The 122261-nt window shown below is 34.8% G+C and overlaps 7 protein-coding genes across 9 annotated transcripts in view; 6 read left to right on the top strand and 1 right to left on the bottom strand.

The window, feature by feature from the left end:
* The first annotated feature begins 2046 nt into the window (after positions 1–2046).
* Positions 2047–3560, top strand: LOC128891816 (nucleoside diphosphate kinase 6-like). Its single transcript, XM_054151639.1, has 3 exons — positions 2047–2372; positions 2512–2815; positions 2883–3560. Exons 1-3 carry the CDS (start codon positions 2295–2297, stop codon positions 3059–3061), a joined length of 561 nt encoding a protein of 186 aa, XP_054007614.1. The 5' UTR covers positions 2047–2294; the 3' UTR covers positions 3062–3560.
* A 2066-nt stretch (positions 3561–5626) lies between these two features.
* Positions 5627–8588, top strand: LOC128891814 (translocation protein SEC62). Its single transcript, XM_054151635.1, has 5 exons — positions 5627–5685; positions 6238–6684; positions 6799–7146; positions 7212–7315; positions 7410–8588. The coding sequence occupies exons 1-5, from the start codon at positions 5650–5652 to the stop codon at positions 7579–7581; spliced, it is 1107 nt and encodes a 368-aa protein (XP_054007610.1). The 5' UTR covers positions 5627–5649; the 3' UTR covers positions 7582–8588.
* A 14626-nt stretch (positions 8589–23214) lies between these two features.
* On the top strand, positions 23215–39726 carry LOC128891811 (uncharacterized). Its single transcript, XM_054151631.1, has 7 exons — positions 23215–23909; positions 25398–25952; positions 29678–29911; positions 32422–32579; positions 33119–33519; positions 34951–35028; positions 39309–39726. Exons 2-7 carry the CDS (start codon positions 25584–25586, stop codon positions 39449–39451), a joined length of 1383 nt encoding a protein of 460 aa, XP_054007606.1. The 5' UTR covers positions 23215–23909; positions 25398–25583; the 3' UTR covers positions 39452–39726.
* Positions 39569–43898, top strand: LOC128891812 (inositol polyphosphate 5-phosphatase K-like). Of its 3 annotated transcripts, none has more exons than XM_054151633.1 (10): positions 39569–39707; positions 40361–40751; positions 41002–41118; positions 41183–41260; positions 41373–41520; positions 41588–41763; positions 41846–42073; positions 42145–42298; positions 42387–42576; positions 42677–43898. In XM_054151633.1, exons 2-10 carry the CDS (start codon positions 40726–40728, stop codon positions 42850–42852), a joined length of 1293 nt encoding a protein of 430 aa, XP_054007608.1. In that variant the 5' UTR covers positions 39569–39707; positions 40361–40725; the 3' UTR covers positions 42853–43898. The 3 variants fall into 3 exon arrangements, with proteins under 3 accessions (XP_054007608.1, XP_054007607.1, XP_054007609.1); XM_054151632.1 differs by having other exon boundaries at positions 42142–42298; XM_054151634.1 differs by lacking the exons at positions 39569–39707; positions 40361–40751 and having other exon boundaries at positions 41035–41118; positions 41190–41260; positions 42142–42298.
* Positions 43899–44044: 146 nt separating this feature from the next.
* Positions 44045–57608, bottom strand: LOC128891809 (G-protein coupled receptor Mth2-like). Its single transcript, XM_054151629.1, has 7 exons — positions 57249–57608; positions 54674–55467; positions 50839–51083; positions 49850–50010; positions 48787–49017; positions 47967–48230; positions 44045–46243 (listed from the first exon to the last, which is right to left on the bottom strand). Exons 2-7 carry the CDS (start codon positions 54824–54826, stop codon positions 45771–45773), a joined length of 1527 nt encoding a protein of 508 aa, XP_054007604.1. The 5' UTR covers positions 54827–55467; positions 57249–57608; the 3' UTR covers positions 44045–45770.
* Positions 57609–74861: 17253 nt separating this feature from the next.
* Positions 74862–122261, top strand: part of LOC128891803 (uncharacterized) — a 54119-nt gene continuing 6719 nt past the window's right edge. Inside the window, exons 1-2 of the mRNA XM_054151617.1 lie at positions 74862–79317; positions 118850–122261. The exon at positions 118850–122261 is cut by the window's right edge and continues 6719 nt beyond it. Coding sequence (XP_054007592.1) covers positions 76076–79317; positions 118850–118967 — 3360 coding nt within the window. The 5' untranslated portion in view covers positions 74862–76075 and the 3' untranslated portion in view covers positions 118968–122261. The remainder of the gene's footprint in view (positions 79318–118849) is intronic.
* The window catches only part of LOC128891815 (uncharacterized), a 168423-nt gene continuing 134795 nt past the window's right edge, over positions 88634–122261 (top strand). Inside the window, exon 1 of the mRNA XM_054151636.1 lies at positions 88634–88638. The gene's annotated coding sequence lies outside the window, so the exon portion shown is untranslated. The remainder of the gene's footprint in view (positions 88639–122261) is intronic.

The raw sequence follows: 122261 nt of genomic DNA, 5'->3' as shown, positions 1-122261 counted from the left end.
AGAGACACTCTACTATAGAAACTGTAGTAATTCCCGATTTTAAGTGGCAATTCTCACACTGGATTCGAGCGACAGTAAAATTCCCCGGCAAACAGTTATAAAAATGATAAATTTACTCATTTGTTATATTTCCATGAGAATGTTATCAATGGACTGGTGAGATTTTTGCGACGAAAATGAATCCAAACACGACCTCGTTAAAACTATTTTTAATTATTATAATATAATAATAGTATAATTAAATATTAATATATAATTAAATATATAAAGTATAATTAAATACAGTCCAACTGAGATCGTATTTAGATTCATTTTAATCAATGAACACAACCATTCCGTCGATAACTATCGTCATAAAGATATAAAGAATACAAGTATTTATTCTGCATTAACGGTGAATGGTAAATACATTTATACCAGTGGAACACCGTTTTTAAAATTTCAATTATCGAGCGTCGAAAATGCAGGTCTCGGTGTGCCTCAGATGAAAATGAAACACGCCAAGTCGCCATCTATCCCTCTGTCGATAAAACTAACGGTCCCAATGTTGTCACTTGAAAACAGCAATGGCAGTACCGCAATTCATAATTAAATTTTGTTACTTTGTCTTAAAGTACAAAATGGTTCAATCGAGGAATGAGCCGATCCTTGGAAGATTAGATTAGCGATAACGAGAACAATAATGTTCGCAGTCCCTGATCTCCTAACTCCAATTTGTAAATCACTCCACATAATTGTACAAATCGAGCCACTTTAAGAATTGCAAAGACGGATAGTAAAAAAAACACGATAATAAGTATTTCCTTGAAACTTTGTGCCCATCGTTTGTCAAAGCAAAGTTTCCCATGCGACTGTGGCAAACCGGCCATGCTTAAGAAATTTATCATACTCCAAAGTTTTGCAATTTTGTTCGGTTCTAAAGATTACTCTACCCATGGGTTGCCTATGCACGTATCTCTCATACTTTCCACTTTTTCTCGGAAATAATCGCGCATGAGAAACTTGCTGAAACGTTTCCAGCATTTTTTCATTCAATTGCTTGTATCAACGCCCAATTTTTGTAATGACAATGTTTGCGTGCATGCGTGAGTGTGAAACAGAATGACAAGTCAGGTAGAGTGTATGAAAAAGAAAGAAAGATAGAAAGGACGAGAGAAAAAAGGAAGTCAGTCGAATTCCATGGACCTATGGTTCCAGTTGGTATAATGTAATAAACATAAACATCAATTAATACTTTGTAAATAGCTAAGAAAGTGAATGATGTGGGAGTACATTCGACATCACTGTAAATACACAAAAAACGAATTGCTGGGTATTGTATGTCTGTATTATCGTTTGTCGAACAATGTATCTTATATTACCGAATAATAAAACAAAAAAGACTTATCAGCATTGTTATCTTGTTCTTTGTACCGTTCTTTGAAAGTATTTTTTTTTTTTTTTTTATTGAAACGTTTTATTTATAATTCAATTATTTATGTGAAGGTATGCAGCTTATCCGCTTTAACTTGTAAAATGAAAAATACAATATCAGGCCAACATTTAGCAACAGTCTGAATAGTATGAGAAGATGAATAACAGTACGAGTATATACAAAATTTATAAAATGTAGAAAAATATCGAATAACAAATAAAATTGCTTGCCACTCTACCCAGAAACGTATAAAATTTGAAGTACTAAATTTAACAGGCCACGAGGATCAATTGATTATATTATTATATTATCAAAACATAGCTTCAATTTGCAAAATGGTATGACTTTCTGCTTTCTCTTAGTATGATAAATGTACACATTGCTGTCCATTATACAATTTTGAAACACTCTATATGAAGTGAAACAAAAGCATTTTTAATCATCACAAATGTATAATATTGACATCTATTTGAAAATGATATTGTTTCGATTTATTAAAATAAGTACTGTTCAATATAATTTGAAATAACCTTATAGGTTTCAATGTAATTCAAAATACTTTAAACAAGTTTTATATAAATAGTAATGTATCTTATAGATTACATAAATTACATAATTTATTGTAGAAAATACCTAATGAATCTTCAAATTGATTTTAAAAGTTTGACGCGTAAATAACGATCTTTCGTAACGATTTTAGTAACGAGTCATAAATAGACGAGATTCAATACACAAATTTAATTAATTATTATTATATATCTTGTTTGAAGAGTTATATTACAAAAATATATGATGGTTCTTAGCGAAGACTTTAAAATCATTCTCGTTGCATAATGACATTTTTCGAGTTCAATAAAAAGTGTAGTTAAGGAATGATAATATGCAATTGAAAAAGCATCTTCAACTAACGTTGGCAATAATCAAGCCTCATGTTGTTAAATCTCCCTTTGTTCTTCAAGTAAGGAAACTTAACCCAACTTTTGACCATAACCTGTCTCTAGACGTAATTTTTAAGTAGTAAGAAAGCTGTATTGAAACAAGGGTCAGTTTGATATAAAATCAGGATATTACAACTTAAGTATTGTTTAAATTTTCAGAAAATTCGAGATTTAATAATCGACAATAATTTCAAAATTGTCAGATCACGCAGAACAATAATTACACAAAAAGAAGCAGAACTATTTTATGCTGAACACAAGGAAAAATTTTTTTTTAATCGTCTCTTGACGTTTATGTGCAGTGGTCCATCTGACATTCACATCTTAGCTGATTATGATGCTATTGTCAAGTGGAGAAAACTAATGGGTCCCACAAAAGTTTATCAAGCACAATATATTGCACCAGACACAATTCGAGGAATGTTTGGTTTATCGGATACAAGAAATGCAACACATGGATCTGGTATGGTAACTTTTATATAAATTTCTGTAGAATTGTTTCTATGTCTAATCCAACATTATGTTTCTAGATTCAACAGAATCAGTAGAACGGGAAGTTGCAATATTTTTTAAAGACTTCGATGTTAGAAAATGGTACCAAAATGAAGAAAAATACTATAACTTAGGTCAACTTCATTTTGATCCAATAGCATTTCTACATACTATTGATATAAGTTCCACAAAATCTCCAACTGAACAAATTACATAATAAATAGTGCCAATCAAATTGTAATATCTTGTTGAATTTTTAAATGACGTGAACTTTATGTTCCTAGTATCTACAATGTAACTTATATATAATGTAATATAGTGTAATGTACTACATAAGATACATACTAAGGTATTCTCAAAACTGATCAAACTTCACCAGTATATTTTACTAATGATTCTAATGAAAAACTGTCACCTAAACATAGAACTGCAAATAGTTTCTTTATTTCATAGCATTTCAAAGTTTCTTGATAGAGGAAGCATTCAAACTAGGAAGGCAAACATCACTGTGTCCGATATAAAGAACAAATATTATCATTCTTATCACTAATTATCATACATATATAACTTTTTTATTAGTAGAATATTGGGGTAAAGAGTGATCACATAATTCAAGAATACTTTATACGTGTAAATTAAAATAATTGTTAAATATAATTAGTTGAATGTATATGAAGAAGAAAGAAAACTGATTAAGAGAAAATATTGAAACTACATTTATGACTAGAAAGATTTCCACTTCTAAACTAACTATGTTAGTATAGCCACTATATTAATAATATCATCTGGTAAATGTGCCTCCGTCGTATCAAAAAGTATGTATGAATATATTTACATATATCCATGTATATTCTTTCATGAGAAGTATTAAGCACATTTTTTTTTTATTCATTTATAGGTTTATATAAAAGTTTTATAGAATATTAAAACTAACGGATTTCTGAGTTTCAACTATATTTTAACGTTATTTAAATGTCATTTTAAATATAGACAGAAAAGGATTAAAATAATAATATAAATTACATATATTTCATAAACTCCTTGAAAACTGGAAATAAAACCATAAATCTTTCTATTACTTTTGATGATGAATTGAATAGTATATTTTTAATTCATTGTATGAGAATACTAAGTATGTTAACCAACTAGAGATTCTGTATTTCTTTATATTTTGAATGAATACATTAAAATGTTTTGCTTGTTGAAAGAGGTTACTAAAATTTGTCATATCCTGAATGTTTATATATAGAAAAAGAAGCCTCATTTACTTTGTATTGATAGTAAAGTTTTAGAATGACTTGTAATCGCGATTCTCATTTCCAAGCTATATTCTTTTGGAAATTTCCTTCTTGATTTATGTCTCAGTCTAACCATGATGATATTACAAAAATTTGGTAGTGCATGCATCCTCATAAAATGAGGGTGGTTGGGATGTGGCCATGTAACACATACCTTTCATCCTAAGGTGGGTCTCTATATGCAGCAACCTCCACTTGGTGAGACCTGGGTTCTCGATATTATTTGTAGTATGGAATTGCTAATTTCATCACCAGTAACATAGTGATAACATTATCAATTACATAACAAATAATATCAGCTAATTGGCTGTAATCTTCCTCGGTAACCAACCCTTTGACTGTAGAACAATTTTTGTTGGAAATTCTAAGAGGCGTTTAGTTTCAAATTAGGAATAAAAAATACTTCCTTCAGCACTGGATAATACATCCGCTTATATAGGAAGAAGCGAATTGTTTGTGTCGACTGATAAAATTGAAAACTGAATAATTTAATAATAGAATAAATCAAGCTTGAATGAATACTTGTTCCGAACCGTGATTGTAAGTAATATTTAAACAAATGCAAATACAAATTTGCGCGCGCTTTCACTTAGAACAATACATGGTGTGTCATTTAGCGACGAACTGGTCGAAGAATTTTAAAAGTTTCGGTCGGTAAATTGTTTCATCATCGGTAAAACGTCCAAGATACTTGCTAGATGGCAGTTCAGTTCAATGATAGTCTTCTTTGAATAAAATGTGGTCTGAGTACCAGCTCCCGTCAAATGACTTCCCACAAATCTATTCTATACCTCGTTTGTGACTGAAAGCCGGCAGTATGTATATACAGGTACTGACAAGTTACTCAGAAGCACATGCTACATACGTTTGTTGCTTCTGCTAATGCAGTGATTCTCAAACTGTAGTCCGTGACCTTTAAAGGCCATCAAGCTCTCAGAAAAAATTACATGTATCGTGTAATAAAATATTAAAATAAAATTCATTATCTTAGGAGTATTATCGTATGGTTTTAAATAAATTTCAGGGCAACCAACGTAACTCGACTACTTTATTCTTCATTTTTACTTTCGTGTATTGTTTTAGTAAACAACATATAAAAAGTTTGAGTTAAGAAACCATTTAAATTAGATAAGAATTGTTAAAATATAAATACATCTTTTCTTTAACAATTTTACTTTTTATTAATGGAATAAGAATTTAAGGAAATATATGTGAGTAGTACGATATAATCTAGGTGACTCTATCTCTATTATTAATTAGTCTTTTTTTCTTTCTTAATTTTTGCACGAATGTAGTGTTTTGATATATAGTTCTTCTTCGAGCCGTCTCTTAAGTTGCAAGTAGATTTATCATTCTATTCATATTTATTCTTTTAACTCTACTGTGAAGAAGTATTCGCGAAAAATTTTCTTTCATTGAGAAGGTCCCAAAGTAGGTGAAATTTGAGGAACACTGTGTTAATTAGTAGATAAGGTTGAGTGCGCAAGCGCAAAACGGAATTTACAACATGGCGGAACGCAGGAAAAGCAGGAAGCGCAAAGATGTAAGCATCGCATATGGCTGCAATTATTACGAAATTATTAAATCGTATATGTGTGTTGTTTTGTTTATTTGGTAACCGGAAGTATAACGCTCGTTTTTGTGTTAGGTTAATTTTATTTTATTTCTTTAAGACACGTGTCACTGTTAATAACTATTTCAACGGAGTCCATCGAATGACGTAGCAAACACATCACTTATACTATCTATTTAAAATTCTTGCATTGATCTTAATTATACAACTGATTTTATCATTGTAAATTGTTTACTTTCTTATTTATAAAAATTTAACAGCTGTGTCGAAGTATTTCCTGCATAAAGTCCCGTATTAGTTGCAATTATATTTCGTGTACACTTCAAGTCACCATCTGCATCGTCGAAATTTCTACTATTCTGAGTTCTTTCAACGCGGCAAATTTTACATAAACATTTGTATTACAATGCAAAATATGGAGTTAATTGACAGCCAATATCGCGGTCATAAGTTAAATAAGTGGAAATAGTATGTAAAACGTCATAAAAACGTCAAAAATAAAAGCTTTGTTTCCCACAACAGGAAGTGTCAAATATAGACAATGAAGTTATTCAAGACAACCCATCTAAAGACGAATATGTAGTGGCTAGATGGATTCGTAACAATGTACCATCGAAGAAAACAAAATTTTACAGGAGCCACAATGTTGAGTACTTCACTGGCACTCGTGCCGTGGATGCTCTGTTGGAAAACTCGCCATGGAGCAAAACTAAGTTTGAAACACGCGAACAGGTCACAGAATTCCTTGATTTGATGTTACAACATAAATTCTTTCATAGAGCAAAAAAAGTAGTGATTTCTGAAGAAGAGTTGTGTAAGATACGTGGAATAAAGAAAAAAGTTAAAGAGGTTAAAAAAGAAAAGAAACCTAATGAAAAAGAGAAGGATGAGTCGTCCAAAGAAAGTAAAGATGCAACAGGTGGAAAAGATACAGAAGACAAAAGTGAGGAGAAAAAGAAAAAACCAAAAGTAAGTTTAATAGGTTAAATAATTACAAATTTTCTTTGAGTGTTTATAAAATAATATAAGTGTTATGTAGAAAATGGAGTAGAATATGATTTAAGCGAGTCTTGGTTAATTCAGGTACGTTTGGAAATGCACATGGAACAGTATTTTGTTGACTGTAACGATGCTTATGTTTGGATATATGAGCCAATCCAAGTCTACTACTGGTTCTTTGGAACACTTGTAGTATTAGGTGCAATTGGTCTCTGTCTCTTTCCATTATGGCCATCAACAATCCGTCTTGGTGTATATTATATAAGTGTTGCAGCTGCTGGTTTACTCATATTCATTTTGGCATTAGCAATTATTAGATTAATTGTGTTCTGTCTTCTTTGGGTTCCAACACTCGGCAGATGTCACCTCTGGCTTTTCCCTAATTTGACAGCAGATGTTGGATTCTTCGCTTCGTTTTGGCCCCTTTATCAGGTTTATATCAATTTTTAATTGCTCACTGTTTATGTGGAACAAATTGTACATACATTTATTTTCAGTACGATTACTATGGTTCTACATCAGACTCTGATAAAAAACTTAATAAAAAGAAAAGAAAGAAGGAAAAAGATTTCGATTCTGACGAGGCAACATCGACTAATTCGTACGTCAAAAATCACAGTAACAAGTTTTCCATACTTTTTCTAATATGATTTTATTATAATCTCTATATATATTTGTTGCCTTTGTTTTTGCAGAGAAGACAAACTTAGTACAAAAGAATTACATACAGAATATACTCAAAATGAAGAAATTTCATCTACTGACGATAAAAAGCTTCCTTTGTCCGAGTCTGCAGACCGCGAAGAAGGTAGTGAAAGTTCAGAAAGTGAAAAGTCTAATACAGGTCGGGATTTTGTGATGCTTTAGAACAGGAACATTTGGCAATAAATAGATTTTCTTCATTTCGAATAACTACCGTGTCAATCAATGGTTAATTCTTGTCTATTCTGATAAAATATTATCTAGATTCGTACAGATAAGTTAAGCATTTATATGCTACTGTTAAACTCTTGAAACATGTACGATTTGTTTCGTGTAAAAATATGCAGGATTTTAATATCGCTCAATCATGACGGAAACGAGAAAGCGGTACATTAATTTAGCAAACTCTTGAAATTAAGCAAACTCTTTGCTTATTGCCAATACAAATATCTTTGCATTTCTTGCATTTAGAACGCTATAGTCAACTAAAAAAGATGGTATCTATATTTTACAGAAATGAAATCTTTGTAAACTGTGGTATAATGCTACCAACTTTGAGATTCCAGACGAACGTGTATTTTTATTTAACTGATTAATAATCAACGTTTACTTAGATATTTACACGATATTCATAAGAATTGTTTTGTGAAAACATAATTACGTTAATACAGGTGCCTGAGATTTTCCTGCATCAATTGCAAGCTGTTTTTAACGTTTTACATTGTATAATATTGTATTTCACCACAACTACTATGAAATTTCAGTAATATGGTTTTCTCAGGTTTCATAAATGTACAGAACTGGACAAATAGAATCTCCTTAAATAAGACTACAATTATTTCTACCAATTGTTATTTTGTCTACGAGTTTCTTTTTAGTAGGACTGAACTTGATATTTCACCGATCGAATACAACAAATTGTAATGTATATTTTTATGTAAACTTGTCAACGATAATAATTATCATTGTAATTATTATTTTTATATCGATATCATTATTACGCAATATTATTTTAATCTTTACAAGCACGTTAAATACTGAAAGACATTCGTATGATTTTTTACCATTTATCGAACGGTATGCATAAATATTTATAAAACTTGCAAATGTAGTTAAGAAGTTTATGACTGTAGGAAGTGCAGTACTGTTTAAGGTTATAAGTTACAATCAGACATATGATTATTTTCTATTAACACGGAGTTATAAGTATACATATAACAAGATTCGACTTAACTCGCTAATATTAAGCAAAATATTATTTTGTCGCATTCTATGGAACTTATTCTAAGTTCTTCCTTGCCTCCTGATTCGTGTTCATATAGGGCGTTGATTTGAAAACTTTTCAGCCAAATAACTCGAAATGTACGGAAGATATAAAAAAAAAGTGTAAAACATATTTTTAAGAATTCCGAAGGAGAAAAAGAGCGACAGTATCAGTTTTTTTTTATTTTGTTTGGAAGGTCAGTTAGATGTCAACTTTGTTTGTTTGTTTGTTTGTTTGTTTTTTTTTTATTTTTTTATTTTTTTTTTAAATGGGATATAAAATGATAAAAAAAACGAACCCTTTGACCTACGATTGACTGTAGGATCGTGAATGGCATAATGAGGTGTAAAATTCCTTGCGCCTTTTCATACGACGTGTCTGGCTCGTGTTTTTCATGTTCGACTCAAATTCTGAATAACTCTTCACAAGGTCACCTTAAGGTCAATATATTATACATGTTTGAGTTCGTCTTTTCATCTATCTTCTATATTATAAGAATGAAGCCCTGACTGATTACAATCAACGTCCAGACTAAACCCTTGAACCTAGAAAGCTGACATTTTGCACAGAGATTTCCTTTATGATGTATACAAGAAATAAGAAAGGATATTTCGAAATTCAACCCCTAAAGGAATAAAAAGGGGTTGCAGCGTTAGTATTCCACGCGGGTGAAACCGCGGACCACAGCTAGTCAGCTATAAGAAATACAGTAATGAAAATACCTTATCCCGTTAAAAAAAAAAAATAAAGTTGACCTCCAAGTGACCCTCCGTACGCCACCCAAATAAAAAACTGATACTGTCCTCCTCGAAATCCTTGAAAATGTGTTTTACACTTTTTTAATATCTTCCGTACTTTTCGAGTTATCGGCGGGAATGTTTTCAAATGAACAGCCTTATATTAATCGAGTATTCGACGCTGATAGAAATCCTGTATTCCTATTTTGTCTTCACCTTTACTTGGTATAATCTTTTCGGTACTATCGGTAATTTTAATCGACATTTTGAAATAATTCATAACGGCCGATTGACGTCAGAGATCATAGCGAATGCACGAGATCATTGACGTCTCGACCACTGGGATTACTTCGTGAACCAGTATCGAAAAGCTTAGACAAACATTTTTCAAAGCTTTTGTTCCTCTATTTTATAAAAAAAATAAAGCTTGGAAATATTTGGCTTATGTATCCGAAATATGGTTTTAGTATTTGAGTTTGAGCATTTATTGTTATTTATTGTATGTATTTCTTTTTGTATTTTTAGAACATTTATATTATAATTATATTTACATTGACTTACTATTTTATTCTACGCTATTATTACGATACATGCGCATTATGTTAACATCTGACTACTATTTTTAGTCTTCTTCCATAACCGCAAAAGACGATACGATGGTTTTATTAGCTTTGTCACCAGTCAACCGCAATGCTTGCGCTTCGTTATTTGAGATTTCAATACTCCCTTTCAGATGAAAATTATTTCTTTCTTTCTGGTTTAATCAAACTTTATTAGCATATTCGTAAAATAAAATGATAGAATCGTTAGCATTCCAAATGGAAGTCCTTGCAATCTTTTTCATATTTATTGCTGTTCTCTTCTTGTGTAAAGAAAAACACGCAGAGTTCAAATTCAAAAGTATAATGTTAATTAATTAAATAATAATCAGTTAATATATATATATATAGAAATTTTCAAAGAATCTATTTAAAAAAAAAATTAAGTATTTAATTCTACTCTAGGAAAGAAGATTCATCAGATATTTTCTTTTATTGAGGTGGACCAGGGGACACAGGAGTTTAAGAAACACTGTTGTCAAAATTTAAACCTGGATGACGAAGAAAAATTACATTATCATTATTACGCCAGTCACTGACACGGTCGTGAACTTTACTATTATTGTGTCGAAATGTTTTCAGTTCGTGCGTTTGATTAGCGGACGTAGAGATAATCATCTTGGCGGAAGAAATTAGAGTTTATTGTTCAGAATATGAAATTTCACCTCTCCTAACGTCAATGACAAGCAGATGTGTCTCAATCCTAAAAGATTCCAAAAGTTAAGATAGAAATTATTTCTCGGTGACTACTGGATATTGGGAAGTCCCCGAGTGGGAACCTGGAAGGAATTCCACATTGTTGCTAAACTTACATTGAACAAGTATTTCTCCAGATTTTTTTTTTTAATCGTACCGACCAGTTATATATGTATAGTAGATTTCAACATCTCAACTTAGTGTTCGAGGTCACATTCTCGACCCACAACACGACTTCTACTCGAAGATGGGCAAAATTTTATTGAAATAATCAATAACGAATCAAATGTACCATATAGCAATTTATTTGGGAGGTTTATTTAACGGATTTTAAAAAATAGAAAGATTTTAAAATTGACGATAAAATTTATCGAAGTTAACGATGCATCTAAGGATACTGTTATGAGGTAATGACAATGAGTCAAAGCGTGTCCCATTTGTGCTAGAGGATCGATATATTTTATATTTCCTTATATTTTATCTTTTCTCGCATTTTTATTTTTTATTTTTTTTTTTTTCGTTAATTGTATATTTATATTGTATCCTCCTTCGCGTTTTTTTTTCCTTTCGCGCAAACGGTACTATAAAGGGTGGTCCACGCAGAGTCATATCTTTTCCCTGATTGTATTTAGAAAAACGGGTTAATGGACAAACGTGAATAGTTCGAAGAGAGTTACATTATCAGGATAATTCATTTTAATAGCAATGTATGTTTTTATGATATAAGTCGATTCTTTGGATCACTTTGCGCGTACAACTATAAAATAAATCACCAGAACTTCACTATTTTAGCAAAGGTATCATTTTAAAAATTTGTCTTAAGCTTTACGCCATCTTCAAATTTCAGTCAATTCCTGATTGTTCTTTTAACTACACCCATTTTTCCCTCGTAAAAATAAAATACGTAATTAATAGTGAACATGGAGAAGTCCCGTAATAGTTTAATCAGAAATATTTTATGCGAAAGTTTAGTTTAATGAATATTGCTTCGTAATTTCTTGATTATTTTTTGTCGGAAACATCATCGTGCCCTAATACGGCACAAGATTTAGGGGAAAGATTTGGGGTCTATGGACCCCAAGTATTAGTCGCGTCACTGAGGACTCGCTGAATATTAGAACAGGAAAACCATAAAGGTTTCGTGTTATTCATTCGCAAACCGTGATCTTGATTTCGGCGAGTTCAAACACCTGTGTGTAATAAAAAATTGTCTTTACAACTATTTTACTGCGTTCATTCGCAAGCTTCCCATGGCGACGACTAATACTATCGTTGATCCTGTTCTTTAAACGTTGTTCAGGAAACTTGTTTGTATTTATCGTTTTGCCGCTGAGTTAATTGCGTTACATCATATACTTCTTTTGGAATGTCGCCGAACCGGCACTAGGTTTTCCTATTACGAGGGAGCATTCTGCGAGGATCCAGAGTTTTATTCGACGCTTCTGCCGTGTTTCCGAAATAATTATCCACGAAAGTTTCTCGAAATGAAAATTACTTGGCCATGAACACAATTAGTGATTTCGGAGTCATTAGATCTTTTCTAAAGTTCGTTACATTTTCCTAATAAATTAGGCTACGAAACTTTGGATACAGTAGTGCAGTGAGAGGGTGGTAAGGGATAATTAACCTCACTCCAGTTAAAGAATTTGTTGTTATTCTAGTTTTTAAAAGGAAACAAAATTTCTTACACTCGATCAAAGTATTAACCGAAGGCGATTAAGGAGCTATTCAAATGACAAAGAATCAATATCACTTTTCGTTTAAAAAATTTAGTGGGGCCTTCTTTTTCCACCTTTGAAAGGTTTCGTAAAGCTTGACTTATGACAATGATTTGGAGAATTCAATGTGGGTGTAATATATACGTTATGTTAGCTTTGCTCGTCTAACAAGCATAGAGAGAATAGTTCTCGAGGATTTAAAGTTGAAAATTGATCTAGGCAAGGATATTGAACGACCATTCCGTTTCCTGGCTGTAATGCTAATGAGCATTTATCTTGGTGCTTTTTGTCAAGACCCGTAAGTTTACCGTTAAAGCTGTTTAAGCGTTACGTTTGTAGCGTGTCTTTCCCACGAACGGTATATTAAAAAATTTCATTGCTCGCGTGGAGCTTCGACTGGCTAATCAAGTTACAGATGCGCAAGTAGGCGAAAAAAAGGCATGAATTTTAAGAACCTCTAACCGTTTCACTGATTCGAAAGGTTTGGGAACTCGATAATTGAGAAAACTTTGGAAATATTGTGTTCAATAAACTCGAAGACTCTTTTGAATAATTTTGTTTAAAGTTAACAAGGATTTTTAATTTTTTTAATTTTGAATAGATTATTATCCCGGTGTGTATGTATATGCTTGGCTCTATTGTACTAATAATTAAATCTTCATAGGTATTTGTATATTTATATTGTATCCTTTCGCGCATTATTTAATATTTTCTTTTCATTATTTGCATATTTATATATGCACGACCCTATTGTATTAATAATTTAAATATTCATAGGAATTTGTATACTTATATTGTATATATTTTCGTGTTTTTTTTTGTTTTTTTGTTTTTTTTTTTTTTGTTAATATTATATTTATATTGTGTCCTCCTTCGCGTTTTTTTATATTTTCTTTTCGGCACACATTATATTGTTTACATTCGTTTGCTTCAATTTCTACCTTTCACAAAATGTGCTCTTGAAACCGGAGGTCCATATTTTATGTTAAGAATAGTTTATCAAAATATCACGAAATTTCGTATCGTGACTTTTATGTACACAGCGTTGACGTCATTTAATTATCGAGGAAGTGGGGAGTGGGATATGGTCTCAACTGGGGTTTAAAATTGAAAAAAAAAGGTGATAATGAGGAAAATAGATTTTCTTGTCTAACGTAGTTACATTGAGGGAATACATTTCTCGATGTAATAGAATAAAATCTTAAATCAAAAAATTGTAAAAAGTACTTTAAAAATTGTACTACCAAGAAAGTTCTTGCAACACCATCAGCTTTCCCATTTCCAAGTAGACACTTGACGCCGATCTGACGTTTCCATTAAATGAAATTCAATTAATTGCACGCGCAAACAAGCCACTTAGTTAAACACGAACTTTTCGCCAAGGATGGAACACAAGCAGACATGGCGTGTATTTTTCAGCGAAGGCGGCGCAGGCGATTCGTTGGCTTGGCTGGTCGCGGAGCGAAGGGCCGCGTCACGAAGGCAAAGTTAACGGCCCATAATTCATAGCCGACATATAATAAATATCGTTACTCCATCGTGAGCGCACGCAGACGCGCGCGTCGCGGTTTCACACGCACGTACTCCTTTCGTGCGGTACGTGCGCAAGGATGTAAACGTTTCACGACTCCGTACAGACTTTCCCTGATATTACGTGGTGAGCTTTCGTCCTTGGTGGAGGTAATAAAAGTTCGCCTCTAACAATGCGCTCGCTTGCGCAGAATAAAATAATAGTTGCCCTTTTTGGAACGCTACATCAACCCCTTTGCGCCGTAAATACACCGATAATATTTCCAATCTAGAGGAGGATCGCGAAAAGTTCGTTAGGTTTTTCTTCCAACTTTTTACTAATTTCAACATTTGTTTAATGGATATTTTAACAGTAAAACTACGAAAGGTTAATACTTGTCTAATCAAAATACTGGAATATATTACAGATGAAAGGGTGGGAGGGCCAAATGAATTTATGAATGTAATTAATTCAAAGGGATTGTTAATAATTGAATAATTTTTTAAGGAAATTAAAAATGCGACAGGTAACATGATTGGTTTGGTAGGTTTAGTGTTAATTCGATTATTAAATATTTAGTAATTGGTGGAAACTTGAATGATTATTAATAAATTCCAGTGATGAATCTACATAGAAGAGTTTAAGAAAGGGTTGATACTATTTTCTTTTGTAACCAGAATTGAACAAAAGTTATCGCGAAATATTAGGGGAACCAGAAAGTAATATCGTTTCTGCGAATGTTTAACGTATACCAATTGATTTTATCGATCAGGTATTAAAAATTTGTACGCTAGATAGCAAAGGTTGTTGATGCCGAGTATGATTACATAATTTATTAAAAATAAGAACTTGTTATAAATTTATTTGTTTCAATTTAATGTAAAAAAAAAAACGACATTACTTTCTGGCCTCCTTAATAATTTGAAGTTTCGACGTTTTCAGCGTTACTAAGAATTTAGATAATGCCTTCCTTAAAGTCCTTAAGGAAGAAACTTTGTGGTAACATCACTAATCTCTTATTGACTATCGTATGAAATTTGCAAGATGTAGACTATGATAAAATTAATTCGCGTCACTCGATGAGATATTTAAGTAAGGTGTTTTCCATAGGAGGCTTTATAGAATTTTGTTGTTTAATATAACACTAATGGTATGAAATATACCCGATCTCCTTATTTTGAATTAAGGTATACATGATTACAATTAAAGGTGAAAGATGATGTCACTTAAGTATCGACCATGTTGTTATAACCTATTGTTATTAATAATACAAAATCCTAAAGCTTTCCTCATAAAGCTCTGTATCAAGCCCTCTGGTTTAACGTAGTCGATAATTTTCGAATGCATTCGAACATTAGGAGTGGATCTCGTATAGACTGCGAATAAGTTTGCAAATTCCATTCGCGCGCAACCGTTGAAACGGAATAAAAAAAAAAAATGAAGCACGGGGAGGAACCCAAAATAAGAGGTATAAAAAATATCCTGCACGGCTGACCACCGCGGTTTGCGGTTACAATGTGCAACGAAAAAAGAATTCTTCGTTTCGTCCTTCTCTCACCTTTCTTGCACGGAGTTTTTCGTTTCTCCTACCTGTGCCGCCGTCCTCTTCTACCTTCTCGGTTCGTGGGACTTCCAACGTGTGTACACAGCCGGATTTATATTCAAATGAATCGCCGTGGAAGGGTCGACTTATCAACGTATCAAACCCGACGAAGCGAAGGATAGACGAAGGGTGAGTCGCGAAAGAATGTTTGCTTCTTGATCGATCACAGGTATCGCTCGAGAGAATAGTTATTAATTATCTCGGGGCCGCTTGTTCCACGATAATTAATTCTTTCGTATGGAACACATGGTCACGCGGGGTCTATAATAAAATCCGTGAGGGACAATGTGACCGATCGTTGGTCGTTTGTCGTTTGGATGCTGATAGGGTATTCGAATCTTTGGCAGGGAAATACTCCAAATACTCGAGGGTATATTGAACTTTGGAAATTATTCTAAATCAGAAATTCGGAGTTTTGAAAATCCTTGAGGATATTGATTGTCCCTAAAAAATGTTAAGTGAATTGTGAGAAGTTGGAAAGAATCTATCTCAAATACATCTTTAATCCCTAAGGTTTCTAAAATTATTTTTCTTACAAGGATACCTCTGTGATTTTACCTATTTTCACCTTATCAAGTTGTATCCTTTCTCGCGTTTTTTTATATTTTCTTTTCGATAAACGTATATTTATATTGTATTCTTCCTCGCGTTTTTTTCTTCTTTTCTGTTCGGGATTTATTTTATTGCTTACATTCGTTTGCTTCAATTACTACCTTGTACATAATGGTATATTTAACTTACATAATAATACTAATTTACACAACTCCTTGAGCTCCTTGAATCGATTCATCCTCAGAATCTTTTTTAAATCACAATCTAATTTAATTTCAAGTTATTTGCACAAAGTTTGAATGACATTATTTCGAAGTAAAATAATAGCAGAAAAGATAATATAATTTTTAATATTGTCGTATAAAGGGAAGTTTTGATGATAATTTCTAAAATACACACACATACATATTTGATATTTATATTTTATATGTATGTAGTATGTACACGTAATATATAAAATATATTTAAAATATACATTTACATAGTGTAAGTAATGTTTGTATCGAAGGGCGTACCCTGTATAAAATGACATATCACGTACAAAATGATATGTCCCGAGCGCTCGTATTATGCGAGTTGTGTACACGAAAATGATGATTACTGTTTTTAAATATTACGCAGCGGGTAATGATCGTTTCACGAGCAGGGACCAAAAGTTTTTCAAGGGCGCAATTATCGACAGAACGATTTCCTTCGTTCACGCCGGTACATGACTTTATTTAGCTTTAGTTTGTCGAAACCGGTTGCAAGCGACTTCTCTCTTACTGCAACACCGAGAGTTCGGTACTCCGCATCATTTAGGGTTCCTCGGGTGGAGGAAGGAATTTCGCGCTCACCACGCTCTCCACGGCTCCCAACGCTTCAGAATAATCCTCGGTACAGAAAGTCTCGAACAATTAAATTTCACGTTCTTAAATTGAAGAAGTAATTATTATAGGGTTTTTCAAGGAATTTCACATAATTAAATAATGTTAGAATTGAACAGTTACCTATTCATAAGTAGTTATCCAATTCCAATTCGGTCAAACAATTCATTTATTTTGACTCTTAGACTATAATTTCGACCATTACAATTGTTAAATTAACATCGAAGTCGTACATGAAATTCGTATGTCGACAACTGGCGTATTCATGACTCGTTTTCTGAGAAATTAATTAATCTAAAATGTACTATTTTGATAAAAAAGTAAAAAACTAATATATTACGATCTATCTTCATACTACAACGTAGACAGAATTAACACCTAAAATGTTCTATCATCACTCTGGTAATTGTCAAAAAAGAAATATCTATAATTACCCTATTCACCTCATCTCAAGAATAAAAACAGCAAATCAGTCTTCAAAACGAGATAATGACCAATCACATGCCAATGAGCTGCTTCGAATGTTGCGTCACTTTGTTTACGAATGTTTGAAAGCTTAATGATTCGGAGATTGATCTCGAGGTGGTAAGAAATTCGGTCAGGGCCGTGATACGACTCGATCTTCCGCTTTTTGCCGTTAAAGAGTCACGTCATAATTAACTGTTTTTTTTTTTTCTTGCACGGTCGGGCTTGTAATTTACATTCCATCGTTGGTCGACGTACCAGGATGAAAGCGGTTCACCGTACTTTGCATTAGATTCGAGCGTGGGCAGCTTGCGTCATTAAGCGTAGTAACTTACAGTACAAGAATGACTTTGGCTTTGGCGGAGAAAGTGACCGGGTGTGGCCATTGCGAGACATTGTACTTTGTACGCATTTGCCTACACGAGCTTCGGGGAAGGATTTTCGCTGTTCGGCCTTTGGCAACGTCCATTGTTCCCTGAATTTTTTCTTCGATCGACTCTTTAATACGTTTCACGGTAGTAAAAGTACATATTTGCGAACGTCAGCCCGCAAGGCAAGGTACAATGCGGGACAAAATAGACCATCTAACGTTTTGTTTATATTTAGACTCGTACGTACGAATGTGTATATATTTCGTGCACCTTGTTCATCGAACGTTTCATTTTATGTAAACATACTGAAAATCGCGTTTGCCGTGAACCGTGTTTCGCGAAGGTTGTGGAAACCTGAAATGTAAAGTGAAGCTAAAATGCGCGAGACAAAATGATAGCGCACTAAATGTAAAATGTGACATTATTTTGTGACATTGTTTTGTAAACAGTTTGCACATGGCATCGTTTCTTAATTTTTACTTTTCTACCGTTCGAAAATGCTTTCCTCACTCTGAAACATCTTTAGATAAATAGATTCAAACATTCAGAAAGATACGAATGTGTTATAGTTGAAGTTGTTTCTAAAAATAGCTATGTCACAGCTGTTTATTTCTGAAAGTATTCATTTTTTAAGTGCACCTATTTCAAAAAGCACAAGTGCTGCAATTGAAGTCATTTCTGAAAGAATCAATATCAAAGTTGAAATCTTTTTTAATAGAAGTATTGACGATTCTCTGAAGGTAGAAATGTTGCGGTTGAAGGTATTTCCAAAAGTTTTAATTGGAACTTATCGAGAAACTTGTATAATTATGCCAACCGTTACCACTATTGATTTGCACGATTTGAATTTACATGTAATAAGTTTTAGGCGCACTTAAATTAATGAACAAAGCAGATAATATATATCAAAGTTGAAATCTTTTTTAATAGAAGTATTGAAAATTCTCTGAAGGTAGAAATGTTGCGGTTGAAGGTATTTCCAAAAGTTTTAATTGGAACTTATCGAGAAACTTGTATAATTATGCCAACCCTTACCACTATTGATTTGCACGATTTGAATTTACATGTAATAAGTTTTAGGTGCACTTAAATTAATCAACAAAGCAGATAACATATTAGTTGGAAGAAGTTGGATACTTAAATGCAAGTGTCCTCTGTATTTGAAATGAGACTGCAGTATACAGGTAAGAACCGTATACAGACATCTTTTTACGAGTATTGCCTTGAATTTATCGTCATTCCTTCTTCTACTTCACTGATCTTTGTTTCAGATAACGAGCCCATCCACACCGAAGAAAAAAGGAGAAATACTGTCTTCGTAAGCACACCGCGAAATTTCGTCCTGAATTCGGTAGGTTTAATATTTATGTCTTCTCCTCCAGCCTGTTTGTCGGTAACATTGTTACGGGACATGGGGATGTACACAACACATTGCGTTGGTACGCGTGGACCGTCGGAGAGCTTCAACGGGAATGAAAAAAAAATTTATTCATTGTATATACCGTACATAAGCTGCACAGGGACGCAATAAGAGCTTCAACTGAATAAAATCGAGCCAACTTGTTTCATTTCAAATTACCGTTCAATATACAGTCAGCGTAAGAAGTATTCGTACAGCAACCAATTTAAAATAAATGGTTCCTGTACGAATACTTATTACACCGACTGTATATTTATACGCGTCCCTTCGAATGTTTTTTAAACTTATCGTTTCAAGTGCATCTTATTACATAATTGTACGATAATTTAGAAAAATGGTTGCTCTAAAAATTGTTTAAATAGTGATATCAAATTTTTATCTACATAGTATGTAGGATTTAAAATGATTTTAAAGATTATTATTGGGGTAGTAAATTACTTTACTTGGTCAATCATTATTACTTGATTCATTTTCGTGATGAAAATTAATAATGGAGGTACAAATCATTTACATAGAATATTATTAAATAAATGAATTAAGTTATATCAATAAAGATATTAAAATTATAAATAATTTTAATAGGAGAATAATAGATGTATACAGAATATTATTAAATAAGTAAATTATACGTTGGTCTTATCAGCTAAGTTAGCTATTGATATTTTATAAAATGTGCCTATTTAGGAAATGTAGCTTCGTTCTTCTGGTATGTGAAGTTCAGGACGTATTTTCAGAAAAATCAAAATATTACATAATAGAAAATTATATTATAAGAAAAGGAATTCCCAGGGTGTAAAACGACCCATCGACGCAATGACAACCTACCGCTAAGGCCATTAAACTTCTGTGTGACTTCAAGTACGAATCAAAAATATAAATCGGGGAACACATCGGTATGCATTTAAATTTTATGCCTGCCATTCGACGGGCTTGGTCGGCGGAAACACTGTTACGGGAAGAGCCAGAAACGTAAGGCATGTTCGTTGTACTCGGTATTGAGGAAGCTGAGCCCCCGAACTGAACGTGCAAACGGTTTGTCCGGTTTTCGAGGCAAGGAGTTCATCGAACCTTGGTTGCAAGGGATCGATCGCGTACGGCTACCGAACGTGTCGTATGTGCGCAAACGATCATTGATCTGTGACGCGGGACCGCCTACACGTTATCTAGTTTGAACGCTAGAGCGTCGAATAAGACGCGCCTGCCTCGGATCTGGAATGAAAACCCTCTCTGTTATCACTTTCACCGGCGAGTATAATTTTACAGCCGATTTCTGGGCCAAGGTACATAATTCATACCTGTCGCGTTAATCATACGGGATGAATGGTCGCGCTGCATTCCTAAACGTTCAATCCCGCTTCCGTATAGCGAAATTCAATTGAGCCTTCGCTGCGCGATGAAACGCGTTGAAGGTGCGCCATTTTACATGACTCAAAATCGTGGAAAAATAATTGAAAATGTTCGTATTATTTGTTCATGTTGTTTAACGTTTATCTATGAGCAAAGGTATCATCTATTCCTAGAATGGCATTAATTACAGTGACGAAAATATAATATTCTAGTTTGATTACGAGAGCACTGTTTTGACTAAAAAATTATAAGAAGAAAGTGATAATAATGTCTTTGAGGAGAGCTGTCGAACGAACCTTTTTGAGAAAGACACGCTCGTCTTAATTATAACTAAATTTGTCAAGAATTATAATCCAAATAAAACAGTTTTACGATACAATAAAAATGTTTCTAGGACTTTGCAGTACACCATGTGTTCGTTGATGTTGTTGAACAGGAATAAAAATGTAGAGTTTCATTTTTCAGGAATGATTCCTCATATGAAAAGAAATTGAAAAGTCCTGTATCATTCTGCAATCTGAACCTTCGTTGCCTAGATATAAGCAAGCGAAGTTCACTGATGTACGCGCCATTTATATTCTCAGTCAGCTGATTGAGCGCACTCATACGCGAGAAACACGTGACCATAACGTTCACACCCGCACAAATTTTAACTTCTTATATTTCCATAATAAAGCCTTCAATCGCCAAATGGAAAAGGACTGTTTATTTAAATTAGGGCGAAGAATTGATCTTGAAACGATGCTACGCTTATATATTGTAAATTTTATATATTGGGCTAATAATAATATATAATTTCTGGCAAAGAAACAAACATATAATATTTCATGTAATTTCATTCTAGGTGGTATCTTTCGCTTGGCATCTAACATACAAGAACTGAAAACATACAAGATCTAATAAATTGTATCGATTTCGACACTTTTATTCATGAAACAGTCAAAGTTCTGATTTCCTTCGTTAAACGAATTGTTTTAGTTTTATCAAATATTATCTCTTGCCTTATCAAAATCAAAATTGTCCATGTTGGATCAGAATTCGAGTTATGGGAATGGTAGTGTAAAGGAAACAAAAACTTGGTTCGAATGGAATTATTGAGATGGTCATTGTCCACGTTTAAATTTCTTAGTTTATAGTCTTTTGTTGTCGGTGTTTCGCGAACTTCTCCACCTACAGAAAACAATTCCGCAAAAATGTTACCGATGTCTCGTTGCTGAAAAGTCCAAAGAAGCTTGTTAAACGTTTCTTCAATCGATCCTCATCCTAAGGTTTCAGGTTCTTTTCTCCCTTTTTCCTCGTTTTCGCAGCCGAGGCGAACCTCGGGCCATTGTTAAAACTTTTTCGATGTTATTACACGTACGATATGTAAATGCGTCGCCGGGTCCGGTCTTCGACGTCGGAGGACCAGCTCCTCTCTTTTTCTTTCTTTCATTCCGATCCTACTCTCTATTTCTCTTTTATTTCACTCTGTTCCTTCTCTCATCCTGCCAGGGGCGGATCGGATTGACGCCTCGACGAAACGGTCCTGTCTGGAGTTAATTGCAAATTAATTGGAATTCATAGGAATTGTCGTTGCTTAATTGATCGAAGTGATTTATCTATCACGGGCTAAATTTTATTCGAATGAATCATAACAGATGAGCGGAACATGTAACAATTTATTCCTGGTGTTTATTAGATTGAACAGTTCAATTCTTAAGTATCGTTCATCAATTATTTTATTCTGTAATTGAAATTTTTGTTTTTATTTAACAATTAATGAACGAATAGCCGTTTAACTTTTATTGATTATATATAAAATTCTTATTTAGCTAGAGATTTCGAACGAGGATTAGAAGATAAATACCTTTATTGTTTAATAATAAATAATTAAATTATGATCTGAATTATGCAACCAAATTATGTCTTTCATATCGATGGAATAGAGGTTTTCGAATTTTGATTAAATTTTTTAGGATACCTTTTGATTGTAACAGTCATCAGATTGACATCGTTAAATGTATTTGTAAAAATATTCTTTATTTCCTCTGCCAGTTACATAGAGGAAATTGTGTATATTTATTACTACTCGGAGTAAAAGTTGCTCCGATTTCTATCCAAACATTTCCATTCAGTATTTGATCTAAGATTTGAGCCTTATCTAGAAGCGCGCCTCAAACAAAAATAAATGAGCTTGAATCGAGCGAGAACATTGCAAAGAAACGAGAAAGTTATTAGCAGAGCAATTATGCAAAACAGAAAAAGAAAAAACATCGACTTAATAGTAACGATTAGAAAGTAGACTGTGTTAACAGAAATGTTTACAAGATCACAACAGAGTTTTTTTTTTGCACATACTGTGATTTGAGTTAGAAAAATATAAACGTTTTAATAAATCGATAGACAAGGTGTAAAATTAGTATCACAGATTGTGGAGTTACAGTTTTTTAATGAGAAATTCTTTTCGACATACATCGTATCATATTTTCAATTTTAATTTCAATTATAGCAACCCTGCTATATTATCCCCTATCGTACACTTGAATATTCTAAAATGCTGACAATACAAAACAGTTCAAACATCCGTTGAACACGATGCACGTGGCAATTACTGTTACGTGAATGTAAGATCATCAAACGAATTACTGGAGCTTCTACTAATTCTTAACATACAATAAAATTACAGAATCACTCAAAATTCAAGCCTGTGGCAAAATAAAATAATTTCCATTTCTTCTTGTATCAGAATGTATCCAGTGTCCAACAGGGGAGCCTCGATACATTTTCTAGAAAATGTACTCCAGCTCCGAATCCTTCCTTCATCGATAAATAGCCTCTTCTGGGAGTTGCGTGAATCCGCTCCTGTTGTATGCCACTACCACCTCGGCATCGTCATCACCATCTCCCTGGCTCCTTCGTAACGGATAGGCTTCACCTCCAGAACGGAACTCCAGTCTGCTTCCAGTTTCTCCCCGGAGAATGCTCGTCGGTTTAGTCGGAGTTCGGCTCTCCTAACACGCGCTTCGCAGCCACTCCGTCGACTTATCGCGCCGGGGAATCGACCCATGATCTGACAGAAAATATCTTTCAATAACGTCTATCCTCCATCATCGCGAGCAGTGCTGGTTGATTTTCGTTCGATTGCGTTATCCGGTCGCGATTTATCGTCCCCCAAGAACACGAAAAACACCTTCGAAGAGCATCCTGCGGTTAGTGCTCGATTATTTCGCGATATCGATAGTGTTTCCATCGATTCTGCGTCGAGGACCAAAGTACCAACACTCGGAGACCTCGATACCGAAAAGAGATGCGCTGGAAGCAGTGTCGTCGGGATATCAAAGGCAGAGGATGATCGACGTTTAAAAGGTCCATTTGTTATAGTGGTCAATACGGAGATTAATATTGAATCGTAGTTAATCCACGTTTAGTTCGATAGAAATTCGACTGTGATAGTGGCGCACACCGCGATACCCCTGTCTTCACGGTTTTACTCCGGTTTTACTCAGTTCATGCCTCACTCTACTTACGGCTGACCCTGTTCATAATAATTAATGGTGTTAGACTCCATGAATGCCTGCGGACTGGTCATGCTTGGCTCTCGCAGAGAATGGGCTGTAGTTTGTTTGCATTGGCTGCCAATGGAATTATTCTGGAAGGTTTTTTTGTGTTACTGTTGCAACTATGATGTTTCAATTATTACGTCGGTATGCACATTTTTATGTTTACAGTATGAACGTAACTGTTTTTACATGCGTCGAATTCAACAAGTGTTTCGTCAGCTACTCACGTGCAACATCAACATTAGTACGGATGATCTTAGTTTTTAATTCAACGTATTTTTAAAATGTAACGTTTGAATCGTTTGTAATGAAAATGTTCCATGTAACAGTTTTTACAGGAATCGTGTTCAACAAGTGTTTCCAACTGTTGCTCTTGCGCGTGGACACGATATGTAAACATTTTCATATATTAACTCTGCTAACGTATATATTAACAAATTTTGTATGCATGTATGCATCTAGGCTTTCGTATAGTAACTTCTATATATGCAAATACTTTTGTACGCGAGTATATCGAGTTATTCAAACTGTTTCAGACATTTTATTATCATTACATTACTGTTCGAATATTTATTTTACTTTTGATAGAATTATTCGTAGTATAAACAATGTAGAACAAAGCATTGAAGTTTTCCAAAATTTAGCTTTGACAATGAGTTTCAACATTTTATACGTGTCAATGTGCGTACGAAATGTACGAATGTTTGCATTTTGCGTTGTATTTTAGGAGTGGTTTTCCAGAAAATCGTGAAGTTTATCACGATGGCCTCTGTATATTTCAAATATTTAATGAGTATATTCAATAATTCAAATTATTTCTGGAATTTCATTATCATTTCGTTTAGCTCGTGTATTTATTACACTTACAATTATTAATAATATAAAGGATGTGAAATAGGGCATTGATACCATCCGAATGTTGACTTGTCAAGTAGGTTTAAAAATTCCACGTGTATGAATGTGTGCATGCTTCGTATTTCAGAGACAGTTCATCAGAAAATCATGAAATACATTATGGTCACCCTAACACAATTCATTTTATGGAAAAAAATGGACAATTACTCGGTCAATTTAACAATTTTGTGTTTCTTTACTTTCAAACTAGTATCCATATCCTTGCAACCACGTTTCCAGCCTCATCTGCGATAGTCTCTCGCTCGACTTTCGTTGTCCCGATTGCGAACGTTATTATCAAACAAACCGCCACCGGCGGCGATTTTCACTCTTACACGGCACTGAAATCTAGTCAAATGGGCCGACGAGTCTTAATTACCGAGGCGAATCGTGATTGCAGGTGCGCTATTCCTCCGAGCAAAGGGAAGCGGGCGCGTAAGGATGCGCTTACGCAGGAAACGGTGCATGTCCCGGTGACGCTGTAGCGACTTGGATAAAAAGGATAAGAGGAATAAAAAAGACAAAAAAAAAAAAGGAAAACATAAAGGCCATACACAGAGATAACCACGGAAGTACGGATGACGCGATGAGACTGAGTCCGATTATCCTGTCGTGGGCCACGGCAAGCTGGCTAGGTCCAACCGGAACTACGGCGATACGAGCCCAAGCATCGAGGGACTACGAGCTGTCGACGGAATTCTTCCTGGTGCCCAGCGATGTGGCGATGGACAAGAATGGTTTGGCAAGCGTGGCGAGTGTCATCAGCGTTCCAGCGCCGAACAGGACGGTTTCGGTGTTCAGGATGCCTGGGAAAAAGAGCCAGGAGATCGAGGCCGATACTCAACCGTACCCGAGGTCCTTGCTCAGACAACGACCCTGGGCTCTTCCTCTGGCGGCCCTTAGCGCGGCCACGATGCTCCTCATGGCTGGCTTCGAGGTTTTCGTACTGCTCAAGGTCGGTTCGTTTACCTTTACAACATTTTCCAAACTGATCTCATCGCACGTCGGACTCGACGCTGGGGGAATAGTCTAACAGTCGGTGATGATTTCACTTACGCCATTTTCAAATGAAAATAATCCCTTTATTACGACAGTATAATAACTGGTTATCGCGATAACCGTCGTCTAGCAAACAGTCGTTGAAACAACGACGCGTCATTTTGAAATGGCTGAATTTTGGTACAGCGATTAAGTCCATCTTAGTAAGTAACAAAAAAATATTGCCAAACGTTTTGCGCGGAACGTAAGGGGTGCCAGACGCGCACGAAGTTGCATTTTTTGCTCCTTTGTACACCTAATAATTGTCAAATGTATTTGTAATCCATTAGAGGAAAAGAAATAAGCGAATCACTTTGTTAGAAAATACGTGTTCCCGTAGCAAATGTAACATTTTCCAATTCCACGATTACAAAAGTACATAAAGTTGTTTCCAGAGGAAATTCTTGGAATAAGAATTCTTGAGAGTTTCTTTCGAAGGATATAAACCAGTTTTCGTCAACGCGTTGCGCAGCGCGGCGATAAATTGCAAACGAAATTACTTTGGAGTTAAACTAGAATGACCGTTGTAAAATGTAATTTATAACTATGCTACTTTATCGCTGGATATCTAGCGCAAAGGAAATTTCTTTGACACGTGTTGGGGAAAAATGTGGGAAAAAGGGGTCGAATCTGTCGCGTGCAATGATTCGAGACAAATTTTCGCTGTACTATAATCGTTGGCAATTGAGATTCGAGGAAGCGGAGAGTTAATAGAGCTTAGGACGTAATCTGCATCTATTTTTCTTCCTGTAGCACGTGGTAGAGCGTACAGCAGTGGTTCTTAACATTTTTGAGATTGACACAGTTTGAAGAAACATCCATATTACAAAATTAAAACTGTTGTAATTTGGTCAGGATTGTGATTAGATTAATCTAGTGGAAGTAAGGATACACATACACTGGGACTTTGAACAATTATTTGTTGTGTCAAATATGTTTTAATAACGACCTTTCGAAATAAAGCATGAAAGAAAGAAGAAAATTATCATAATACAAAATTGAGATAGGAAAGAAACGAGGAAAGCGAAGAAAGTACTTTTCAAAAATAAATATGTTGCAATTACTCAAAAGAGTCGAAGTTGCTTTTAAATAGTAGGTATATAAATAATCAGAGAATAATTTCTTTTTGAAAGATAAAGTAATATTCTTGCTTTTTTTCGAGTCAAATATTTTCCTCTACTGAATTACGTATTAATAATTTATGAGTGTACAAATAATCTACAAAGGAATAATTTCTTTTTTGAAGGTTAATATAGAATTCGTGCAACGAAGGATTAAATTGATGCCTTCTCTTTATGGAATCGTATTATAGTAAGAATTTTAAAAAATGACGAAGTACAGCTCATTGAATTTGTTGCCAAAGCACAAAGAAGATCGATTGACACAGACGGTTAAGAATCACTGACGTACAAGAATCCGTAGTAATTGTTTTCGTTCGTACTTCGACAAGCTCCAATAACCAGCACGCTCGCAATTTCGCCGAGACCTAGGCCTACTTTGCATGTCGATTACCTATTTCTTGTGCTCGTGTCGTCTGCTCGTATCGATACACTCCATTGAGCAGGAGTAGCCAGGAAAGTTTCCGATACCAAACTCGATATATTTATACCACCTCCGACGCTACCGTTACATTGCCGGCTATCTTCAAACTAATTACCTTCTGTTTCAATTTAGAATAGAACGATCAAGAAGATAATATGTTATCGTAAATGGAAAACAAGCCGGAAACCTAATTGTTACCAAGACCGTGTCTATGTACTTTCGTGCCCTTTACGGATATATGGAAGTTTTGTATCGTTATCGAAACAAATATTAATCTTAAATTTGTTTGATCGAAGCTGTTAGTGTGAACATAGTAATACAAATTTTAAAAGGCATGGATAATAGTCGGGCATCAAGAGGATGCAAAGTTGAGATTTTATTATAATAATTGTACTATAGCGTGTTGTTTTTGTTTTTTATGAAAAGGTTCTGGTATATTGCTCCTTTTCTTCTTAAGCATACTACAACTCTTTTTTGTTTTCTATCTGGTACTCGATTTAGTTTCTTACGTGAAATGGATCATTATTTACTTTTCATATATCAATTCGGTGAGTACATATTGTACAATCTTGTAAAATTTATATTCAAAAATATGGAGTCGAGTAAGAGGTCTACAAGTTTTACAAGAACTTGACTGTAAAAGAGTTAAAACGTTAAAATAAGTAATTGCTTGTTTAACGCTAGAAAATTATTCTTTACAAATGCTACATTAGCTAGTACCTGCACTTAAATTTTTATCTAGATGAAGATTCGTTCATGGCTCAAGAACAAAGCGTTGTTTGTAATTTTTACTGACCTGTAAGAGTTCATTGTTAGACATTCCACTTGGTGAAATTAATCCATGTAATTACCTTAACTTGTTTCTAATCGTACCGTGGCACGCAACAAACTAGGCGCTCTGCATATACTTAGGTGTACCGTATTCGTTATATGTTTCTAATTCGTCAGAAATTAATAAGGCAAAAAGGAGAGAAACGAGACTAAGAGTTAGCCTTGAAACATACCAAGAGGTTACTTTCTGATCGCCGTATTCAGGTTTTCCTCGCTAAAGGAGAAAAAATTAGAACACGCTGGTGTACTCCCATTGAGCATCCCGTGTACATCGTTTTTTCAGAGTTTCATTCTTAGAAAATCGTGAACATCTGAAAGTCTCTCTTTGGTAACAACGAATGCTACTCGAAACGCGTGTTATTTGAAAACTGTACCGACTGGAATGCCATTCGTGATACAATCGAAAAGAGTACGATTTCTTGCTTGGCAAGAAATTCATTTCTTTTCGATCGTATTTGAATTCTTGTCAAGCAAGACATCGATAATCGAAAATGAAATGTCATGTAAAATGTCTTGCTTGAACAAGTTGAACTACAAAATTCCTATGATATATTACATTTGATTACGCATTAACCCACTTATTTCTTTGTAAATCATTTCTTTTTCAATCATGCTTATATTCGTAAATGTTAACAGTGACATAATTTTCATTTTACCAGAACTGTTCTACTCGATTACCCAGTTCCTGTCGAGGTATTACAATTTTTTATTGAAGGTGCCTCTATGTAAAGGGTTTTCCTAAAAGAGGTTTTAGAATTTTATTTTTTAATAGAACATAAATATTATGGAATATATTCGATTCTTTTATTTTAAATGAAGAGAGACGTTCATAACTCTACTGCTAGAAATACTTTGTTATTAACCCTTTGCACTCGGATGTCCCCTCAGAGGGAACGTTGGAAGCCCAGTGAACTTTGGTAGAGATCAGACAAGATAAATTCTCTGGAGCACAACATTTTCAAAGGCGTACACTTTATCGGAGGTTTTCATTCAAGTAGCACGAACAAATAAATCAAAGTAGCGTTACAATAAATTTTATGCTACATTATTTAAGACGACGTGATTCCTCTTGGCATCTTCTGCAACAAAATGGTTTCGAGTGCAAAGGGTTAAAATCCTTAAATCGGTTTTGAAATATTTTTCATAAATAAAAAGAAAGTAAAATGTAAGGAAAGACTTACACAAACATGCAAATTTTATTCAACGACGAACGTGTCAACGAAAAAAAGTGTATAATTAACGAAAAACGGATTTGATGATATTTTTCAGGCAAGAGTAACCGCGCCGAACAGACGACATTTGTTTCTGGGCCAAGCACTTCTTTTAGGCCTCTTCCTCCTGGCAGGACTCTCAGCAGCCGCATCCCTCAGTCAAAATCCTCTATCCTGTGCAGCATTTCGACTAGTCGGTTTACCCGCCGCCCTTGTATTCGCGGCTCTTCTGGTTAAGTGCGTCTTCTTACTTTCGTTAAATAGTGGCATCTATCTACCAGCACCGTATCAAGTGAGTTTGATGATATTTCAGTACACGTATAAATCCAGGGAATGTTTCTATCAAAATTAACAACCGTAACTCGTGCTTATAGCCAGTTGTACATTCATTTCATGTGAAATATTCGATTGAAATGTAAATTTCCCTTGGTATAAATATTCTTTTAGGTTCTTTTGTAGTTGTGTATCATGTCAAACAGAGCACAAATTGACTGTTTTAATTATCGAGGTATAAACACATGAAATGTAAATGGGTGTCTGTGAATACTTTGACGCCCATTATGTTCTATATGTCTAAATATTAATAATTATAATTGTTAATTTAGTTTACTTTATAGATAGGATCGACTATCCCGATTCAATGATCTTTTTTACACACATCACTAAATTTCCACACGTACTATATACATATGTATGCTTTGCAAATGCACTACAGGTTTTGGTTATTTATTTTATTTTAAAAGATTGTTTCTGCACTTAATTTCTATTATTATTATTATTATATTTCAAAAGAAAAACCTCAAATATTATAACTAGTTATTCCTACATATTATTACCTATATTATAAACATGTACTCCATTCGACATGATATATAAATGAATGAAAACAATTCATGGGACTTATGAATGAAGCAGGTTCAGCAGTTTATTATTTAGGTTCAATCATACAACAAAGTATTAATCTGTTCCCAAAATTCCTAAAAATTAACTTGCTGTTCGTGCAATCACAATATAGCTACACGTTCTAAATTAACGGTATCCTCCTCTCTAAATTAACCTGTAGCAAAGCAATCAATTCAAGGTCTGAAGAAAGTTTCAAATCACTCGGATGGAAAAAGGGAACCGATCGATTCGAAACGTAATCGAAAGTTTCCGCGACGTCGGTGTGAATGGAACTTTATAAAACGTCCCGCAGAAACTCGTGGAACGACTCTGGCGGAGGATACAGGGGAGTTTTCTTATTTCGTTGCGTCGGAGATCCGGATGTCGATCTCGATCTATTTGTACGCGCTGGACGGGACTTGAATGAAGAGTAACGCAGTAGTAACGCCCGCTAGTAATAGCAGTAAGTGCAGCTGCCGTGGTCGTAAACTGCAGTAGGTCAAAAAAGTATTTGCACGCACAGTCTTTTTTTTTTTCGAGATAAATGCCTGTAAAAAAGTAGCACACTAATATAGTGTACGTCTATTAATGCTTTATACGCAGACACAAATATTAACTTAGAAATGCTAACAGTTTATTGATCGAAAATAGTAATACAAAGAAAATGAACATCTCACAGTGAAGAAGGTATTTGCGCACTATAGTTGGCTTAATAAATTTATAGTGCGTAAACAAAGTATTAGTACAATCATTTTCTTTGAATATTTCTAACTACATATTAACCCTTTACATTCTTAAAGTTAGCTGCAAAAAAAAAAGAAACTGTATCGGCATACCTACACTTTAATTTTAAAATACAAAACACATTTTTAATATCCCATTCATTTATCATTAATTATACCCTGTAGTTTCAAATTTAACATATTGTTTCTACGCAAGCACAAAATCACGTACAGTGAACTAATTCACTACACCTTCTAACAAGCATTCTCAAAAAACTGCGTGTAAATACTTTTCTGACTCCCCCCGGGTACATCTCGTATATACGATGAATAACGTGAATGTTTCTCGTACATCTTTTTGCCTCGCCTAACGGATTCACCAGGTGACTGTTTATCGCGCATTATTGATAGGTGTGATTGCACGCTTTAGAGGAAGCAATGATAAGAGTAAAAACCAGTTTGCACCGTGGAACAGCTTGTTAAAAAAAATATTCATCGAGCCCCTTCCGGTTTTATAATATTTTCTTATTATCTTGACGTGCGATTCAATGCTTTTTATGGCTACGTTAAGTAACCATTGGTTTATAGATAAATTGTAATGTGGAAGACGAGTGGTAATAGTGTGTCATTAATTACATACGTCGTGTTACTAATTACATTCTAACGTCGATCGAGACTTACCATTCAATTCCAATTAATCCTTTCGTTCCCACAGTAGTCATACGGCTACTTATAATTTCAAAGTAATATATTTCTGGCTTGAATTAGGTAGATTTGGTAGATTATATTCGACTTACAAATTAGGAAATTTCAATTACTTACAAAATTGGAATGGTTTTTCACGTATTATATTTTTCGAGTGTTTTTATAAATGTATTTTAAAAGTTGTTGCACAATCATTGTTACAATTTCGTTTCTTTTATAAAGATACTGTCCTTTTAATATCCTTAATCGTTTTCAAAATATTTTATTGAATTATTTCTCACCTAATATACACCAAACCAAAAGTAAATATTTCTTTGGGCAGCTTGTAAATAATTTGGGAATGAAAGAGATGATAAAAGATATCTATCAGACATTATCTATCTTAATAGTAAGTTGATGTAAATTTTTATTGCTTAAAATAATCAAATGTGGTTGTGATTATGAATATTTAAATCTATTTTAGACGTTAACCATTTTATTCTTCTCGTTGCAGGCGTTAGTATTGGGATTCGCAGTATTGGTGCAGGTAGCCATCGTTGGACAATGGTTTTACGGTGAACCACCGGCTGTGGTTCAGTTGCAAACTACAGGACAAAGCTCTTCAGCTTCCTGTTGCAAAACTCCTCTTGGGCAGATAGTGGCTTCCCTCGGGTAAACTTTTGAAATGTAAACCTTCCAGCGACACTAGTTTTTCAAACCTGAAAAATCGTTAATTTAGATGCAATTCAAAATTCAAAATTTATTCCTCTTTCTGTTAATTTGCATTTATAGTTACTCATTTTCCATTCTGAAAAAATCATACTTTTCGCGTAATAGATACTTATTATGAATTGATTATAAACATTACATTGATTCGTAATAAGATTTAGCATTAACTAATTTTGTGCACACAATGGAATTACAGCATTATACTTGCATTTACAGCAAGTGAAAATATGAGAAAATGTAGGAGGATGTTCGGTAATAAATCTAAAAATATATCAAATATCAACGATAGAATACATATTGTACTGTTTAGAGTATAAGACATACTTTCACTTCGTGAATTCTTTATCTGAATTCCCATAAATATCCGCAGTCCGATAATGTATTATAAATTTATGAGAAACATGTAGATCTGAATATCTCAATATCTGCGTGTCGGGTTCGTACGTAGCCAAAGTGTTAAGAGCATAGTCGCTTGGTTTCAGGTATCCTGGTGCACTGCTGGTTGCAGTAGCTTGTTTAGCAGTTCGAGCACGCGGTGTACGAGACAACAACCGGGAAGCAGCGTTTATTGGCCTCGCTGTTGGTTTGTCGCTGTCGATTTGGATATCCAGCGCTATCGGGTCGGTGGCTGCTTCCTCGGAGAGTGACAGAGAGGCCTGGTTAGCTTATGGTTTATTGACCACTTCCCTCCTCGTGTTCCTGACGATGTTCCTGCCGAAGGGACGGCAGTTGGCTGCCCTTGGTCGAGAAGCTCCTGATACGGTGATTCGTGATCGAGATGATGCTCTCAGCTCGCTTCCTGGCAGCGGTTACTCGCCCTCCTTCTTCCACTTCAAGCCAGCCGAAGCTTCTTTGAAGAGGAAGCTGCATTATCATAGTGCTGGTATTATATATTCATGTCACATTTGCTTATACAACCTATCTCATCTCCAGACTGAGGATCTTATACATTTATGGGATCGACTAACAGGACACTATGTCACTGTTAATCTTCTTTTATTTAATCATTTCTGCAGAGGGAAATGATCCAATAAAATATGGAGGATGTAACATTGCAAGAATATTAAAATATACCTCGCACTTGCGCAATGGTTATCGTTTTTGGCTGCTAGTTTATATAGTAATTAGTATATAAAATACAGTCTATATAAATCTTCTGTTATCTGTTTGTTTCTGTAAAGGGTAATCCTGTAATATATTTGTTAGTAATAACTTGTTAACGCGATCTTACAAACGATAGATTGAAACGATGTAGTAAATAATTAAACAAGTCTATAATTATTGCTATACAAAATCATCAGGTGACACATTCACCTGATAGGATCAGGTCATGATAGGACTGCATGGTTTAAGCTAGAACTATAACGTCGAAGTTCAAACAATTTCTGATGTGTCTAGTAGACACGTTAAAACATATTTTACTTAGCAAAGGAATTTGTCCATTCAAAAATTTGTTTAGAGACTTGAATCAACTACTACTTCTGTGACAAATAGACCAGTTGTTCAGAATTTATATCAACACTGATGGTCTGAATTCTGTCTATCCATAGCCTCGAACAGTTAGTGTCTGTAAATAATATTTTTTAAGATATGAAGCTCAACTTCATGCAACGGTGGTTTCATAATTTTCTTTTCTTTTTGTCGAACAAGTTAGTTTCACCTGCGTTTTCATGCACGCACTGTACGGTAATGGTTGCTATTATATCCTGCGTAGTATTCGTGATTCTCGTTCCATTTCGTTCATTCAGTACTCTATTAATAGACTCGCCATATCTTTTTTCATAAAGGCTAAGCAGAAAAATACAGAATCTGTTTCTACTGTTCAGTTATTATACATTTCAATTAATACAGCGAGCTACCAGAGATGGTGAAAATTGTATTGCAATAATTGATGACTTATTCATTCGATTGAACAATTATATACAGTTAATACTTTGATCTGGTCACTGTAAACTATCATATTCATTTCTATAATTCAAATTTAAATTCAAATTTTTATTTGACAAATGATAGTCTACTTTGTATTTGCTACCCGTACTGCTTATTTAGATAAGAATTTTGCCTGTCTCTTGCATCTACGCATACTACAGCGAAATATTGAAATAAAAAAGACAGTTACAAATTCAGATGTTTCATATATGTTGGATGTAATATTCACAATCAAATTGACGTTAAATTTATAGAATGAAGTTATTTAGTCGATATTCCTCGCGTATAATGCGAAGGAAATGTTTATGCAAATAGCTTGTAGCGTTATGGAAATATTACTATTTCTAATGTTGTGTTAACTGTATCGATGCTCTTTGAATTATAGATCGTGTGGCATTAGTTTCATCCGCTATACCTGGATGTACTGCCTGCAGGCACGGTGGAAGCCCCATATATTCCGACGGTGAGACTTTTCAGAAATTAGTTAGTTATTAAATACCGGTATTATCGATTACAATAACTTAAAGTGCACGCTGAAGTATTTATAGACACGCCAGGTTTAACGTTTCCTGAACCAATGGCGGAAATTCAATGAAGCATTCCATGGATTTAGATTTACTTAATAGCCGATCGCTCATTTTACGAGTTATTAACAAACATGAATATGTCGTAATCATTTTCTACGAATCACTTTAATAGTAGCCACAGTAAGAAAATAATTATTTCAATTGAACACTATTTCCATAAATATGATATAATATCGATTTATTGAAATTCGAAATTCATTAGTTAATATGTGTTATATAGTATAATATAAATTAATATATATTAATTATTATACATGAATTAGTACTTACGTAATACGTTGAAATTGTTACATCATTTATAGTATACAAATTATGATAATTACGTAATATAATATGAATGAATATATATTAATTATATTACATTAATTATTACGTTACTTCACTTGTATACTATAAACGATATACCAATTTCTACATATGTAAATACTATTTTTACGTCCCTACTTATACTAATCTCCCTTGTACTATCGTACAGTACAAAAGAGGTCTATTTATAGTCTTCTCATAATTAAAATAATCATTTCGTAAGACAGAAAACACAAATTAACCGATACTGCATAAACCAAATGATGAAAATATATTTAATCGTCATAAACAAAGAATCTGACAAGAATTCTTTCCTCCATTTGCATCCTTGAGTGATTATCTAGGAACTAGGAATATTTATTAATTGTTATAATTCGTAACAGAGGCAAACGAGTTTTTTTATTTAAAGAAAAAGAAATATTATGAAGAAAAAACATAAAGTAAACGTGGTAAAGAGGACAAGAGGGTGATGATCTTCGTTCGTAGAACTCACCCCGGTAATCAAACCGACACTTTGATCCAACCATAGTGTCGAAGGATAGATAAAAATGACACGCTTCGTAAAGTCGTCCAGGAAATTCTTGGGTTCGTTTACTCGGTGTATTCCCCTACCAAGTTTTTCCTCCGTTACGGCGTCGCCTCTGGCGACCTTCACCTCCAGGAACGAACGAAAGGGAGGAAAAACCTCGTGGTGGAAAGGTTGGAGAGGGAGAAAGTTTCGAGGCGGAGGTCAAGCGCTTCTTGGAGAATTAAACTGGAAGGGGAAATGAATCCCGTTAGATCAGACGACGCTAGTTAATCGGTGTCCTCTTGTCGGTGAATGATCGAACCCTTTTTACGAGCAGAGATATGAATTTTGTGTACCCTTTGAAACGAATATGGATACCCTATATTCTTCATATTTTCTGGTCCTTCTGTATCTTTGAAATATTTTATTTTTTTACAACAACTAGTTTTCTTTCTATTAACCTGTTACAAATAATTGCTGTGGCAAAACGAAATCGAAAATAACGAAAAAAATTGGAACTTGGTCGATAGACTTAGAAAATATTGGAAAAATGAGAATAGTTTACATAGGTTGTAACGTTGACAATATGCACAGAGCGATACGAAGTTTATTAATTTTACGCTTGGAGTGGGTATAATTTGAAACTTCGATTGAAACCATAACGAAAACCTGCTCCGTTTTTATTGGAAGATAACTGTAAAGTTTCACAACTTTACGATCGGTCAGTTCCAAATAATATAAGTACCGTTGCAGGTAAATACCTTCCATTCAGTTTTATTAGCACTGTAGATAGTTAATGATTAATTGATTATAAATGTGATAATATATTTTTTTTGTGAACTTGTAGATAAACTATAAAGAGACGATTTAGGAATTTGTAGTACACATTCAAAGAAATCGAAAGACTTAATAGACATGTTTAGAAAGTAATAATCTTTGAAGATACTCAGGTTTTCAATTTCTTTGATCTACTTTTTGAATGGCTACTCATGCTATGGGTCACGTAAAATATTGCTCATAAGAAATGCTCAAATGCACGCTATTTCTCACTGTTCATGTAAGTAGAATTTGGGTCACCTTCAGAATTGTATATCATACAATAAGACATGTGCAGCATAAAATATAATATAATATAATGTGAATTAATTTAGACAAGTTATATTTTTACTATTCAGCTGAACAGTATGAGCGTAATTTGTTTCAGTTATCAAAGAACTACCAATTTAATTCACACATACCTATTAAAAATGAAAAACAACAAAATTAATTCGTGAATTTTTAAATACAATATAAAATGATTAGACTCTCGTTTTATGAGAATAATTTAAAATTAAAGTAAATATAATGGGATAATGAAGACTAAGAAATCAGAATGTGTTACCTTCTTACATTATAATATACACATTAATTTTAAACTGTTCCTCACATTGTATAAATTTTACTTTAAGCTATATCCTATCGTGCGTTATACAATTCTGAAAGCAAACCAAACCAGTAAGTAGTCAGAAGCGTTGAATAAACATTTTCTTAATAAGTCTGTCAATCTTCATTTCTATTCACAAATTGGTTCTATGCAAATACAGTGACAATTACCTTTTTTTTTTAAATGCACAGTGCATCGAACAACCATGTTAACTTCGTATTATGTCTTCTTACCGTAATGTCCATTATTGCGAGTAGGGCGTGGAGTATACTACAAATTGCGAGGCAAAGGTCATCAGCCTGCCAGGCATAAACCATCCGCTCGTTTATGACACCGGTCGTGGTAATCATAATTTTCATCCACGTCACTTTAGGGCTATAACATCAACTACATAAATCAGATGTTTTTCTATCAAACGTTCTGTCGCAATCTTGTTTCAAATATCCAATTTCTTTTTAATTGTTCACGGTGTATATCGGTAATTATACCGCAACCAGGAAGCAGACGATTCTTCATGCAAAAACAAACTGAGAACGTAGAATAACATTTTTTCGTATGACTTTCATAATGGAAAAAAAACAATATTGATAGTCTGTAGGGTATGGGAACTAATTACAGGGCTCGTTAAATAACAAGCCTTGATCACTACTCTATTTGCTGTAGAGTGACCTCAATTTTGAAGAATTTTGTTAATAAAATTAATTTTAGATTAGCTAAGTCACTATGTGATTGGAAATTTTGCATAAATTTTTTTCTTTCTTTTATATATTTTTCTTGTAATTTATTTCTTTTCGATTAATTTACGTTACGTAATGATTGTTTTATTTGTTGGACTTGTTCATTAAACTATAACAGCACTAACACAGAATTCATGATTATGTACATTATGTATAGTATAGTAGTTCCATTTAGTTTCTCATCGGTTACGAGAATAAGCTTCCTCTTAGTGGAAGTTATTGGCCCGTTTCATCCAGTTTTTATCACCTCTTCCTAGCGAATCGATTTCAAAGATAATAAAATTACTCGTCCGTTGCAAGAAACTTTCGAATAATTATAAGGTTGTGAAAAGTGTGACAGGTGTGACCCACTTTAAATCGCGGCTAGGTTTGCCGAGTAATTGTGCTGCTCGTTAATGGGAACTTTGTCCTGATGTTTCATACACAATTTAACAATTATCTGTGAAGTTTTTAACTGTTATAAAACGCCAGGTCACAGATAAATTACCCATACATGTAATGTGAATATGTATATTTTCTGTGTTCATTCTAACTAAAATCCTATTTATTTTTATTAAGAGTAATCGTATTCATTCGTGTAAAAATTGATTAATACTTAATTAGTTTCTTTTTCTTTTTTTTTTTGTTAATTAGTTTCAACATGTAATAAATTGTTACTCATTTATCAATGTGCATTAATTCATTGCAGAAAAAAAAGTCATCGTGTACAAATAATGCATTTACAAATTATGTAACAGTTTAAGTATTGACGTTTATTACGTAAATTGCATTGTTTTTATTTACCAAGGACCATATCAATTTTCCAAATTATGAAGACTACTTTCCGCTACTGTTCTAGCTATGACAGCATATCAAACTATTTAACACGTTGACTGCCACACTAATACTCTTAAAAGTTTCTACTGCGATGAAATTTTATTTACTGACCATTGGAGACTACGTAATCAAACATTTGTTGTGGTATTTATTTTTGTAACATCACCGAAATTCAAATAATTCATATAAATTCATTTTCTTTGATATTTGACTTTCAAAATTAATTTTTTTATTTCTTCAGTAAAAAGCACTGTCACCCATATATGGGTGACATGGCGTTCAACGTGTTAATAGAGTCAACGACAATAATAAAGTACTAAGTTCCGCAACGAATGCGATTAATAATGAAACATGTGTCTTTTGCAGATGTTCATGGGCCGATGGAAACATTTGTTTTGCCACACGGCATGTACTTGAGGCCGGAAGACGCAGGAAACCTATACACAACACTATCAGCGAACCCGAATGTATTTTTCCAACGTGCGGCTCATCCAGGGATGATGTACTGATAACATCCCCGGAAACTCTTTCACGCAATCGTCTGCGGATTTGATTAGAGAACTCCCTATGTTCTTAGATTAGATAGCCACAACACAATGGACTACGTTTTCCCCGTTTGTTCACTTTGTTATTGTAAATAATAATACAAGCTGGTGTCGCTAGAGTGTCGTTAACGTTTCTTTGTAGAAGCGGTGCTCGGTTATTTTGATAAAAAATCAAACGATAGCAGCCGGATGCGAATTACGCGAACAATTTTTAATAAAGGTACGACATTTTTTTATAATCCTTATTTTTCTTTCCATCACTTGTATACATTCGTCTCTTTTTTTCACCGTATACTAAATTAAGATTTTAACAGAAATTGAGCAACATTTGTTAGAGGATATCCTATATTTTGCACAATTGAATGATAAGAATTGTTCGCCCCTTTTTGCGCCATTTATTTATTATCTGTATTGATAAATCCATTTAAATTCATTGATTGCGATTTCAGTTAAAGTGCATTCAGTTCTGAAACGTACACCATGGTATATACGTGATATATTTTAATCTTTGTGATTTCTGGTTAACATTGGTGGCACGAATATTATTAGAAGAAACAATAAGTGTTTATTTTTACAATAGTAAATTACAGTAAAATATTTCTGTTAAAATTGAATAGCAAAATTACATAAAACCCTTTCATTTTCATCTTATTAAAAATTAATTGAGAAAAATATTAGTTATAAGAAATTAATACATATTTTCAGATTTGAATATACGAATAATAGTAATAATTTATTTAATACTTTTAAATATGTAACTATATGGTTGCAAGTGGGAATGAAAGGCTTAGGAAATTGATTAGGGCGCTTTTCGTACCCACTACTTCACTATCTAGGAAATGATTACACATTCGTGTGGTGTTTGTTTGACAGCAAGCGACAAATTGCTCCGTTGACGTCACGTGGCGAACTTAGATGGTGGGGGAGATAAAATTTCTCCGCAGCTGTCAATAGTATGGTTCTTTAAATAGCTGGTTTGATGTACGGTAAAACGAGAAACCTCGTGGTTTTCGTGAATTACCCAGTGAATCAATTAAAAATAATTCTTCAATGAACATTTACGTCCGTCAAATCATTCAGCCACCCGTTGGCATTACGAACAATATTTCTTAACCTCAAAAATGTGTTGGCAAACACTTTGCACAGTCACCGTAATATAACCTGTCCTCAAATACTAATATAGTTGCGTAAATATTTGGGTGAAATTACTTTACAAAACACACGACAGTTACTTAAAAATGGCTGACAGATTGGAACATCTCAGGTAAGTAATAGTATTATTGTATTTCTTTTTTTCTTTCACCATATGTCCGTTTTAATCAATATTTTTTGAGTAATTTGAAACGAATTTTCATCTTGGTACTGTATGTTTTAAACATGAATGATGAATTAAAAGTTTACTGACAGGTAGAAAGTTCTATTCTGTTTGGTACTAATTTTAATTTTATTTGTCACTTATATTTCGTAGTTGATTGTATACCCTTTTATTAATAAATATTTATTATTTATTTTAGGATTTACTTTGTCACATGGAATGTGGCGACTAAATATCCGGAACAAAATTTATATCAACTTCTCGATGTTACTCATAGTAATTCATCGAGGACATTACCAGATTTATACTTCATTGGGTACTTATAAAATATTACCATTTTTAATTATGTGGGAAACTGTTGAACTTATCAGTAATGTTAGATTGCAGGAAGTGAAAGCTCAACCACAGAATATGGTTTTAGATATGTTCTTTGAAGATCCATGGACTAAGTCTTTTAGGTGAGCATATTAAACAGTTTAAAATGTTATGGAGACAAGTTTAATTCTATATGAAAATATGGATATAATTATTCTATATTGAAACAAATTATCATATATGAAATATTTGTAGAGAAATATTGAAACAGTATGATTATGTAAAAATACGTACGCAGCGTTTACAAGGCCTTGTTTTAAATGGTTTTTGCTTAAGGAAACACATTACACACTTAAGATCGATAGAAGCCCAGTATACAAAAACAGGGTTCAAAGGCATGTGGGTAAGAGGATATTTTAATTGTACGACGCAGTTGGTAATTTTTTAAATGAGAATCATGTTTTTTTCAGGGCAACAAAGGAGCAGTCAGTATAAGATTAAATATATATGGAGTCAGTATGTGTATCGTAAACACGCACTTAACACCTCATGATCATTTACTGGCAGACAGAATAATAGACTATAATACGATACTCACAAATCATAGCTTTACTTGTTCAGATACTTCAAAAATATTATATCACGAGTGCGTATATTAATTAAAATTAATTTTTATAATAAAAAGTGATATAGTTATAGGTATATTCTAATAATAACATTTTATGCAGCTATGTATTTTGGATTGGAGATTTAAATTTTCGATTAATTGAAAACGATTTATCTGCTACCGAAATCGATTTAATGGTTAAAAGAAATCAATTAAAATGCTTGCTGGAAAAAGATCAGCTGAAATCTGTGATGAAGAATGGCGAAGCGTTTGCCGAGTTGAATGAAAATGCTATTACATTTCCTCCAACTTACAAATATGAATTTGCATCGCAGGAATTTGATCTCAAGTATAATCTCTTTATTTGTATGATACTTTTTTTTTAACATTCGTTGTTTTTACTAAAAATTTGTCAAGCAGGCGTAGACCTTCTTGGACTGATAGAATTTTGTACAAAGTAAATGCAGATGTTTACGATGATGTAAAACTTAACGCTATTCAGCAGAATTATAAAAGTCATTCCAATTATATACAATCAGACCATAAACCTGTCACAGGAGAGTTTGATATTGTTGTAAGATACTTTTTGTAGAATTTAAAAAAAATTTTAATGCATTATAATACCTTCTTTCATTAAACAAATATAATGATACGATTTGTAGGTTAGGCCTGGAGTGCCGGATCATGGTGTAGAGTTCCAACCCGTATCACAATGGTTCATAGACGAAGAAAATTCTGTATCGTATAGATTGTTAGGAGATGCTAAACGTGCTAGTGGTGACTGGGTAGGCCTTTTTCATAATGAATTTTCTAGCTTGGATGAATATATCGTCTATGAGTATGTAGGTCGAGGTAAGAGTTTTTTCAGTACAACTTTATACATATTTATCGAGTTACATTTTAGATATGGCCCAATCATATTGGTGAGTGTATAATAAAAATTGTATCTTAGGTAAAGCGTCTCCGATTCCTTTTGAACCCCACGCGATCACGGAACGAATTTATTTTAGCGATACGGCTATTCGTGCACCCGGAATATATCGCTTGGTTTATGTTGCTCAAGAGGGGAATTTGGTTGGAATTTTAGGCGTTAGTCCACCATTCCCAGGATATCACAGACTTGGCTGATTAATTTTTTTTATTTATCGACTGTTAATGTATATGTTACAAATAAGCCGATGCACTTGCTATATGTGTTTAATTGTCAAATTCACATAAGAATTGAGACACTATGATGGAGTCGCTGTAAATTACTTTCGTTGAATTTTTTACTCTTTGAGGTCCAACATTTTTTAACACTTTATTGCGATGTTTATTCGCAAAGAGATGGGGCAATATTTTATATTTAGGTTTACAGTATATTTTACTTCGAAATTGGTAAAAGAATCTATTACGTGTCCTTAATGTTTCAAATTGTTACATTTCAGTAATGAAAATAAAATAATATGTATATGTATGTATATAGATATACATATATCATACATCAGAGGACCACAAAGGGATTAGATACGATACTGTTTAATAGCATAATGAGTTACCAAGATTGAAAACGTAAATGTAAGGGATTTGAAATTGCGACTACTAAACTGAAATAAGAATTGTAGTTGATACTGTATCGTTCGGTAAATAACGTACATTTCCCAAAATAGTTCATTTTTTTTTATATTAAAAAGATTTGCTAATTAATTAATTTAAACTAATATGCGAATAACAAGCTTCTTCGCATATACGAGATTGATCAAACTGATTACATTCCTCAATTCTGAAAGTGCAATATTTACTGAATCGTACAGTAACATTGTATTAGACAGGAGAAACAAACTAATTTACGAATGTCATGTAAGAACCAGTTTCTTTGTCAGTGCTCGAATGTTACTTTTGGTACCTGGTTTTTCCTGTCGGGCTATTGCCCAAAGGCACTAGTGCTTAAATGTCTTACGCTTCGGAGCTTATTAGAGAGTGCTGAAATAATTTTATGCACCTGACGTACGACTGCTATCGTAGATGAGAATCGTTACCTTAAATACCTTCGATTGGTTTAGCAAATCGTTACGACGGTTTGGTTGTACAAATCCGCGGCTATTTTATTTTTATAGTGCGATAGAAACGCAAAAAAACGAACAAATATACACTGTGGTATAAAAGGGTATGCAAATAAAGAATAATATTTTTTACTCGGTAGATGAATTATTTAATCCTGCGTCGAAAAAGAAAAATATTTACAAGAAAACGTTTATTCGATAAGTTAGTTTTATACAAATAACTTAGGAGCTTTACAATAAATAAAACGTACACTCTTCTTGTGATACTACAGGACACCATATCTTGTCTGTAATTGTGAGTAATAATTTATAAATAATATAAATAAATAATACAAAATTACTATAACATATGGCCGCTATACAATATTAGCGTACAAACAATATGGCTTTAAAACTAATATAAAGTTATTCGAACATTTTATTGAGTAAAATACGAAAATGTTTATATACAAGATAACATTCTGGTTTTTAGCCAAAATATTGTAGTATGCTATGTTATGTATTTTATTGGAAGTACGACTTTCGGTAAGTTATTATATATACATGACTTGTACATGCGACTTTATGTAAATTATGGATGAAAAATGAAGGAAGTAATACTACGTGATTTTTGAACTAATGATATCTCATGTACTCGAGAAGATAATTTTGTACATAGAAGTCGTGAAAAATGCTTTAATATTACTTGCAGGATTCGTAGAACGTAAATGTTCGATGTAAGGTCACAACACATCCTATCCTGTTTCTCACTATTACGCAATAGGTATACAGACATCACGACTTGCACATCCAATTGTAAAACGAGTTGCAGACATTTTTATGTAACAAGCATTTCCAAGAATTATGTTCTTTTTGTCCGAAAACACTAATGACTTTGTAAAACAGCATAGATTAATTTTAAACGCAGTTTCGAGTCTGGTAGACCAGTACCCTAAGTTGATTTACATAATCGAATTTGGGCTTTTATTGAAAAATAATGTTTTCAATATTTGTTTCAGTCTATGAGATCTAAATTGTGTCTCACTGCGAGTATAATTACAATACACGTTTGGCATGGCGTGTGACATTATCACAGCCAAAATAAATAAAATGTCAGCGATTGCAAACCTCTTGTATCGTTCGCGTGAAATCTACACATCGAACACGATGTAAGATTTTAAATATATTCGTATACATTAGAAACTTAGGTTTCGTTCGCTCGAATAGTATGCTAAGAAAATTGTTCGAATTATTTGCATTGAACAGTAACAATTTTCTTTAATAAATTATTTCAAATAATCCCCAATCGGAAATTAGAATTCCTATGATACGATTTCGCTTTTTTTTTTTTAAATAATAACAGTCAACATTGCGCATTTTGTACAATGGAATATAAATATTTATGAAATGTTAACTACCGTTCTACGATGACCGAAGACTTTCAAAATATTACAGGTATATATTTCTATTTCTATCCAAACACTAACAATTTTTTTTCATTAAAAAAATTTTTCATTAAAAAAATTGAATAAATAAAAATGTTATATTCCTAACAAATTACATTCGCTAATATTCTTTGAATTATAGAATGTGAAAAAAATCCAGATAAAAAGTACGTCATTGCGAAACATGCAAGCAGAATATCACAGTATTATTCTTCATTGATCAATTACTGAGAATAACTTTTCAAAATTAAGTTGTTATGTATATGTATATTGCAGCAGTTTATATATATATATGAAACTTATATACTTGAAGGTCTTGTAATATTGTCAGAATATTTTTAAAATATTTTCAGAATAATGTTGCGCAAACATGCTGCTGCAATATTGTGAATATACCTGCAATATTGCAGAGCAATAATTTTGTACCATCTTTGCGGATTAAAGCAGATTCATCGAAATTGTCGAGTTTTCATAACTCGTCACGATGCTTTAATGGCGAAGTCACACTGGAATTGTATGTCTCTTCGTAGGAACTTTGAAGCAACTTGAGGTAATAGCAACGTCTCTTCATCGTGCGCACTTAAACCGTTGAAATTGATTTCAATTCTTTTGGAAACAAATACGTCACCATGTCTTCCGTTTTTGGTTTCGCAGCATCGATGCCGCGTATCTGTTGTATCCTGTACCAAGCGTAGTGCCTCTGAGGTGTTCGTAGCACAAACAAGCCGAAGATAAGGACGCCTTGAAAAGCGTTCACGATGTCGAAACTCGTCCAGGCGAACGAATGTCTGATCACAAGCCAGTATATCAGCTCCGACATCCAATTGAAGGTCATCAAGAAGCAGATGAACGCGCTAATGCACGCCATTATCGACAGGCGTCTCAAATATTTCATATCTTGATGATCGGACTCATCATTTCTCGACAGGATACTTGCATCAACCTTCTGCTGGTGTTTCTTCAGTTTGATGAACATTTTAACGAAGAGAATTATATTCCCGAAAAGAAGCAGTCCGGTCAACAGGTAGAAGACTGTCAATACTTCGTCGTCGGCTGTAAGATGATCGAAAGAATTAACGATGATGATTATTGGTCAACGTGAAGGGTTAAAGGGAGGACGGGGTGGTATGCAATTGTAGCAAAAATCGAAGAATCTTTTCTCAAGATTTAAATACATATTTTAATTCCAAACAAAGCGTAATACAGTACAAGTATTGAATTTAATATATAATTTTCTGTTTGTTAAGAAGAAGTATTTAAAATTGGCCAAAGTCCGGCAGATCTTCAGGAATGTTCATAGATAAAAATCAAAATTCGCGTCTTCTAGCAGAATCATTTGTTTGTTGTATTTACACAGCCAAGAAAAAAGATACTTTCGGAGATTTGTTGTATTTTAAATAATTCTTTGTAAACTTACGCTTTGTTTTAGATTAAAGTATATATATTTAAATCTTGGAAACAAAAAATTTGCAAGGTATGATGGCAACATTCTTCATCCGCATTAAGATTCCTCAGTTTTGCTGTCTTATTACATAAAAATCTATGAAAGTCCCAGAATGCGTGAATTATTTAGTTTTGTTGAATATGTGAGGAAAGATAGAATCAGTAATCTCGAAGTTGGTGTTGTTGTACAGAATAATAGAAATTAAAAAATGTGAACATATTTGAATGTCTCTTTAAGCTTTAATTATTCGTAGAGCAATCATTTTATAATTGTTTCTATGAATCGCAAACAAATGGCATCTTCCGCGTACTATGCTCTTCGTCAACTAATGTTTACTTTTACTAACGGCGACACCTAGCAGTTTGAATCGTATAAAGAAAACACAAGAGCAGAGCAAACATTAGTTGGCGAAGAATAGCGTACGCAAATGCCAATCATGTTTGCGACTTGGAAAAACAAGTGTAAAATTATTCGATGGATTAAAACTTGCCGTGAATAAATAAACAAAATGTGAAATTACACTGTAAAATTAAAATTAAATAAATTTCTTCAACCTTCCTCGTTTACTCAATAAAACTAAATAATTATTGTCGCTCTGTCGTTCAAAACATAAAATAATATTATCAAATAAATACGAGTATTGAATTGCCAATAAGTTCGTTGGAAATAAATGAATAATACATGATCATTTGAAATTGCATAGATTTGTACCTAATAAGAGAGCAGAGCTAATGAGTTTTAACACGAGTGAAACATGATGTCACTAAATGTGTTTTAGGAAGCCATCTTCCTGTATCCAAGTAACGTTCTCCGAAATGTTGCGCTAATAATTTCTCGTTTGAGATTGTTAGTCACATCGATTGATAGCCATCATATTGTTTGTGTTGACGTAACAAGCCATAAACCATATCATAGTTCTGTATTATATGTTAATCTGAATAAATTAGAGATGTATTTAATAGTAGAAGCAGAACATTCTTCATAAAGTTGCAAACAATTTTCTGTCATTTTCTGCCACTATCAAATAAATCACGAATTTATTCTAACATACGTAGTCTTAGTCTCATAAGTATTCGTACTCTGTATGTCTATTGAAAAAAGTCTAAATTAAATGGTAAGATTGATGTTTTCAAATAAATGTTTCGTTATAAATATATGCAGATGTAAACTTTATACGTATATTTATAATGACAAATTTATTTGAAAATATCAATCTTATCGTTTAATTTATACAAATTTCTTCAATAGACGAAGGGGGCAGGAATAATTATGGGACTTCCTGTATAATTTTATCGGTGAAAGATTAAGAAAAGAAAATTCAATTTTACTTACATTTTAACCAGCAACTGTTTTTGACGATGTTAGGTCTCGTATACGTGTCAGGTATTGCCGGGGTAAGGTCCGCAATTATCAAAACGAAGGTAAATATCACCGAGGGACACCAACACCATAAAGAGTAATAAAGGAATATGGTTCTGGGCTGCATTCTCTTGTAGGTTTCACGATCCACGTGACTACGCACCAGTGACCACATTTCGATGCACATCGCATTTAGCCAGAAGAAACAGGCAACGAAGGAGAACTGGATGACGAACCCTGAAAAAGCAAATTGCTTTTTAATCGGTCCCACATGACCACTGGCCTATCTTCGAAAGGAATCACTCGTTGCATCGTGCCACTTTATAATATACCATAAAGTGTGCTAAACACAGTAAGAAGAAAAGGTTCTCTGTTCTGCGAAATTGTTGTCACAACATTAAAGTTAGAAAATGTTGCTTCGTAGAAGATACAAAACGTAATACATGCAATCGTTTACTTCTTCTAGCCTTCTTCATCTCTTAATAACAATGTTAAGTTATATTCTTTTACAATATTATTTACCCAGTATTTTTCACATACATGTAAGATTGTTTCTATCGTAGCCAAGAAGAACGAAGCGTTTACACATCGTACAAAAAATATTTTTTTATCCTACACGAAGCACTCTCTAACTTTTTTTGAAGTCAATTTTAATAATTTCTTGAAAATATTACAAGAGCACGTTACGCGAAAACATATGAGATTCGTTCACAATTTTTTTTTTTTTTTTTTTTTTTTTTTAATGAAAAATCGCTAGTAACGTAAGAGATGCATTTCATGAATGCGATCTTACCTAAACTGGTACACGCCATCTGCGACATATGCGAACCCCTTAGTTGTGTTATCGCTAATGTAGTAAACGCTACTGCTAGGCATCCGCAGTAACGGCACAATAGTCTTCCGTAGATGTTTCTTAACTTTGGAGTGATGGAGTAGACCACGACAGTGAGGACTAAGAATGGCACGGATATTAAAAGACCCACGGAGTAAATACTGTATTGCGGCGATGCGATGGTTGTAAGGTCTGAAACAGTTAGTATCGATGTTAATGCAAAAATCGACGATGCAGGACAAATTAATTTCATTGCACTTTCGATTTTTGAGACAATTATCTATGAGTTAAATCGGTGGTCTTTGAATTGCTAGCTCTGTTTAAAACGTTGAACATAAAAAGTACAAATGATCTTATCCTTGCTTTTACACGAAAAATGTGCTTATCTCAAGCATTACGTTTTAAGTGTTTCTTTAAATTGCCAATCCTCTTATTGCGATTGTACGCTATGGTTGAATTCGTAGTAACTATATTTCATAGAAGAGGGTCGTTGACAATTTCATCTTGTAAAAAAGTAGCAAGTGGAAAAGATTAACCAACTCTGACCTAACGAAGTTATTACTAGACATCGCGGATGTTTGTGCCTTTATGGCGAATGAAAACATCTGTGAATCTATAAAAATGCGTGCAAATGTAAAAATATATAAAATACCGACAATTATATAGATTTTATGCCGTTTGGAAGATGAGACAAACTTTCATTTAAAATACAATTCTTTTTCGATATTTCTGAAAATATGAATTTCGCATCAACATCCGCAGTTTAGTTATCGCGTTGAATACCGCGCAAGTTTACCATGGCTAGGAACGTCCTTGACATCCATCCAAACTATACCATGAAAACTAGAGGGATTCGATAGTTAATTGACTCATTGTTATTTAATAACATTTCTAGCATTGGTAACTAGATTTAGAAGTTACCAAGTGAAAAACTTTAGTAGTAAACATTTCAAGAATAAGTTCATAGTGGTGGCGAATGACCAACATAGCAGTCAATGTCACAATGGCAGATTTTTATGCTTACCTTCGTAGCATACGAAAGTCATGAGTCCAAATGATTCAACAATTTCCATGCAGTAATTAACTCCGGGCATCAACATTAACGGCTCTTCATCCGGTATAAACACAGATCCATTTATTAATAAATGATGGATATCGTTTTGATTCCACGGATTTAGGATGTACCTGTGATAACCGTTCAATCATAATCAATATAAAATCGTTTCTTTTTCTTTTTATATAGAATATTTCACGTGAAGATGCTACGTAATAAGGTAGCTCGATCAATTTTTGATACGTTCTCTTGAATTGTTACTATAATTATTAACGATGTAGAATTGGGCTTCGAGTCGAAAAGATTGAAAATCCTATCCTAACCGCGCCTTGCGCTTAAAAATATTAAGAACCATTACCCTAACCAGGCGCACGTATACACTGACGGTCTATTCTTAAAACCAAACTACATAATAGTGATAGTCCACTACAGCAAACAGTATAGCTTTAAACAAACAATCGAAATAGCATCACAAGGGCGCAACCAAAAATATGTTATTTATTGTGATATCAGAAGTACGATCCAATCCATCCAAAACAAGTGAATCGAGGAAGACTTTATCTTGGAATGCCAAAGATTGTAGCGATTGGAGTGATTAATAAGTCTACAATCATGCCGTTAAAAAAGGGAGAGTTCGGTGACGATTCATCTCCAAATTTAATTTAAAAATATCAAATAATTTAGCATAATTTTCAATTGCTCTGAAGGATCAATCCAATAAGTCAGGAATGGAACGATATTTTATTACTGTACAGTCTCTATTTTTGAAATTCTCCTGTGCTTTTATAGAACATTCCAAATGTTTAAACATGGGAATAGAACAAAAAAAAATGATAACTACTTGGATCGACCTCGAGAAGGAGATCATCGACTCGAATCTCAAGAGGGTAATTTGTATTAAATCGGCGAGATAAGGATATTTTATCGAAACGAGAGAAATTAAATTTTGAAATTGTCACCTTTTATGTTTACAAGGTTCTCCAAAGATTACAACGAACTCGCTATGCTTCTGAGCAGGAATCCAATAGCCAGTTCTGTTGAAATCACTGAAGGAAGGCGAAAAGCTTTGGTTGAGCTGTAATCGAGGAACGGAGCAGTACCCTTCTTTATCTTCTCCATTTTTAATAAAAACTTCGCCCGGCGGGCAACACTTTCCAACCCTTGATAAATTCTTGTATTCATCTGGTATCATCGTCATGTTCTCCTGCAAAATTATGGTACACAATGCTTTCATACAAATCTTAGTCGTATAATATTCAGTATAACACAATAGACATAGATAACAAGAAATTTGAAACGATCGAGTTCCAAAGGGCAATATTTGGCAGTCTCGAAACTATTTGACACGTTTCGAGTTTTGATATTAAGTCATTTTCACAATTTATAATAGTAAATTATATCGCGTGAAAGCGAAAAGAGCTGGATTAATCGATTACTCGATAATCATTATCTACATTATCATTATTTACATTAACCAATTTTAAACCTAATCACAATGTAATTAGTTGCTCAACTCTATGGGAAACTGTTTCATGGTAATTGAATTAATCGAATCAGAAATGAAATCAAAAAATTTAAAATTCAGCTCTAACGGAAGTCATTTTAAGAGTAGCCTTATCCGAAGATCTATACGTGATTGCACGGAGTTTATCTGTTATTCGAATTAATATGTACATCTATTCCTTCTATATTCTATATCTATTCCTTCTATATTTCTATAGGAATTTATAAAAATTCTTGGTCAAAATCTGTAACCAGAAAATGTAAACACAGAAGAAGTACAAAGTGTACATTGGAATGTTCAAATATTCATGAGTTCAGTTTCCTTGAAATATTCTGCTGGGTTATCTTGGCATCTCGCTCATTTGCTGGAACAATTATACACCTTGAAACTTGCAATTTGTGAGTTATTGTTACAGGATGCATGGAAGAGCAACGATTGAGAATTCGTGACATCGATATCATAACAACTCGCTAGTATTATAATAAACTTAACTCAGCAAGAGAGATCGTAATGTTTCAAATAAGACATAAATTTCCAGTTATTAGTACAAGCTTAATGCTCCTACGACATCTTAATACTTAATATGAGATTATTTTCGAATACTATAAAAGTAAAGTATTTTCCGTTAATATTTCCATTGTCTTCTAAAAGGTAATGTTATAGGTAGGAGTATTATCTGCACCAATTTGGACATTGTAAACAAAATAAACATAGTTTTGCTCATTATAATACTTCGTAATACATTTTGGTCTGCTAGACTGTAGTCATTTTTTTTTTTTTTTGACGTCAGAGTGACGTCAACTTGAAGTCAAATGAGACGTAGTCTTTGATGCCAATTAGTACTTTCATATTGACCAATTTTTCGACGTCATTCGAATGTCAAAATGACGTCGTTGGATCTCTGGTGACAGGTGTGAAATATAGATCATGGCTCCACCATAATTTCATTGATTACATATTGTCTAGGTGCTCCCGAGCATGTTCAACTTAACAATAGAGTTGCATAAAAATAAAAACAAATAAGTACGTCTCTTTAGTTCTGAACATATTGCATTTCTGTTTCAAAACATTCTTAAAATGTAACATTGATGTCACCATTTTCAATTGGTTATCAAATTTCAGTGCAACATTTTCTAACACTTCAGACTCTAAAATCATACAGATAATGCATCGATAGCAGTGATGGCTATAAGAAGGAGCTTACTAGGGTTTCAGCTTCACCATCCATTGATAAAAGAACTGATAGCTGAGTTTCATTCACATCAAGTGGCTTCTTTATTCTTTGACACGCTCTTCTAGTCTAGTCTAATCTAGAAGTTCTAGATTCCTCAATCCACGTACCAGGTATAACAGAAATGAATAAAAAAGCGTGATTCCAAAGTAAAATCAAGTTCACTTTTTAAGTTCAATGACGGATTTTACGTCAACTTGATGTGAAATATCACATCACAATATTATAATTATAATTATGGAATAACCTGATTTTCGATAGTTTGTATTATTGTTACATCAGATGTCAGATATTATGACAAGTAACCATATGGCTGCCAAAATATTCCAATAAAAGTATGAATGTTAAAACCAAACATATAGCGACTAAAGGGACTGGAAATTAAGCGATATTCGCTTTAACTATCATATTGAGCCAAATATATCAGGTTTTAACTTGGCCTATTTGGCCAAGTATGAGAATTATGAAAAACTGATATGTATCCTTTTTTCATCCCTCCATATTTTGCTTCTCACTCGATCGTGTATAATTAACTAGTTCGTTGTAAGTTAGGTGATTACAAGCCACGTGCCCAAAAGGGACGCGAGGCTCTTTCGGTCACTTCCTCTCCGGCTCGCATAACCGAAAATACTAACGATAGGTGGTTACAATCTTTCTTATGATATGTAACGTGTATTACGAATCAATTTGATGCAATTGTACTAGAGAAAATGAAAATTGTAAATTTGTTAATCCTTTCATCGTAAATTTTGTTAATACCTAATAGATATTTTACCAAAGAGAAGAGTAATTTACTTGAAAATTTAATCTGATTTAATTTACCTCAACTAGAGAAAGTTACGCGAAAGATAATTAATCGAAAGTTTTCCAACTCCAAGAACCATTAGCTTACGAAATCGCATAGCATCAGAACTGAAGTCGATACTTAACGAGTAGACACATTAATATCAAGCTTAGTATTTGCATCGAGCAGTGCTAATTAAATCATACATAGTAATGAAAGTCGAGGTTTTTCCTCTTTGCCTCGTTTGACGATAGTTGCATAATCGTTAACAGTCTCTGACTGGGTGAGTCGATAATCGACGGAGTTCATTTTTAGAACCAGACGTAAATCGGAAATTCGAATGGTATCAAAGATAGAGGTAAATGGATAGCGAGATCTCTAAAAATAATCTTGGAAACATACACGAGCCTATATTTATCGCACTTTGTAACAACGAATACGCAATTGTGTGTTTTTCCCTTAGATTGAAATTTCAAAACCGATGAATATGTTAATTAGGTTTCTTCTCAGAGATGTAATGAAATACGTTATAACGCACACGCTGTGAGAAAATGTGCAATAGAATTTAGAAAATCGTCGTGATAAGAGTGAAATGGACGTTCGGAATTTCTGGACGTAATTTTAGAAATTGTTATTTATCATTATGGTTGGACTTCTGTCAGAGCTGAGATTGCTTGTTGAGTTTTATCTGTATTCAAATGTTCCATCTGCTGAATGATTTCATTTAAATATAATTCAATTACTCGAATATTTGAATATTTTGTAGACTAATCAACTGCACGTATGAACACCCTTAATTTAACTTTAATTAATAATTCTTTTTGAAATCTTGCTATTATTTAATCGTGTATTAGTGACATTCTAGTTATAATGTTGCATAGAAAACATTTGTGTTGTCAAGAAGAAAAACTAATTTGTTTTCATTATTTTATTTAAAATTTTTGAGTTTCAGCGAGTGAAAAAGTGACTGGTCTATCTCGAGCACTTTGATGATTTTAATACAAAAGGAAGCGTTTTCTCGTTTTCTTTCCACCACTTATATTCAGGGTGTATAAATTATATTGTAACATTTGTAATAGTACATGTACCATAGATGATTACTTATCATTTCTATATAAATTAACATATTTTTATGAAAAGCATGTAAACTATGTAACATATATAAAGACTTATATCGGATATTTACTTGTCACTTGGCAATAATGTCGCTATGTTTAAATCTATATTTTATTTTTTCGTTTACCGATCTCATTACTACGTTATACTTATACATACCAAAGGGAAGAAGTGTATAGTTGTTTCATTGTTCTCATGGGCGATGCAAATGCCCAGGTTGCAAAGAATATGGAGCAGCAATATGAAAAGTTTCTGCGTGTTTCCAGACATGTTTCCCCGAAATCTTTTTATAGGATCTGCGAAAACTGTCATAAAATTGTTATAACGTTCCTGAAACGTTCGCAAAGCGGATTCCTCAGCTTCCTGTGTCCCTTTATCCGTATTATCTTGTTAACAAACTTCTCAAGAGTTCAACTTGCGTCGTATTAGTGTAGCTTTGTCCGCGAAGATTCTCAAGTATCACGTGTCAATAACCGCAGAGAAATCGAAATGGAAAGTCTGAACCACTCGAATCATCAGCAACATCTTCTATCATCCACAACCTCTTTGCGAATTAAGCGTCTGTTTTTTACGTATTCTTCTTCGATTTTACCAGAGATTATAGTTTTCGCGCCAAGGGTATGATTTTGGGAATAATTCTCGCGAATTTAGGTTTCCTTGATTCTGGTTGTACAGCCAAGGTCGATTCCGTTTCCTGAACTTCACAAAGATTCGTGGCAATCCGATGAAGAAGTTTCTCCTGCGTTGCTTGCCGGAGATTCGACGTATTTATAGAGATATTTCCTTGAAACACCCAAGCTCTATCAGTTTATAACTGCTTCGTTGATTATTTACTCGCTATCGATGCGTGAGATAATAGAAATCTAGTCAAGTCATGGATGTCGGTGACGATAAGACGTTTCAACCTCTTCGAGGAGTAGTTGCATACGGCGCGAATGCCTTTTAAATGAAACCTGCAACATATACGATAAGTTATCTGATTAATCCATTGGCATTTTATAGCCTTCAAATCAGTGTTCCTATGTTTCCGGATTTTGCATCCGTTAATTTCTCAAAAGCTACTATTCATAAATCAATAGATCCATGGACTTATTGAAGTAGTCTTTTCACTTTAGATACCTCAAAAATAGAACTTTCTTTTTTTACAGCTGCATTCGTCAATTTTTATTTTCTTGCTTTTTAGGGGGTGCTTAAAATTTCTATCTACGTGCATTTTTTGACTCTAGGTACATGGAACAAGACAATTTAATTAACGTTGTCGGGTGTACAATAATAATGTTTCAATAATGTCTAATCAATCCTTTGTTTCATTTTACACGTTATTTTTGTTCGATTGACAGATCGAGATAATATTTTATTTGTATTCTGAAGTTTCAGAAAATCTTCTATGTAGATTCTAAATAGACATTTCAGGGGTTATTTATAATGTAATATGATACATGTTACTTTATAATTCAAAGACTTCCGTTTGTTCAGCTTAAAGAAAAATCTCGACTTTTATAAGCAAATTTTATTTTCAATCTTCTTGGGATACCTTTAAATATTAACAAACAAAATTTTCCTTTGAATTTTTTTTCGCGCAGCTATTCCTCACTTTATCCTACAATGCAATGGTTGCGCGTGAAGTTATAGAGGCGACACTACACGTTGATTGTTTAACTATAAAAAGGTAAGGACGTTTTAAATAACGGATAAAGATTGATGCCAAGTTTGAGGATGATCAAGCTTGTACTTTTCGTCGAAAAAATGTTCACAGATGATCCATTTTTCGAAGGTCTAAAATGTAAAGACTCTCAATTCGACGTTTATAGCTATTACAAGTAGCTACACAAGTAGAAGATCGAATGATTTAAATACGGACAATTAAAACGCAAGATTTGACATAAAAAATATCGAGGAATATTCACATCGTCTCAGAACGAAAGTAAGTCGTCTGATGAATGAATGTTGCCGTTGACCTACAAATTACCGCTATTTCGACGAAACCCATAAACTTTTGTACCGGATCTTCGATCGTCCTGAATCGAATATTATTCATGGCACATTCGTTCACAAAATAAAGAATGCACGGAGTCCATTGAAACCGTTTAAAAGCGGTACGGCCTTCAGCGTAGATGAATGCAATGGCAATATTCACATGAAAGTTTCATGTAAAGAATGAAATACGAACAATTGCGTTGATTCATAAATGAAGTTTATAACGATAAACAATTCATTCTACTTTGTTTTACACGGTATCATCGATAAAATTATTGGTCGCTGTTATATTTATTGAATCTCTCAGAGCAGTAAAAAATTATATTTGTCAAAACAGATCAAATGTATATGTTAGATCAGAGACACTGCCTCTGATATTGAAACTGTCAGTCACGTAATATTCGATGCAAATTTTGCCCATTCCTGACCTTCAGCCGTGAATAATTTTTCACCTTTCAAACCTATAATACTATAGCATATCTACTATAGATTTTTGGGATAAGTATATATATATATATATATATATATATATAAAATATCTGAAATAGAATATACATGTATAGCGTGTAGAACACAAGACATTCCTTTACTCTTATTTCATTCGCTCGCGTTTATTCATATCTTTACTACAGTATATCTACTATATTATTATATTATATATTTAGGTTCCATATGCACCACTGTTAAAAGTAACATCAAACATTCTTGCGATTTCATCATCACCGATATTAAACTGCGGTAAAATCCAATAAATCACCTTCACGAATTCCAGAGATAAGGAATACTTTTCACAGGGATCCGATGCAAGTGAACTCGATGACGAAGACGAACAGGTTGAAACTTTTCACTACGGTTTTTAACTATTACGTTATTCTTAATCGAATGTTCAAGGAATCGTGTAACGACAGAAGCGATTCTGAACAAAATTCACGTGGTTCACCGATCGACGTCCGAGAACACACTGACCATACTCGTTGAAGCACGAGTGCTTTTATCTATCGCTGCACGATTACCTGTACGATGCATACATCCTCAAGAAGATTCAGCAGACAGCTGTCGCAATCATATTTCCCGCGATTGCTCTTGAATGAACCGTTCAAGTTCGATATAATACGTGTAACACATAGGATATATTACATAAAATATTTAATTCTCTGCTTTTGTTTTCTAATAAGTGCATTCAGATGTGATTAAGGCAGCTACTTTGGTGGTATTTTATGACAAAAATTATTTTTATGTTTCAGAAAAGATTTATTTTGTACAACGTTCTACTTCAATATTGTCTTCATTAAAATTATTATATATATATATATATATATCTTTATTATACTACTTTACGTTATACTACATTACATATATAAATTATACATATTTTATTATTATTATTGCGGTACTCGAATTTCGTTTATTCACATTTGCGTAAACATTCATAATCGAATTATTACTATACATATGCTTATTACAAATTTTAATTTGAGTTAGGAATTATGTTTATGTTGAACGAGTGGAAATGTATGTGAATAAGTGGAACTGAAACTTAAATTGAACGTAATTATGTTAAACAACTATGTTTTTGTTAAAAAATAGTTTTGTACTCCCAGTATAGTATACTTGATTAATAAAATAAAACTAACAGAAGGAACGCAACGAGTAACCAATTGATAGTAATAAGTGTAGCTGAATGTTACGGTGTAACGTTGAAACAAAAGACGTGTAGAACAAGATAATGCAACTACTCAAAGACGCGTACACCTGGTCAAATATTTAAGAACAACCACGCAACTAATAGTAACTGGTCGCTGATGACTCCAAGTGCGACTTTAAATCCGAATAACAAAAAAATGTGTTTATAATTTCAACATTTTGTACGTTTTGTTTCATGGAATTAATCAGTGCATTGTTTGTCCACAAATATCTATGTTTATTCGTTGTTTGCGTTCTTACAGATATATTTAATTTGACTCTACAATTTTGTCGTCTGACACTATATTATAATATAAATCGGAAAAATCGACTTTAAATTATAATATTCTACTGGCTTACATTGGACTTTACTGTCAATTAAATATCTATAGTAACAAAATATTTTTACTTCGAATTCTGGAGAGTAAACAGACAAATATTTATATGTATATATCTTAATAGTTTAATCTAGTATTACTTGTAGTTAATACGAGTCTTTCACAACAAAATTGCCACCAAATATTTAGAATTTATACACGTTTGTATTTTAGATTTTACATTGGCCAACATAATGGTACAAAATTAACATTTTAGTTCTAAAACTTCAAATGCTCTTGAATAAATTCAAAAATAATGCATGACGTGAAATTTAATAATAAATTCCCTATTGAGTGAATGTTCCTTAACTAGAACTAACATGTTCCTTTTGGATAGTTGAGTATTACAATTCTGAAAAACGCCGTGACTGTATTATACATTCATGGCTACATTACTGTATAATTCCTTTTGTATAAAAATGTAATCTTTGTTGCACATCAGTTACTCGAAAGTGATCACGTCACTTGAAATTGGTTCATTTTCTCAAGAAGTTAACGATTAAATCCGATGAACTTCCTGTATGATTCATACGGATCTATCAGGATCTGAAGTTGGTAATTGATATCAAGTATCTAGTATTTATCAATTACATATAATAAATACCGTTATCATAATTTAATTATGAATTACAGACAGTAGATATCGTGGGATGAGTGCAATTCATATTCAGGAAAGAAATTTTGTATAGCCAACTACTGAATTTACTCTTACAACCAAACAAAGAGAAGTCTAAAAGCAAACGGCCTAAGAATATTTGCTGAGAATAATAAAGATTTACTCTACATGTTTAATCCTCTACATATTTGTTGGAAAACATATTTGAGGAATGTAATTTTCTAAACGATAACACGTGTGTGTTTTAGCAGATAATCAACGTGCACGAAGTAAATCAATGGAATGAGAATGGAAAGCAGTATAAGGCACAATTACTCGTTCGTAGTACGATAAAATTATGCGAAATGCGAAAACACACGCTCAATGAACGTCTTTCGCGACGTAACCGTAAAATTCAGCGAGTTCGTGGAATCGATCAGGATTACACTGTCTGTCTCCATTAAAAATACCTTCGACTGATATCGAAAACGTGACGTAACATCGAAGAAATTTTTTTATCACCGCCCGTTGATATGACGTAGGCATGAGGTACAACCGCAAATATAGTTGCACGTCACGGTGAAACTCGAATCTTGAACTTTGATACAAATACCTTTCTGCGAATTGTTAGTTTCTCCTGGCGTTTCTTCGAACTCGTTGTTCTGTCGATCCGCGAACCAAACTACGCGCATATCTTATTCCTTGATTTATATGATTGTTTGCAGCTCGTAGGACCCCCCGTAGTGCAACCGGAAAGACGAACAAAGGCCGGACTCTAATTCGAAAGGAATCAGAAACAGAGGCAAATTTAATTCCAAAACCAACTTGTAATAATTTAATTTTTTAAATAGATTTGTTTATTGGTCCTACTTCATTAATTTAACCGAACGACTTCTGGTGTGAGTAATTTTCAGGCTAAAGTATAATTGTAAACCAATCCTAATAAAGATATTGGCTGGAGCTACTCCAACTTGGAGTCTCCGAGAGAGTTACCAAACTGTAGATTTCAAAAAGGCTTCTAAAATGGATACATGTATGAATAGTGCAGCAAAATCGAAATTAGTGGTCCTTCGTACTAAATGTGTAAAACATTAAATAAGTATAACTTCCTAAACACGAATGAATTAATTAGGAACAATTAATTAGGAACTCTCTCAGAGAATGCCTTGTAATTGGAGGAATAAAATTCTTACGTTGAAAGAAAATTAGTCAAAATATTGTTCTAACAGCCAAAAACTTAAATGTATAAATTTACTACAGTTCCAACATCTACCAAAATTATAAGAATTTCTTTTTTCCAGTCTTGTTACATTCTAGGAATTCATTTAGTGTTTTGATATTTTGTAATTTTAATTGGAATTTGTGTTTGAAAAATCCAAATTAGGAATGGAACGCCATCGAGCCGTGATTTTCGAAGTTTACATTACATCGAAGACATTATTCATCAAAGATAAATTTAGAAAACGCCACAAGCAGGAGACTGATTATTCTCGAGTTCATCGTTATAACTGCCTAGGTGTGTACAGTTTTAGAAGGTTGTTACATAACCACGTTGAATTATGAATTATGACAAACAGAATTATTACACAATGTCACATAAAACCCCACCATTTTGGGAAATACTTATATATGCAGGTCACGTAATAGAAGCCTCAGTTTATTTCAAACTGAACTAATTACAAAGAAATATTACCCCAATATTTCATAAATATTACTTTAGCAGTTTCTGCCTTTACAACCTTATTAACCATATAAAATGTATGCAAATGCACTTTATATATTCTTAATTATTGAAATATTAAAAAATAATTTTGATGAGCTTTCTTATATTTAATACTAAAATCTTTAACGTCGAGGAATGAAATTTTAATAGTTTAATAGTAAGACAGTTGTAATTAATTTGCATTGAAACTGAAATGAGAAATATGTGATTATTGAACAGAAATATGCTGTAAAAGAAAGATTTATAAAAGTGGATTGGTTGCACCGTGTTATTGATTTATAAAAATGATACTTTTCACATAAAACTTTCTTCTACTCCTAACATTGTTTAAGAAATTTTACCAACTAGATATTTCATGCACAGCTTTAATTAATTTTTATCTCTTCTACGTGAATATTAGCCTATACAACAATGTTTATATTCCTGGACAAACAATCCGTGCGTAAAGTTTCATTAAAATTAACATCATGCTACTAAACGGTGTTTCTATTAGTAAACACAAGTTCATGAATCAACGAGCACTGGTATCATCAGTTCCTTAGTTTATATACATAATACTTTATACGGTCACACATTTTGTGAGTGATATGCACGTACATACATACATCTCTCGTCACCGGTTACATGTCCATTAATAAAATAAACATTCATCGTTTTCACATTTGAATAAACGTAAGGTGCTATTTTAAATTGACACAGTGGTTAAAAGAATACAAAGAAAATCACTGAGGTCAGAAAAAACAATAAAACAGACGAAATCATAATTTCTTGAAAGCATCAAAATTAATCAAACGAAACTTTGAAGCTACTGAATGCATGAAAAAGAAAGGTTGATTGAAAAACAAGACGTATTCATTTATTTCAGTCTGGTTGTGTATAAATCATACAGTCCCGAGTTATCAGTCATTGTTCCGTACGTTTAGGTACACAATGTGTTGTTTGGCTTGCAAACTAAAGAACAGTATATCTCAAAAACAATTAATCTGCTGACGTAAGATCATCAAAACATTGCGAGTTCTACCAGCTCGTTACGTGTGTGTATATATTGCACATAATCAATGCAAAATTTTCATCTGGAATTATTAATCGGATTAAAGATATACGATCGTGTCTTATTCCACAAATTATGCGTGATTTTATTAACGCTTTAGTTGATACTTTTAGATGAACCACATTTTTTAAAAGGTCCTAACAGATACATGTGTAACGAACGCAACGAATAACGAACTTCGAATTACATTTCTAGGTTTCAAAACTTGGATTTAATAATACTGGCAGTCGAAAATATATGTATGTTTGTACGTTTCGGAATTTATAGTCTGTTTTTTTTTATCGCGGAGGAAAATGCAGTGGGTTTTTTTACTAGGAGTGGGAAGTAGAGAAGAAGGATAAAAGTGAGTTTCTGGAATATTCCCGGAATAGGAAAACGATGATTCAAGGTTTACAAGGCTCAAATACGGATTACGCGCGAGGCATTTACGAGTACAGAAATAAAGTCGAAATTTATAGATTTAGGTATTGATTTAAATAGATAGTGTCTATCTCGAAATATAGGTGGGTACATTACAGATAATTGATAGACTGATACACAACTATACAAATAATTTGAGCAACTGTCCAATCGAATAACTATCGAGAATAAATCGCGTCATATACGTATGTTGCAAAGTAGCACCCAAAAATTTCGCACGAAAAATATGGTAACTACTCTAGAAGCATACAAATGTTTAAAAAAATGTATACAAACAATTTTTTTTTTAGATAATTTTATCAGATCCGATAGCTCTTAATTTTTTTTTATAGATGTACCATAACTATATCTACATTTTATAGAACGAAATCGATCGATTTATTCCAAAGTTATAAATCATTTTCGAAACTTTTTATCTTTTTTACGTTAAAACGGTTAAATATGGACTGATTTTTTATCAAACTAATATTTTACCAGATTACGAGCAAAATTTATAGAAATATATGTGTAAAAAATAAACATGATTCCCGCGTTTTTTTATATTTTTTTTGCGCTACATATTCAGTGTCAATTATATTTTTACTTTATCTTACTTTTTTGTTATAATTTTCTTTTCCTTTATAAAAAAATTGAGGTGTTCTTGTATTTTGTGTGCTTATCACGCTGTAATTGTTCATAGTAAAAAAATGTTCAATATATTTTCATTTTACATCATTAACACTATAGTTACCGATTCATAGATATTCAAACTGTCGCGAATAAATCGCTTTCAACCTCGTTGTCTAGTTCCGAAAAATCTTATATACAATTCGTTTTTCTAGCTTCGTTGCTTCGAATAACTAAAATATTAGGTATGTGCATAAGTTTTGTAGATTTTTTACCTGAATAACCTTATTAACTCTAGGTTTACGAAGCACGGTCATTTGTTACCCATTCCGAATTTCACAAGGAAAGTTAGAGATTACAGGAACCGTTTTCATTTTTCGCCAATCATTTATGCTGACTTTTATCAAATTATAAACATCTCTACGTTTTTAAAGTAATTAAAAACGAGGTTACGTTAAGGACCACCGTCTGTTATTAATTTGTTTAGGTACAGGTTGACCCAGGATGACCAATTATATCAAATCTTAAAAACTGTTCGTTGAAAAGTGCCAATATATCGTTTTCTAGAGCCATCTTACAAAATCTATGCATATGGCCAATACGTTTCAAAGAATTTTCGTTGCACTTATGTAGAAGGATACAGTTGAAAGAGAAGGTAAACAAAAAGGTATTTGGAAAACGAACGATGCGACCATAAACATGTGCTGTTTGTAAAAACGTGATCGGTCGAGCGTCTCTCGATTTTTAAAAGTTATCGTTCGACTGCCGTGGCCAATAATTGTTGCATTATGCAATTAAATTCCGAAGTAATTCATGTATGCTGCATATGCGATGTCCATCGGTAGAAACAATTTCTGACGTCAATGTGAGTGTTTAGAAAAAAATTGAATACTTCTGTGTGGCGATAAGACAGTTTCTTCGAAAGCTGAGGGTTGTGATTGAATTCTTATAATTAGTATATTGAAGCGTGTGCATAAGGCGTGCACTGTCTGGACAAATATTATAACTTCAGTAAGACTAAACGTGATAAACTAACAAATAACAAGAGCATTTCAGATTAAAAAAGATAATGTATCTAGATCAAGTCACAATTTTAAACGAAATACAAATGTAGTATTTAAAAAGACTTGACATTTGAGAACAAAAAGACGCTAATTTTGAAGAAACGAACAAATTGCAGTTCAGAATAGGTGGACAAAATTCAAGGTATGTAGGTTCCTAGATCTGAACTTATGCATTTAACTACACAGCAAATGCTTACGTTAAAATTTACATCGGTCTTAAAGTAAGTCGACGTACATTGTTTAATACGTGTTTCTGAGAATTGCAATTCAAATTGATTATTATATTTGCATCTTGCTGCTAATTTATAACCTTTTACGATATTTTAACTCGATACAACAAAGATTGTTGGTCTTTGTTCTTTATTCATTTATTATATTTAATTTTATTGATATTTGAAATATTTTGTTTATGTGGTGTACGCCTTGTGCATATCCTTCAACTTTGTCAATTAATATCTGAAACAGTAGTTTGTAGATGTTCCTCGTGTTTTGAGGATCATACCGAACGCAAAGCAGTATGTTATTATGTACGACGCGCGAAACGGTCTTGTTCATAATCCTCCAGTTGTTTATTTTCTTTTCGTTTCGTACAAACCAGACGGTTTTATTTGGAGGTGTTGCAATAATAAATATATTCCAGCACCAAAAAGATGTAGCTAAACTTTGGGCAAAAGAAGTGTCATAGCGAGTCGGCATGTTTTTCCAGAAACTGACATTCACAGCATATCAAATATTTAGATTTGTAAATTTACGAATAGTGCATCGTACAATTTTATTGGATGGCAGTTCGTTACGGACAAACATACTTGTATACATTGGCCATTTTTTTGCTGCGAAAACTTGTTTCCGTGTATTCGACACGAGAAAAAGTCAGACGGACAAAATAATATCGTAAAGGTGATAAATCTAATTCTGGGAAATGTAAATAATGCCGGACATTTTTTATGAAAGGCCAGGTGGTGTTTGGTCGATTTCGTGGAAATTGTCAATGCCGACAGGGCCATAGCCTGTCAGTAATCATTTTTTAAGAATGTTAGGATTTCGTTACTTCTACTTTTTAGCTTTCCTTTTTCGTTTCTATGTTACTAAAGGTCGTCGAAATTAATATTCCACATATCAAGGATGGAAAAGAGGTAAAACTCGCAAAAAGAAGTGATCTTGGATTTTTTTGAAACTCCCATAAAAAGCAATTAATACTAAACAACATATTATGTCTTACTCCGCGTTTTAATCGAGAGAAAAAGAACATTCGTGTTGAAAGCTCATGGGCATCATGCGCCGGCTTGTGAACATACCCCATATATAACTTTTATGAATAATTTTATCGTGTTTTTCTCTCTCTCTCTCTGTGCATCAAATTGGATTAATTTACTCAATGTGGACAAAACATTAAAAGTGATGCTGAATTACAAGTTACAAGAGGATGGAACTGGTGTCGTTGAATTTACTGTTCACGTGCTTAGCGGCTGCCCATCTAATGGCGCTTCGAATGACCGCGTTTCCACATAAAGCATTCAGGAGCTTCGACTTTCACGTACTTGAACGCTGAAACTACAAATTTAGCAATGGACGCAACGAACTTCTCCACGCCCACGGGACGAGAGTTAATTTGCGTTGGCGTCACGAATTCTGACAAGGAAAGGGAATGACTCGGACCAGAGAAAATCCAATGACGTCCACGAGCACGTGGGTGTCTGAAACCCAGAAGGAGATTCCACCAGACCACCTGTAGCGACGAGGAAGTAGCAGTCAAATGCCAGATCAGTGAGTATTTCGTTCTATTTGCACTGGTCGTTGTAAATTATAGATGACGAATCGGTTCAAGCTTAGCTACAGGGTTTACGCTTGCCTTTCGAATTGTTTTTAGCTACTTGATTATTTTTCTATTATTTCTTTTCTTTTCTTTTCTTTTTTTTTGTAATTCATATCGAAAATTATTCTACATTTTGATAATCAATTTTGAGCGAAAATGTACATTTGTCATATAGTAAAGTAGATTTTTTCGACAATGTGTAATTCTTAAATAGATCGAAGTACCCCAATGACTGCATTGAATTATTCAGCTACTAAACGTAACAGAGAAATTTAGGTTATTTTATTCGCCATTTATAAAAATTAATGTGTTATTTATCATATGTTCGATGCTTCGATTCTATTAACGATTAAAATAATATAGATGATATTTACAAAATGTACTTAAAAGAAGCGAGATAAGAGTTAAAATTTGTCACAAGATTTAATGAAAGATATCTTTGATCGCTCGTTTGAAAATTCAGTAATCAGTAATGATTTGCCCTCATACTTGAAATTAATTGTAAAACAGCAGATATTTTACCGTGTACAAGATATTGAGAGATAATAACAGTCGTGTGAAAGTTAATTAGGGTATTAGCTTTTATATTAACTCAAATCTATCGTTTGACACGTTTATAAACGTTCGAATGATTGATCGTTCACATTTCTTGATATCTATTACGTGTAAAGAGTTTTTAATTTTTTTATTATTTCTAATCAAATCCTCGAAATATTCATAAAATTTATTTGATATAGCAACGACAATTGGGAACTATTGCGGCCCTCAGGGACTGTAGCGGTCTTTCTAGCTACAGTACGGGCTTAGCAACCCCGAGGTACCCTAGCTAGAGGGGAGCCAGCGGGCCCTAATAGATGAGAAGTAAGAGATACTGCAAACAGTATTAAAACAATGGCAGGAGTCATGTAAGACGGTGATAAGAAGAATGGAAATAAGCTAGTAATAAGTAAGCAGTAGTGCAATAACTTTGCATAATAAGTTACGCACTTTAAATAAATGAATGCATGAATGGAACTATTGCGCTCTCTGGTAAGAAAGATCGAAAACCATTCGTTAGTACGTGACTTAAAAAACTCAGTCGATAATGTAGATACTTGTACGTATAATTTACTATTTTATTGAAATTGTTATACATAGAATGACAGATCTTTAGATTTAATACCTTCATATATTATTCGTTTCTGTCCAATTCAAACAGTACATTATTATTCAATACACTCTCATATATCGATTGTGAATGCATTATTGCATGCATTATGTTTAATACTTTTAATTAATTGTAATTATTTCTTCTTCAAATAATTGATACGGTTCACCAGTATACCGTGGCCTTTATAATTGGAGAAAATAATTATTTATTATTGATTTATTCGAGTAATTACAGGTTTACATCCCTAAAGTAAAATGTATTATATATTTAATACAAATTTTTACCAAATCTTTCATTTATATGAACGTATCTATTTTGAAATTACCACTTTTGAAATACGTTTAAATTGAATCTGTACATTTTTTTTTTTGTACCTGCTTCAAACCTGTAATTAAGAACCGAATAGATGAACAGAACGTACTATTTATGAATTTCTAACACGTTAGATTATTTGATTTTTATTTAACTTATCGTCTGAATAACATCTTTTATTCAGTATCAGAATTTAGACTCGCTTGCCTGGTATGTATTTCGATGCCTGTACACTCCCTCGGATTACTTAGCAGAAACCATTCATGTGATTCAGTTGTTAGCAACGCTAATGACGCATGAGGGTGGAAACATTGATTTTTTTTTTTTATTTTCTTTCTTACGATGGACAAAAATATAGAAGGTACGCAGTTGTCTCAAAATATTTTTTATCTATTCCGCGACGTAAACAATAACATATCGTATAACAATTCGTTTAGTTCGCATATAGGGCACCTACAGGCTCGCAGGTTTTGTGGGTTATACGCTGTGTAATTAATTTATGCAAAATACTGTACAGTATTAGTAGTAAAGATGATTTTATACTATTCAAAGTAAATAATATAATTACTATTTTTTTTGTTTATATTGTACAAATATAATAGAATTAAATCTATGAATCTTTTCAAAATTATCATTTTTATTTTAATAAATTTTGTGTATTAATATATTACTATGTATAGTAATTAGTAATTAGTTATACTCGAGTTTTCAATGAAATATGTTTAAGGAATAGTGATACGTAGCGTTTGGGCAAATCAATAATTATTATACAGGGTGTCCCAAAAATGTCGGAGGTCCTTGAAAAGGGTGGTTCAGGGGGTGATTTGAAACAACTTTTTCCTTAGCGAAATTGTTGTCCGAGGCTTCGTTGAGGAGATATTAACGGAAAACACTGACCAATCAGAGCGCGCGTATACTGTTGGAGCGGCCGCGATAGCGATGGCTACGCGCTAGGTAGCCGCTCTCGTACGCGAACAAGTAACTCGACGTGCATCGAAGAATATTGACGCGGCCGCTCAGCGCGTAGCCTTCGCTACCGCGGCCGCTCCAACTGTATCCGCGCGCTCTGATTGGTCGGCTCTTTTTATTAATATCTATTTAACGAAGCCCCATTCGACATTCTTGCAAAGGAAAAAGTTGTTTCAAATCACCTCCCGAACCACCTCTTTCAAGGACCTTCAACATTTTTGGGACACCCTGTATAATCACAATATGCTCAACATAGGACACTATTTCTTAAATATTGTATATTTTTTTACTTTTTAGAACCAATTCGTTACAATGCAATTCAACAATTTACCTCAGACTTGGAAATATTTATGTCGATCACGATATTTGAAAAGTATGTCTGTATTAGTTACCCGCAAATAAGGTTGTCCATTGAGTTACTTTGCGCGGTTTCATCGCGTTACTCTTGTCCATCCGGAGAAAAGGTTGATTAGGAAGTGGTAAAAGGCGCGTCTTCCTCGAATCAAAGTTCACCGGGGCCGCATTCTTCCCTTTTATCTGCCGATGCACGGAGTTACTGGCATGTCGTTGGACAAAATTGTCGCGAGTCTCGCATGCGTCCACGGTCAGTGACGTCTCCCTTCTATGTACGTTCCCTCGTCTCGTCCTGGACGAAGTCCATCACGTGACCTTGCTGGTGCACCTCGTGTTTGCCACGAGTCGCGAGCAAACATGAGAAAGACTAGCTCTTCTTCCGATAAAAGCTGTCTGGGCTGAACACCGTCCGTTGGGGCAGCCGAGTCGCTGGAAGTCGAAGTCACCGAGAGAAAAACGATTGCGGGGCAATTCTCAATCGAAATTTATCTTTTTGCGTGTATTAAAAAATGTAGAAAACAATCAAATGAAGTATAATCGGGGGAAAATCGAACAGCTTGGAAGAATCAACATGTTGAACGCCAAATTAGCTATATGTGTATGCTTAATAGGACTGGGGAATTGAAAGAATTAATTTTGTAGGTGAGATGTTGAAGTAGATAATTTTAAGTAGGATTCATGAATTTGGTGGGGTTATAAAATCATGTACCACTACTTTTGGGTTATAAGCTTTGTATTCTCTTATATTTGTTTTATTTCGTTTCCGCGGTTTTTTATGTTTTATTTGCACTATGCATTACCGTATATTTTTTTTTTTTTATAATTTTCTTTCCTTTTACCACAAATTGTGGTGTTCTTCCATTTTGGATATTTATCAAACTACATTTGTCCGTAGTAAAAAATATTTAATATATTTTTATTTTGTGTCGCTAACTATAGTTCATCAGAAAAAAATGAATGGTCTCTTTTTTAATACCGGAACTTTTCCTTATTGTTACTACCATAAATCCGTAGTCGGTATCGTTTACTGTGGAATATTCCCGAGTCGATAGTCCAGAAAAAGATTCATTTTTTTTTTCCATTGTACCTTTCGCTTCATTATTCCTTCATGGTTCGCGAGTTTCATACAACTCTGCATGGCCAACCTTTTCTTGGGATTGAAATCGTTTTTTATGGAGCTAGTTGATTATATCTTAATTGTTGATCATTTTTTTAGTTTTGGAAAATATTTGATAGTTATGATTTGAAAAGAGAATCGAATGGGATAGCCATTGCGTAATTCAGTATTTATTGAATCAAAAAATATTATATGCTCTAATCGAAATTGATTTGTTGAATCAACAATTATTATACAGGGTATCACACGTAACACTTTTCACGATTTTTCAAGTACTTGCGATAATCTGAGAAAACAATATTTTCAACAAATGTTGATTAGTTTTCGATTGGCTATACATTGTAATGAAAAAAAAACATTTGTTTAAAATATTTTTTGTCAGATTATCGCAAGTACTTGAAAAATCGTGAAAAGTGTTACGTGGGACATCCTGTATAATATAATTTAAATTGATTTATTTATCGTCAATTACATCAATTTTATAGTATATAGTATATACTATATGCTATACAAAAATATATATATATATAGTAAATATAGTATATATATAGAAATATATATATACTATATAATACATATACTATACTATAATATACTATACTAATATACTATATACTATATACTATATACATATATACATATATACATATACTATATATACATATTGATAAATATACTAATATACTATATACTATATACATATATACATATACTATATATTTATCAATTGATATTTATGATCTCGTCAGTGATGGAAAACAGTTTTGTTGGAACTTACAAAAAAATATTTTTTTAAATTGAGTCACTTCTTTAACGTCGGTTTCTCTACCAGATGTTTGTCATTACAGGAAAGTTTCCTTTGTGAAGTCCTTTCGCGACTAGGAGAATGTTTTAAATTGTATCGTGTTCCACGATTCTGACACGTAGACAAGCATGACTGTTATCTGCCTCTGCGTAATTGGTGTTCATGAGATCAAGCTGATCCCATTATACTTCAAATGCAAGATTCCGGACTATTCATTACTTCATCGATAACGATCAATACTATCAATATCGAAATTAAAACGATTTTTATTCGATTACTTGGTCTATTACACTGATCATAAAGGCGGAATGAAAATTTCAAGTTTCTAACTAGATCAGAGAGTTGAACGATACGTTATTTTATCCTTTATTAATTTCATCAATTAATTTTTCAATTCTCAATTATTTCTTCTGCGAAAACAAATTAAATAAGTAAGGATGTTATCTGAAGTCAGTCTAAGTTTAATTAAAATTTCGATCGAGTCTCAGAGTTTCAAAGTACGAGATTGGTTTTGGTCCTCCTTTTTCTAAATTAAAAGAAGTTTTATTACAATACTGTGTAGAATGATGTCGTACTTAGAAAAATCCAACAAGAAGTGACGCTAGTTTCGATCAAACCTGGTCAAAATTCTTGTCCTGATAAAAGTTTCAAACATACGAATAAGAGAATACCGTTCGACCCCTCACCTGTGCGATAAAACTTCCCTTCTGAATTATAAAACGATAGGTATCAAATTTGACGTGGAATGAACGAAAGGTCATTTGAATAATTTTTTGATCGAATAAGCGTCTCAAGTAAATTGCTTTATGGTAATTCTGTTCGTCACCTATTATTCGAATGAAATTTTTCCCAACCTCCGATTTCAGTTCTCATCTCTCTCAGTCACCGTGAATATCGTGTAAAATTGAAATCGTTGGAAACAATTCGCCATACCGATGGATCGAAGCCCGCGAATGGTAGGGCGGAAGTGCAAACGGGGCTTAATGCAGCATCAGCATCCGACACGGTGTACTGCGCCGTGTATTTGTCTCTCTCCCTCCATTAGGTCGCCTTCCCCCTTTTTAATAAAAATATTTCTCTCTCTCGGTTCCACCGATCCCTCGTCGCAGTCGAGCCTCTCCCTCCCACTTTGATCGGTCCTCTCCGTCCCTCCACGAGGATATAGGGTGACTACGATTTCGGCCCCCTTCGTGGAGCCACTTAACAAGGAGGTGCTCGTTTATCGAAAACTAGTTCCTCGTCGGTGACACGGGTAAATCTCTCGTCCAGAAAATACCAAAAATATTCGTTTTCTCGCTCGTCTGACGTAAGCACCGTTCTGTAAAACATATTGACGTGCTAAAATACTGCTCACACTTCGAATTGACCAAGTATTGATTCGCTACCGAAAATAGTTAACGATAACCGTTATGCAAGAGCACGATTGTTGGCTAGATAAAAATCAACAATGACGAGTAAGGGATGAACCAGTTACAGACTCGAACAAAAATTAGAATTCAGTTGTAGAATGTTATCGTATCTAATTCCATATACAGAATGTAAAATTAAAATTTGAATTATTGAATGGTAATATATCTAATATCATGTATAGAGTATAAATTAGAATTTGAATTATACAATAATATCACATCTACTGCCACATATACAATAAAAAGTAGAATTTGAATTATACAGCGGTATTATATCTAATACCACACGTAGAATAGAAATAAGAATAAAAATTGTATCGTGGTGTTATATCTGTAACTACATAAAAAAGTTATGCTCGTAAATGTTCAATTGGATAGATTGGTATACGTTTGGTTTTATTCGTTATCCAATATTCGAATGGAAATTTACTAAATAATAAATCTTGTTCTAATTACCCGTCCCATTAATTTGATGTTCGATTCTCAAGTATTAAGTTTAATTTTCCTTAGAAGTATATTAAATGTGTCATGAAGTTACAGATAGGCAAAATTCTTATTTAGAAAAATATTTTAAATAACAAACGAAGGATAACAAACTATTCATCCCTTACTTGAATTTGAATTATAAAATGAAATATTAAAAAAAAAAGATGAAAATAGAAATAGCCGAGACTAAACGTAAAATTGCTCGCTCGAGTAAACGAGTAACGTATTAATCGCGAATAAATTGCTATACCAATCGTTTCGCCCACCTCCGGCGAGGGGTAACGCGAGTAATATTAGCTAAAGAAATATCGCTAATAAGGCGCGGTTAAATTCGCGCCGTGTTAACGCTGGTAAAATCGTTGATACCATTGCAATCGAAGTTACCTTCGGTACACTCTGTATACCAGTATATACACGCAGGTTATCCCATTCTCTTCCTCTCCCTCCATCTCTGTCTGTTGTTCTTTCGGTCTCTTTCCATGGTCGCTGCTCCGGTCGCGAGCTAGCTATCTCGGGGTAAGGGGTAAGAACGCACAGTACCGTCGCTAGCAGTTCTCTCGCCCGGAAATTCGCAAAAATCTAAAACAATATAACGTAAACTTTGACTCTTCAAATAGTAACAAGTATATCTACTATCTTTCTCTGTACACTTTTTAATTATTTCGACGAATTTCTCGAAACGGAGTTATTTTTTTTTTTTTTGTTTTGCCTTTCTAGACCTTGCGGTAGACGATCGAGTGTAAAACTGAAGGCAACTGTACATTTTCATTTACACGACTGTAGCAAATAAATACGTAGTTAAGATGGTAGTAGTTTTGGATATCTTAAAGAGTTTTCCAGAATTTGTTTAGAATTTGTTTTTAATTATATGCAATATGTAATTAATACATTAATTTTAATTATAATCAATATGGAATTGAATAAAACATATTGATATATTATAATTATATAATGTTTGATATATTTAAAATATATCAAATTTGCAGACTATTTGTTACTAAAGACTTGTATTGTAACTGTAACAATATTAAGAGTCAAAACTGATGAATATTAGTTTTATTATTAATATAAGTCGACGTAAACATATTGTAAAGAAGTTTTATTATTAAATATAATGGAAATGGTTCAAATAAGAATTAAGAAAGAAATAGAGCTGAAGAGTGAAATAACGCGCACGTGTGTTTGACTGCTGATTAAATGAAGAAAATGGGATATTCACAATTAATGATTAATTATCCTAATATCGAGTGACATTTCACTGCCAAGTGAACTTTCCACTCAAAGAATTTCGAAGACAGAATCTACCGTTGAAAATGTGGATACACACTTTACTTTATAAATAACTTGGGACGCATTTATCCACTCTGCATGTATAAATAAGCTCGTATAATGTAGTTGCAAAGCATAAAATTACAATATCCATTATCGCAAATGAATTACCGTAAAAAACTGAATATCAAATACAATTTAACTGATTGCTAAAAGCCTTTTCTTATATTTCTTGATGGCTGAGTTCGATACAGCAGTTACAATACGAGTCAATCAATTTTAGAACTTTATTTTAAATAGTTTCAGTTTATGATATTATGATATTAGACTGATACATATGAGTATTAAAAATATTTCTGTTGAATGACGATAAAAAAAAAATATGTTACCCTAGTAGAAACATTCATTAGCATAGTCTAGCAGCCAGTCGTGTTAAAGTTCAAAGAATACTGGGATGTCATAGATATCTCCATTGGAAGGAAGATCAAAATTTTCAAAGTCCAATTACGTGGCTCGATATTCTATTACATATTCTAAAGACATCATTTGTTTTCATTTTCTTTTCATTTTCTTTTCATTTTCTTTTCATTTATCAAAAATAAGTTGCTCCGTTTTTTCTATCAGACTATAATAGTTCATACACAGAAAATTCTGTTTCGCGTTGTTAACCCTACAGTATGGGAATAACTAATATGATCTTAATTACCAGACTGCAGATATTTATGCATTTACAACAAATCTAAATATACAAGGATGTACAGAAACACATAAATATTCAACCTCTCGAGGGACAAAAAAATGAATTTTTGTTTTGCTTTAATCAAATCTATACCTACAATCAAAGCAATTGTTATCCGTAGATTTACACTCGCTTTAGTGTCGATTATTTTTTAATTCTAAAAAGCATTATAACCGTAAATAATGGTAATTTTTATGTAAAATCAAACGTACACATACGTGTCCTACGTTCCTCAAGAGGTTAATACAAATTTCTGTTCTTCATCTATGTATATAAAAATATGAATTTGCATAAACATCCGCAGTCTTATAATTACCATCGGAAAAAATTACTTTATAAACGTCGCGTGGAAACATAATTTTACTCGGGTAGAAATTTTCACGGGGATCATAGTCGTCGTTGAACGTATTAAGCCGAGGGCTCCGCGAATAGTTCCGACCCTGACACGCGATTCCGTGGAGCGGGGGCGGCGGCGACGAAGTGGAAGGCAACTAGGAGGCACCGACAGTAGCTCCCAGACAGTGACTCCGTGCGTAACAACATGTAACCGGTGAATAGTTCTCTCAGTCTTATGTCATCGGTGACAATTCTTCGCCGTCCACGGTTCCCGTCGTTAACGATTCGCGCAGGGTCAAGGATAAAAAAAAAAGTGCGGTTCGAGAGGTTCCAATCGGTGGCTTTTCTCGCGAGGACGAAGCGTCGACGAAGGACTTTTCGGAGCGGGGAACCGAGAGAGCCGGGGAAAGAGGTTTCAAAGAAGTTTCGCGGTGAAAAATTTGGGGCGAGACCGAACGACCACCGCATTAGTGCAAAGACCGAGTACAGCAGAGCGGAGAGAGGAAAGCGAACGATTCGAGAGAAGCTCGATGGGTCGAACACACTCAGTGCTGCCAGCCGTAAGCTCGACGGAGTCGACGCCGCAAGCTCGATGCAAATCGACGTTATAGATGCCACACGATGAAAATCGACGATCGTGCCGCTGATCATCCGCCCCGCTCCCCCGCGTCGTGTCACGGTTCGATAGCCAACTGAACGTCGACGACCTCCGCGATCGGCGAACCACCTTGACTGCGCCGTGGTATTATCTCCGCAGGAACCACTAACCTCTTTGGCCCGTGTCGACGAACTCGTGGAACTCGCGGGATCCTCGTCCCGTGGATAGGCGACAGATAGAGAGAAAGAGAGAAGAAGGGAAACGGCGGGACGGAATATCGGTGGTCAACGACGGTACGCGTCGAGGAAGAGGAGAGCGTGGCCTATGTGTCCGGTGCATCCGACTCGCGGAAGTGCTGGGTCGACAATGTCAATGCCCTTAAGATCGATCGTTGCTTTCTCGAAACTGACTTGTTTGTTAGTGAACGGTGAGAAATTGACTTCACGGTGAGTCGAGACTTAACCGCGGTGCGTTCGAGCCGATCCCTTCGTTCAAACGTGCGCCACGAGTATCGCAAAATACGCTCGACGAAGAATGTAATCGCGCGTAACGTTTGAATTGCTCGCGCACAGGGAGTAGTTTAGCCGTCGTTCGGATAACGCGTTCGTTGGAGATTTATAAAAACGGTTGGTGGGCCACGATTCGCTGCCAGAAGAAGTAGTCTCGGTGGACGAGTGGCAGAGTAACAACAGCTCGTTGGATGGAGTGATGAGCGGGGCCCCTGCACGGGGCACAGCGCCCCGTCGTCAAAGACGTCATCATCATCATCACCATCATCAGAAACACCAGAAGCAACCTAGGGAAGAGGAGTCGACGGAGCCGGAAGAGAAACGGCCGAAAGTGAATCCGATTTTTCTGTGGGCGTCGCAGCGCGAGCAGAGGATCGTCGAGGTCAGATGCGAGGATTACGACAAAAGGAATCGCATCAAGCTGACGAAGACGGCGCAAGGATGGCGTTCAATACCGCGAACAGCGTCCAACATGTACTCGGTCGGTTTCGGAGTCGCCTCCCAAAAGACGAGCAGCGCAAACTCTTCGAATTCGTCCGACACGAACGACGGAAAAGGGAACGAGAAACGACCAGGTCGGGCGACGCTGAATCTTCAACATATCTCCGCGAAAGAATTGACAAATGGACGGACCAATGGTTTGGTCACCAGGGACGGTGTTGGAAAGAAAAGGAGTTACGATGAGATCGATCGAACTAGCCACCATCGACGCGATTATGGCTTTCCATTGGATAAAATGCGAGATAACAGCGGGGTTGCGCCAACGTGGGACGAGGAACGACAAGAAGCGTCGTGTTCCGAGGAGGAGGAGGAGGAGGACGACGACGACGACGACGACGATGACGACGACGAAAACGAAGACGAAATGGAAGAGTATAGGTTCGAGAAAGACTTGGCCAGATGCAACGGAAGAAGTAACCTTGAAAAGCTGCAAAAAGACAAACTGTTCCAGCCGCGAGTGGTGCTGGAACAGCTACACTTTTCTCAATTGCCCGAAGGCGTTCATCAGAATGTCCTTCAGAGGCAAGGAAACGGCGAGAAGAGGCAAAACGAGGATGATGTTATCGCCGTTGAAAAGAAACCAGTCGTAGATAGCGAGAAAAGACGACGCTTGAACAAGGCGGGCATTCAGGACATATTGAATATGATAGACGCCACAGCCTCTCCGGTTCTAGCTACCGATACACCCTGCGCTGATTTGCCAGTCGACTCGACGAAAACCTATGTGGTTCTCAACGGGAACCATCATGGCAGCTCCACCGAGTGTAAAATCAAAGACTCGAATTTGAGTAACGATAACGATCGCTCGAGGGCGAATTTAATTTCCAATTATCAGCACGAGAACACCGATAAACCCGACGACGCTCTTGCCAGCGACAAAATTGAGATTCACGAGGAGAAGATTCTTGGAAACTACGATGGTGAGAACGAGGAAGAGAAAAATCCTCCCGTCGAGGAGAACGTCGTGGTCGTTTCAGTAAAGAATGCCTCGGACTCGAACTCGAAGTCGTGCAAAATCGCCGAAGCGGACGGTGGCCTTCGACCGAAGTGTAAATCAAACTCTCACCCCAAGTATCAGAATATGGTGGCGATATTCGACGACGCCCCGTTGGAAGCAGAGGAGGAGCGACCCGACGAACCTGGGGAACCGATCAAAATAGACTATAACGATAGCTCGAAGATTTTAAACGCCCTGAGGAACACCCCAGGTCTATCTGTCTCTATAACCAGAACACACACGCCGGAGAGCGTGAAAAACGTGGTGGTACCTGCGACGAGGCCAGCCTCGAAAGCGTCGTCGTCGAGCAGATCGCCGGATTCCCAAGCGGAATGCGCCGAGAGGCTCTTGAAGAACGCCGATTCCGCGACAGAGACCCAGCAGAGAACTTCCCCGAAGAATCTGCCCGGTCTGTCGATCATCATACCCAGCTATCGATACAGAAATCCTCACGCTGTCGCCACCCATCCGATTTCCTCGAGTACGAAGGCTAGAGTCGAGTCTCCGGAGAGTACCGTGAATTTCACCAAACACGAATCGAATCTGGACCGATTCCCTCACGAGGAGGACGACGACGAGAGGGACATCGAAGAAGACGAGGACGACTGCGACTCTCAAGTTTTGGAGGATCTGAGACGCCAGAAAGCCGACTCGCTAGCTTACGAATCCGATCGCGATTATTTCCAAAGGCAAACCATAGGAAATTCGGACGGTCGGAAAACTCCCATGGAGAGCGGGAAAAATCAGGCCCAGGGTATCAGCTCGAGCAGAAACAGCGAGGCTCAAGCGAAATGCAAATATCAGGATGTAGAACACTTCGACGAGCAAGTTCTCGAGGAACTTCGAACTCGTGGCACGGTTGTATCACCGCAGCCGAGTGGAATTCCGTGTTCCCCAGCTTCCAGGAGGCCCTCGTCCGCGTACCTCGAGAGGTTGCTACCTAGTCCTCCCTGTTCCGTGTCCTGTTCGGAGGACGCGAAAAGCGATCTAACCCTGAAAAGCATCCTGTCGTCGCCGAATCAACTGGAAGCGAGGGACTACGAGAAGCAGAAGGAGATATCGAGTCGTTGCGATCAGGTACCCAGCGATCATCGTGCCGTTCGCTCGGATATAAATCCCAAGGATGCCGAGAAAACCGCGCGAAAGGGAAATAGAAGCTTCCAAGAACGATTGAGCGTTCAGAGCCTAGAGGCGAGGAACTCTGGTAGACCGATGTCCAGCGGTGATATCCATAGCACGTACTTGGCGACGGATCGCGCTGCAGTTAAGAGACCGATGTCTGCCGAGTGGTCCACCAATAGGCAGAAAAACCAATCGACTTCCTATCAGAAATCCTCCGGTAAGCATCGAATACACGCGATGGAGGAAGCCTGTGCCACGTCCAGTAGCACCGACAAGCTGCTCGATCCTGCTAGTCAACTACGAGAGTTGATCGAGACGTCAGGGCATCTGATACCCGATCCACTTCTGGTACCTAGGGATTACCTGCCCGGTCTCGCCGCAGCTCCAGCCACCGAAATCCCGAAACTGTTGGCGTCCAGACCAGAACTGAGATTACCAGAGGCATTGAACAGGCCCGATCTCCTGAGAGATCCAGATTTACTGGTGATATCCCTGGCTCATCTCCAGCACGTCCTCGACCACGGCGAAGGTCCAGTCTCCAGGTCACGACAGTCGAATCCGAGAATCAACAACGGCACTAACAAAGGAACCGGTCACGCGAGTAATGGAACGAGAAACGTCTCGCAAACGAGACCGAAACTCAGCTGCAAACCGATCGGCACGCTAATGCCGGCGCCCATCGATCTGTCCAGCAGCCGGCGTACCAGCCCTTATCCACCGTTGCTCAGGGTACGAAGCGGATTACTCAAGCAGGAACCGGAAGTGAGCTCCACGGCCAGCTCGCCCGACGACTCGCAACTCTGGCATCCCCTTTTCGGCAGGTAACATTTGAATATTTCAATTATCGTATTATTTTGCACGAGGTATTCGCATAGAGATATTATAGATAGAGTAGTGGAGCCAGACTTCCAGCTACACAACAGCTATCAACGCATGTTTACATCATTTTTATGTCAATGATAAATGGTTATCGTTTATACTTTTAACAATTACTATACGTACGTATTAATGAAAGCACAGAAATTGATAGGGTAACGCGGTTTTTTTCTGTTTTTAACGCTGGGACATTTCCATTTACAGGCAGATGTATGTTCTTCCCTGCTCTGTCTATAATATTTCTATGAGTATTCGATATCGAACAAAATCAAGAATGAATCGATAAATCAATAAGAATATACAGTGTGAGTCATCTGAGAGTTGTGCTTTAAATGTTTATTTTGCTTTTAATGATACGAAGATATATGTCTGAAGAGGAAACTGTCTAGTTAGGAGGGAGACATACTATCAAGGTTATATATTTGTAGATTTCAAGGTTATTGTCGTTTTTTTTGTTGTTGTTATATTAGTAGCTGATAAAAAGACAAATTCAAATGTATATACTATACTTTGTTGATTGTGCAAATTGAAATATGAGTTTATAAGAATAACTCTTCACAAGGCCATCCGAATGTGAACATATTCTACATGTTTGAATTTGTCTTTTTATCAGAGCTACAAGATTATAATAATGAAAATACCCCATCATGTTTAAAAAAGAAACGTCAATGAGCTTGAAATCTCTAAAACTATGACCTTGAAATTACTTTTTTTTTTGTCTCTTATAGTATGTCCACCTCCGAATCAAACATTTTCCTTTGGAAACATATCTTTGTTTTATACAAAGCAACGGAGATATTTGAAGGATAAGTCTTAGGTGACTCACCCTACGGTACAACTTACGTTTCTTACGAAATTTTCAAAATCTCGAAGAATCGTAATATATTAATAAAAATAAAAGACTCCTGATCGTTTATTTGTTCTTTAAAAATTACAATCTACAGAATGAAATGAAATTATACTTTCATTTCGAACAAAATTTCCAAGAAGGAATCAAAAAAATAATCAAGTATCAGTATCTTCTTCTGGTTGTTTCATAAAAATTACAGTTCAAATTATAAAAAAAAAAGCTATGAAATTATCTTTTTATTTAAATAAAACTTTCGATTCATTATTTGTTCAATGAAAATTGCCAGTCTGAGTTCTCAACTAAAATTATACTCAACCATAATGAATTAAAAGCTGATTTCAGTAATCATTCGATGGAACAAACGTTAAATAATAAATCTCTCATACGGTGTGTCCATTATTTCTCTATTATTCGAGATAAATTTCGCTTATCTCCGAGAAATGCATCATTTATTCAAGCGGATACGAAGTTTCGCGATATTCTGTCGCACTTAATATTACCGCAAGGCGCAACGTGCATCGCCACGCAAAGAAATATTTCATGCTAAGAAATCGACACGAAGCACGTTTCCGTTAAGTGTCCTTTATTTTACTCGAGACTTGGAAAAGAACCTTTTATATCAGAAATATCAGCTTGTGTTCCCGGTATTGAAACAGTAGACTTTTATTTTGCCAAATGCTTTGTTCCAGGCATCTATTCACCGTTGCGCGTACATGTCTTTCGGTCGATGTCTTAATGAAATGCAAGCGCACTGAAACTTTTTCGCCGCGTTAAGTATTATATGTAACGGTGAATATACGCGTGTAAGGATTTCAATGGCCGAAAGCGCGGTGGCCATTGTGACATTGTCTTACGTGTATTCGTGAATGGAACGCTTTTCAGGAAAATTCTCTTTCCTACCCCTCTGAGATGTTATTCGATAAAGATAATTATTCACGGTCATTTTATTTACCTTCTGGTATGCAAACGAGGGTGGAGTGGGGGGGGAAATATCATATGAAATATGCTGAAATGAAATACGTCTGGCCCGTACGACGACGACGGCGACTGTAATTAATGCGAAATAGGGGGAAAAGAGAGGGTAAAAAACATCATGAAAACCATATAAAATTGAGAGTCCATGGATTAACCTCTCACTGCATCTTGAATCTGCATCTAGAAGCAGAATCAACTTGCGGACGCGGCGTTGCCAGTTAAATGAAGGATGTTGGGACCACGACAATAATCCTCTAGCATATTGCTTCTTAAGGCATGCACAGATGGGCACAATTATTCTCCAGTGAAAACTTTCGAATAACAAATGAAAGATGATTTAATATTTGTTCAATAGAAATTGCATTCCACGTTGAACGAATGACAGGTTATTTAAATATCCAATGGATCGTATAAATCTTCCAAATGAATCGGTATGTGGCGTTTTTATTCGTTATCTGTTATTTGAATAACACAGTTGAGCAAAATTACTATCCAAACAAACATTTCGAATAACGAATGAAAGGTGATTCGATATTGATATAACAAAAGTTGTACTTTACCGTTTAACGAATAAGAAGTTATTCTAATAACTAATGAATCAAATGAACCTTGCAAATAAATCGTTACACGGTGGTTTTACTCGTTGTCTATTAGTTGAATAAAATTTTGCCCACCTCTGCAAGCAGCTTATGTAACAATAGTGTTTAAGATTAGTATTACACTGACAAATTAACAGTGCGTCATGAATAAGGTAGCAAAGATAATTATTTTAATAGTAGTAAATCAACGGTACAGTAAAGATAAGTAGAGATAGTTTCAATCGTGAATAGTATTTGAACGACGTAGTTGGCATTGTTTTTTTTTTTTCTTTGTTTTATTAGCCTTTAAAAGCCTAAAACCGTACTGTCCAAAATCGTATTATACAAACTATGCAAAATATTATCCCATACTATGTATAAAATATATCCCATCACGTCTGATGTTCAATCACAGATGATCTAAATTTCATTTCTAAATCGTTAATACAGATAAAGCATAATGTGATTATGGTACAATTTATACGACTATACAAATCTTTTCCAAAGAATATGAAGCAGTTCAGATAAATTATTAGAAAATTAACAATAAGTTCATAAACATTCCTCTTTTACTTGTACTACATACTAAATTCAAAACTAAATTCAAAAGGATGTATTATAATTTGTTTACACCGTATTACTTTCTTCTAATTTTATACTCTTGTAGAAGCACAATTTGATACCATGTTCGATGCATGTCAGGCGTGATAGATATTTATTTACAAAAACATTGCGAAATAAAGATTCCACGAGAGTTCGAAGGTTCGCTCTCGTATTGTCGTGGGCTGTACATCGTTCCAACAGTTCGGAGTACCGTAATTAATTTATAAATACGGAATCGAGTATTTGTTCGCCGCTCGAGGACACATCGATAGCAATTACACGATCAATCGCTGAATTAAAGCGAAAGAACAACTGCCAGGGCGTTTAACTCTACGAGCATCTTGCCCTTGCCACTTTCACCATTCGATTCTAGCTCGCCTCGCTCGTTCCGTGGTTGTTCCACCAAGGACAATTAAATTTCGATCTACCCACTCGCTAGTGATGGAATTGAAACGTGAACCAGCGATCAAACACTCTTAGAGGGGAAGTTTGTCAATCCGAAAATTCCAATTCATTTAAAAATTGTGCACTATTATTGGTGCCTTTAAGAAAAGCTATTGAGCTGTTTTTATTATCGGCAGAAATTCATTTCTTCAAGGTGAAAATATCCCTTATATATATTTCTACTTAGATTAGAATTAAAAGTTACGTGTTTCTCTATTTATCGTATATTTAAAACCAGAATAGGTAAAACAAAATGATTAGAATAAAATGATAATGGAACTGTGCTGGTATCATAGTTTGATATAATGCCTAAACGACACGTTTAACACCTGAGAGCCTCGGTTAATGTCTTCAGACGAGTAGCAATTTACTCAGACACGATTATCCTATCGGTACCTATCAATTGCATCTAGTTTAATACCTGTTTAATGGCAATTGCAATTTATCAAACGTGATAGAACGTGAAGTCAACATCAAACTAGATCGGTAATTCTTCGAGTAAAATAGGAATTCTTTTATTAGTTTTTTTTTTTTTTTTTTTGTTTGATCGATAACAGGTGACAAAATCAATGTGTGCCTTTTGCTGTATAGGCATTAACTTAAAGCTTCCATGTTTTGACTTTTAATTTTCTTCGGGAGTTGCATTTTATGTAGGAGAACTACTTGTTGAAGAAGACACAGTAATTTATCTGTAGTATCTTGCCAATACCTGTGTCAGCTTATTTCAAACTGTTTGATAATTCTGCTCGCTAAGCTAATTTACATCGGCCATATCAATTTCGTATCAAGTATACTTGCCACAGTTATTTCTGCCCTTCTACTAGAAAGTTACCAGCTCCATTAACTCCAGCTGCAACCATTGACACGAATTTGATACGCCAGGTGTAAACTAGCTCACTGCTCGGGAAATAGAACGTGTTAAGCCAGAATCAGTTCGATATAATGTTTTTAATTAACGTAGTGTACGTTTATGTATTATGCATAAGTATATCATTGAAATAGTTGAAACTCTATGTCCTCTTAACAGTTTAGCTACCGTTCTATTTAGAAAGTATTTGCGACTTAGCTAAGGACTTTCTACATTAGTATACAGGGTGTCCCTAATTTAAGTGTCAAAAGTTTAGGAGCATGCAGGGCACCGACAAACTAAGAAAAAATATTCTTTAGAGATTTGCTCGTTTTTGCTCCGTTTTGGAGAAAATCGCGAGAAAGGAAACAAAAAAGTTTTCGTCTTTTCTCTCATTTATTTACAGTTACTTATTCAGTTACTTTGTTATCGCTTATTTAATGCAGACACTGTCCAAAAAAAAAAAGACGACGTCTTGCTCCAATGCATACTATTTACTGGTTACCGCTTGAATTGCAGCTTGACATTGCTCTCGAGTTTAATTATTCTCTCGAGTTGATTGGTATCAAATCAATTTTCTGCTTCAGAGTTCCGCACAAACGTAAACACTTAATCTTATCCTGTAAATTTGTTTCAACTGAGAAGCCGAATCGTGGCTGCAGTGCAGCAAATATCCCGGGAGCAACGTCAAATGCAATTCAAGCGATACTAGTAGATGCAATGCATGCCTTGGAGCAAGAGGTCATCATTTCTTTTAACGGTGCCTGTATTAAATAAGTGGTAACAGAAGAAGTGAGTGTAAATAAATGAAAGCAAAGACGAAAACTTTTTTGTTTTCTTTTTCGCGATTTTCTCTAAAACAGAGCAAAAACGAGCAAATCTCTGAAGGATTTTTTTTCTTATCGGTGCCCTACATGTTGCCAAAGTTTCGACACATAAATTAGGGATACCCTGTATACTAATGTAGACTGACATTAAGTTGTCTATACGCTTAGAAAGTATATTAAATGCTCTGTCTGTTTTCTCAGATTGAGTACTGTGAGTGGACAACCAACAACACAGACAATAGATCGCAGTAGGTAGACACTGGAATTAACAATGTAATAAATACAATTCCAGTGGACAAGGTGTTGGAGTTTCAATAGGATTTGATATTTAAAATGCATGTTATTATCAGTAATATCTTAACGGATTTTAGTAATCCTTATGGATCATAATAACGACATATTTCATCTGCTTGAAATTCGATACACTGCTTGGGAATGAGCACATATTGGTTTAGAATGAGTTTGTTATGTATATACGCTATAAAATATTCAGATAGACTCAGCCTCGTGTTCTGATAAATATCTAGGGAATTGATACGGATCAGGACAGAATGGACTCCTTACTATGTATATGTATAGAGTACGTTCGAATATTAAATTAATCGTATAGTTTCCAGTTATGTGTCCCATTGAATCCTACTTGCTGTTTCAAAAGTGTATTTTTCTGAGAACCAATGATAATATTTTTTAATATTAGTTTGATTCCACAACCCACTACTTGGGAACTGATACGTATCAAGTAAAAATGAGTTTGCTATGCCTGCTACAACATATTTGAATACTCTAAGCAGCGAGGCTCATTAGAATCTCAATAGTACTTGACATTTGAATTGCGTTTTATTAATATCATAAGTGAATTTCTATGACACCTGCGTGATACCTTGAGAAATTCTCTCAGCGCTATGGCTCATTAGAATCTCAATAGTACTTGATATTCAATGTACATCTTATTATTACAAATAACAAATTACTTCACCTGTTTGACACCCTAGAATCGCGTCTCCAGAAATTGATGCGTACCGCTTTAAAACGGGCGTAACATGCACGCTACATATAATATCCGACATCCCATTGGGGTTTCAATGATGCTTGACGTTTAAAGTAGATCTTACCTCCCAACCGATGACAGCTTATAATACCTGTTCGATAACTCGGCCAGACTGCTTGCGAATCGAAGCGTATCGACACTAATGAGTATGTCATTGGATCGATTCCATCGCTAGCAGTCACAGCCTTCGATATCCTCGGTCGATTACATTTCTATGCGTATCCGTAGAAAGATTCGCGATACACGATGCATACAGAACAAGAAAGGTGGTGTCGGGGGACTTTTTGCGAACGATCGCCGACAAAGAGTAACGCCGTGATACGAAGCACGGTCGTCGAGAGTGCGATCATTTGCATTTTAATACCGACGCGACGACGGCGTTGTGTATCTCGCAGTCTCCAGCTCCTGTCATTCCGCTTATAACGAGCCGATCGACGTGCATACACGACCGCCGTTAAATATTCAAACGAGACCGAACGTGGTAAACTCATGCGCTACCGCCAACGTAGAGCGGACAGAGCATGACCGACGCGCTTCCTCGTGATGCCAATTAGCTGGAAGCATTGAAATTCGAGGATTCGCTTGAATCAACCTCCATCGGCGTGTTTATTGTATCCTTTGGACGGGCTGGTGACGCGAACAATGCGGTACGACGAGCAGGAATAGAGTAAAAGGGAGTGTTTCAAGATTAGGACAAAGCGCGTTTTCTTTTGGAAGGACTCGCGCAGTTGTCATGGACAAAATTCAAGAATTTTCCTTCGAGATTTAGATATATATTTTAACCCTTTGCACTCGAGGTCTTTTTTTCTGGTATCTTCCAGCAACTCGAGATGTTTCTTAGCATTCTTTTGCCATGAATTTTAAGATATCTAGATCTGAGAGTAAAGTCACCTTTACCTCGCCGACAATCATTTTATCGACACTTCGAGCTCCATAGAAATTAAACCTAAAGAAACATTAGGTAGATTTGCTGCGTGAAACGTAATGGTGACTGAGAGTCACCTCTCGAGTGTAAAAAGTTAATAGAAAATAGGGGAAATTTAAAGGACAGCCCTTGAAGTTAATATACAAGGCGTTTCCTACTTTTCAAGCAAGATTGTAGGACCATGATCTACAAGTGAAAACAAGAAAAAAAATGTTATATGAAGTTTGTTTATAAACGCTTTGTTACGATATTACAGCCAAATATTGAATGTAGACCGAATAGGTGCGGACAGCAAATTTGAAGCTGAATCATACGGAAGGTTGATTGCGCTTACTTTGCTTGTACTTACGACATATTTCTTAACGTACCGAGGTAGTTAAGAATTTCTAAATCATCATCTTAAAACGACCATCTTCTGCATTGATATACACAGAAGTTAACATCACCTTAGATCAATATACATGTACGTGTACACTAATGTGTAAAGGTCTCTTCTATGATCTAGAGTCTTTATAAATAAGCGGGTAATTAAAGTATTAATTCCTACTCTTTCATTAATTATACCTTAATGATACAGGGTTTTTGTGATTGACAATGTGTAAGTTGAAATAATCGGTGAAGAGAAATAGAGTTCCACCATCTACATTTACTTGAATATGTACATATGTATATATAAATATGTTTAATACTACGTACGTACATGTTTTGTGAATTTTGAAGTGTGGACAAATATTAGATACATTCCGAATAGTCATTGGCTACAGTGAATGGTATCATGTTTACATAAGAGAAAAGGAAACAAAAAAGAAATAAAAAATTGCGAATAATCTTTGTAAGACATGTTGTTTATACATTTTCGTTACTTAGACTTTGATGTAACTGATAGTAAACAAGTACAAGTCAGACGTGTCAGTTGAGTGGGCTGGAATAATCGGTAAAGGGAAATGGGACTCGATTCAACCAGTAGGTCCGATGATCCGTCCCGAGACGAAGAGTCCGAATTTCTGAACTTTCTAGTCCTTGCGAGAACACCGAGACCAAAGTAGATCACGCAGCCGGCTCGACGCGATTTATTCAACGTTGAACGTCTGCCATACTAATTTTCACGGACGACAATTTAGAGTGACCGAAATAGAATATTCGTAGGTGGTACCTAGAGAGATAAGATAGCCAACGGGACGCCAGCGTTACGCGAAATCACGTTTCCAGGTTTGGTTCCGCCATGTTCTCCAGCGGCGGTGGTCGAATTCTGTTTGGTAACGCGTGACGTCTAATTGGTGATCGAGACTTCTCTAATTAGGGCTGTGTGTTCTACGATCGGGCAATTGGCACGACACGAAAGTGGGTCGTGGCTCCGCGTTTCGCCCTAGGTTCGTTGTCTACGTAGCCGTCGTTGCGCAAACAGATATTTCAAATTCATAGTCTTCGTCCCAGCTCGAAGGACTGATGAAGATACCGTGGCTCGCGCTCAAACTCTCCCGCCGTTCTCGCCTTTCTACTTATGTTCGTTTAATTGTAATACATACCTTTGCCGATAAATGTTAGGACACGTAGAAATCGGGTCAGCGACGGATCTAGACCTATCGAGGCCTCGGGGTAATTACTCCGCCGGCCCCTCTTCTTCTCTGAAATGTTTCATGAAAATATATCTGTCACTTACAATTACTTTCTGTATGAAATGTTAGAGAAAGGTATGACGCAGAACGGAGGAGTCAAAAGTGCCAAGGGAGGATTAAAATGTCGATTTTTTGGCTAACTAAGACACCTAAATTATTAACGCATCAATCTTTTATATTCATGTGAACTTCCTCTGCGTGCAATATAAACATGGACTCTTGTCTATAAAATAGCGTTTACATTTTTATATTTCATCCAGTTACTTCGAAGTACGATCAGCTGAAAGCAATGATTCCCAATTTTTCATATGCACTATCTACTTCATCAGTGTTTTTAATAACATTTCTATTGCGATATATAATCGCGAGTTTATAATGTTCCGAAACCTAAAGAATGATGCTTGATAATTTATTTAGGCACCTTAGCTACCTTAGAATTGGCCATTTTTTAACACCCTCTTTTGATTTGCAATGACAATATGAAATGTAGAAGAGTATAATAATAGATGATGCTTAAAAGAGTGCATTTGTGTAAAAATCAAGTATCAACGATGTGCTAGATGAAATTTTGAAAATACGTGTTCTTATGTTACGAACGCTACCTAACATTCAAGGTAAATATTAAATTATTCGATTTAAAATTGAAATAACTCCTTTTAAACTAAAGCTATTTGTATCAAATTTTGTTTACGTACTCTTCGGAGAGTACTGCATAAATAAAGGTATGGATTTCACGATCTGATGATTTGCAGAATTTATTTTTTAAATTGTATTACACGCTATTGAATTCAGCGTCGAAAATCACGTAGGAATTCATATTTTCTAAATATTATCTAAAAAATGACTGGTAGTTGATTGAAATCGATTTTTAAATTAAATATGCACGGAGTGAAAAATAATGACACCAATTTTGAAATCGTTAGAGTCCTATAATAATTTAATGCGTTCGAATAATTTCGAAAAAATAGTTTCAATCCATTTGTTAGAAATATTTCAATGTTTGAAAATTCTAAAGTGGCCCAACTGACGTGGTTGTTGTTGCCATAAACTGCTTGTGTACCGAACAGAATTTTTATGTTGCGATAATGATATACATGACAAAAGCAACCAACAGAACTTTCAGAGTGACATCATGCAGCAATAAGATCATTTTAAAGAAGAACATGATGCATTGCGCGACCTTGATATAAATAACTAAGAATAAGTATAATGGAGAATCCTGTTACGTCCACTGAAAACTTTAAACACGTTCCTCGAGATGTTTGTAAAACTTACTTCAGCAGAAATTCATTTCTTATACTGTTTCAGAGAGGAAATTGATGCTCGTTATTTATGAAAACCTGAAAAATTAGTACGACCAAGGGGAAAGTTTCTCTTGTAATTTAAAGTCAATGTCTACTATAAAAATGCAGTAATAACCGTTATACGCAAGTATTGAGATGTACTTCACAATTATTTTCTCCTCGCCATTAAGGAAAATTTATCTAATTCTTATTTATGTTATTCGGCATACGTTTAATACCGAGATACCATTTATAATTAATAAACTGGGGGAGCATGACGCTGTTAAAAAGGCAGCTCGTTTTTAAACGAGGTCTGGGACGTTAATTAAAATCTAATGGGAACAATTTTCGAGCTTCCAAGTTTTACTTCACTTTTATGGAAGAGTCATTACCTATGGTTCGGTATAAGTTATTATCTCCCTCGATTCTTCTATTGTTCCCATTACTCCTTATTATATCGTACTCGTTAAAATTACCTTCATTGTCGAGACAATAATGGGATCCGTGGCTGGCAGAGACTTTTATTTAGACTTTAATCGCCGCGCAGAAAGAACGAACTGGAAACACGATACGACCTCAGTTCGCGTCCTTGAGATACCATTAGTTGCTTGGTTGTAAAAATTTCCTTATCGTTGGCCACAATTTAGCGCTCTAGAACGAAAATTACGGTAAACTTTAAGAACTTTTAACTGTAATATTCTTATCGGCGCGATTCGATTTGTCAAAGGAAAATTAAATATTGTATTAAACTGGCTTACCAAAGAAGACTCGAACGTTTGCGATATTTATTTGGAGTATTGGTACTTATGAATATGAACAATTTAAAAAATTCTAATTTTTCGTTACAACTGTGTAACTATCCATAAATTGTTAAATATTATTCAGTATCGTAAAGTTTTCCTACGTAACAGATAATAAATACCGCTTCTCAGAAAACACTTTGTACAGGACATCCTGTATATTAATATTAATACTAAACAATATAATTAAATGGTACTGTGGAGCTTAATTCTTTAAGTCTACAATCATTTCTTTTTTTGAAGGGAGGTCTTATAAATGCGTTTAAATGTTACAAGTTTTCTCTGAATCTGACAAAGATATCGATTATTAATGTTGACTGTAATTAAATGGTACACCGGAGCTAACGTTCAAGTCTGCAGTCATTTTTTTGGAGCGACTGTTGAGGTAAAACAAAGTCTCCCTTAAATTCTTTTAAATGGAAAGTCGTATTGTTTTTTCGTTAGGTATTTGTGTATCTCTTATCAAACCAAATGAAGTGGCTTTCGGCTTCCAACGCATTCAATTACCCAAAAGACGAATGTACATGTAGAATTTGCCAAGGTACGCGATGCAAATGAGTACTTTATCGTAACGCGTTGGTACGGCGGTTGAAACGCGAGGAACAGTTTCCAACTCCCTTTCGCTTCGGCGCGGAGCACTTGTGTAAATAGCATTAGGATGCTACACTCCGCGCTAGCGATGAGCGGACGGCTTTAATGAGAGGGAGAGGTATTAAAGGAGGGTTCTCATGTGACGACACGAGCGTCCATCGATCGCACCGACGGGAATTCGAAAGCCGCAGGCCACCAACGGGGGGAGTTGTAGGAAATTAAAATCAGAGCTCGTTTTAACGTTTTGCCTGTGCCATGTCGTTCTACGACGACAAATACGAAAATCATTTGTGTCTCGATACGACAGATTGAGCATATCACGATTTACGTTTCTGCTTCGCCACGGTGTGAAACGCATTACCGATAAATCGTTCGTCCCTATTTTCCTCCGGTAATGGAGTAGCAAATTATGAAAGTACACCTATCTCCTGATTTAAACGGAAGATCCTCTGAATACGTGTAAATTGAAACCGAAATTTATATAATTTGGCCAGTTATTTAATCATATTCGTTTATTTCGACTAGGTAGCTGCGAAGCAACAGATTCTTACACGTTTTAAATGTTAAGTGCAGAAATTAATTCTGTGCCTTCCCAAGGTACACTTACTATTTATTTATATATAAGATTCATACTTCGATCAACCTTTAAGGCTACAAAATTTATTGTTTATTGAACCTTGTATATACACAGATACATTGTAGTGAAGATTAGGTTGAGGATTCAGAAGATTGATAATTTAACATAACAAAACGACGAGTAAATATTTTATTCAAGCTACATTTATAAATGATTGAATATAATGGCACAGAATTAATTTCTGCACCTAATAAAGAATCCGTGAAAAACAGTTTCAATCTCTATTCAAATCAATAAGGATTTAAGTGTATTGTAGTGGGTCCTCCAAGAATTGTCTTTAATTAATTAAGGGAGTTTATGGAAAAAGAAGGTTTACGAAACACTGTTTTTGGTTAGACTATAATTGGGTTACACTATAACGAGAAATACAAAATGAACATCGTACATTTTGCCAGTTGAAGCCCAAAAAATTAATTATGATATAATCAGGTAATAGAATAAAAATAACAAAAAGTTTCCTTTTGGTCAGCCACGAAGCTTAGCATAACTTCTTTTATTGTTGTAATTTAAATTAAGGTAATTGTGGGCAATTTAAATGGATACAGAGGCAATTAAAATAGGTAGATAATAATCTACTAATATATTCAAGTATAATTGATTAATTAATTTCTCCTGTTTGAACTTGAAGAATTATACAATGGAGCAATAGTACAATGAACGTTCATGTACATATCTTAACCATTATGTGATACTCACGTATGTTACGAATAAGTAAATTAATTATTGTTAACAGTAATTTTTCAGATAATGAGTATTAAATACAGTCAAGAGTTCATTTACACCAGCCCCGCCATTTTTCAATAACCAAATTGTTCTTTCATGCATTCAAATAGTGGTTACATTAAAAAACCAACGAATAAGAAACTCTGTAGTGCCTCTTGTATGAGCCAAGCCTCGTTGGTTTCATAGTGGCGCCGTCCCTGCTTATGCTACTTTGCTTCTGCGAACTTAGTAAGGTCGTATAATTGGCAACTATTTGGCTAATTTTCGTGTTTCTCGAACCTTTGTATAGAAATTTAAGAGCCGCTCGTTGAAAAATCACGCGGAGGTGTCTGTTAGTTACCGAACAATCGCGAGATTGGCCACGATTTACGATAAGTCCAGTTGGATCGGTCGATGCTCGTCGGCCCTGAAGGCATACCTCGTCTACGTCCACGCCCACGTTTATACCACAGAAAGGGAGAACAAGAGAGAGTGACAGAGAAGGAGAGAAGCCAAACGAAAAGAAAAAGGTAGCAAAAACTTGTCTCTATCTCTCTCTTCATCACGATCTCTATATTCTTCCTCCATTTTCCCTCTTCATATTTTCATTCTCCGCTTACTCGAGCCTCTTCAAATTCCTCTTCTTCGTTTCACCTCTCCCCGAACTTCTGCTCCTATCTCGTGCTGCATATTTTTGTTTTCCTTCAATTTTCATTTCGTTTCTTTCTTCCTTTTCCACGCGGCTTTTTTTGACGATTCTCTTGTGTCGTAACTCGTGGTTTTCTATTAACTAACTCGGAGGTAATTCCGTAGTTCTGAAAATTAAAAGTCTTCTACAAGATTTATAACAGTTTATAATTTGAATTATATTAGTTTCCCTTTGGTAGTACGATTTGTATTACTGTGAATCAAATCTAGACATTTTCGATAGTACATTTTCCCTCTTAACGTGTTCTAAAGTAACAAGTGATATTCGTTATTATAAGCTTTGCAGCTCTCGTTTATGCTTGTGTTAGACGAAATTATATCTTTTGTAGTCGTATCAAGCATTTTATTATACTGTATCCGTACAGCATTATTGACTACTTTTCGAAAGTCCCTCTCAATGCATTTGATAAATCTTTAAAAATGTACATGTCTTTGTACAGCCTCTTTCAATCGATAACAAATAAATATATTTGTGAATTTATACATGTAGAACTTCATTAGAAATAAAACATTTCTCTACATTTATAAAACTTGCTGACGATATTTAAAAAGAGTCAATCATGTCACGTAGACAAAATGCGAGACAATTATGAACTTGGGTCCAAAAAGACCCCGGCTCAACAGTAGGAAAGTTCACGCCCATCATTAAAATGGGCGTTTCAAATCTGACTGTGCAGAAAGCGTGTCGATGGTAACAGGAAGGAACGATTTTCATTTATTTATGGCTCCAATGTTGCATTTGTACATTATCGACGCGAACATCCGTTTAGAAACGGGTTGATAAATAGAAGCAATACAATACCTTCAAAGGAATCGGTTCGAACGTGCCTTGTGCTGTCTCGATCGATAGAATCCAAGGTTCCCTCTCAATTACATAAATTCTTTAAGTACGTTTGTACTTCCTCAGCTCGATCAAAGAAGAATTAAAGTAATCGTGTAGGTAATAGTTGATCGTTAATGAAAAGAAGTTCATCTTATTCTTTAGCTCTCGGCTAAAACACGTACGTGTACACGTGTCACGTGTATCCGGTTTAAACGTTTACGTGTAATTAATACATTCCGTGCTTCTTTACACGTGAAAAACGTGAATAACCGTGTAATACACGTGTATCCGTGTAATATGGATACGGATATTTACACTACATGGATTTCTACGCGACTTGACGTGTTACATGTGTACACGTATAAATGGGAGCTCTACTAAGGATACCTCCCCGAGGGATGCTCTTGTAAATATATCTGACTGACTCCGTTAGTCCTGTGAAAATTTCTCGTTGATATGTAAAAAATTTCACAAATCTTACGAACAGAAACATATTTTCCTTCTATGTGAACTAAAAAAAATTCATACAAAAAAAATTTTAAACAACTTTTTTATCAAGTTACAGTGATTCTTTTCACCCAAACAAACTCGGTCTTTTTTTCAAACTTGCAGTAATTTCACATTTCACCATTTTTGCGGGTTTTTCTTAGTTTACGTAGAAGAAAAATGTATGAAAATGAACATTTCTTTTGGTTTTTTTTTGCGTCAAACCAAAATTATGACTGCATCTTTCCCGCCGATAGGATGTTTCAATAGTGAGGTGCCCTACAAACGTGCGTCACAGTCGACTCAATTTGAATATTTCTTGTTGAAAAAATTTGTACAGACTACACAAATACGTACGAAAATAGAATAAAAAGATCGATGGAATTAATTATTTTTTTCCATCCTTAAAAAATTCACGAAAAACCGCTTTTTTAGACGTAACCGTACGGTACCGTAAAAACCGTACCGTACCGTGTGTTTCTATCCTGATTTTGTCAGCAATATTCATGGAAGATGGAATAAAAAGTCAAATATCGATCTCATTCTATCTTCCATGAATATTGCTGACAAAATCAGGGTAGAAATCTAGAAACACACGGAATAAAAAGTCAAATATCGATCTCATTCTGATAGAAATCTATATGGGTGAATAAATTTAGGTTGTGGAGAAAAAGATTATTGTTGATGATAGCTTGTAAGAATCTGTCACCGTTGAGGTCAATACCAAAACAGTTCCACGTCGTATAGTGTGCGTTAAAATTAATGATTAAACGAACTTACCAAGTGAAGTTCAGTCATGATTGTATGATGCGCCTCTTCCTTGAGATCATAATTGTAGTACCTCTTATCGTCCTCAGTGTCGCCACAAATTTTAAAGCTTAGGGAAAAATTGTTTCCCTATACTCCGCAGTCTCGTACGCCGTTCGCGACCAACTTCATTCTTGAAAGCCTTGCTGTAACCATTATTACGGGTATCTCCCTCGAGATGCATGGGAGGGAGGGACTGATCTCTTCGGAAGAGGCGCATCATACAATCATGATTGAACTTCACTTGGTAAGTTCGTTTAATCATTAATTGTATTTCGCGCCTCTTCCTTGAGATCATAATTGTAGTTGTTTAAAGTTAGTTACGGCAACAAATTGACACGATAACATATATTTATGTGTGTTTTACCAATATTTTTCTTTTTTTTTTTTTTTTAAATAAACAAACCAGGAACTTTCAAAACAAGATACAATGCTATTCTTTTAAAAATAATTGCCTTTCGTAAAAGGACTCAACATTCTAACACCGCCTCTGCAAATCGTCCAGTTTCTGAAGAAACGCAACGATCATAAAAACGAGCGAAAGTTTCGGAATCTTTCGACCAACCTGCCGTTTTCCGTATTACATCAATGTTCGCACCTTGTCTTTTTGCCGCTGATGTTGCAGCGTGTCGCGTACTATAAGCCAAAAACGTGTTAACATTTATGCCACTTTTAGCCAAAACGCTCTTTATCCACCTGCTTAGAGTTTGATTGTAAAAATTTTCTGAACTTCTTTTCGATTGGAACCAAATAGTAGCCGTCCTTTAAAGTCTATCGTTGCCATAAAATTATTGCAACAAATTAATTTCTTTGCTACCTTCCAGTTTTCGATTTTAAAATGCTCAACGTGAATGAACTCGTTAAGACTCTTAAGATTTAGTATCATTCTGAATGTACTATCCGGCTTAGGAATTAAAAATATATTCGACAAAAATTGTCCTTTTGACGTAGAGCATTTTTCGATAGCGCCATTAGAGATTAATTTATTAATTTGTTTTTCGATTAAACCATGTTCGTGGTTGGACCATGTGGGTTCGATCGGAGGCCGGTCTTGTCTCGGATACGACGTGAAGGGTATCACAAAACCCTGAACCCATTTATGGATCATCGAGTCTTTGGTTACCTTTGACCAAGCCTTACCAAATAATCTTAACCGCCCTGCTGGTTTACCTACATCTTCCGATGAGATTAACGACGTCCCCTGTATTGATGACTCGATCCTTTGCGGTATGCAGACTTTGTCTCCGTCTTGTTGGATGCTGCATGATGACGCCCGCTCGACGTTGTTAGATATTTGTTGAACGTCGGTTGACGTGGTGGGCCCTTCCAGTTTTTTGTCTTCTTTCGTGCATTACTCTGTTGCGGAAGTTTTCTTACAGGTCTCAAATCCTTTGATGTTCGTTCTAAATTCTTAGCCGTCTTTATTTTTTCTTCTAAATCCGTACCAAAAAGCCACTCATCGACCGAAGTGTCGGAGAGAGTGTTCTTCAAGGACGAATTCAAACTCGCTAGAATAAGCCCTTTACGAGCCAGAGAATCCTCTCGGTGCACCGATTCGAGAAGTCTCCCCATATCGCTTAATTTTTCCAGCAACTCAAGTTTCTGAGAACTGTCCAACTTCGATGATATCGAGATCGCTTTACCCAACGCTGCTAGACATGCGGCGATGCGTTCTTGCTTCTCAACAAATACGGTGATCTCTTTTAATAACGCTTTCTTGTACCGAAACCATAATTTCGGTGTTTAGTTTCGGTACCCCGATAAAAAAGCAATTTTCTGGCGGTGGGTATTTCCCCAACAGAGCCTTGACCTCCTCTTCCGGCAGACTTTTTTTCAAAACCTCCGACCACCGGAGAGCTACGTCCTTGTGCACCGCAGCGGCGGTTTTCTTATCTGCCTCGAGGCGCGTCCCAAACACGTTCGAAATTTCCTCTTGTAACTCTACTTCATGTTCGGGAACTTCTGCCGTTTCGACCGCCGAAGATTCTTTAATCTCGCTGTCCTTCGCGGTCCTCGAAACCGGTATCTCACAGATACACGATGATTGACTCGATTTTGTTGACCGAGAAACAGACGACTGTCTCGATGTGCATCGAGAACTAGAGCGTGATCTACCAAAAACTCTACAATCGAAATTATCTCTCGAACAACTCGATGAGCGTCGACATCCTGATGAGCATCCTCGAGATACTGACCGAGGTATCTCAGGATTCAGCGAGTGTCTCGAACTATGGCGATGGCGTGAGCGACTACACGTAATCCCGAACTTTTACCTGAAAACCATCGAATCGAGTTCCAATAACCTGTCTATTCCATTTTGTATCAACAACGTGAAGTTTGATGAAACAAGCCACACACGTCTCCAAGACGCGTTTAAAGGTTACAAACCCCGGCTGTCCTAAATTTATGTACTGTTTTCTTTCGTCACACGAAAGATGTGCGTTTGGTAAGAGCGAAAGCACTCTGCACAACGACACAGCCGCTGGCAGAATCGACGGATGTCGATGCAGTACTCGAAACAAGAATTTACAAAATTCTGTTTCGAAGAGTCTCTTATCCCACGGACCAAAGAAGTGGAGTTACCTCCCGACTTACGCTGATCATCCTTCCTTCGATGCAATTTCTCCTCTAGTCTACGAATTTTTCGATAGAGTCTGTCGTTCTCCTTATCCTCATCCATCGACGACGTCCTCTTCCTACCTTTTCGTCCCATAATATAATATTCTGTAATTCGTTACTCAGTCTACGTGTAAAGACACTGACACAAAGCGAAAGAATGAAGTTGGTCGCGGACGCGCGAACGGCGTACGAGACTGCGGAGTATAGGGAAACAATTTTTCCCTAAGCTTTAAAATTTGTGACGACACTGAGGACAATGAGAGGTACTACAATTATGATCTCAAGGAAGACGCGCGAAATACAATCCTTCGTTATAATGAAGTTGTCAACAAAGTGTTTGTGATTCCAATTAAATAAAGTTAAAAATTGCTTAGACGGTTTCTTTCAACATGTCCATAGTATGTCCATTTTTGAAAAAAATTTAGTTACCGATAAAAGTAGCTGCAATCTAATATGATCTTTCTATTGGGAAACAATTTACAATTCAAGCTCTTAAAAATCCCTATCACTTTCTCAATAGAAAATTACCTAGTAGACAAAGTTGCGAATATTTTTACTTTGAATGTGTTGTAAGTCCATTTTACCTTGTATGGAAATATTTCTGCATTTAAATGGTTTCAAAATTATTGATAAATATTGATATACCTATTTTATGTTTCTGCAAAATTAAATTCATGCAGGTGTATATAATACGATCATTTTCTAAATACTAGTTAAAAAAAATATATATCCTTGATGACCGTAAATGAAGTTTCATTACAGTCAAAGTACTACCTAATTTCCTATCCACAAAATACTATATAAATTCTCCATTGCTTCGATTATAAATTGTATCCCAATGAAAACATCGTATTAGATTGCCCCTATTGTCGTTGAAAAAGGACTCGCGCCATGAAAAGGACTTTTCACGAAGAAAACGACTCGAATCCTTCCCGATGCAACATCGTAAGTTCCACGAACGACAACTGTTTCGCTAATGAAATCAAATAAAAAAAAAACCGTAGATACGTGCGTGAAGGTACGCAGACTGGAGTGCGGCTGAAGTGTTACGTAGCTGGTAGCAAATGCTGTCTGAACTACTTGAACGGGCAGCGCGTACTACTGGGCAGAACGTACCCTACAAAGAGAGGAGACGATACTCGAGTTACGCGAGATATACGTGAGATACTTGTCGATACTCGAGATACCCGACTCGAGGACACGAGGAGCGGGGACACCTGAAGTCGGTTTAAAAGCACACGGATTACGAGAAGGCACTCGAATTACAGCAGGCACGGGATGCGGGAGCATGAATCTCGGTCAGTGGTCGCAAGAAAGTACACGATCTAGTTTTAATGACGCCATTGGCATTCAGGACGACTTGGCTCTATTTCTGGAGCACCCGTTGCTTGCAGTGCTTTTTACGAAGTTATGAGTTTATCCAGCACCCAACGAAGTGGTTATAAAAATGATTAAGGGGTTAGTCGAAGTCGGGAAGAGGAAAAACGACATTTCTTTGTGATTTTTTTTTAGTTATTAAATAATAATTTGCATAAGTAATAATTAATTATATTATAAATCGTGTTTTAAAGAACTAAAAAAACAGTTTTTGTTTTAAGAAACGTTTAATTGTATCATCATAACCGCCGATGACGTAGACGATGATATAAAATCTTAGGTTTGCGGTGAGCAAGATTTCTCTACACCGGTTTACCTGAAAACAAAGACAAAGGTAGATTTCGAAAATAGATTAGTCTAGCGGGTCCCTGAACGAAGGATTTTGGAAAATATTAATTTAAAACAAGATGGCGTACATTTGAAGTTGATCTTCAATTTCTTCGCTAAAATTAAGAGATTCGATACAGGATAAAAAAATAAATTATACAAGAAAATAAAAAATCCTTCGATCAGGGACCCGTTAGTCTAATATATTTTCTAAATCTACCTTTAGTTTGGTTTTCAGGTGCATCAGTTTGAAGAAATCTTTCTCACCGCAAACCAAGTGGCCACCCACGCCGTCGTCTGTTATGACGAAATGAATTAACCTTTTTTTAAAACAAAAATTCTTTTATAGTTCTTTAAAACATACTTTGTAGCATATTTACATTTCATTAATAAAAATTATTATTTAATACCTACCTAAAAAAAAAACACAAGAAACTGTCCGTTTCCATTTTCCTGATTGCGACTAACCCCTTAAGGGAGAAAACCACTTTGGACTAGAAAATTGATGAAAATTACAGTTATATTCAACATTTTTGAAGTGTAACTTCTTATACGACGGCAGGCCAAATTAACGTTTGCGTCAAATTTCCACGCAGAATGAAGTAAGAAAGAGAATATGAATACGAGAGAGTCCTTGCATCATTTTCTAAATAACTGGGAAGGATGAATAAAATTTCATCAATGGGTCTGAGAAGTTACAGGTCCAACGGGTGGCATTCCACGCACCCCTTTTTAATATCTAAAAATCTTATTGCAAGTTTGCAGCCATTAGCTCGTTATTACTCGTGCCGAAGGATCGTTCGAACAATCTTTCGTTGCAAGTAATACCGATTACCAGATCTCACTACGTGGAGGTTGCTGCGAGTGGAAACCCGAAGAGAGATCAAAGGAATCAAAATGTCCTCGATCTCCCTTTACATTCGAGCTTGATACTAAGTACGAGAAAAATGAAATAGAAGAAATCGAAGTTCCTTCGGTTTCTTTTTGTATTGTGATCAATTTTCTTTCTGTGTATAAATCTGCTGCGTGATGGGCTCTAATTGATCCAATCGAACCCTGAATTTCAGGAAACCAGACATACCGTAGCACGTGATAGCCACTTTGGGGCGCCGAGATTTATACATTGCCAAGACCCATGAGACCGCTCTCACGGATCGATGTTCGTATGATATACTATAGCTGTACATATAGACAATGTGTTCCTGTAGCTAGGTGGGTGGATTCTGCCCGGCACGTACAGTTCATAGACTCTGGTCAATGCTCCAATCTGTTTCTCACGTTTTAAATGGTTCAGCTCGCACTTGAAGGCAATTTGTCGATCTACCAGTTAAAATGGATTAGTTTGTTTCGTTGTTTACGCGTCCGGTACTTTTATTAGTTAGATAAATGTCTGCTCGCGTTCATCGTGTTCGTTGTGTACGATGCTTCGATGAATCTTCGTGTACGCTATATGGTGGGAAAAATTTGTTTCAAGGCATAGTCGGAGTAATACCACTCGAGTTCAAATAATAAAAATTACATGAAATATGTAAGCTCAACATAAACGTACTTGAAACATTTATAAATCCAAAACATAATATAATTATTTAAACATCGAGGAAAATAATGTTTAAATACTCGGCTATGAAAATTAATGCAAACTTACTTTCGAAATTGGAAAATGTGTGAATTCTAAAAGTAATATAGTAACTCACATAAACGTACTTGAAAAATGTATAAACCTCCAAAAAATCCAATAATCAGAACTCTTGGAAAAATAATTTTTAAATATTCAGGCACAAAAATGAATGCAGATTAATCTCTAAAATGGTCTGTATCAGAATCAGATACCTATTTAGATTCCTGTTTAATTAAATCAAAAATAGTTCGCCTTAATCCAATTAATTTCATCGAAACATTTTCATTTCCCTAGAGTAATTCCTTTAAAAAATTCAATAAAAAGTCTTTGTTCTCGTATAACTGCCTAGCGAGAGACATTTGCAAACCTGACAATTTTGAAACTGTATACCAGCAGTAAAAACGCAGGTTTTTCTTTCTCATGGAATATTTTCATAATGATGAAGAGAGATCGAAAAAAATTCCCACTGAAAGTTGCATCTCTTTGTTTACCTCTACAAAATGGTACCAGGTAATTATCGAAAAATCCATCCTTTTTAAGTCGTTCTTTTTTTTTTTCAATAATTATTTGCAACCTCTCGTCATTTTTATAAATACATCATTGTTTATTTTGATGAATATTATATGACACATGGCCTAATTAGAGGTCTTTAAAATCTTGAACTATGTAATAATTAGGTCCTCTTGATAGTAGAGAAAGTGAGAGTTGAACAATTAAGTAATTGAGTAACCATTAGCAAATGAGAAAAATTTATTTTTTTCAAGTGCTTAAGATTATTTTATTTAAAATGTATAAAATTTATTTTAATATTTAGAAGAATGAGCCTTTTTACAGGGTAAGGCATAATTCTAAAATTTGATAATACCCATTCACACAAAATACAAATTTTACAATGTTTATCGAAGCTGTTAATGCTTTATTTATTCTATTCATGAATAAATGTAAAATATCGTTCCGAAAGATGCTTAAGGCTCCCGTTTTTTAATAACGAAATACACTTGGCAGCGTAATCATCGTCGATATACTAATATAATATAAATCAATATAAATACAAAATATTATATAAATCGGATATATATTCTACACCATTTGCGTTTGATTTAAAAACAAAATCGTTTCATTCATAAACAAATGTAAAAAATTTTCCAAAAAAAGCTTAATGATTTTGTTTTTTAATAACAAAATACGTCTGTTCATGTAACTGTGGCGGATAACATTAATATAAATGTATTGTAAAATCGTAAATATTGTATACTGTTCGAATTTGGTTAAAAAAGTAAATCATAAAGTTCCCTTTGGAGAACTCATTATCCAAATAGAAATATAGTTTCGTATACGATATTTTCCTCTCGCAATATCCTTCTAAAAATAGACATCGCATAAAGTATTCAAAAGTAGGCCCCACAAGCAAAAAGATAAGTTTCATGAAGTCGTTTCATTGACTGTTCCACAGATCTGAAAAATCGCGTCGTATCACGAACCTTGTGTCAACCTCTGTACAATGCAAACGCCTTGGAATTCTTGCTAACGTGGTTTCGGCCGGATAACGTCGATGTGGTTTGCTGATAAAGACGCCGAGCTTCTCCGCTATTCTCATTCGCTCGTCCACGCAAGAATTGCACGTCTAGCATTTCAGCGCTTAACCCTTTAATTGCGGACTACTCCCACGCGAGACTTGCTCCGTTTGCGAAAGACTATTTCATCCGCGACGAACGTCAGCGGGTTTCTGGAGCAGCTAAAAATAAGGGATACGTAATTTTTACCAGCGGTCACTCAAGTTTAAGGGCGAAATTTTGGAGGGTAATATCGCCCTCTAACGCTTTCCTAAAAATGATCGAGCTTAACGTCCGATTCCTAACTTTGCCAACGCTGGGATATCTGGCGATCTGGCGAGATTTTGTAATCAGGAAAAGTTGTTGTGCTGGTCTAGCACAATCCGGCACAATCAATGAAAATTCGGAAATATCCAAATTTTTAATAACCCCCACCGTTTTTTGTTAATTTTTCTCGACCCTCGAACTAATCTCAATTTTTAACGCATACGTCTCGTGTATCGTAAGTAGCACAATTTGGCACAACTTGCAAAATTCGATTATCTGTCGCCGTTCGCAAATTGTGCGAGTATTAAATTTTTTATTCCTTAAAATTCAACATTTTTTTATCTGCGAAATGAGTAGAGATAACGAGTTTCTATCAATGGCACAATGTAGCACGAGTTAGTACGCATCTTTCTATAGAAAAAAAAAGTTTGTTTCGGCAAAAGTGCGGGGCTAGTGTAATATTGGTTTTATTTCTTTTCTTGATTGTCATTGATGTTATCGATCTCTTATTTACGACACAATTCGGCACAAATATAGCGCAATACGGCACAAAAAAGAAAAACTGAAAATTCGAAAAGTGCCGGGCTATCAAAGATGTTGTTTTGTTATATTTTCTTGAGTACGCTTTGACTTACAGAGTTGCGGTTTACGGCACAATACGGCACAAACGTAGCACAATGTAGCACAATTTAAAAAAATCAAAAATTCGAAAAGTGCGGAGCTAACTTCGCACACATGAGCTTATTTTGAGCTGATGCTTTTTACATATTCCTTTATAATAGAGTATTAATTAAGAATTCTTCGTTATGAATTCTTCTATAAACTACAACTACCATGTCTTGCTATCGATGCTAATATTATACAGACATGTACTGTTTCTTTTTATTATTATTTTATATCCAGCAGTGATTGTTTAAGTGTCGTTATCGTGTTGACCAGTACCAGCTAATATTTACTTGATTGATAGCTACTTTGAACGTAGAAAACTTTCTGTTAACGCACAATTTTAAATTTCCTTAACGCATATGTAATCGTACATCGATTAACTATAGCTATTAAAATCTAAACAGACATAGTTTATTTTCATGTAAACGTTTTTATCGTTAACGTATGATTCTTTTCAAAACAGTGGTATTACATAATAAAGTCGAAGTATAGAAAATATTTATTCGTCTTTGTAACATTCAAACAGGAAGAACTGAGTAAATGTTGAATTACATTAAACTAAAAGTTTCTTCTTGTAGCACTTACATATAATACTCATTTTTGGTCTATTATTAATAATTTTCCACATAAATATTTTTCTTATTTTTTAGTTTATCGTGCAATAGGATCATATTGAAGAGAATAATCGATTTAAGTAAACTATACTTGTTCACGCTATAATTACTGTTTGAGTATTTACAACAAAAATTTGCTATTTGTAACTGATTCCATTAGGTTGCTTAGAGACATTGCCATATATCTTTGGTACGACGTTGTTTACTATTCTAATAAATACTGTCTCCTAGTTTTCTCTGAGTTATTTCAGTTCGGTCCCTTGATAAGAGCATTACGTGTCAGGGTATTGTAGTACGCCGAAGTGCTAATCTCATGTTACTCTAATCAAGAAAGATGTTCGTGGTGTATGGAGAATTTGATGAATATTCATTTTTCTCATTTGTAATTCATTGTTTACGAAGCTTTCGTTAACAGCATTGAAATATTCCACTTGAGAAGTGAATAAGGTTTATACAATTATGGTATACCACAATATGGAAATCATGTACCAAATGTGTGCAAAATATGTTTCATAAAATAATATAACAATATTAGTAAAACGGAATAATATTAATGTAGTAATATTAATATCTTGCATAAGTATACCTTAAATTCGCACTCTACATATGAATGAATAAAATATTCACGCAGTACCTGATAAATTATTTTGATTAAAACCATTTTCGTGGTAACGTCTAATTTAATAAAATACAGGTTCGTGTGAAAATAGTCATTAGAAGCCCAAGCAAATATTTATAATTACATTTTCCAATGACGTAGTACATGAACATCGACACGAGATTGATTGGTGTCATAGGTAAACATTAACTGGAATTTTTGTTTATTTCTAATGAAGTAATTCGTCCTTCAAGAAGTTAAAGCGTTAAATCAGATATTAAACAACCTGTATATGAAAGGAAATATTCTGAACGGCTAAGCCAATTTGTCGTCATAAATCCACGAATAACACGAAATAGGGTAAATTTTGATTTCTTCCCTTTTCATTCTACAACATTAGAAGGTCAGTGGACACAATGCACGTGTCGCCAGTGCCGCCACGTGGCACTCTTCTCGCAAATGTATTTCACCCCTTTCCATCGTGATTCGTACTACGAAAACGAGGGATACTTATCCTGGATCGACGATTCGCGTGTACACGTGTACAAAATAACCTTATAAAATGTTTGACTTCCCACAACTAGGTGGAACGGATTGGTAACCTTTCTAGAGAGAAATCTAAATTCAACCGTGTTTAAAGTAAACATTTTGGGACGTCTTAACAAGACGTAACATTACTTTAAAGTTCTCAATTCCTATTGCTAAACTATTAGGTTGTCCCAAAAGTTTCTTTCGTTTTATTAATAATCAATTCGTACACAATATTTTATGTTTTATGTTACATTACAAAATTGTGTACAATTCATTTCGCTCCATTACTGTTACAGCATCGATATCTAAAAAATTGGATTGTCTATTTATATAAACACTGCCACAGAAAATACTTGAATGCAACTCACGAAAGAAACTTTTAGGACAACCTAATATCTTCAAGAATTAAAAAAAATTGAAATGGAGCAAAAGGGATATATCAATAAAAAAAAAAAAATATAAATTATAAACGTAAAATAGAATTTTATGAAAATACAAGAATCAATGTTTACATGATAGTATTTCAATTACTGTTATGGAAAGTAGATTCCATATTAAAGAATTAAATGAATTCGTACAAACTATTTCCCTTTGTTTTTTTTTTCAGAATGAAAATGTGAGAGGATATGTATTGTCTATTATTATGTATAAAGTACATTGAAGGTACACTCAGGACACCAAAAATATAGAAAAGATATTTATTTATACATATTTCGGTTGGGGAATTCTTTCGCATATAAGAATCCAGCTCTGATTGCATTGGGCTTCGTAAGTTCATGCATGAGATGCATATTTGCATATCTGTTATTTAATTATTGGAATATAAGATAATTCTCATTTTAAACATGAATTATTGTATTAATTTTCCCTGATTTAGCACATGTTATCATGTACTTATTATTTTTTGTGATAATTAGTATGAAACATAAAAGATCATGAGAAAGATGGGAATAAAGATCTAAGAGCCTTAAAAACAATATTATTGCGTATTCTTATCTGTATATATTTCATACAAAAATTCATTCATTTATAATCTAAAATGTGCAGGTTAATATTTGACCGAACTTTTGCATTGAAAGTAAATAAATATCGTCGTAATTATTCAAATTCACATAAATATCTTAATTTTATTAATTCAGTTACATTTTTTGGAACAGCAAAATAATTTGAGAAACATAAAGCACACTCTTTTCATCGAAATGAAAAATTCATGATTAAACATTTATTTTTACTGGGAACAAAATATAAGTTTGTTTACAATTTACTAAAACTTTGTCCTTCTAACTTTACACGTAAACAAATTGCTATCAAATTATTCTTTGTTTACTCGGGAAAATAGTTGTTGGTAAACAAAAGAAGCTCTAACTCGAAAACAAGGTCATAACGGACATATGTTTGTATAAACTTGTTTCTTTATTTATCCGTCGCTGTTCCACCTCTGCTGTACTTCCTTTCCGAGTTCTAAACACGTTTCGTTTGCGGTATAATGCTGCAAGAATACCTGAAAAGGTTAAAGATATTTACTTCGGGTCGTTGTTAAAGAATGCCTATTTATTGCGATCAGATAAGTTACCTTGACAATGTGTTAAGTAACAATGAATCTGTGCGTCGAATACTATCCATTCCACGAATAAACCTTTGTGAACTTTCTAGGCATTCTCGCAACACTGTGTCGCGAACAAAACGCATTTATTACTCGGAAAGGAAGCGTTTCCAGACGCGTGACATTTATTCATCCTCAAGGTTACTAGAGCACTTCCAAACTTTGGCCAGTTGCTTATGATTCTTACTCGATAGTAATTTTAAGAATCTTGTTTCTAAGTAATTGAGGAAACTCGATTGAAAATTAAGGATGAAAGATATATTATGTATTAACATTTTTTTTACATTTAAAATACTACATAAAATTATACTTTTCATGAAAAACTTCTCGAGCAAAATAAATTCCGTACTCTTAAGCATCTCGTGGTAGAATCGATATGTTAAATTCTTTAACAAAGAAAAAATGTCATACCTTCCATTATTTAAATCTCATATATATATAGTAAATTAAACTCGTATTTTCAAAATGTTTTTCCAATGTTAACAAAGACCCGAGGACATACAGCGGTATTTTCATTACAATGAAAATATTACACATTTGATATTCAATAAAATAAAAACAAAGAAAACAACAATCAATATCTTGAATCAGTTTTGCCACAATTTTCATTTACATTATTCAATTTAAATGTTATTCTAAATCGAAAAACATCAATTATGTCATTCATCGAGAATAAATATTGTATTGTAAATATCTGCGTCATCGAAAGGCAGAGTATTAATATATTTTGTTCAATACACCCACCCTCGAGAAATTCAATAATCTTCTTCCACGTATAGCTCGAGTAAAAGTGAACGAACGACTTTCTATAAAACTTATGAAATTCTCCGATCCCTTATCAGAGTGAAATCTGAAGGGGCATTCAGTGGAAAAGTTCAACGTCCATGAGACACGCGCACGTACGAAGGTCAAATGACTTGCAAAATACGTATATCCTCTCTGACGTCATAATTCCTAACGCGGCCATCGTACTCGAGAGGGTTTAATGTCGCAAATGAAAATTATCTTCACCTTTCTTACTTGTTAGTATTTATATATATAATATTGTCTATACATATATATATTTATACAGTATATATTTATACAGAGTGTTCAAAAAAAAAAGCATTCAATATTTATATGGCGCATAGGGCACACTGTACCGAGTAAAAAAGCTTTAGTAAACATAGGTCCAAAGGTCAACCGTTTCTGAGATATAAATATTTTTGTTTGCTAGTATCATGATTGACTTACTATTGGATTTTCGATATTTATAGAAGATTTTCCACGTGTCCGCCGCTCATTTCTGTACACGAAATTGAAGAAATGAAACCGACGAAATTGTCGGCACTTGAATGGAAGCATTCAGAACGCAATTTATAAACACTGACATAAACATCGCATGCGATGGAAGCAAGTAAGTCAATCATGATACTAGCAAACAAAAATATTTATATCTCAGAAACGGTTGACCTTTGGACCTATGTTTACTAAAGTTTTTTTACTTAGTACAGTGTGCCCTATGCGCCATATAAATATTGAATGCTTTTTTTTGTTGAACACCCTGTATATAGTCTCATCAGAGTTCGATAGGTAAGGATTGTTACAGGAGATAACTTTTATTCAATTACGCTCCGTAACACAGTATTTATTTGTTTTTGATCTTGAATCACTTACATTTTGAGATCAAGATAGGATAATCATACTATGAGAATCAATATTTTAAACCAGCGCTATAGGTATCAGATTGTGTCATAAATTGGAGTGTTTTTTTATATATTAAATAGTTTAGGAAAAATGGTATATACCGTTGAAGAGAGAAAAATGTTTACTCTACGCAATAGTATTTTTAGGTTTAATCTTGATTTAAACTTTATAAATTTTTAGACTTAGGAATCTATTTTTTGTCGAATAATGATTGCATCCTACCGTTACTCAGAATAAGTGTCCTAATCAGGCTTTTGACTCTCGATTAAACACAAAAAGAAGTTGTCAAAAATGGTAATTTCTATATACTCGACATCTTTACAGCCTAAACATTAATGAATTTTAAATCAAGCACAATACTAAAAAGACTACTGGGAAGAGCAAACAATTCTCTTTTAAACGTTGTATGGCATGTCCTCTAAATGTTTCAGTTCGTCAGAAATATTTAAATTTGATAAAAAAAAATACACGACGACTTATGACATATGCCAATAATATACATACATATATATTTTTTGAGAAGGGTCGACGAACGCGTGACACGTGCGCAAGAACGTCGCTTTTACTCGATTTCAGTTCTCGTAGATTCGCAAGCGTGGCACATTGAAAACATTCGCTCGTCGGCCTCGTATCAGCGTTGTTTACATGTGAATGACGCTTACAACACGTAACACGAGATAAAACGGACTTGATGCAACGATGAAATTTAACCCTTGGACAATGAACGAATGCTGGATAACTTAGATCCATAACAATTTAATTCCATAGATTCAATCATGAAATAGACGTGCTTGGTAGCGGATCAACACTAACCAAGGTGATAAATAATAACATTCTTTGAACTTTCACCATATACATTTAAAAGTGATCATTACTTCATTGTTAATTGTAGCGATGAAAGTTATATAACCATATAACCGTAATGTATTTATTCATAGAATATAAAAACAATAATATTATAAATAAAATTCGAACTATGCTTTTTACGACCATGCAAATTTAATATCTAGAATTGTCATTCTGATACAAGAAACCTCCATCCCGTTTTGATTTCAAGATACAAATGATTCAAGATCTACAACAAATAAATACTCTGCTATGGAACTTAATTAAATAAAAATCAAACTCTAACTTGTTAATTTGCTTGAATATCATGCGATAACAAAATTAAAAATTTTAACTATAATTAGATTATCTGAGACTTCCATAGCCCAGTTCTTCATAGTTGATATTAACCCTTAAATGGACAATGTTGTTTTTAAACAACATACTAAACATCACAGATAAAATCGACCTTCTTTTATTTTTTTGTAATTTTGACAACTAGGAAAAAAAAATCGTCCATTTAAGGGTTAACTGAGGCTACCAAGAGTAAACCATATCCTTCGAGTAAGCTACTCCGATGTTTCGTCAGCATTACAGCTATCTTCTTCCTGTCCCCTTATCAGCAGAGTCCTCAGGGGCTGTGGCTATGTTTAATTGTAGCCACGGTACGGGTTTAGCAATCCCGAGGCACCCGAGCTACGCGAGGGCCAGTGGGCCCCAACTCCTAACAACCATCCCCATCAGGGATGCCAGAAAATGACGAAGAGAGGTATCTAAGCAAATGCAAAGACAAACTAATATAAATGAAGAACTAGCTGGTTATAGTTGCTCGTTCGCTTCGCGAGCTCGCGAGTGGGGTTGTTCTTGCTCGCTTAATTCATATAACTATTCGTATTTATTTTGTGTGCGACCCTTTACGGGCCACACAAAGAACTTCCCGATTTCTGATTACAGCGCCATATATCCCGAGTAAACAAAATGTCTGGAACTAGTGTTTTGAAAAGGTCTCATAGCCAGCTTTCACAGTGCATGATAAAAAATGAGGTGTTCCATTAAAAAAATCATGTTGACCTTGACGTGACTTTGACAGGTCCTTTGAAGGTCAAACGGACACGATCGTTCAATAGAATTTTTGAAATCCTAAAACATTTCTCTAAACCATTTCTCTCACAAATGTTCCATTTTGTAAATATTTGACTGTTTCTATACTTTTGGAGCATCCTGTATGTATATATACATGTGTTATACATATGCATACAAATGTAACAATAACAATATATGTATACATATTATTTCCGTTTAGTTATTCGCTCATAAATTTATATTCTCCCATCTAGATTGCGTTATTGAGTTAAGTTTTCTTAAAAAAACTAAAAAACTACCGGACCGTATTAGAACAAAATCTAATCAGCTCTAAGTTAGATTGATACACATCTTTACATACATACATATATACGCACACACAGACGCGAACACAAACAATTTGTTAAAAATAGTCTAAAATTACTCCAATAACTTTGAAACACGGAGATCTGCTAAAAAATCGATTTTTCATTTTAGAGGCAAATACAATAACTTCCCTATAAATCGGGAAGTTAATTAAAAAAATACAAAGGACGAACAAATGTAAGACTTTTACACGCAACCTCTCTCTCCTTATCACCGTACCATTTAACGCTTGGAGAGCCTAGCTGCAATGGTGTCGAAACCTCAAAATCATTCAAATTAATCTTTCAAAATATGATTTAACACAATTCGAAATAATTCCAACGATTTTGCTTTAACTAGCTCGACCTACTCGAGTCACACTCGACTCCATTGCTAGCGCAGCGTAGTAGATAGGTGCACGCGTAACCAGACCGACTTATGCATCGAATTTTACATGTACGCCTATGTGGCAGCGTACGCACGTGAACGGTTTGTATATAGGTGCGTGGGTGGTGCGGTACATAGGAGAAGGGTGGGTTCGTTGGTTCACCTCGATGTGGCGCGACGGTGGCGGTGGCACTGAAACGTCATCAGGAGGGAGGGAGGGAGGGAGGAAGGAAGGGAGGGAGGGAAGCGACGCGAAAGGGAATAGGTAATAACGTGACATAACAGACGAAGATGGAAATACGCAAGTGTGGTAAAAGAAAGATGAAGGAAAAGGGATAAACGTTGGCAAGAAGGGGTCCAAGGAGGAAGAGGGAACGATGATAAAGATAGGTAAAAGAAAAGTTGCAAAGAGAGAAAAGGAAAACCCTCAGGGGTGGCTTTAGCGTAGAATTAAGAAAGCCTCGGGTCCCAAAAAAAACTCCTTGGTTGTTGATTTTTTTAATAACTGTACGCTATTACAGCTGACCTTAATAACTATTTAATATTAGATACAGACTATACATATACTATTGAAGATACTATTGAAGCTTTAACTTCGAGCACCCGTTATTTTTTAATTTTATTACTGTACAGAATTGTAAAAGAACATCTTGTTTAAGCTTCGAAAGTGATGCGATTAGTAAAATTGTCCTAATCTTATTCAAAAATCCAGGGGTGAATGTACCATAATACTATCGAAGCTTCAATTTCGAGAACCTAAATGCTCGTTATTTGTTAATTTTTTTTAATTCTACTACCATTATATATAATTTTACAAATAAAAATTATACAAAATTATATATTATTGTTATACAGAATTGTATATTATACATAATCGATGTGCTTTTTTTTAACTAGAATTTTTCATTAACATTTAACTCTAAAAACTTTATTAAAGACGTAAACATACATAAAATAGAAGATATTATAATAGAACACATACAGAATTAAATATTAAACACTTACTATATAATACTTACTAACACTTACTATATAATAACTATATAATATATATATTTCTATATATATAGAATATTAACTTCTTGAGGTATATGGACAACATGTTTGGTCCTTTGGTTTTATATTAAAGGTACAATTACTTTGATCACAATACCTCTCAGAATTAAAAACCATACAATATTAAAATGAGACAGCATATTCGTACGTCATAATCGTTTATAGATAAAGATGCCTTTGGTTTGTGTGTATTCGATTAAACCAAACAAAAATCCATTAAGAATATGTCCCTGAAGTGATTAAAATACCACAGTTTTATGAATTAATTCGTGTATAAGATTATTTTATATTTCCTGTAAGAAGGTCAAGTTTCTAGTTGCTAATTGACGATTGGTAGTTGCTAGTTTGCTCGCAACGAAAATTTCGTCGAGCTGAAAGGGTTGATTAGCTGTAGGTTCACATAGACTTAGATCCGCCACTGGAAAAGCCGGTGAGGAAAAGGGTGCGAGAGGAGCCGATGTTCTGCGCACGTGCGGACCACTGGCACCTCGATCGATCCTCCTCGTTTCGAAGAGTCGTTACGAGCGGAGTACCGGTACTCTTCGAGCTGGTACTAACAGCCGTACTGTCAGACAGCCCTAGTATGGCACTCGAAAATTTTCAGCCATGCAAAACTAAAGAAACACTCCTTACGATGCCACTTCCAATTGTTAAACCCTGGCGATCCGCGGAATTTTCACGGTTTCCTTTCAACTCTTCCGCGCCCACTTCATCAGTCGCTGATCCGCTTGATGTCCGTTACTTTGTGAATCTTACGTGCTTACCAAAACAACAGCATGTTTATGAATGAATTGTTGTATCGTATAACTTGTATGAAATTAAATTTTAAGGTTAGTAATAATATAATTACATTTTCCGCGTTCTCTTCGCCAGGCGCTAATCGGCTTGATGATATCCATTACTTTATCCGTTACTTTGTGAATCTTATGAGCTTACCGAAACAACAGCGTGTTTATGAATGGATCGTTGTGTCCTATAACTTGTATGAAATGAAATTTATTAATTCTCAATTTATCATTCTCCACGCGCATTCTCTTGCGCAATTTGTTTTTAACTCACCGCGAAGACTACTGCTTCAGGAATAGCTCAGGTGCATCTCGATATTATGAATTAATTGGGGAGGAGAGGCAGAGCTTTTAAACGAATATTTGCAATCGACAGCGATGTCACATTGTTCCTGTATGAAGGCCAAGAATAAAATTGAGTTTGAAAGCACTACCTACAGAAAACGACGAATCTAGAACATTTTTATATCGAATTTCATTTTATTGAGGCAACAAAAGATATAAGCTTGAAAATAGGATATGAGTTAAATATTGTGTTTATTTTAGAATAGTAATTAATCGGTATGTCTAGCAGACCCTACTCGGATATTAAATTAGTCTCTAGAAAATAATGTTTGGAAGATAGTGAATTTCAACGGCCTCTAATGGAAATGAGTGTTTTTTACTTAGAAATTTGATACGGGTTAGAGAAAAGCATCGAAACTTGCCATAAGTGGATGCAAAAGCAACTTCTTGTCACAAAAAAAGTAGCGATTAACAGCCATTGTTGGAACTACTCATAGCTGGCTTTAACGCCATTTTCCTGGTTGATATCAAATTTTCCCAGCGACTGATTCCAATCATCGTGTTGTTTAAAGTAATTTAATAATTGGATAATTTTTCTTGTCAAGTAATTGCACGTGTTTTGCGCATGGCGGCGCACCACTTTTAGTGGAGTATCCAGACAGTTCTTGAACGAACGATTCTCCATTGCCAGGCCTGCTCGTTTCCCAGTTTGAAATCTGCTGGTTTTGTACGTTTCGAGGCCACTTAAAAACAATTGACTGTTCAACACCCATTGCTAGTATTGAAATACTTCATCGATATGTACATATACACGATGACTGGTAACGAAAGCGAATATTATCTAAAATTGACGAAGCATAGAGAAACGCTATGACACGATGATAACAGGCTCTCATTAGGGTCGAAGGTGGCCATTTCGAGCACTTCCTGTGAAGGTGGGCAACTGCGCATTTCTAGGAGACGAAAATTACTATGACTTGCTAACAAAACCATCTGGGGCACACATTTATATGAATCTCTTTCATTGTTTTTGTTCGTTCCCCATCCACTACCGAAGTGGGCCACATTTTACGATACACCCTGTATATCATCCTTAAATTCAATGTTTACATATTTACTCATTGTCTTTGATAGTAATCGATTCGACAATCGTGTACCGTGTATCAGTTTCTCAAGTTTCACCTTTCACCCCTTCAAGAGTAGAATTATACTTTTAGTATATTTTAAAATTGCTTCCGATAAAAACACTATCGGTCTTCTAATCATTTTAATTCGATTTAAATGATTTCATTTAAACTCTATATCCATTGCTTACTGTAGTGATCAATATTAAATATTTTAATAGTGACGCATTCGTCTACCTGGAACCTTTTTCAAATTTATTTAACAGTGAATTAATTTTGACATTGAATAATTTAAAGAAACCTTATTAACTGGGAATAAAATTAATTTAAACATAGGCGATAGAAGAAAATTTAGTTGCTCCAATTTTTAAAACTCTTTTATTTCCAATTTCTCTTATCTTATGTTGTTGCCACTGACAAAGAAAAACTCTTTTTATAAGTTTTTTCAAAGATCCAAAGCTGATAATAGATCATAAAGAAGTCTGACTTAACCAGTGAAAGTTTTTAATCATCTCCATCTTAAAGCTCATCGTGCAAAAAGTAAAAATCCAGATAATCCCATTCAAATATATATAACATATAATAATTTGTATATATGTACATATCGAAATCTATATATAATATATGAAATTGTATATCTTATATAATTATATATATTCTATCTACTAATACACAAAAAATTAGAAAGAAAGTATAAGTTATCTTTCCATAAAAGGGTGAAATCCAAAGGAATGCAAGTCGTTTCTGTCTTCATTTAGCGACACAAGTGAATATTTTCAAAAACTTAACTCCCCGTTATTGGTTTCAGCTCGTCATATCTTCTTTATGTCTACACCCGCAAAAAGACTACCGACGTTCAGATCGTATACTCCCATTAAAAATCATCAAACTAAACGAGTTATTCAGATAGCCTTCCTCGAGTGCCTCACCCTGTACATCACGAACGACGCGTTCCCTCTTATTAAATTACCGACTGCGAATTTTTGCGATATTTTCACTCGCCGCTGAGAATATTGACTCGTAACTGGTTTCATGATTTACTCTGCACAACTACATATGACTTTTAATGCCCGCGAAAGAAATTCACGACGAACACGTCAGCCCGCTTTCGTCTTTACTGCGTCGATAATTTATGTAACCAACAAATACATACAGGAGCGAAATAAAGACAAGCAGCCTTTACTGCGGCAGCCTTCTATGTATAGTACTGTGCAAAAGTCTTAGATCACTCGCTGTATATCACATCTTTTATATTTCTAACGCTAAAGAAAGAGTGCAAATAGATTTAGGTTATATATTTTACTTCACCAATGTTGTTGCACAGTGTATTTACCAAAATTAGATAAAAATAATATAAATTCAATTTAATATTTAGCACTCCTTTTACCTTCGTGACAGTATCGATTCTTCTTGAACAATTTTCGTTTAGTTTTGTAATTATTTCACTCGAAATGTTTTGCTATTTGGTTCGTGATAACACCTCAAACAGTACGTCTGCATTTCTTGAATCTCTTTTTCTTCGAGCTTTGTTCAAATAATTCCAGACATGTTCAATAATATTTAAATTGGGACTTTTTTATGGCCAAGTCGTAACTTTCAATGTTTCGTTTTCATCTGAATCTTTTAAATAATTTCTTACGATTTAAAACGCAATAATAAATATACATTATATTCATTTCATTAACATAAATTTATTTAAGTATAATGCAAACTTTATACGATGGCCTAAGACTTTTGCACAGTACTGTATATCTCGGTTCTTTTTCTCTTTCGAGCTGGTACATCAGTTATGAAATATGAACTCTGGATCGAAGGCACGCTGCGGCTCGAAGTTTTTCATTCAACATAAATGACTCCCTGTCGAGTGATTCGATCGCGAGAAGGAACAATTATAGTGAGACCGAACAATATTTCGCTTTGTACGTTTCTCCTTGCCTTCTCGAAGGTCTCCTGTTCCATTTAATCGGCAACAAATCAACAACGACATTAGAAACATTCAGAGATAAGTAGACTGCGGGTATTTATCCATTTATGGGAAGTGAATATGTGATAAAATGTATGAGGATGTGCACGAACGCAAAATTATATAAATTAGAAGAAAAGATATATATACTTTCATTTAAGTCTGAATTCTTTATCTGAATCTATAAAAATACGAGTTTGCCCAAATATTCGCAGTCTACCAATCAGTAACGTAATAAATAATAATAAACGTGAACTGTTTCCAGCAAAACCTATTGAAAACATATGGATATTATAAATATGTAGAACAGAGAAGATATAAATAAGCCTGCCTGTAAGTGGAAATGTCCTATTGTCAGAAAGAGAAAAGAAACCGCAGTACCCTATCTACTCTGTGCTTTTATTCGTGTAAATGTAAAATATATATGTAATTATTGAAAGCATAAATGATAACCATTTATCATTAAAATAAAAATGTTTTGAAAATGCGCTGATCACCAAAAGCTGGCAGGGGTACCGTAGTTTTCTTTCTCTTTTTCGTCAACGTTGTATAGCTGGAAGTCTGTCTTCTCTACTCTATCTATGTATAGGCCAATCAGTAGAGCATTTTCGTGTGACCAAAATACTAACAGCAAACCGATTGTGCAATTACATAAAAGGGAATGCGTAGATTGATAGGTATATTATACATAATATAATATATCTATGGTTGACAAAGTTTCACCGTGATTTTCCCAGTCCTCCGAAAAGTGATTTCCCGTGATTTCCCCAGTCCTCCAAGAAAAATACCGAAATTTGACCGCATTTTTCTAATTTAGTCTCGTTACTTGCAGTCGAGATATTTTTGTATAATTACATTTGTCATGAATACATAAATATCTGCAGTCTACCAATTAATATCTTAATAATTAAGTATCAACTGTTTCCACCAGAACCCGTTGAAAAAGTTCCGCCGCAGTTTCCTCGGTCCTCCAAGAAAAATATCGAAATTTGACCGCATTTTTCTAATTTAGTCTCGCTGCCCGCGGCCGAGATATGAAAATAATTCGGTTAGTCAGAAACGGAACGCACCAGGGGACACGTTGACAGATTCATCCAGTGGTTAATACCAATGGGAAAAAAAAAGAGAAAAAAAAGCAGCTTCAATCCCGTGAACAAAATGAACACCACCGCGTCTCGTTTTCCACGATACACCGTGGAAACGTGGGGAACGACGAACAAAATCCGAATCGGAGGCTTCGAAACGCGGAGTCGTGTAATTACCGACTATTGCCGAGCCCGGGTTAATTTGCATTTCGATGCAATTACGATTCACCGGCGTAATCTCATTTACGTCAATATTACGGACCGTGAAACTTCACGAAGCATTATTGTTATAACTGGCGTACATCGTCGCGACGCCGACACGTGCGTTGAATGTTTAATTCCTCGAGCATCGAATCCCCTTTTCCCCCTTGTCGCCGTTTTATGACGTCGGTAAATGAAGAAACGACGGCATCTTTTTCCACTTCGCTTTAATCGAATCATTTCCAATTGATCGCCCGATAAGCGTGGCTCTAATTGCACGGACTATTCTCGCACCTATTATTTCATTAACCCTTGCTCGCGTGACTTCCAGGCGGTGGGAGTGATCGATTCGTAGATATAATGTCTTTTCGTTTCGTTTTCAAATAGTTTTGTGGTATTTTACCATGAGTGATAATTTTCGAATGTTGGTAGTATTTTTGTATAGCTGCGATTTCTTTTTATATTTGTTAAAAATGTACCGATTAGGGTTAGGGTATGTACCATGTTGATTAAACAAATGAATTAATGTATTTGGCGTAGTATGTTTTCAGTGTTAAAATCTCCCTCTACAATATTTAAATACATTTTCCTCAACGTGACATTTTTCTTTCTATATCTCGATACTCATTTGAATACCAATTGGAAATTTAAATTTAAATTAAATAAAATTAAAATTTAATTTAATAAAACCTTCAACGATACAATCTCGAAGAAAATGATTAACTCATCATTTATCTCCTTTCAAACAAAGAATTCAAAACATTTTTCCTATCATCAAGTACAAATGAGATATTTTAATGTAGTCGAAACTGAAGTCAAGTCAAGTAAATGAATAATTCTAACAAAAATCCAGAAGAGAGAAGAGAGAATAAAATTCCATCTCACATATGTATTTTCTGCGTTTAGTTATCACTAGACTGCGGATCTTTATGCATTTATAGAAAATTTGAATGTGCAAGACCCTACAGAATGCAAACAATATGCAAGAATATAAAAAAAAAATTGAAAGTAAAATTCATGTCATAATATTTACAGAATAAAATAAATTCCTATTTAGCTTTAATTTTTGTAGGCACGTTCGCGAAGATTGTATTTTGTATAAAGATCCGCAGTCTAGTTATCACAATTGACAAGAAGGAAAAGTTCGAAATAGCAGAGCTTGCGATACGTTGCCAAAGAGATTAAACGCGCCATGCGGCTCGTGACTGGTCCCCTTAAGATGATCTTATTAGCCGTGGAACGCCCACGCATCGCGAACCCCCGACTTCCATCCCGAAATTCAGTGGACGCCATGAGAGTAATCGCGCAATTTCTGTTCTTGGTTTACAGCCAGAAGAGGCAGCAACACCAGTACCACCACCAGCAACCACATCAGCATCAACACCAGCATCAGCACCAGCACCAGCACCAGCATGCCTCCTGGCATAGGACCACTTTAGCATCTTGACCACGGTGACCGTGACCCTGGCCACAAGCTCGAGTATTCTCCCCCGGTTACGAGGAGAAAGGATTCCCTCTAGCGAAGGAAAACGTATCGGCGTCGACTACTTTTGCGGTCGCGTCTCGAAAGAATCTCTGGGAAGACCCCATCGAGACGATGGAAACACGGAAAGAGCCTTCAACGATGGAGACCAACGGTTCCAACACATTCAACATCCACTCCGGGCGTATTCGTCGTGATTCCGTTCGTCAGAACTCTTCGCTTTGATCATCTTTGTTGCAACGGTTCCTCTCTGTGTTCGTCTCGGTTGCGGAGAGCTCTTACCCGTTCGTGATTTTCTCTGTTGGAGAGCTGGAGATGGGCAAAAACTCTTATCTAGATAAAATCTCGAATGCACGAGCAAAAGATACCCTTCATTCGAAAAGTAGGATTTGAATTGTAAAATGAAATTGTATAATAGTAGAACGAACCAACGTCGACGTCTACATCTGCTAGCTCGTATAGACGAGGCCGACGCTAACAAATCAATATACAGCATTGGGAATACGTATTGCGTTACTTGAATATTTAACGTGTTATTACTTGTACCTTGGCTAATATTACCATTGGGGAAAGTATTTAATATTGCGCGAGTAAAAGTATTAGTTGACATCTAAAGGAGTCGAATGTCGACCAATTTACCAAATGTTTAGTGAATTGGTGAGTGATGCTAAAAGATAGGAAGACCACTTATTTTTTAAAAGCCTTTGCATCTGTTTAGAGGTCTCGAATGTAATATGTCAGACAGAAATGTATGTACAATAAGTAGACTGCAGATATTTATGCAAATTTAGATTTGTACAGATTCAGTTAAAGGATTGAGATTTTAATGAAAGTAAGTATGTCTTATTTTCCCAACAATTTAACATGTATTTTGTTCTTGATATTTTATGTATTTTTTCATTCATGCACATCCTTATATCGATACATACCCTATTTTCCCACATTTCCACTTGCCATAAGTGCATAAGCATCCGCAGTCTAATAATAAGTCATATGTTATGCTATAAACAGCGATATTAACGTGTTTCGTTCTGGATCTGCTAGGTGAACTCATCGATAAAGCTTATCTAACAAAGCCTGCCTGTGAAGTAATGCTATTAGTAGGTGGAACAGTTTCAAATTACTTGGCAGTTCATTGGGACATAACTGATTCGATCAGATTTTGTCCATTGATCACTAGCGTCGAATTTAGGATGCATGTATGGAATATCTAAATAAGCCTTACCCATGACTCTGACAAGCAGATCCAGGACAAAAAACATTAATATTACTCTTTACCGAGTCTCATACCCTGTGATAGGACCTGATAATCCTGCTATTGCGTTCTTCTTTGTCGTCTATTATTAAAATATTTTGCCCATCTCTGCTGGAGAATTTCGATTACCAGTCTGTTTGTCCACAAACCTTTTACGCGAACGACCTCAGTGCTCTTCGAGACTTATTTTCGCGAGACTCCATTGCGATTACATGACTATGCATTCACTCTTGACCTACAGTCTGGGACGTCATGAATTGTAAGTGGGCGAGGAATGAAAATGGTTATTATTCAAGTTTCATCCAAGCAGGCATGGATCAAAACAGACATGAAAATTTAAATTTTGTTTAAAATCATCAAAATCCGGAATAATGTTTATGAAACGGTAGAACCAAATAATATCGTAAGAAAAACGTATACTATTTATACGTTTTGACACTATTTGTCTACATGAAATATTATACAGTATTTCTTTTATGGCAGGTAAGAAGATTAAAGAAGTTCAAAATTCAAAGAAGTCAACTTACATCAAGCTTTGACTAAATATACAAAAGTTAAAAGTGTAAGTATTCAAAGTATAATAATAAACTATATTACTATATCAATTTCAATTACAAGTTGAATATTCGTTTCGATTACATTTAAATAATAACCATTTTTACTATTTCATCGCTTAATTATGCCCTCAGCTGTATGTTTCAAGTATAGTTTTTTATTCCCACGATTATTTCCAAGATAAACTTTCAAACATATAATTTTGAATAACTTTTTTAAACGTTACAAAATTGTACACCAATCACATGTCTCTTCGAGGTTCACAGTAATCGGTAGGGGTTTATGTACCAACACTAAGGCAAAGATGCAATACAAAACGTTGTGACGAGACGAATGTTTCTATATCACATCCAATAAGGCATTTGAAAATTTAATGTTGCGATTCTCATCGAAAAATTTATTTCCAAATCATCGTGTCAATTCTGTCAGGTCGATCCATAGGTTCTTTTTACTAAACATTTTTCGAAAGACTATGAAACAGAATTGCAATTTCATAGCTTAAAAATAAATCAATCAAACAAACAAGGACGGTATTATAAACAGTTGCTTCACTCCCTTGTTTTACCACTAGTTTGTTAGTTCTTTTCTAACAACAAAAGAACAAACTTCGTTAATTTAAAAAATGAGAAAAACAACAGTAATAAACTACCAATAAAGCAATAAAGCATATAAATCAATGGCGAGTAAACATTGGACACAAACTCGAACTTATGGCCTGACCTGCCATGGAACCGCTACGATGTTTCAGTTTTCCTATACTGTTTCCAATGCGAATAATAGACAAAGTATTGCTGGCTTAGAAGAAATTGGATTTCGAGGCTCGATCTCTATCCTTGTAAAGTGGCAAGATGGTGTCTGACTCACTCGTTCCTTTAGAAGAAGTAGATCAATCTGGTGTAGCGAGTAGCAGAAGGTATTTACCCGTAAAGAGATAGAATATTAAGGTTCTGGTAGAGATAGAGTGTAAATCGAAAAGGGAATGTAAATAAGACTCACATGTTTATCTTGCTGTGCGAAGTGCAATGTATCATAAATGGATTTCATAGAATCCCGATGCAGACTGTACGGTATGTATCCGTTGGCATGGGTGGACTGCATAATGGCGTGCGTTATCTTTGAAACACAGTAAGAGCGTTATGTTTTAAGTAATTTTTGTTCGTTCGTGCGATCTTACGCTTGCAAGAAATGTTCGACAACTGAACTCCAAAAAATTTGAAACACGATAGACATAAGGTATACGTGAACCTGATTGCATTTTTCTATCTTCCATTGGAACTACATTCTTTTTATAAATCGTTCATCACGCCATTACAATCTATCAAAACTTCAATATTATCTTGTGGTTTCAGAAATAGGAAAAATAAGAAAAAGAGTTTTACTTCGAAGAGGTGTTTTTATCCCTGAATCCATTCGTTTAACTCCCATGAAAAATAACAACATGATTAGGT

The sequence above is a fragment of the Hylaeus anthracinus genome, unplaced genomic scaffold (assembly GCF_026225885.1).
Source record: "Hylaeus anthracinus isolate JK02 unplaced genomic scaffold, UHH_iyHylAnth1.0_haploid 12002, whole genome shotgun sequence".
Taxonomy (NCBI): domain Eukaryota; kingdom Metazoa; phylum Arthropoda; class Insecta; order Hymenoptera; family Colletidae; genus Hylaeus; species Hylaeus anthracinus.
Note: the sequence above shows the minus strand (reverse complement) of the source record. Positions and strands in the feature narration are given on the sequence as shown.

Bases quoted from the DNA above. Each gene is read 5' to 3' on its own strand.
- LOC128891816 (XM_054151639.1), top strand. From the start codon at position 2,295: ATGCAATTGAAAAAGCATCTTCAACTAACGTTGGCAATAATCAAGCCT. The intron at 2,373-2,511 runs GTAAGGAAACTT...TTAAATTTTCAG, and splicing joins AATCTCCCTTTGTTCTTCAA to AAAATTCGAGATTTAATAAT. The intron at 2,816-2,882 runs GTATGGTAACTT...TTATGTTTCTAG, and splicing joins AAATGCAACACATGGATCTG to ATTCAACAGAATCAGTAGAA.
- LOC128891814 (XM_054151635.1), top strand. From the start codon at position 5,650: ATGGCGGAACGCAGGAAAAGCAGGAAGCGCAAAGAT. The intron at 6,685-6,798 runs GTAAGTTTAATA...TGGTTAATTCAG, and splicing joins AGAAAAAGAAAAAACCAAAA to GTACGTTTGGAAATGCACAT. The intron at 7,316-7,409 runs GTACGTCAAAAA...TTGTTTTTGCAG, and splicing joins GAGGCAACATCGACTAATTC to AGAAGACAAACTTAGTACAA.
- LOC128891811 (XM_054151631.1), top strand. From the start codon at position 25,584: ATGAGACTGAGTCCGATTATCCTGTCGTGGGCCACGGCAAGCTGGCTA. The intron at 32,580-33,118 runs GTAAACTTTTGA...GCTTGGTTTCAG, and splicing joins CAGATAGTGGCTTCCCTCGG to GTATCCTGGTGCACTGCTGG. The intron at 35,029-39,308 runs GTGAGACTTTTC...TGTCTTTTGCAG, and splicing joins AAGCCCCATATATTCCGACG to ATGTTCATGGGCCGATGGAA.
- LOC128891812 (XM_054151632.1), top strand. From the start codon at position 40,726: ATGGCTGACAGATTGGAACATCTCAG. The intron at 40,752-41,001 runs GTAAGTAATAGT...TATTTATTTTAG, and splicing joins GACAGATTGGAACATCTCAG to GATTTACTTTGTCACATGGA. The intron at 41,521-41,587 runs GTAAGAGGATAT...TGTTTTTTTCAG, and splicing joins CAGGGTTCAAAGGCATGTGG to GGCAACAAAGGAGCAGTCAG.
- LOC128891809 (XM_054151629.1), bottom strand. From the start codon at position 54,826: ATGACAGTTTTCGCAGATCCTATAAAAAGATTTCGGGGAAACATGTCT. The intron at 51,084-54,673 runs GTATGTATAAGT...ATAATTTTGCAG, and splicing joins CTATACACTTCTTCCCTTTG to GAGAACATGACGATGATACC. The intron at 48,231-48,786 runs GTAAGATCGCAT...TTGCTTTTTCAG, and splicing joins GATGGCGTGTACCAGTTTAG to GGTTCGTCATCCAGTTCTCC.